Here is a 144,179-nt window from a genome sequence, read left to right on the forward strand (position 1 = left end):
AACTGGGGGAGTGGGGGGGTGTGTCCAACTTTAAACAATCCACCTTCCTCCCTATCTTCAAACACATGATACCCCTAGAATATCGAGTTCTTCAGGATATTTGTTTAATCATAATTATATTTAATTTTTCAGGGTGAAAATGTACTTCTGCTAAACAATAAATATCTACCTTTTTTTTTTTTTTTTAAACCTCTCATAAATATGAAATAAGAAATTAAACAAGGATGAACATACAATCAGTCTGATGAAGGTAACATTTTTCTCAAATTAAATTACAGTCTTTTTGAATGAGTGAAGGCTCATTTGAGATGGGTGAAGTGCAGCCAACAGAGGAGTAACGCATAAATTACTCCATTTTATTTTGACCACTGTAAGTGGGAGTAAAAATCTGTTATTTATTGTCCATTTTTCAAACTTGTTAAACGATATACCTGTCACTATTTTTCTATGCCTCCATCACAGTGCAGTAAAGGTATTCTAGACCTTGGATGGATAGAATGGACGTCAGAGATTCCCTTATAACACAGGGGTAAGAATCTGTTTTACAAAGATCTTCATATAAACACTTCCCTTTCTCTTTAATCACTTCAGTGCAAAAATAACATATTATAGACATCCTTTCCTTTATATGCCCACATCAGGGTTATTTTTAATCTTGAAAGCACAGACTGTAATTTAAAAAGCTCAAATTAGTCTCCTAAATCAATACTTGGTTTTCATATTTATAATTTTATAGATGTTATATATGTATAAGTTTGCACACCTGTATGCACTTGTATGAATTTTATACATCTAAAAAATTATCTGTATAAAAAGTTTGAAACTAAGGAAGTTTCTTTATGGATAATGTATGCATAGATATGCTCAATTACACAGCAGCTGAATACAAAGCAGCTCTCGCTGAAATTTATGCTTCTCCTTTCCAAATCAGTGTAAATCAGTGCTTGAACCTCTGTCTTGAACAGCAAGTCATTCAAAGATATTAAGATCTGAACCTAAGAAGTTAATCTTAAAATGTACATTTTTTAAAGCCAGTCCAGCACACAGTGAACTTGAGTCTCAATTTAGACCAGCAAATTAGTTAACGTGAGACACACATTAGCTGACCCAGGTCTTTAGGCAGTTTCACACTCCCTCCATTCTGATGTTATTGTCTAGGCCACTATGAAGATTATACCTAAGCTATAAAAACCCCAAAAAACTACCAAACAAAAAAAAAACCAAACAACAACAACAAAAAAAAAAACCAAAAAAAAAAAAACCCCCCAAAAAAAAAGAAAAAAACCACACCACACCAAAAAAACCCCCACAACAATTTAAAAAACCACACGGCTAAGAAATCATTTGTGACCACTAAATACTACAGTCTTAATTTTTAGGCAGTATCGAAACATAGCTTTTATTTTTTTCCTTGCATCATTTAAATACTTCATGTATAGTCTAGGAAATAAGTTTCTGTAAACAGCAGTAGGGTCTTCATTATATTTGTAGATATGAGGTGGAATTTCTGCCTAAATGTCAACCATACTGCGTGCATTAGTTTCAGGATTGTCAGTCTCCTGCAATTAATTACTATCTTGAGAGCAGCAATGAAAATATCACTCAGGACTGGTTCCAGAAGTATCAAGCATGCAAGCACACCATATAGTTAAGAGCTGATAAAAAACTCTCCTCTTATGAGCATACAAAGTTTCTTCTACTCCTTCTATGTGCACAGCATTAGTATTTTGTGGATCTATAAAAAAACTTCATAAAATTAAATTATACCAGCCAAATTTTTTGGAATCTGTAAGGCCTGAGTTTTAGTATTTCAACACCGAAATGATTGATATACCATCTAGGAAGGAGTTTCCAAAGGGTAAGTGTTAGAAAAAAGCTGTAAAGGTATGTTTGTCTCAAGAGGTTTCTGTTCTACGAGTCTTCTGATTCCTCCGACCTTGTTTTATCTTGATTACAGATATTAGGAGAACTTAAAACTTCCTACACTTTTATCCTCAACCAGTTCATAAGCATTTTATCAAGGTTGCTTGAAACACCATATTTAAAGTTCCTTTTTGCTCCAAGAACTGCATAAGATAATTTTGAGAGACGGCCATCCAATTTTCAACAAAAGAGGACCCTGGAAATTCTAAGAAGAGACCCGGAAATTACATTACGGCCTGACATGTGGCCTGAGTTTAGGCAGCAGTCGACCCACCATTACACAGAGTGACAAAGGCCATCTTCGAGGGGTGAAAACGTCGATCACAAACCGCTGGACGAGACCAGAGCCTTTCTTTGTGAGTGACAGGGATTTAACTGTGTGGAGCGAAACTGGAGACTTACGGTGTGCAGGGGAAATTCACAGCATCATGTTGAAGTGGAGAACAGAGCCAGCTCCCAGGATGCAGAGAGAAAGGAGAACAATCTTCACTGCTGCTCTGCAAGGCTGTGTGGAGACTGAAGAACAGCACGGAGGGAGCCACTGGAGCTGGAAAAAAAATCCCAAAACCACACAAAAAGATTTAATCCACACTCAGCACAGAAGGATAAGAAAGGTTTGTTTTCAACAAGAACATTGAAAACTGCAGTGAAACTGATCTATTATCTGGACACCTCTGATTCAGAGAGTACTTTTTAGCAAAATCACAATTATGTTCTCATCACATGAACACCTTATCCAGATTGGATTTTGAAAACAACCTAATTTCTTTCCTTAGCAGAAATAAATGACAGGAGTTCTGCTATTGCTACATCCTCTACACAAGGATTGTTTGTTTCTTTGTTTTTTAATTTTGCTTTGATACTGTGTCTTTTTAGAATAGACTTCCTTGTGTTTTAATCCCAGCTAGAAATTAAACACCACACAACCACTCAATCAACTCCCACCTCTCCCCCAGATTTTCACAGGCCTTATGGCTTAAGTCCTGAAAAAAGAAAAAAAAAAAAAAAAAAAAAAAAAAGAAAAAAAAAATGCAGAATTTGAGAGGTTTTGGTTTCTTTTTTTGGTGGGCGCTACGACTACAAGACAGCTTCTATAATAATCATCTGCTGAGTTTTAAGTTTTCAAGTTTCTATGTACATAATTATGAAAAGTAGCATTAAATCACTGTTGACTTTAATAGAAGTACAATTTTGTAAGTAATCACTTAACTTGCTCCTTTTGTTTTCTCATAAGAAGATTCAGGCATCAATATCTTTTGCTCTAGTTTCTTTTAATGAAAGTTCTTAGCTGTGTTCTCAAACGCATCTAAAACGCATTATTTGGAAAAAAAGTTCCTAAAATTAATCTAGGAAAAATGCAGTGAAGTATTTTTTTATTTGTTAACTATAACATTGTCAAGAAAGCCATACTTTTAAATCATATCTGTGGCAGAATACATTATAATATATGCTTGTGTTTAATCAGGTTTTTTTTTTTTAAGAAAACCTTTTATAAACAATGTTTCAAGATATTCATTACTTAAAGGATGAAGAAGATAATGATGCAGAAATCCTTGGGCAGGGGTAAAGACTAAAAGCCAGTTGACCATCTGGTTTCTGATAGATCTAATATTTGTAATATATATCACTTCGTAACTAAGATCACAGTGGCTAAATATTTGGGCTATTGAGAAACTAATTTCTGAATCTCTTTTACAAAACTAATGACAAAGACTTGAAAACATGCTTAAGCAGCTGATGGGTAATGCAGCATCTTCCTTAAGGGTTGCACTATGACCATTTACAGATATGGCCTAAAAATGTTTAAAACCTACAATGTCAGTCAAAAAACACTTTCTCATCCTCCAGTTACTCACAAAGTTATAATCTGATAGAAGGAACTCCAACTTCTTAATGTGCCTCCTACAATACATTAATGTATCTCAAGTTTTGGGTGACAAAACGTAAAAAAGACATGAAACCATTCGAGAGGATCCAAACGAGAGCCACGAGGGTGGTGAAGGGCCTTGAGGGTCTCTTGTGGGTCCCTTCCAACTCAGCAGATTCTATGAAGGAAAGCTGAAAGCAGTTCACCAGTAAGGTCCAAGAATTGCATCACTCACCCCTATTTCACATTTCTTGCCCCACTCTGTTGAGGCAAAAGAGTTTCCCACCTTTTTAGGAACCTTTAATGAAAACCAAGTTTTTATCTAACTCTTGCCTGACTGAGTATTTTGTCTGCTAGGTTTTCACTCTTGAGACATGTTACTTGCCATTGTTTTAAACAAAGTTCTAAGTAAATACATTAAAAAAAAAAAAAAAAAAAAAAGAGAGAGAAAAAAACAACAATTCATACTTTGAAATTTAATATCAAGTTTGAGTTCATCTAATCAAGAAATAAATAGCCAGTACATTTGATTACTTAGTTAATTTGTCTTGACTGACACAGATGTAATGTCCAAGGAACTGATTTCCATACTGTGCTGAAACAAAGCTTCCCTCCTCCTTCTCCCCTTTGTTAGCCATGGATGTAACTAACCCAGATACTTTAAAATAAAAAAAACTGCAATTTAATTTGCATTGATTGGAAGTTCTTATTTGGTAAAATCACAGAGGCTGGTTTTCTCTGCCTGAGCTGCTTACACTGAAGGAACCCACAAATTTTATAACATGCAGTACCATAAACAATATAAGTTTAATAATACTTTGCTTTCCTTAAGATTCCTCTTTGCAGTTCAGTCATTTCATTCCCTTTTAATTTCACAAAGAAGATTCTGAGACCGTGTTAGAACAGCCTGGGATTTTTAGGTGGTATTTTTTTTTTTAATAAATATATAAACCCCCTCATTCTGTAATGCATCTTTTCAGTTTCTAGTACTTGTGGCTGTTCAGAGATGATGTAAATTCTCACTGTTTTTGTGAAATAAAATATTTAAACTACGTTGTTACCTTTTCGTCTTGACAGACACCAATACCTAGGCTCCATTAAGCATGGGATTCTATTACACTAACTACACTACAAACATATAATCTCTGCCATAAAGAAATATCTAACAAAAAAATTTCTGGAGAAAAGCTGCAGGGCTAGGAGGAGTTTAGGAATGTGAGCAAAAAAGAAAAATACAAAAATCTTACCTTGCATGACTTTTCAGACAGACTCTATTTCAAAGAAGAGAAGTTTGATATTCAAACTGCTCTTTTTCACCAGGTAAATGGTAATCCTTTGTGATTTAATTTGTGCAGTAAGACAGTAGAGACTATGTTTTGTTTGCATTTGTGCAATAACTGGCTAATCAAATGTTTCTTGTCAGAGATCTCTCAAGCTGAAAGAAAAAATTAAATTCCAACTTTATACAGCAAATAAAATTACTCACTAAGGGACCCAGGCCTTCTCTCCTTCCTTAATCCTAGAAAAAAAGTAAAAAGTCTATTTGATAAGAGCATAACTAAGAATGTATAGAAGTAAAATTCCTAAGAACTATATAGCTATGTTTTTTTCACATTTTGTGAGAAATTGCTTTGTTTTCAATTCATGATGGTGTGAAAAAAAAAAATCCAGTTAGCTGTCATTTGAAATAGAGACCATAATTCTTACCTTATCTTTAATAATAATTAAAACCCCCCGTTCATTTAATTTTGTAGTAGACTGGATACATTGACAGTGTAGACTGAAGATAGGTAGTTGAGGGAGAAAAAAAAGATACTTTGCTAAAGTGTAAAATTCAGACCAGTGGCTCTTATTCTCAGAGTTGCCCACATGAACTTTCACTATATGCTTTCAAAAACCTCATAACCCTTAGTTTATTCTGACAATAAATCCCTTGTAAGAGGTATAAATCCCTACAGCCACTAACTTCTTATCTTCTCTTCAAAATGTGAGTTGTATAATGTAGGATTCAGTTCAACCAGTTCAGAGGACTTTTCAAATATTAACTGTACAATGGAGAAGCCTTGTTTTTGAAGTAGTGTTCTTTAGTGATTTCTCAGTGGCAAAGGTGTTTCACACAATACAAGAGAGCATCATAATTTGCTTTTCTAATTTTCTTCACAGAATCCCTGTCACACTACCCCATTACTACTCTCCATAAGGGTCTGACCAGCTGCCATGGCGTTTTCAGATGCGACAAAAAAAATTGCGGTTTTATTTTCTTTCCCCTTTCTTCCTTGTCCTCCTATCACCTTTGATTCTGTTTCTACAGAGTGGTTCAACGTTAGTCCTCTGATCCTCTCCCCCCCATATTTCATCAGCCACTACAGGCAGCATTGGGTCATGAAGGTGCCCATGAGAGTTTTGTAGGTGAGTATGAACCAAGGGTTATGCCTAAGGAGACTGTGGTAGGAGGAGCAAATTTATTGTAAATTCTGTTACTACATGAAATTTAAACTTCATGGTTCAATGCCAGCCGCATCTGAAACACATAATTAAGTAACATCATTGTTTGGTTTGCTTCTCTTTAAATACAAAATATAAATTGGTCCCATGGTAAAAAAAACCCCAACAACTATTTCTCAAAAATCAAATTTTATAAATACTCAGGGCTGCCCAAATACTCTGTATCCTCAGAAGATACCAATTTTCAGGTATTCCTGTTTTCCTAGAACAGCTGCCTCTCCTTTTAAGTTAAGCATTCAAATGGAGTGTTGGATGATTAATTTCTGCCCAACTCTTCAGGTAAAAATGTCTGTGAAGAGACCAGGGCTCTGAGAAATCACATATGACAACAGTAATGTGAGTAAGGTGGAACACATCAAATAATCATATTACAATTTGAAATTCTCCAAATGCCAGCTGTGGAAAAACAATTATTTCACAGGTTTTCACTGTTTTGTTCACTTGTCATTGAAATCCAGTAGAACCACAAAAAACAGATGGAGAAACAATAAGGAATTCTAAGAGAACATAAATATGAAATTTCACACAATTTAAAATGTTTGGCAGATTTACCAAAGGAATAATTTCTTATTTTTTCAGCTGTTAGAAGAACATTTAATTTAGGATTACAAATTAAATGTCTTATTTGCATAGCGTGTTTTTTATGTCTGCTGGCTATTCTTTGAATGGTCTGGAGAACCAAACCACAGATTTAGAATCTTAGGAATTTAGAATCACAGGATTTAGAATCACAGGATTTAGAATCACAGGAAACTATTTCTTTACAGAAATATAAATTTTCTTTACAGAAAATCTCAAGAAAATCCTTTCTTTGAGATTTATTTTTTAAGAAAAACATTATTTTTGTTCCACCTCATTATACATAAACTTCTAAAAGGGATGGTAATACTCTGAGAATCCAAGTAAAGGGATACTGATATTCCTAGTCTCATTAATATTTTTTTTTAATTTAGTAATAGCACAGGGAGAGAAAAAACCCCCACAAAATTAAATGTAAGCATAATTGAGATTTAACATGAGTGTTTTCTAGTCCCCTTAATCAAAAGCATTTTGACACTCATTTCCACTGGAAGCACAAGTTCCATGGATAACAAAAATATGACAGCTTCAGTGAGACAACAGCAGCCTCAAAATACCTATAAAAATTGAAAGCCATTGTGAGAATGCTGTGTTGCAGAAGTGAGATTGTGGAAAAACACAAAGCCTACTCCATCCCTGCTAATTTGTACTAAGTAGATAATAATTTTCTTTAGTAAGAGTGGTTTTTCAAAAAAAAAGTTGGTTTGCCCAGGGGAAAAAAAAAATATTTCTTGGGTTTCTAAATACGTTTTCTAGTTTTAAAACATCCCCTTTCTAAGAATAGCATATTTCAGAGTACATTTTATTATTATCTTTTTTTCATGTGACAAACATTTCTTATCTATCACATACTCTTTTTATGAACCACATAAATGTCTTCCTGATGTTAAAGTGTTCAAGATTTTAAATCTGAGAGTCTTCTGATTGCCTGGCTCAGAAGGTTTCACAACACACATGAGCCAGAGATAAAATTGCACACTTCATACCTGGGGGGTTGGGTAGGGTGGTGATGTAGCTGTTCATGTTCCTCTTTAGAAAAGCTGTTCATTGTATTTGGTGTGCAAGAGCAACATTTACATTATTTCCGTCAGCCTCATTTAGATGCAGAAGTTTCACTACAAAGCTTTCTTCATTTAATTCATTTGAGATATCCTTAGGATACGAGCCCACATGACTTATATTCTTGGCACTGATATGCAAAGAAACAATGCCTATTTCTTGTTAATATATGCCATCACTACAGACAGCCTTCTGCATCTTTCTTCCTTTTTTTTTTTTTTTTTTTAATTTGATTAACTTTTTTTTTTACAAGTTTGCCTATGGGCTTGGATACATCAGTTGCTTTCTTGCAATTGTATTCTTATGTCTGTCATTCTTCTTGATCTAATTTAATCAGTAAGACAGTGCATTTAGGCATTTAAACATTCTTGGTTTAATATTCTGGCCTTTATACTATTATAAGCATAAAAGAAAAGCTCACATAATAGATTCCTCTATCATTTCAACACTGTTTTTGTGAGTATCTGTGTGAAGGTGTATGTTAAAATATTTCCAGTCTCTGCTCTTAAGTCAATTTATTGATTTTTGGACAAAATTTTCAGTGTCTTTTTAGTCTGTTAAGAACCCTTTCAAGTATGGCATGAAATTACATTTCATTTTCTCCTGCTCTCTTGCCCCTTGTCCAATGATGCCTTGGGCATTGGTATAATAATAATAAAAATAATAATTAAAAAATACAATCTCCAAAAAAAAAAAGAAAAAAAAAAAAAAAAAAGAAAAAGAAAAAGTCCAGAATCAGCAGATTGTGTTTCATTCTAATTCTGAGAGAAAACCTATCTAATTGAATTTTGATGTGACTGTCCCTTCCTTTTCTTCCCAGACTTTTATAAAATTATGAATGCTGAACCCCTTAAAAATTATCTCGCTTGCACTCTTATTACATGGTAAATGTATATGATTTTCACATATTATACATTTTACACATATAATATTGAAATGACTGTGCAGATTTCATAATATAGAGTGATTTTCATGAAATCAGGGTTTTACTGGTGATAAAGATGAAGAGCATACATTAGGTTGTTGTGGTTTTTTGGGGTTTTTTTTGGTTTTTTTTTTTTTTAATTAGGAATTCAGGAGTCCTGGTGATATCAGCAACAACTTGTCAATCATAAAAATATATAATTCAATGGTTTTCAAACTGAACATTTTCTGTTTCATGATTTCAGGGCCAATTTGGTAATGGTTTTGCTCCTTACATTTCACTGAGAACTTCAAATGCACATACTAGTCATATTTCGCGAAGGCCTTCTAACAGCTTTCTTTAGTTTTGTCAATTCAGGAAAAGATCAGAATCAAAAGTACCAAACAATACAAGAAATGTTTTGACCACTGGTTTTCTATTGAGTGAATACATATCAATTTAATCTCCTTCCTTCAACAAGCTAATTTCAATTCTGTAGTTTTCTAGCCATGATTACTCAGTGTTTGATACAATCTGATGTTAAGAAATCTTGTCCACATGCCTTGAAGAATGGCCTGTGCTTGAAGCCTTAACAGTGTGTTGCTAAGCGAATAGCCTAGTTCATGAACTTCATATAAAGGATGAGATGCCACACATACTGAATGTTTTTCCTGGGTTGCTTTGAGAAGCTTTTTCAAGGGTGATTTTTTTAAAGAAACCTCAGGTACAGACTTTTATAATGCTCGAGTAGTTTTGTTGTAAGATTTTGTGTTCCACAAATTTCAACAGTATAGTTCTAACCTGGTAGTCCCAATATGAACTGGGATATGCTTAATTCCTGAGGAGGACTTTGAACAGAAACATAGGTGGCCAAAAGAGACTGCAATGAGGGACCCAGTACGTGTTAGGGACTGTGCAGCAAACCAAATCCTACTCTGTTTGTAGCAGTGAGACAGACAGGAGCTATCACTCACCCTGCTGCAGCTTTTTCTCATTGCCTTTTTCCCCTAGCAATTTAGACAGATATTAGTAGATCCAGCTGGTGCAGGACCCATCATCACCTTTTCTGTCACCACAAATGCTACAGAGACTTCATAGGACGACAGCTCAAAGAGTTATTTCTGGATGAAAGCTGTCATCTGACCCCACCAACACAGACACTCCTCACCACTGCACCCCAGCCTCCCCGTGTTTTCTGCAGACTCACTTTCCCAAGCTGGCTCATGGTGCAGTCTCACAAACAGTGTTGCCAAGACATGCTGCAGGCTGGAGATGCTCAGGGACATGACAAGTCCTTTAGAAGCCCTCAGCTAAACAGTCTTCTGTTCTGGAGGACTTTTTTTTTCAAACATGCTTTTGCTCCGTCCATGAGGAACTAATCCCTGCACTTCCCCTTGGGGAATTCCATTCTTATATCTCTCAGCTCCCTCCCAACCCTAAATTCTTATATCCAGTTCTAGGACTTTACACTGCCTTGGAAAATTGTTTCCTCACTGCTAAACTCGGGGTGGAGGTTAACTCATTCACCCTTACAGCAAGGAATACTGAAGAACTAAAGCATCTTGAACAGAAATTGATTCTTGGTATTATTCGGTCACATCAGATGCACATGTCACAAAATTGCCTTCCTAAAACTATTGATCCCTGCCTTAGAAACCTCTTATTGCCTTTTACTTCCTCTATTTCCAGTGAAGGATTCCAGCTTCTTGTATTTCCTGTAAATTCCTGTATTTCCAGCTTTTACTTCCTAGGAATTTTTAGGAAGATATTAAGGGCATTCTAATTTAGGGTTTTTTTTTCATTCATAAGCCATTTATAACTATGATAGAATCATAGAATCCATTTAGCATCCATCAAATCCAACTCTTTCCAGTTTAGAGAGAAGGATGATGTTGTGGGGGACTGTGTCACAGGCTTTACAGTAGTCCAGGTAACGGACATTTGTGGCCCTTCCTTTCTCCATTAATGGACTCATCCCAACGTGGAAGACCACTGGGTTGGTCAGGCAGGACTTGCCCTTGGTGACACTGTGCTGGACGTCCAAAACCACCTCCCTGTCACCTCCCACACATCTTCTTATTTCATTTAGTTCTTCCCCTTTCTCAGTGAGTAACCCCATTTGCATTTACATACAGCAAACCATCATTCCTCCTTGCTGTGTCAACTGTGCCAAGGTACTAATGCTTTTCTGTCCTTCAAACTTTTAATGAGGACTTCCACTTTTCTGAGGTATCAAGACTCTCCACACATTCAATCTACTACATGATCAGTCCTGATGGGATGAGATGGCTAAATCAGCCACAAGCCCCTAATCTTGGTGCTTAGACACCTCTATTTAGAACTACGAGCATGTTGCTTACCGAGCAGAAATGTGACGTCTCAAAAGAGCAGTGCAGGTGACAGTCAAAAAGGGAGACTTTATGAGGAAATCCAAGGAGCAGACAGTATGGACTTTATTCCCAGTTTCAGCCTACTCTTCTATAAAGGCAGGACAGCAGGCAGCTCCTCTGAAGGCCAGTCTCCATGCCACCAGCCAAGAAATGTAGCCTGAAAGTCAGTAAAGCAGTGCAGATCACACACAGTTATTTCCTCCTCGTAATCATGGCTCTAAATCCAGCAGCTCTTATTGAATTAGCATTAGCAAGCACACCTGTGTCAATTTTAGCCGGACTCATCTCATAAAATTATGTCAGATTTTATAGAAGTTCCATTGGTAAAAAAATTATATATTCTTAGTAAACATGGAAATTTTTTTTTAAAAAAAACCCACAAAACAAAAAACAAAACAAAACCACCACAAGCATCTTTTTTTCTTGCTCAGAAAAGCAGGACATGCTATATATTTGTAATCAAAAAAGATAAATTTAATTGTTATAACTAAACAGAAGTAGGTCATGATTAGTATTTTGTTTTGTTTTAAGCCTGATTTTTTCCAATGGAATTCCTTATGAAAAAGAAAATCCCAACTTCTTCTTAGAAAAAAAAATTCCACAGTTATGATGATGGAATATTTCTTATTTTTTCTGATTATAAATCCACAATAAACAAGCTTTGATGCATTTCAGGTCTCCAGGGGTACAAGTGCATTACTGAGAATAAATATTGTCCTGTTGTTACAACATGAATAATTCATCATAACTAAGATCTCTTCATCTTTATTTTCTACTATGCCTCTTTCCAAATACAGTCTTGGAAACATAATTTATAGAGAGTGTATATTTTTTAATGTACTTTATCTTACTCTCCACAATGTCACTATCTAAAAACTGAAAACGGCATGCCCATTAAATTTAATTACAAGGTATCCACTTCAATAAATATGTTCAGAATCTGTATGTTTATCAATATGTTATTTCTCATTATCAGCTAGAGCAGTTAGCTATTTCTATACAAGGCTATTGTATTTTGTACCCTTTCTTTACTGGCAGTGTCCATGACAAGAACAAAATCATATAGAATGCAGTATGCAAAATAATAAATGTTAATTTATTCACCATCTAATACATTTCTACCTAACAGAAAAATGGCTATTGCACGTTATGATAAAGGCAATTTTTTTAATAGTCTAGCAAAGGAAAATATAGTGAGTTTTTACCTGTGTCATTAGTTTAAATTCTAAACACATTTTCTGGAAAGTCAATTGTTTTCTTTGCTTAGTGAGCAGTTTATCATAGATTCAATTTGTTCACTCTCCAAATCAAGGAATTTTCTTTTATTGATTGTGTGGTTTGTGTTGTTATTCTTTACTTTAAGGATGAAAGTATTTTTTTTCATCTGTGTTTGATCAGAGGCCTATTACTAAAATGCGGTTTTGTTTTATGGAAAATATTTGCAATCATATATAAGGTCAAAGCAATTTAACTGCAAAAATTTGGTCTGAAATATATATTTTTTTAATATAATGGATAATCAACTTTTCTCTGCTGAATTAAGAATATCTGGGTTCTTCATGAAGAGGGAAAGAAGACATGGATGATTATTTAAGATAAACTTTCAACCCGATATTGAGTCAATTTCTGTGGGTTTGCCTATTCATTGTTCAAGTTGAAAGTCCTTGTCTCGGATTTTATGACTCACTTAATAAAAACCACCGTTGATGATATTTGCTCAATAGACTTTTCCATTTTAGGTTTTAGGAATTTAAGGTCATTTTAAAACATTAGATAAACATAAAGAAAATCTTACTCTAGACTTTGGTGCCGGACGATGGCTCGTATGTTTTTACTCATGAGAAAACAATGCTAATTACTTCACATACTGACACATTTGGAAACTGATGCTTCTTAACAAGTGTGTATAATCGAAATAAATGAGATAAACTAGTGATTGCTAGTAGAAACAGTAGGTTAGTGAATTATCTGCATAGTTTTGGGGTGTTGCCATATGTTTAAAGTTGCCTTTGGTCCTTAGCAGAAGGTACTGATCTCAAAGCTGTCCCAAGGAAGTGAATAGGCAGGAAAAATTTTGAGAGTGCAACATTTGAAAGTCAAAGCAGTTTATTCAGTTAGCTTGTGAACAGAAACAAAACAAAAACCACCAAAAACAAACAAACAAACCTCAAAGAAACAAATCAAAAACTACAAACAAACCCAACCAAAAAACCTGACCAGAAGGGAGAAGGAGAAAATAAATTTCTGTGTGGAAAAAAAAAAAGTGCCAGAAGAAAATAAATGGAGATATTTTAAGATGACACTGACTACTGATCAAAACACTGCATTGATGCATTGAAATAATAATAATAAAAAAAACTTTTAAATTTGAATGAAAAACAAAATGAAATCTGGGCATAACAATGAAAAGGATGAAAAGAAGAAAAGATGAGAAATAAAAATATATTTGATAGTCTAATTGCTAGGAAAAATATAAAATGGAAAAGTCTTCAAAATTTTTCCCTCTAGAGTCACTAGCTGTGAATTTTAAAGATCCAAGGCGGTGAGCAGTGCTTTTTTCCTTTGTTTCAAAGGACAGATGTTTAAGTCTGATTTAATTCTGAGTATCAGCCCAAAGAATTTTCAGCATAGAAAAGCTAGGACCAGAGTAACAAAGAGCTTATCAGTGGAAACAATGACAACACTGATAAAATTGCTTAATAAGATAAACTTACTAAAAAAACCCCAGTAACTGTGCTTAAACCTACCCTGGAAAGTGTACCTAAAGGTGTTCATAGCTAAGCAGAACTATTTTTTGTATTTGATAGCATTTTATTTCAGGAACTCAACTTGATCCAAATGTCAGAAAGTCAGGTTTGCACTAGCAAAGGATTATTTACTGCCCTTTGCAAGGCATTTTAAAGTATTACTTAGTAAAAATTTCTTAAGTGATTTTAATACAACACTTCAAAGTTAGCTTACACTCAGCATCCACAAGTTTAACTGCAATAAAAAAGGACAGGGATAAGTCCACAATATGCTAATGCATACTTTTCCCAGGGATATCACTATTGTTACATATTAAATCTGAATTTGACATTTTATTTGTGTCGCTGGAGAGATTCCTGGAAATTATAATCTCTTCTCTTTCAACAACTTTATTATCATGAATTATAGGATGGGGCTATTGCTTGCAGCTGTGCATTTGTTAAAACAGAAATCTGCACTTTCACCAATGCAAGCAACAGTTTTACTGCCCACACAGCAATGATATTTGTCATGATTTGTTCATCTGAGCCAATCAAAGTCTCATCTGTGCCATCAGAAAAGCAAAACAACAATAATCAATTATCAAACCTCATTAAAAGTGAAAATGAGGATTAATCTCATGTTACAGTAGCCTCTCTGGCTCTCATATTGTTAATCATGTTTTATAAACAGCCATCAAATTTATGGTCCAGTATGGATGTGGAAACGTCCTCACAAAATATTCAGTGTGCTCATTAATTCCTTTCCTTCTGCTCTGAGTACAGGGACATGTTCATACTCCATGTTTAACTCACTTGAATATAGAAATCTGGGAAACCATGGGATAAAATACTAATTTGAGTTAATGAACCAATAAGCTGTTTATTCTTCCACCACTTAAAGCGTGGGTGGCATAGCTGTGTTTCTGTAGATAGGAATGATTTTTTTTTTTTTTTTTTTTTTTTTTTTAATTGAAGATTCCCAAAGGGATGGTAACACTATTCTTCTTTTGTCTTTCCACCTCATGAGGCTGTTTGAATCCTTGATTCAACCACCTGTGGGCTCAAATGGCCTCTTCCCAATCTTTCCATGCATAAATCATCAGGAAGGCATTCTACAGAATGGTAATGTTAGCAAATTGATAATTCCAGGCTGGAAGAACGGTTACACATAGAAACTGCATAACTAGTAAGAGACAAAACATAGAGATTGTGAAGGGAAAAAAAATGTCTCAAAAAACTATTATTTCTTGCTCTTTTCAACTTATCAGGAATAAACCTAGAGCAGAATTTTTGCTCCCAGAGAATTATAACTTAATGAGAATTTAAAGCCTTCTTCTCCCTCTGACATTTTTTACATTATATATATTTCTCTGAGATCCTCGAGTTCCAAATCTGCACACCTCCTTTGGCTGTGGCTTTTCCAGAGACAGAGTTCAAAAACCTGCATAGGAGAAAATGGAATGCAGATGAGAGTCACTCATGAAATTAATACTGGGTTTTAACTTCAAAGCCAAATATATATATATATATATAATTTTGGTGTATATTGTTTTATCTTGATACAGCCATTCCTGTCCAGCTGGTTGCCATTTAGAATCACAACCAGGTTGCCACAGGGCATTCTGACAATGGGAATTTCAAAGCCCACTATGATAAACCTTTAGCACAACTGACTTTGTGGAATTAAATTAGGAAGAAAAAACCATCACTTCCAAATTAAAATAGCAGAAAAAACAGGTTACTTATAATTTATTCCAAAGGATTTTATACAAGGCCATTTGACTATTCTTTTTTTGTTATTAATATTTTTTATTTTTTTTTACAACTCTGGGCAGTTAGTGTGGGGGAGCAAAGTGAAGCAAAGGGAAGAAGAAATAAACAAAAAGTAGTGATGTGATCCTCTTAAATGACATGTTTGTGAGATAGAAATAACACTGGAATTCAAAGACAATATGCTCAAAGTTGCCTATTTAATTTTTAATAGACCTGCAAAAAAATTTTCAAATTTATAATGGTTATTTAAGTCACAAAATACCCTAAGTATTTATTTAAATGAAGGAGGAATATTCAATTATTCTTTTTGTGAAACTATTGCAGAAGACATGGTAATATGCTGCTTTATAAGTTTCCTTATAGGCAAGGTATTTTGGATAGTTATTATATAAGGGCAAGTCAGTAACAAACAGAAGGGTGTGGTGGAATCACAAAAGCAAATGTTATTAATGTATGTTGTGAATTTCTAGTACCAGAAAATTGATCACTTTTTCTCCTATAATAATGTGGATAAAAGAGCATTCCACAGGTTCACGTGTAGAACTCAGACTACACGAACAAAATTGTAGATGTAAAATAAGCAAAGGAGATATAGACATACAGATAAAGTATAAAGTATATGTAAAACTTTCAAATATCCACAATTATTTGCCAGGAAATACTAAATTAATTTGTGACGATGGCTAAAAATAGTCAATAATATGAAACTGAACTGGCACTGTTTGAAAATTTTGTTAGCGATGTCATTGAAATATATTTCAATTAAGCATAACAGGTTGAATCTCATTCATGATATGAAATTTCTTTGCTTTTCATTATGACTCTCTGTGTGAAAGTAAATGTGCCTAGGCCTACTAATTTCAGAAGCTGCATAACTGGCTTTTAATTTCATTCAACTCATTAAGTACAGGAAAAACAATAATTCATTTCTTAATATCAAAAACTAAAGTGTGGAAACTTTTGGATGAGCTTAAACTGGTGTATGTCATGTCAGAGACACAAACTTCAGTTCTGTTAGTTATAGCTTATAAGAGGATGTGGAAAAAATGAGATATCAAGTATCCATTTTACAACTTCAAACACATTTTTTAGTATTCTCTTTCATTATTTTCAAAGTGAAACATAGCTCTTTATCTCAAAGCCCCCTTCCTCCAGATCCTGACTTGCATATAAATAGCAATACAACATGCAAACAAACCAAAAAATTAAATTATGAGTCAAATAAGGCATTGAGTATACGCCCTCTTTTCTTTTCTTCCAGGACTATCTTTCCCTTCTTTAAAAATCATCTCTGCATCTCCTGAAAAAAAAAAAAAATATTCCTTAACTTTTCATGCCTACTATTTTTACTATAATCTCAAGTCCAGACGATTTCACATCTACTCAGTTCTCTAACGTGTTTGGACAGTTTAGGCATGTTGGACAGTCTACAGTTGGACTTGTTTGCTTGTTTAGACAAAGAAATTAAACGAAAATGAACATTAGGTGAAATTTTCTTTTGTAATGAGAGGTAGGTTTTTTTATATTATGTCTTACAGCATTCTAATAAATGCCTAATTTTAACGCCTTTTATACTGTGTCCATTTAAAAAAAAAGGAACAAAAAAATCAGTATTTGTCTCTATATCAAGGCTTTTTTTTTAAAGTCCAGTATATCCCATCTAAACCTATGCTTTATGAAATCAAGTTTTCATATTTGCTGATTGTTTCCATACATTCATTTAAGAGTTTATCTCTTATTATTTGAGCACACTGCTCTGGGTGTTCAAAGGCTATATAGAGCTTTCAGAGACAGAGACAAGAAGCAGTGAAGCACAGAGGGAAAGCAGGAGAGATTCTCACATGACTAACTCTGCTCTGCTTTTCATTTCATGTGAAACATCCCACGATAACCAAGAGCTGCAGAACGTGCACATCCATATTTCACTTCTGACAACATCAGTATTTTGATCAGGCAACAGAATATTTAAATACATTCAAGAAACTGGATCCCTGGCGACCTGTGGTGAGGTGTCAGCATGCCTGCTGTTAACTGGCATAAGAGACTCAGCTGAGTAAATACAATCTGGTGTTTTCAGCAAAGGAAAAAAAAGCAGCAGGACAGACAAATATATTTGGCACTTGGGACATATATTAGGTCTAAACCAACGAGGCTTTTCTCCTATGTTTAAAGAGTATAAAATCAGATACTGGTAATAATAATGGTAGAGATAAATAACTAAGGCATAGCCATCTTGATTCAAATGGTGAGATTTTAAGACTTTGAATGCTTCATTACAATCAGAGTGGAAGACATGAAATTCCTTTAACTATTATTTTGACTGAGCTCCCCTATACACCATTTTTAGACACAAAATAAATAGACAGTGAAACATCTGCAACAAATGCAGGATGACACCCTTATTTTCAGCTGTTTCAGGGGACACAATTCATTTTGAAGCCATTTATATTCTCTTTAGAGTGTTAGCAAACATCTGGTTGAGACCAAAGCAGGACTTCATCACAGAGAGCATTCAGCAATAAAGGCTACTGCCCCAAGGAGCTTGTCCTCTAATTTATCAAGATAAAGCAAGTGAGAAGGAAAACAGTAATAGCAACAATATAAATGAAGATAAGAGATAATGATAAGCAGAGGTAAAAGTTAGAATCAATGACACTATTATGAATTATATCTAAGGTAATCATTTACTATGTACTAGAATATGCCACAGCTACAAATAGAAAAATAACGTCAAGCACTGTTTTTCATCTGTGTAACATCATTGTACATCTCTTTCTCTTCTTATGGACCACAGCCTGAGCACTGAAGCAGGAACCTCATCTTCTACCAAAATGACTTTACACAGTCAAGTAAAAAAAAAAATGATTTTCAGGGATAGTGAAGTAATAATGCAAGTCTTCCTATATTTTTACAATCAGATATGACAAAGTCTACTGTCTTTGCTGGAAATTACTTTTATCATCCTTTGCCAGACTCCTGAGAAGGAGACCTAACATAGTTAGAGACATATTCTATCTCATTTGAAGGAATCCCTCAACCATTTCTCATCTCTGGTGATCAGTCTTTCTTGCTATCTGCATCCTCAGATCCTTGGCAATACAAAGGGAATTTTTTTAATTTTGACCATTTTACTTTTTCCATATTGCTCACCTATATTACTGTCTCATTATTTTACAGTGCAGTTGAATGACAAACAGCAGAAGAGTTAAATCAACCCGGAAAAAGAAACCTTGACAATCAAGGAGTTCATCAAATGGAAGTCCGCCAGTTTTTGTGGATGGGTTGAATGACACAAAAACCTTACAGCTGGCCTTGCATAGGTACAGATATCTGCAGTTTCTTCTCTGCTTTATTTAGGCTGGCAGTGGGGAACAAATGCTGCAGTCCTTCACGATTTCCGTTCAACAGGAGATTCTTCCTGCTCTCTGAAAATCAGTGATTGGCTAATTAGACTGAAACCTGAAAAGAACTTTGTCTGGCACTCCAAAGAAAGAGTCTGATCCTGATGCTTTCACAGTTTCTTCAGAAAAGGGAGCAGGGGATGAGTACAAATGAGTGTGATTACCTGCTTTCACAGAACTATGCCCCTCTGGGTGCAAGTCAGGGCCAAGCATCTGATGACTTTCAGCTGGGATTCTTTAGCTGGAAAGCATCTCAGGGAGTGGAGTTATAAAAAAAATTAATAAGAAAACATTTAAGTGAAATTAGTAGGAAAATATCTAAGATGATCAGATCCATCAACTAGGGCAGAAAAAGTCACAGACTCTAGGAATTTGAAATAAGTTTATAGGAAATTTCTAGTACGCGATGAAGTGGAGTACTTACATTAATTGTCATGTTGATACCATATCACAGACAATGAATGAATTTGGAATGATGACCATGATGTATAATTCTTCTTTACCAATTCAATAAATATGTCCCCTAATTCTAGCACATTTTCAGAGGCTGCAGTAATTAATATATTTCTCAATTTAATTAATGATAAAAATACACTGACTTCAATACAGAAAATAATTATAACCACATGTTAGAAAAATCGTTCAAACAGTCCATAAATAACAGACAGACAAGAGAAGTGAGGTGAAGAGTAATATAGCATTATGCAGTCAACAGCAGAGTAAACTTGTTCTATGACTAAACCAGGTACGAAACCACCCTACTGTGGTCTAAATTTGTATCTTTAGTGAGTTAAAATGAAAATGTATCTTTTCTAGTGTATTTTCTTGTTTTGTCTTCTTAACACAGAGTATGGATACATAAAACTTTCTGGAAAAATAGGTAAACTAAAATCTAGTATTGCAATTTTAATTAAGTATTTTCAGAAGTCTTGCATTTTTTCTGCTTGTAAATGAGCCCAGTTCACCTGGCAGAGAGAAATTTTTTTCACATGGTTGATAAAAGAAAAGTTTCTTTTACTAAATGTGACTAAAAAACATCTACTTGCTTATCCAGTAAGTGTTTTTCAGGATGGCAACAATTTTTCCAGAATTGCTTTTATTCTGATTTTCATATAAGAAGTTTAGGAGTCAGAAATGAAAAATAAATTTATTGTAGCAAAGTTAATCCTTCTTATCCAGTCCGTGATAAAGAAGTTGTAAAATTCCCTGCTACACAAGTTTCGCCTGATTCCTGAAGGCTTAGCCTTTTCCCTAATGTTCATCTGTTTAATTTAATAAAGCACTGAAGTCTTAGAATCACAATATTTTTTATTAAAAATCTTTCAGACTCTAAAATTCCCCTTTTTCCTCTATCTCCTCAACATCCCCACCCCCTTTTATGTTCCACAGTTTTGCTTCGGTTGCTGTTTTTCTCTGGATTCCTTCATATTTCTAACCACCTACTCTTACCTTGGATACAGCTCTGGTCACCTGCTGAACCACACTGATGTGCTGGAATGAACACAGGCTATCAACTTGAAACCTCTCCTCCTCCAAGCTGATTTCAATCAGGTTTCTTCCACATGGTCTACAGTCTAATTTCAGCTGTTATAGTATTTCTCAGCAAAAAAAAACCTCAAAGTATTCCTGAAAGGGAATAAGAAACAGATCTGCAGAAATTGTGGAAGGTAGAACAATACTTTTGGAGCTCAGAATTGATTCAACTTTGGTTTGCAACATGTCTCTGAAGGAAATGTGAGAAAATAAACCTACCTTAGCCTGAGTTAATAGCTTCCTTTCCTGGTTTGGGATTTTGCTTGGTATTTTTGTTTGGGGATTTTTTGTTTGTCTTTGTTTTGGTTTGTTTGGGAGGGTTGTGTTGTGTTTTTTGGGGGGGTTTTTGTTTTTTTTTTTCCCAGAGAGGCTTCAATTTTCCTACATGACAAAATGAGAAAGGATAGCTGGAGGATAGAAATAAACGTTGTTCAAGACAGGAACGGTTGTTTTGTCGACAGCAAGTATTACTCTCCTTGAAAACACTGACTAGCAAGATAACAAAAATAAAATTCTTTGGGCTGCCTCCTATTTAGATGTTGTATCTCACTTTTTTCTAATCACTTCACAGGGAATCCCAGACTTTCCTGCAGGGGAAGAAACATCTCTCTTCTTTCACCTTTACTTGGTTTACTGAGCTCTTGACCCTGCAGTTCACCTCTGTGTCCTGCAGCACAGCAACTCATGTTTTGCATGTTCAGGCATCACACCGCAGTGGTTTTTTTAGGCTTGTTTCTGCACTGGGTGGAATAAGTAAGGAGTAAGAGTAAATAAGTAATTATGAGCAAAGATTAGAGGTAAAATGAAGCCTTATGGAATCAGCACATTGGCGTTGTGTTCTTTAATGGGTTGAAGAAAAAAGGCAGCGCTGGGTGGAGGTGGGACAACTACACAAAAAGCAGGGAGGAAATATCTGGTACTCTGAAGGGACTGAGGAAAATTTCAGCGAAGGAGATGAGTGTGGAAGGCCGCCAGGATTCCCTGAAAGAAGTGGCAATGGAAAAACTGTATGCAAAGCATTTGAGGAGGGTGAAATTCAGAGGGAGAGATCATTGATGTGTACGGACAACCTGACAAAAGGAAGTAAATGCCTATACCCTCCATAGGTCATTTATGTTTACCAAAAGGCTGTGACCCTCACTTTCTATGAGAATACCCCAGTAACATAATTGGTTTACTTTTTCAAAATGGTTGTATAATTAAGCATGGGATTTAGGGCTCTGTATTCCTGAGAAGAGGGGGGTTTTTTTTGATTCTGAAATGTAATTAGATCCATCCAATATTCAGGTATAAATCCATTTTCCCTTTTTAATATTTGTACACTCATTTGTGGAATCAGCGGATGCAGGAGGCTTTTATCCAAAGGCGAAGTAACATTATTAAAAAGACTAAGCTGCTATAGCCTGGAAGGACTGTTTGGAACCACAGAAAACTAAGTAAGCTTCACTGTTTATTCATTGGGGTCAAACCTGCAGGCCTGAAAACTGTATTAAATTGAATCCTTAACTTTGAATTTCTTTACCAGCTTTCAATACATTAAAAATCACACTATCTTTTTCTGGAACAACAATCATCTACATATATAGTAAAAGATTACACTTAAATGTTAGAATATTTAAAACTTTCAAAAATATCAGCCAGAAAATAATTTATAAAAATACGTAAGCATAAAAACCTTAATGAACAAACAAGGTTTCTGTGACAAAACAGAATCTGTGCAAACCAGTTTTGGTTCACCTCTCATTAAGAGATTTATATGCCTTAAAGTGCAAAAAAATGAACAAAGCAATAAAGTTCAGTTCTGAAAATGTCTTTTCTTTTGTGACTTGCTTCAACAGTAAAAGAAATACCTTTCTTTTTACGTTTTAGACTAGTCCTTGTCACCTGCACTCCATCTTGCATCAAGAAAAGAAAATTACTGGAGTGCAGAAGGCAGAAAAGCAAATGCTTTTTGTGTTTTCAATGCAGTGTACTGTACATAATTTCTGGGGTCTCTTTCATTGCTAAAGGAATTGACTTAGAGATTGTGACAACACTGCAGCCTTTTTTCTCCCATCAAGGACATCGGAGTTATCAAACGAAAGATTTGAGATTGTAACTGTCTGAAGAAGAAAATGAAACCCTTACAGAGAAGCAGATGCTAGAGCATTATATATTCCAAGTGTACACTGTGCTGTGCATGGCCAGCTGTAACAGGAAAAACTGCTTATTTTAGCGCTACACACTGGTCTTTGGTGCAGTGTCATTGCATAACAACATCTGCTTTTCCTCCTCTCTCTGCACCATTCGCTACAGCCACCTCATATGCCTGCTTGCTGACATTCTCTGCTCTCTGTAAGCAGCTTTTGCTGAGGGAATATGCATAGTTTTCTGTTTGTTTACATGCACTAAACACTTCACAGGCACAGTTGCCCCTGAGCACAATTCAATTTTCTCAAACAACCTTAGTACTAGAGCTACTAGTTACTGCAGAGATCATTTTCACTGCTTATTGGGGAACAGATAATAAAAAAGCCAACAAACAAAACCCAAAAATTTATATTAAACCATAATACTGTGAGTAAGTGTTACAAGGGGGAAAATTTTATGTATGAAAGCATGTGGGAGGGAGAGAGTTTACCCATCGTTTTCCATAGTTGTAAGGAAATGATTCTGCCGTCTTTTTCTGCTGCAGTGGTACACAGCAAAGAACATTATTCACAACCCAGCACAGCCTTGAAACAACTGATATTTATAAATTCTAATTTCATCCATGCCTGGAAAAGTGCAGCAGAAATTTTCTGCCATATTATGATCTTAAATAGGAATTTGAGCCAAGCCTTATTTAAATAAGATGAAGAATGCCACATATTCATTTTGTCTCAAAATTTCACATCATCTTATTCACGATCAGACTTTTTAAAAGATATTATCATGTATAGATACTGTAACTTGGGAAATAAATATTACAAAAGGCTTCACTATTAAAAAATGGGATTATTAGCCCTGCACATTTATAAAAAGACCCTTTTCATTATATTTGCACCGCGCATCAGGCTGGATTATGACTATAATGCTGGAAAATTATATGCTGCCCAATTTAATCTTTGGAATTACTTCTGTCAAATGAAAACCTGCCTGTTAAGGGATGTTAGAGCAGCTCTGGCCCAGGACTTCCTCCTTTGCCCAGGCTCTGGAGCCCAGAGCAGGGCAGTCCCAGGCTGTGGGACACGGCAGATGCTGATGTCCCATTTGCAGGTTCAGCCCATAGCAAAGCTGAACATGGACACAGAAGCTCAGATCTGTCCACAGCCACTCCCCTCTGGTGGATGGCACCCAGTTCTTGCAGGGCTCACACATGGATAGGCAGTGAGGTTATGCAGAGTCCTGGTTAGGAAAGGACTAAGGAAAGTTGGGACAGACTGTGGTGACCAGGCATGGGGCTTAGTCCATAAGCACAGTGACTGGCTCTATCCATGTGGGAGTAGCCCTTTCATCCCACCTTTGTCCCCATTCCCTTCCCTTGCCTTTTCCTTCAGTTTGCCTAGTCCTGCTGAGCTCCTCTCCTCCCATTTTGAACCCTCAGGTTTCCATCCTTTCCTGATAGTGATGCCTTAAGTTTCATCTCTTGTTTTTCAGATTCTGTGCTGCCTGGGGGTGCAGTCCTGAGCCTCATATTAAGTGTTGGTCAGCTCTCTTCAGAGAGCAGGGAGACAAAACAAATCCTTTTCCTGCTGAAGACCAAGGCAACTTTCAGATCCAAAAGCACAAACAATGGTGGATTGAAGAGAGAAAACAAGAAAGATGGGACCTCACAACCCAAGGCTGTAACTGGACATTTGAACCCCAATACACAAATGGATCAAAACTTATAAAATTGTAATACTTTTTGACCATTCTTAGTCCACTTTGGGTGTAGCCCTGGTCAGGCCCTGTCCTGCCCAAGGTGGATCTTGGAGGCTTTTCAATAAATAACTGCTTTATTCTCTATCTCTGTCCAGTCTCTGTTTCAGGTCAGCCTTCCCAAGGCATCCATAGACCACCAATTAATGTGACTGAGGTGTGTTTCTTGGCTTTGTCTCTGCGTTAGTCCATCATCTTTGAGTCACTTTGTCTATGGCTTAACTGTTTTTCTTTATTATCCCATTTGACAAGGCCTCCCATAAGATCCTCTTAGTGAAAGAAATCTTTCCACATACCACAAACACGTAACAAAGGTGCTCTCATATGCTTGTGCTGACACTGTCCACTGGCATCCAAACATCACAATGGAAGATGTTGCTCTCTTCAACTGTAAAGAACCAACATTTGATCCTGGAAAGGGACACAAAATAAATGGCATGTATGGGAAGAAATCCTGTGAAAGAGAAAGGAAAAGAGCAGGGAACTGACAGGTGAGAACTGAGGTAGTCTGCAGGAGAGGAAAGCTGACATTCACACTAACAAGAGGCAGGGAAATTATGAAGTCAGTGTGTAATAAGCTGTAACCTTCTCATTACAGTGAGAATCCCTCCAGACTCCCAAGTGAAACCTGTTACTCCAATGTCCTCCATCACCAGGGAAGATATGTGAATTCATCCAAAATCTACAGTTTATGACTGCCAAAGTATGGATACACTCAGAGGATGAAGCTGGCAGCTTGACATCTGCTCTGACAGTTCAAACATCAGAGTCCTGGTTTAGGGATTTAAAGACACCACTTGTATTGATGAGGTGGTTGTGAGATATGAGGGAATACTTTTATGTTCCTTGTTTGAATATATGTCAAAAATATATTAATTACACTGTTGCTTGATATTAAAATATCCAATAAACATAAATATAATGAAGTTTTCTTTCCCAAACATACATATAAGCTTACTCAAAGATCTGCAAAAAGTTAATTTTAAAGTGGCAGTAAAACTGAGGTAATGTTCCCAACTAAAATTTAATCTCATTGCCTATATCTCTTATTAAACAACTTGTTGTTGTCAACTGATATCCCATTCTTCACTCTTATTCCCACTATCTTATTCCACATTGCATATTCATATATATCTTTATACCATCTATTTACTTTTTGTTGAATATGTTGGAAAGGGAAGGAGGAGCTTCATGAGTAAAAAAAGGCAGCTGTATCTGCACTGCAGACCTAGGTTAGGTGTCAACCTTGTCCTTGGCAGACCTGAGAAAAAGTCTTACTACAAAATTTGTAATAAAAAAATCATTGACTTTTTAAAGGCTAGTTTTCAATATTTGTTTTCGGGGTTTTTCTACTGCAGATCTCAAATCAGATTAATAACTCTTTAAAAGAAATAGAGAATTCCGCAGGGTCCATATCCTGAGTTTGTTCTGAATTACACTATGCCAAGCACGCTGAAGAATAAGAGGTTACAGGCCCCCCAAACTGGACACCCAAATATACTTAAGCTTAATTTCTCTGTATGGCCATTACCCATCTGTAAAATGAAGATAATAAAATCCCTTAACCTTATGAGGATTTTGAAAATACAAAGTAATGTCTGACATTATATTAATGAGTTCCATTTAGAAAATAGCACAGAAAAATCAATAATTCCTGTTTAAAGAGTGCAGTCTGAACAGTTTGAAGCCAATAAGGCACGTCCACACACTGAACAAGGACAAGAGAACAAAATACTGAATACTCCTGATTAAGGAAGTACCATCGTTGACTGATGGAGCCAGGAAGCCCATATTAAAAAAAAAAAAAAAAAAAAAATTAAAAAAAAAAAAAATAAAAATTGCCTGTGTGATGTAATTAAAGACCATTATAATGCATATGTCCAAGCAAGCCAAATGAAGGCTGCATGGGGAATTTTAATTTGAATGTTTTGTAATTTGTGTGCTTGACTTTGCGACCTTAATTTTTTTTTAAATATAATTTTCTGGATATAATAATAATAATTAATTGAGTAGGAAGAGAGATATTAAAGAGTTATGCAAGATTTTAATTTGTGACCTAAAAGGCAAGAAAAAAGAGAGCCTTGAATCTGGCTGACATTTCAGAGACATTATGAAGCAGTACTATTTCTGTGAGAACACATGCAAAGGCACAAGTGTAACACAAAGAGATTTTCAGCCTTCTGATTTTTAAGTTTATGTGACAATGACATATGATATATATACTCTTTTTTCTTCCCAACCACATCACAATTGGTGGGACTCCTGATACTCCATTTGAAAGTAAACAAATTTACTGACACCCCACAGCTTCCTATAAACACTGTGATTTTCAACAAGGATTTTCCTGAGCAGGAATAATTGTAGTTCATCACCAATTTTTGGTTTTGGTTTTTTTTTTTTGTTTTTTTTTTTTTTTTTTTTTAATAATGGCACATAACTTTTGCTTGTGTCTTAGAGTGCTCCTCAACCATTGATAACTAGATCTTACAAAGGAAATTTCAAGAATTCATGATTAATATCAGAACTTTTAATATATTGTAGATTTTTGTTTTGTATCACCACAAAAATGTGATCTCTGCAAAAAAAAATGGAGGTTAAAAGGGGATCAGCTCATTTTTTAGTGTCTGTTATATTTCCAGTAACATAGAAAGTGAAAATATCTTAGTTTTAAATTTTCTTATACTTTTCAAGATAACAATTTATTATTTTGTGGGAAAAAAAAAAAAAAAGAAAAAAAAAAAAGGGTTTTCTGCTCTGTGTTGCTTAAAATTCAGATGGAGCTTTAATCAGAAGCAGATACTTAACAAAGGAGTCTCAAAGCTATTTCACAATTGTGCCTGGTATTTACAATACTTCCTATATTTCTAGCTCCTTCAAAGGCCAACAGCATATTGTTTTTTCCATTTGTTTCAGAGCAGTTCCTCATCTATTAAGTAAGGATCAAGCCTAATGCTGGTTCCTGGCACACCACTGCGAACTCCAGACAAACTGGGTAGATCATATAGCTCAGAAAACAGAAGGCAAATCTGTTCTCCAAGCATAGTCATCTATGCTGACTGGCTGTGTGAAGAGTTGTGTCAAGACCAACACAGTGGTGCTGCACACTACATGAAGAGATGCCTGTAGTGCTTTCTGAGGTACAAAATACACTCAAAACCTCTCTATTACCTGCCCTGCATCCCTCACCCAGCTGCTGTTCCAACAACCAGCATGTTTCATCCTTTATGAATTCTCCATGCTAAAATACGCGCAGATTCTTTCTTGCACGTTGAATCTACCCTCAGCAGCAGGACAGAAGGATTGGGATAAACATTACAGCTGTGAAAGCTACCTACCTGTTTGACTGGCAGAAGGAGAACCCAGGTTTGGACTGGGGTGAACTCAGACTAGCCAGGAACAAATCCAACTCCAAGAAGCACTGAAAACATAATGTCCATACCCAAATAAGCTTCATTTCACAATGTGTCCCCTAACAGCTTTGTACCCCAAGACTGGTACATTAACAGACCCTGCTGAGGTGGGAGAATTCCCTAAAGGATCTGACAGCATTCACCAAAGAGAATATTATATTTGAACATCCACATCTCTCCTGATTCTAGAAGGTGGAAAAGAAGACTTGGGAAATATCCTAAATATTACAGAAATTGTACAGGGGACATAAAGACCACTACTTAACTATACACCTACCTGTGTAAATGTAGACATAAATTTAGGTCTTGGGGCTTTGGACAAAATTAATGTCCAAAAGACATCTTGAATCTTCTCCAAGTAGTTAAATATTACTAAGACGTTTAATGTTTCTCTTCCAGGAAGAAAAACAAACAAACAAACAAACAAAAACAGATGCAGCTTTCAAACTTCAACAGTCATGAGCATTTTACAAAGTTCCTGTAAAATATAAAAATTATCACAATGAAATCTTTAACAATCATGTCCTCAAGTAAAACCACCATATCCTGAGAAAACCAAAATTCATTATTTTGACTCCTGCTAAACAAATTCCATGCTGATCCACATGAGATACATAGAGAAGAAGATAATGTAGGAATTGCTAAGGATAGCTGAACTGCAATTAGATTCAGAATGATTTAATAGATCATAATGAGTGATTTTGACTTTACACTGCATGGAGAAAAGTAACAGAAGTCTTAAGATGCTGTTAATTAATCTCCTAACCTAATCTGATTCTGTTCGTGAGAAGGGTGAACAAGGTGGAAAAAGGCTGGACTAAAACCAGAGCATTTAGAGAGATAATCCTGGTTTTGTTAACAATTCCTGAATAGTCTTAAGCTCTTCTGTTAATCTTTTTACAACTCAGCCTCCCCATCACTTAAAAGATATCAGAATACTTACTCATCTGCCTTTTACACCTGCAATATGGCTTTGGAACACAATGTTACAACGTAAGTACTACATATTTCCTTTCAAATTTCTGTACTGCTTCCCATTCAGGAATAACTTGGGTTTTTTTCCCATAATGATAAAAATTATGTGACAACAGAAGTTGTACTCTATGAATAACTGAAGACTCTAGAACACCTGGTTTTATTTAAGTGAAATCAAGAAGCAGTTCATGCCAAAGTTGTATCGTACAGTTTGTAAGTTAAATATTAATGCAATTAAAACCCTCAAGAAAGAGGGTGGAATACAGTTTTCAGAGGTTTTTAAAGCCAAAAGCACACAATATACTGAAGGCAGTGTTAAAGCTCGGGGTGACAATCAGAATGGCATTGTGAAATGCTACCCAGTCTTCAAACACAAACTTTGCATCTGCACATTTTTTTCTCACAGTCTGCTCTTTAAGGGGAAGATTTCTTTATAATGATATGATGCAGAAATTTTGCAATGACTGATGATTAATTCAAATTCTGTTAATTAGGAACACAATCATGTAGTTTGAAAACCAGTTAAAAGGATATAAGTGTTAAACTTGAAAAAAGGAAAAAGGTCTTGCCATTTGTGTGAGGATTTCAGAATTTGTTTTAATATTTAAAGTCCTGTAATAAGAAATGAAAAACATATTTGTAACATTTATATTTGATACCAGGCTGCAAAGCTCTGTAACCATTACTGAAAATGGAAAAACTGTATAAAAAAGATCTAGTCACATTGGAAACCTGGGCAGATGGAGAAATGAGAACTTCTTGTGCAATGGTGCACCTATAGAATATTCCCCAACTCTAGGAAAAGATTTTTTAAAAGCAGTAATTTATTAAATGTCAGATGCGATTTGAATAAGTTTGGATCCAAATACCACTAGTTGCTTAAATTTGCTTTTTCTCACATTTATCACTCTGACACATTCACAAAGGTTTATTTTAACAGAAACCAACAGATAAAGCTATCCTTAAAAACAAACAAAAAACAAACAAAACAAAAAACAAAACAAAACAACCAATGACATAAAATATAAACCAAACCAATAATTTCCACAAAATGGCCTTCATTATGGTTCCAGCATTCAAACTTGGTTTTAGAAGACGATTAGATCAGGGTAGAAAAATCACCTTTAGTAATGCTTTCATACCTATGATTATCATCTTCTCCAGGAGTGATAGATATCTAATTCTCACTGCTTACACAATCCACTCAATTATGCTTATGTCAAATTTCACCAAAAACATGATGAAATCATTACATTGTTAGAATTTAATTTTGCATTTACTGGCCACAATTTATTATAGCAGCAAAAATACATACTACCTTATTGAAAGTATAATTCCTCATTTTCCCTCTTCTAATAAACAAAGGTACTATATATTTTTTAAAATTGCATATATTATTCAATTAATTTATTTGCAGACAACTATTTGGATATATATTTCTTTTACTAAAAATAAAATTTTACAGGGTCACTAAGTAAATTAATAGTCATCTTTGAAAACAACAATGGAATCCAAATCAGAAATGCAAATGATCAAAATTAACTAGCTAAAGGCTATATATTTTCTAAGGTCTTATGTACACAATAAAATCAGATTGTGTATATTGGGCTGAAAAACCCTAGTGGAGTTGTTCAGAGTCTTGCTCTAAATGTGTCTTTTCCATCCTGTGTGAATCTGCAGCTTAAATAATGGTATATAACACTGGTAACAGCATAATACAGTGTGTCACGTTGGTCTTCCCACTCAATAGTATGCTTTAATTCTGGTTCCCGTTTTAAAGATCATTTCATTATCAAAAAATTAATGAGCAACAATCAATTACATATTTTGTGTTTACTTCTGATCAGTTTTGCAGTTTATTGACAAAATTTTGGTTTCTCTTTAGCAAAGAGGGTAATCAATTAAAGCATTTGTTAACAGCAACAAAACCGATTGTTTTCCAGCTTAATTTTTAAAATGTCAGAGAAACATTTGAAAGAAATTATCTGAATTATTATTTTATACAGGGTGCTGGGAGATTAATGCAATGTCAAGGCAAGGCAATAAGCTACATGCTGTTGATTGGTTTTCTCAGTACCTTAGGAGAATTTTGGCTTTTCTAAGCCTGATGCTTAGAAGAATTACTGCATTGTTCTTCTCAATTTATTAAATCAAAAAGAAACCTTTTTTTAATGAGGTATACTTAACTTTGATACAACCCACATCAAAGAAACAAGGAACAATTAACTTCATTGTCATTAAACTTTCATTTCACAGTCTGTGCCATATTTCTTTAAGATCCTTTCACATTATACACCCATAAGACAGCTTCAAAGGAGGGGGTTTTTCAGTATTTTTGGGTTTTTTTTAACAGAAAAACTTTTCCTTATATATCCTTTTTTCAGTGATGTAAATATATCCTCAAATTACTATTTCATTATTTTTACTGCCATAAAATTATCTCTTCACCTATTTCATCAGAAGTTACTTATCTCAAGACAGATAATACGTTAGGAAAGAATAGTCAGGAACAGAATACTGCTAGCACAGCACTGGTATATATCCCAACCTGAAGAGCTGTGAAATTTATTACAAAAGCAGGTAGACTACAAAAAGCAATCTTCAGTTTTGTCCCAACATCTTTAATTTATATGCACAATATCTGTAACTTTTTATAGTTATAAGGCAATCTTGTGGTAATTACAAGGAATATCAGCATTTGGATACATATGGGATTGCACTTGATTGGACTCATCAGAAATGAGAAATTGAAGTTTTCAATGAATTGATGTATATATATTCTACATCTTATACCATTGTTGTCCACAATTATCAAATCACTCTCTAGTAAGAAGCCTGCTGTATTTATTCTGAGCTTCAGATTTGATATTTATTCTAGAAAATCAAATGAAAATTGCCGAATACATTGATTAAGTAGTGAAATAATATTATTTGCTTGGTTTTTAAAATACAGATTTAATGTCTGGGTTGTACTGGATTCAACGACATTGTATGATTTTTTTTCCATCTGAATGGACAAAACTACAATAAGAATGCCACTTACAGGAATATTTCCCAAAGCACTTAAAAACATTTATTTGAAATTTATTTTGTGCAATATTATTTTGCATACATTTAAATCAAAATATTTATGGATCCATCAAAGGCACTCCTTAAAGAAACAAGGCTTGGTTATTACTTTCCACTAGATTAGGAAGATGACACAGATCCACTGAGGATAACTTTCATTATAGAAAGCACGCCCAGTTTCAGCTTTTGCCAAAACCTTCTCTGTCTTTAACAGACCCAGTGACCCAAAACTGGGTAAATCTCAGTATCACAAACAGGATTGGAGTGTCACACCTGCCTTCAAGACTGTAAGACAAACTCTCACTTTATAGGGAGACCATTTTATCTTAACAAGACATCTAATACCCAGAGCACCAGCATTTAAATGGGTTTAGAGGTCCTATATCCAAGGTGGCTGGTTAATAACAGTCCCTACAGATTACATTAACCAAAAAATACAGTAGTTTAGTCTTCTGTTAGTCTAGGAAGAGAAAAGGGCACCGTGATTTATAGGATTTAGGGCTGAACACAGGTTAACTCAAAATCTAGGTTCTAAGGCTTTTTATGGGAAATTGTGTCACGTTCTTTCAATTCTTTTCCATATTATTATAATTTTACCAAGAGGACACTCTTAAATAACCAGCACTATGAATCTCCTTTTAGCTCTGGGTTCCTGAAAAATTTACCATGAACTACTGGAAAAAAATCAGGTAGATACCATGTAATGATGCCTTTAAAACAACACTCTTCTACATTTACAATAGTACTGCCTCCTCAGTATTTAAGCCTGGTAACTGAAATCTTGATGTTCATCAAATTGCTTAATAGAGACCTTCATGTTAGTCCAACTACATCAAAATTTATATATCCTTACACAACTAGACAAACTATTGAAAACATTTTAATCATGAGCAACAAGGGGCTTTTTCTGAAGACTTGGCTGTTAGAATAAGGATATCTGTATTGAAAAAGCTTTTAGTATTCACAAATCTGCAGAAATATCTCAAAATATTGGACAAATTAATGTCACCTATTTCCTACACACCATTATAAAGCAAGTTAATAACCTTGGATGCTCAAAATAATGATTAATTTATAATGTCTGTTTTCAGCAATACCCTGTATTGATCATCTATTATTACCAAAGACACAACCAAATAACCTCCACAAAAGTGAAAGAATGTTTGTTGGAGGAAGTAGAGTGATTGTTTTAAACAGGGATTATACAGATTAATTTCAATGCTTTGCCTAGAAACTCATGGCATATAATTTCTTAAACAGTCAGAAAAACATGGTTTAAAAAAGTCATTTAAATCACTTATAAACCATCTACTTCTTTTTATCTAGCAGTATAACATGAGAAGTTACCTTTGCTTATAATATAGTAAGTTTAACTTGATTTCTTCTAGATATTTCTTGCTTAGTCATAAGAATTTTTTTCTTCCTAGGCGCTGATAAGGAGTTTAATTATTCTCATAAATTATATTTTCTTGACAGTACTGTAATTTCGTTGTGGTTCCTTTAAGCAAAAAAAAAGGGGATTTTTTTCATTTTTCTGGAACCTCTCCTGTTATTTTTTTCAAGACAATCAGTCAGCCTCTGACACTGATTCAACCATGCTTTGGCAACCCTTGAATCAATTGTATCTCATTTACCCCATTCAAACCACAATTTGTTCAAGTATCCAAATCCATCTTTCTTTAGTCTGATAGAAAATATTTGTGGTTAATAATAATTGCGTTACTTATATTGACAATTTCCAACGGCATACACTGCACAAGACTTGAAGGAAAACATTTTTTATTTTTGTTGTCATTATTTTTCAGAAAGCCTTTCTAGACCACTTAGCAGCAGACAGCTCTTTCCTGGGTTTCCATTTTACTGCTAATGTACTCACAGCATTATTTTTTATTTTTGTGTGCCCGGGTAGTTTATTTAATTTTGTACTTTGGCCTTTCTCTGGCTTACTCTTAAGAGTGCATGCTCTTGAAGAGAATTCCACCATCAAGAAGAGTTTTATTATTTGTATAGACTCTCCTTGAATTTAGGTAGTAGTAGGGAGAATAACTGTAGATGAAGTGGGACAGGAATGTTGACATCATGTGAAAAGGGGAGATTTTCTCAAACCCTTTTTGTTTTATTTGTCTGTCGGTGCTTCAGGAAAGACGAAACCCTTGTGCCCAACCAGCCTGTCAGCATCCCACTGTGGATATTCCAGTGGGTTAAAGGACAGTTGGACTGGCTGGTGGAGGGACGCATGTCAGGTCTCCATAGCCGAGCGTGTTCCTGCTGATGGCAAGTGCCAGCACCCTTGAAGGACCCGCACTAACTTGGCTTTATACTACATTTTATGTTTAGGTGGAACTTGAGTGACTCCAGTCATCATCCATCATGTTCAGTGAGGGGTATCTCAGAGGTGGGTAATGTCAGTATTACAACCAAGGCAGCTTTGGGATGGAGGTGTGCGCAGTTTTACAGCTGTGATCTCTCCATGGTTGCTGGTTAAGCCACAAGACATCTTTTTTTTCCCCTTGGTTGGCTTCCTTACTGTTAATGAGAACCTAGTGTAGCTTCCTAACTTCCTTACTGTTAGTGTGAACATAACTTCCTGGTTAATGGGAACTTCCTGGTTAATGTGAGAATAACTTCCTGATTTTCTCCAATTTTACCCCTAATCATTTTCCCACACTATGTTTGCTCTATAGGTCACAAAAATTTCTCTTTCCTTCTGAAACAAGATAGTTATATTTGAGCTACTTACTGCAAATGGTCCTTGGCCCATGCCAAACACAAATCTCTGCATGGCCACTGTGGCAATGGCCACTGGCTCAGGATGTAACTACGGCAGGAATAGCAATTTAGCAGATCTAGGTTTGCTCAGGTCGCCCTACACAGGTGTTCTGGACTGTTTACTAGTGTAGAAATAGGAACACTTATTTAACGCAGTATTTAATGTAATGAAAATCAGAACTGAGATATCAAAAGCCTTCTGTATTTTTAATTTATTGCTAACTTTTAAGACCTTGCAAGAAAGCCAAAGGACCACTCTGAAGGTCTTTGTATATTAACAAATCTACGTTATAGAATTGTAGGATTTCTGAGGCTTCCTCTTTAAAACCAAGGCTGAATGGCCAATCTATCATTTCTAGGTTCAATTTACAAAATCACTCATTTTATAAATTGAGAAATTGAGAAACTACATACCTTCGGTCTCAAACTCCACATCCTAAAGAACCTTTTAAGGTAAAGAAAAAAAAAATACACATCTGAGAAATGTGGCACTATTCTTGTTTGCTTCCTTTTCCTTCTCTATATCCATAGAACAGTAAACTCGTAATCTTCATTAGACTTCCAGCAGAATGGTATAAGAGCAGAATGAGTTAAATATATACCAAGTATATATGGTATATATACCATAATGCAGTTCATAAAAAGTTTGGTTTTCATCATTACTTAACTCACAGTCAAATAGAAGGCAGCCGTGGACTTCAACTTTAGCAGGGAAAATGCATGTAAAGAAAAAACAGGAAAAAAGAAAATCCAACTCCCAAACGCTAATTTAAAAGTTAAACTGAAGGAAGTGGCTGGACATAAATCAGACTCCATGGAGTTCATGGTCTCCACTGTCACTGAATTGTAGCCCTGCTTCAACTTTAGAATGGACTGCTACAGCTGGGGGGATCTACAGTGATCATCTGGTCCAGCTGCCAGCAACTGAGACACTCATGTTCCTTTAGGTGCTCTAAAAGTTCACCAGTTGTCAAAATTTCCTCCAGGCAAACCTACAGGATTCACATTCCCGCTACTGTTCATATGGATAATGTGGCTTTATCTTGCTGATATTGCTGAGCAGCCTGATATCCACATCATGGCTAAGGCTCAAGAAAGCTTGAAAACCAACTTGAAAACTTTAACTACAGTGAAGAGAGTATATTTAATGTTTTTCCTCTCCTTCTCCACTCCCTCTTCTTCTCTAACATCTGGAATATAAATGCCTGTTCAAAAAACAACCTCCAATGAATGCTCAAGCCTAGAAACAGGGAGATTTTTAACTTGTTATTTCCAAGTAGAAAATAAAGAAAAACAATTCCTTGCCTTAAACAAAATAATTTTGCTGGGTGATTGTTAAAGTGGGCTAAGCACAATTTGTCTGCTCAAGAATGAACTTTGTCTTTGGAGAAGGTCTCTTCCTTACAGCTATCTTCAAAGGGTCTCCAGTGAGCTGCTTGACTTGAATTATACTCTTGTTTCCTGTGGATTGGATTAGGAGAATATGGGCTCCAAACATACATTTTAAGAAATAGATGAGGACCTAAAATTAAATTTTGTAGTGCAGTGTTTCATTGTCATTGTCCTTTGTATGGAACTAGTCCACAGCACCTAAATACTTGATTTGCACAGATATGGGTTTGTAAATGGGAAAAAAGTGCACTCTATACCTTTATCTGTAAAATTGCTCTGCACCAATGGAAGTAAGACTCAGACATAGAAAGTCACTATAGAAAAGAAAAGGAAATTAAAGCATGTGCTCCAAGTGCATAGAGAAAGGCAGACGTAAAGTTGCTGAAGGAAAAGAACTTACATTAAAAAAAAGTTCCCACAACTGAAGGGAAAGAAAAGAGAAAACGATGCAAATGAGATTGAAAACAGTGTTAATTATGCTTAGCATCATAAATGGCAATTTAAAAAACCAGAAACACTAGATGCAATATAGTTGGTTTAAGTTGTTAGTGAAGCAGAAACTGCAGTACATCCCATCATCCAGGAACAATTACCAGCTGCTGCCATCAGGGAAATCATCCTTTCTTCACTACGCTACTGTACAAAACCTATGTCCAAAAGAACCAGCTGTGATCCCGAGGGTGGCTAGGACTCAGAATACATTAGTTCCATGTTATTGCTCTTTCTCAGTGTTCTACAGTCAGAATCCTATTCTGTCTTTTCCTTTCCCTGATACCTTCCCCACACATTTCTCCCTAAACTCATGGTTTATCCCATCTGCCTTACGGTTACATACATTTTATTCTGTGTGTAATGTTTCAGACTTATTTCTAAGAATTACACGTAAGGGAAATTAAACCAAACAGACATAATTTGGAAATTTTTCTGGGTTTGGTTTTTTGGTTGTTTTTGTTTGTTTGTTTTTTAGGGTTTGCTTTGTTTTGTCAGGAAGAATATATATCTAGTGACTGAAAAGACAATAAATGGAAAGGGCAGAGTTTGGAAGAGGATAATCCACTTCCTGGAGCAGATATGGGCCTTGATAAGAATAAAAACTGCATTTTCACTTCGTTTTAATGAGCAAAAATCCTTTTGAGGGCTACAATCTATGATGGAATTTTAACCATTACTCAGCAAGATAGAGAAGAGTATAACAACATAGGGCAGGATACCACTGATATAATCAGCAACATTAATACCATATTGATCTGGTGCTAGATACAATTAGAAGGGGAGATTTCATGAGGCTGCTTTTTCCTTTGTTATTGTTCACTTAATAATCTCATCTTTGATAGGAATCTTTACTCCTACAGATTTTGTGTCTCTCTGCCACTGAATGGGAATCTGACTTCCAGACACACATCCAGCTGCTTCCATTTTGATTTAATGCAGACAAACCTAATGCAGTTAAAGAGCAGGCTGCCAACAGCCCATTCAGATCAATTTATGATCTCATATGACATTATCTGGAAGAGGATAAATTTGTGTTATTTCATGAAATATACTTTCTAAGACTAGTGGTTTATTTTTTTAATGTATCTCTCTCTATTAAAAGATATAGAGAGAGACAGCAGAGAATGGCTGCTAAAGAGTTTTTACATTGGGGGGATTGCATTTGAAGATTTATTCAAAATATCAGATACTGAATCAGGTAGGCATAAATATAAAAGAAAAAAATAAATAATTTCCCAAAAAAAAGTCACTCAAAATAATAAGTTTGAGAAGAATACTGTTTAACACAGGCATGCACATTTTTAAAATTAATATAATTAAACTTTGATCAAGAATTATACCTGCTGCTTGTTTACATTTCATCAGTTATAAAGGTTAAGCATGTTTATATGTAATAATGCTACAACAAGTAACAGCCACAATATGAGATGAAAACAGAAAGAATTATATATAAATGCAACGAGCCTAAAAAGTGAAACACATAGGAGATTATGTAAGGTTCTTAGAAATAAAGAAATTTGTGAGAGAGATGAAGTAGGTTGACTATCCAGGGACCTTTAAGTACAATGAAACCCACAAAGATATTAAACTCTGAATCTCAGACTAGCAAGACTCTGTTCCTAAAAAGCTATTTAGAGTATTCTGATTGCTCTGAAAGAATTTAGTCAGACAGCCAGGGATTTTCAGAGCATAGCTGTGGGCTTGGGCAGTGATGTAAAGCTGACTATATTGTGTCTGCAGACCCTTCACAGTCCCTTCTGCCGAAGAATTTCTCAACCAGCTACAAACTGTTCACCTGAAAAACCCACAACCCATTTCCATTTCTATCACAGATTTCCTCTATGACTGTGGAATGTTTGGTACACGGGGTGAGAGCTAATGGCAGAAAATGGGAACATTTCACAGCTGCCAGGCTCGGGAGCATCAGGGAGGTCGGTGGGATAAAACTGGCCTGTTGACCCTCTGTCCTGATAATTCTGCCTGACTCTCAGACAGAAACTGAGCTTGGAGACCACGGGTCACCACGAGGTGAGGGGGTGAGGAAACCTGTGTGTGCTGGCCCTGCAGCCTTTCCTCAAGACCTCAAGGCCATATTTCAATGCATACTTTATGGAGCAGTTCCCAGCTATTTGTTGGCCTAAGCCACTTCCTTTTCACAGTGTGTCATAACTTCATTGCACTGACAGAGGGATATTGTAAATGGGATATGCTGACTGAAAAAGAAAAAAAAAAAAAACCAAACCAGTTTGATGGAAAAAAACCAAAAACATTTTCTCCAATTTGTTTTAAACTTCGAGTATGTCCATGTTCACCCACACAAAGCAATGTGCCAGCTCACCCAAGGTTAGAATGAGTTGTTTACAGGGCAGGATTGAAAAAAGAGCAAACCTAAGATACCTTATCCAAAGACCCACTGCCACAAAAAAACCCCGAGTGTATCTCCAGGGCCTGTTTTCCTCAGTTTTATCCTCTGGAGAAAATGTCACATTAACAGGTAGATAATAATGCAAACAAAATGTTTTGGTTTTTTTTTTTACAGGTTGGAAATTCCAGAAATGGGAATGGAATAGAATATTTCAGTTGGAAGGAACTTACCAATGACCTGACCAATTCAGGGCTGTCCAAAAGTTAAAGCACATCATTAAAGGCATTGTCCAAACACTGTTATGGCTATTTTGACTGTTCCAACAACATGACTCCATAAATATTTGAAATGCAAGTACGAAACAAAGAATGGCCAAACCCCTAAGATCTCCAGAACTTTAAGAGGATTAAAAATTCCTCAGATGTCCTAAAATGGAATTAACATCCACTTTAACATGCTTGCAAACATAATTCTGGATCTATGGAAGAATTCTGGTTAGCATTCTGGGTTAGGGTTTCAGTTAAAATTAGGTTTACTATTGTGTTAGGGTTCTGTTTAGGATTATGGTCAGGGTTATGCCTCCTCTTCCTCCAAGTTTAGTGCTTGGGTTACATTTAGGATTAGGTTTACATTTAGGCTTAGTCTTAGGGTTACCTTTATGTTTCGATTTAGCTTTAGTGTTAGGGTTAGCCTCTTCCTCCTTCACCTCCTCCTCCTCTTCTTCCTTCTCCTCTTCTTTTGGTGTCTAAAAGGGATTTCTGTATCACATGAACTGAACATAGGTTCTAACCCTGCTGCACCCACACTGTTCTAATTAATTCCTTATCCCAGCTTGTAGCATGGCACTCATTTAGGCTACAAAGACATTATTTCTTATGTCTAAATCACTGCAGGTGATATGATTTTTTAGAGAGTAATTTTTTGTTCTACCCTTTAATTACCATTACATTTTCTCTTTCAGCTACTCCAAGACCTTTCATACCAGATAAAAAACAATTAGCAAAAATTTGCTCTTTATGGTTTAGATTTTCTTCGTACAATTTATAAATTGCAATTGAATAAATACTTTTTTATAAACTTACCAAATTCAAAAGATAATTTTTTAAAGCCATTTTCTGAGTTAGCTAATGAATAAATACTTTTTTATAAACTTACCAAATTCAAAAGATAATTTTTTAAAGCCATTTTCTGAGTTAGCTAACTATAGCATTTTACATGGTCCTTAAGAAAATCAGAGTTAACTTTCAATCTTCTTATGATTCAAATCCACAAAGGGCTGAGATTTTTCAAGGGAAATATCTGTGTGATGCAAGAAGCCTCTCATCCTTGTTTCAGCTGTTCATTCTGATTATTTTGCAAGACAACACAATGATTTTTGTCCCTTTTATTCCTTCCATATCCATCCTTTTTCAGATTTGTCTCAGGTAATCTAGTTTTATCAGAAAGGAAGAACCTTTTAGGATGTAATCACACAATTACACTCACACAGACAAAGAAGTCCTTTTGTAGATTCTTGTTTACCTACAAAGAGGTGAAGTCTTCCAATGAGCCCTGTGTTGCAGGATCTGTATTTCTGTGGCAAGGCATGCAATTTCCCATCATGACATACAGACCCATGGCCTGGCAGGCATTAGAAATTGAATAGATATTCACCAAATGTTCTCCAGGAGATGGGAAATAACTTCTTGCTTTCAGAGCATGTCTGTTTGTCCTGCACTGTCTTCAGAAAAAGGTGATTTCTATAGTATTTTATTTTAAATTAATATTGGCTTTATTACAATGTACTAAGTGTTTTCATTTTATTGCATTTACTGTAAGGAAAACTGGAGTTCAAAAGGCCATCAATCAAATTTACTGAAAATATTTTGAACATTAAATTTTTCCAAAAACTCTAAAAACCAAGAAGAGGGAATAATAGTCATTGTAGAAGTATGACCAAAGCTGTATTTTAATGGACAGTTGTCTGTAAATGGAAACCCTCAGTTTACACACATAAGGATACTCAGCTATGTGTAGAATCATTAACTTCAAAGAAACTTTCTCCATTGAAAATGTAATTGGGAGATCAAGGACTGCTTTGAATAGGGTAAGGCTAGTTGGGGAATTTTTTTATCCTAGAGGACTAAAATGAGAGCTAATAATCTTATTGCTTGCATAATAAACAGTTATTTAGAATTTCTACTTGCTTTTCTCCAATCCACCATCCAGTTTTAAGCAATTAATTACGCATTATCTTGATTAGACTAATTAAAGTGAGGATGAAATTATACTTTCACTAGAGTGGGTCATTTGAAAGGAATTTGCCAATTCCCCGTTTTACTCACTTTTTTAAAAGGCAGCTGTTGTTTTCACTTTTCCTCTTCGCACAATTTTGACTATGCTGCAATTCATTAGGATCTTTTTGAAAAAGCTGACATTTTTTACATAGTAAACAGCTCTAAGAGTTTAGGCTTCCAATTCATAACTAGACTGAAGATTACATTTCCTCACAAACCCAATAATTTTTTCACTAAGGAAAAAAAAAACCACCCGGGTAATGAAAACATGTCCTCTTAACTTGAAATATCTCACGTTTGCCACCCTATGAGAGCACCCCACTACTTGATGCTGTGAATTGTTGATTGATTATTGTTGACTTAGGGGTTTGGACAGCTGAATATTTCCTAGGAAAAAGGGAAAAAAAACAGTAGAGACCTTTCAGAAGCTGGGCATCTAGACTTGTATGGAAAAGGCTGTTCCACCACCTACAGAGCAGCTGCTCAGGTTTTCCACTGTCTCGAATAAGATCCAGAATCAGGTGTCCCATAGTCAAGAATGTCCTGTTTCAAAAGGAAACAGCAATCTACTACAGAATGATGAAATTGAAAGAGCTTTCGCTTCATCTCTGGCACAAATTATAACAATAGTTTTAAAGCATAGAAAAAATTAGGTGACAGGTAAATAATTTTATTCACAGCTCTACCTTTTTTTTTTTTTTTTTGTACAGATTGCAAGGTAGGAGTTTATGAGTTGTCTATGCTAGCATAGTTCAGATCCTCAGATTATACAAAGACTTAAGATACATATGTTTACTAAATAAACATAATTTTCTATCGCTTCTCTTTTCCTCGCTGGTGTTTTCGGTGTTGTTTTTGGTCTTGCAGTCCTACTTAATTATACAGAGTTATGATACATATCAGACATGTCTCTTACCATCTTCTGTGTTTAGAAAAGTTTACACATTTAAAAGTAAAATCTCAAAGAATTTTCAAAATATAAATGTTCTGATGCTTACCTCAGCAATGAAATTAACTATTTGTCTCAGTGAATTTGAGTTATACTTCACGTTTCCACAAATATTTTGTGCCTGACTGTTTTTAATGGTTGCCTTAGGCAGTTTCAAGTTATTCTCAGTCTTCTTTCTTTCTTCTGGTTTAGAAGTATCACTAGTTCTTTATTTTGGATTTATAATTTTGAGCACTGGCCACTGAGGCAAATTTATTCTTCTTTGCTTTCTGTGAAGTGCTTTGAAGGGTTCCCTGTGCTATCTCTGGTTGGCATATTACGTTAAATAGAGTCTTTCTGCCTTCATATTAAGAGATGATAATGTATTTCTTAATTTGGTATGATACAGACTCTACCCTTTGAAGCATGTAGAACACACAATTTATCACCCTGATTTATCTTCTTCCAAAGGGGTACAATCCTGCTGAGGACAGACTGCAGCAAAATATTTTCCACTTACCTCAAAGCTTCCTTCCAAAACCAGACACTAGCAAGGGAAGTTTTTGTGGCGCTCACACAGTACTTCCCAGGCCATGTGGGGAGGCAAATCCCGGAAGATCCTGCGTGTGCTGACACTCCAATTCCCGCTGGCCCCTGTTCCACTGAGAACAGCAAACACCTCATGTTTGCAGCTCTGCCCTGAAGCACAGAGCTGCTGTGACAGTTCAGCTGGGTTGGTGACTAATTTTTTTTTTTTTTTTTTATCCTAGCCAACCTACCTGCATGCTGAAGCATGAAAACACCTGGTAACCATCTATCCTCAATGTTCCACATGGTCTCTTCTGTCTAGGGTTGCCTTCCCTTCCCCTAGCTCCAGAAGTGCTCTAAAAACAGCGGCCAGTTTCTATCTCCAGCTTATTTATTGCCTCTTCTTTACTGCAGAGTACAATTTCTTGGAGAAGAACAGAGAGTTCCACCTGGTCAAATATCACAACAGAATTCTAATACTCTTCTCAGTCGCATCTACTTGTTTTACAAACCATGCCATTAACCACAGCTACATGAGTTTTAGTGCATTTCATACAACCTAGAGCAAAAAGATACCTTTAATTGCTGCTAAGGTTCTTCATGGTTGATAGTTCTAAAATACAATCATTTAGGAAATAGAATAGCATGCATATGACACTAAACTAACCAAGTTTCATTCATATATAAATGGAGAAAAAAATATCAGTATTTTTAGTATTTTATTTATATCTTTTAATCTGAGATAATTCCACAAAGCCTGGAACTTCTGGATAATTCAGAAGAATTTAAGTCATATTATAAAATATCCATATTTACAAATTTTTATTTTAAAAACTGTTAAGTGAAGTAATTTTTTCTGCAATATTCTTATTTTTAATTAGATATCAGTCAAATGCCAGGATTAAACAGTGATTCAGTGTTTTACAGCCATATATTAAACAAGGACCCTACCTACTGCTTTCCTTTTAAATCCTTTTCTCAGTACAAGAATATAAAAAGACTGCACACCTTTTCGGCTAATTAAAAAAAAAAAAAAGCAAGACATCAACCCTTACTTGGTGATAAAATAAATGAAAATGAAATAATAAAACATCCTTCTTACCATGTAAAGCTTGTGAACACTTAGAGCTTTCTCCTACTGAGTGGTTCTGGAGAAAAAAAGGTATTGCTGCTCATAATACCTTTTAGCCTGTTCAAGCAATTGCGTTTATATATGGTTCATACCAGTTTCAACTAAGTATCTAAATAGACAGGTTATTGTATTGTTCTCGTGTCAGGTGGACAGTGCTTACCAAACATCTAAACTTTTCTCCTGGGGGCAAAAAACATAGCTCCTTGTGATTAAGTGTGCCATGAATTCAGCTAACACAGTGGATTTATCCAAGGAAGCAGCATACAGTTGACTTCTCCAGCTCACTAAAAGACTTAAACTGATGGATGCCTCAAGCACATCTTCTAGAAAAAGCATGGTCTTATCTCAGGAGGGCTTAGAGCCCCTTTTTACTTCCTGAGGTTTTAATTTCATCTTATAAAATATTTTTAAAATATTAAAAGATTCATGTCATGTTCCAAATTCCATAGGTAAAATTATTTGCAAAAATCCTGTGAGAAGTAAGTTTATTTTCCAGTCTGCTGAAGCATTTCCTCTAAGAAATTCTCTACTTTAAGACTTTTGGTAACTTATGACATAACTGATAACAAATTTGTCTTTATCTTCATGGCAACAAGGTGTGATTACTGGTAAAAAATCCTAAAGGTACAATGGAGATTTATGACTATTTCTTTTTCCTGCAAATGATACAAACATAATTATTTGAAAATTTCTAGATGAGAATATGGATTCTGATGATATTCTACTCATATGTCTACACCTGTAAGGAATTTTCTGACATCTGAATGAATACCTTTCTGCTATTCCATTAAAATCCTTGAAGAAAAAACAATGATCTGGGATCCCTGAACACCTTCAGATGTGGGAATAGAAAGTAAGAAAGAATTAGAAAAGTCTTCATTAGTAAAGTTGACTTTGATACAAGTCCAATCTAACTCCTTACTATGCAGTTTTATATTTGAGGACACATTGAGGGCAAAGGGGCCTTCAGAAACTTATTACAGGATGGGTATAGTTTGAAGATTGTTCAATCTCTGCCGCAGTTTTGTAACATCTGGACCAAAACTTCTCAGGATTCAATCCCACTGTCACAGTCACTTGAATCTCCCGTACAGGTTCTCCAGTTATTGTCATATTTCTGGGACAAAGGAGCTAAAAGTTGTTGAAGAAAAAGATTTTCAAAAATTCAATGCTGTTTTGCAGTTTGTGTAACCCCAAAACTTTTCCAAATTTATGAAAGCTGAATTTTTAAGAGTTTTCTACTTTCACGCTTCTGGCACATCTTTAAGTACTATTCTGTTAAAAAAAAAAATAATAATAATAATAATAATAATAAAAAAAAAAGTCATGTTTTCTCTTCTATGAGGGTCAATAGACCTTCTTCTTCAAACTCAGGGGAAGTGTACCAGACATGTTTTAGATACTGCTTATGATGGCACCATTACTGAAACAATACCTTGCTGACTAATCTACATTACATTAGGCAGCATAATTTTATAATGCCTTCAAGAAATGATATTCAGAAAATCTACCCAAGCCTGCAGGCTTGTATCTTTCAGATATTTATAACCATTTTCCTTCCTAACAAAGGAGAGGGCTGAAGAACAGTTCTAGACAGAAGGTGAACTAGCTTTAACCCTCAGGTTTTGCAGAAGAATTTTACTGTAGCTAAAATAAAAATGTCATACTTGGAGTGCTTTTAAATTTATTAACAAAGCACACTGCTTAGGTGACACAGACATAGAAACCCTAAGACATTTCCAAGATTGTAGCTAATGCTAATAAAACAGGAGTGCAGTCTGAAATATTATTTTTTAACATTAAATTGACAGATTGAGAAGTAGCATCCTTGATTAGTTCTCTCTGATTCACTTTTGTTGGTATAGAGCAGAGAAAGTAGAAGATTTGGGTATTTTGAGAAAGTTTTGGGGTTCTAGGTTTGTGACAAGTTTTCACATAAAGTAGTATTTAGTAAAATAGTAAAACAGCAAATTGCTCTGTGGCTTTTCTCAATTTTGTGCATGACACAACAGTAAGTAAGGCAGCTGTCCCTTTAAAAACAATTTCAGGATTATTAGAATATCATATAATGAGGTTGTTACACATCTGTTCAATATTCTCACTTAAAACACAAATATGTCATCACCTCCATTCACCATAAACAGAGCTGCACCTAAAATGGTGTAAAGGTTAATTACATTTCCTTACATCCCTCCACTGCACTGTGGCAGCCACTGGGGTGCCCATGACATTTAAACACACTTTCTTTTCATTTGGCTCCTGAGAATACCCAAATCCCATCAAAGAAGCAGGCTGTAAACAAACCCACAGAACGATGAACCAGCCTAGCTATTTAGAAAGGTGAAGATATTAAGAGCACTTATATGTTGTAACGACACGAAATCCGTGTGATGGAGAGTAAAATGATCCTAAGCCAGCTAGACACGTGGTTTAGTGGTAGCACAACGCAGTGCCTAATGGGGACCCTCGAACAGAGGGTACCAGGGAGGCCACAGACCTCTAAGGAGGGAAATAGAGCACTAATGGGCATCCAAAATCTTGCTGACTGAAGCAGTGTCATTGACATGCTCAGGGAGAAATCAGTCTATTTTTAAAACCAGCAGTAAGCATAAGAGCTGTGATGTAGGGCCTTTGAGGTACTAATGGTAAAAAGGAGTTTTAAAAAATGGGATGCCTGTTACTCTCCAAAGTAAATGTGCGCTTTACTGTAGTGGGAATATTTGTATTCAGAAAATTTGCATATTAATAGCGGTGATTAGAATTGAAATGGTCTTCATTTGGATAACACAGTTTACAATTTGTCCCACAGAGCTTGCAATGGGGACATAACTTCATAAGAACTGATAGCTGTCATTTTCCTTTCTTCTGTGTTCTCTAATTTCACCCACCAGTGGAACAAGCAGTGTTTTATTCATAAAGCAAGGTCACAGAAAGGATTTTCACAGCTTAATCTTGCATAACATTTTAACAAGCAAGTCCACCCTCTATACCTGTTCTGTTTTCATAATATTTTATCTCACAGAAATATCTGTAGCTTCAGAATATCTGTGGAAGTGCTTAACATGAGCAGTTTTTATTAATTTCATAGAGTCTGGAAAGCCTATGTGCAAAACAAGAACTCAGTGTTGGCACAAGACCATAAAATCTATCGCTTGTTTTCACTAATGTGTAGGATTTTGTCGCTAAAATATGAACTAAATATAAATACTAATATATACTAATATATCCCACCCTAGATGTCATACTTAAAATACAGGCAGCCTGAGGATTGCATTGCATTTGACACACTAAAATCACATCTTTGATCTATTGTGAAATTGAACAAACTGCTTACAACCCTCTACAGGAACATTTTTCAGTAAAGTCTGTGGACCTGTCCGTCACCCAGTAACAGGGCTGCTGTGTCTCCACAGAAGTCCCCAGTATTTTGTATCTTCACTCCCAGAAGTGCTCCATGGTCATTACCTGTGGGAACGGCAGCTCTGTGGATGAGGATCTGTAAAAACACGTGAAGGAATCCTAACAAACATGACCGTTCTGGGGAAAAAATCTCCACTCCTGTGGCCAGGGAGGCAGAAAGTTCTGTTCCCCAAAGGAATTAATTTTCCAGCAGAATGAGATCAAAGCCATCTACTGTGGCTTCTGCTCCAGCATTATCAGCTCAAAGCAGCAACAGTTTTCTCCAGACCTGTGTGATCAATAGGCCACCCAGAGGACTTTTACCTGAGCACAGGTAGAAGAGCTCTGTGGAAAAATCAGCAGTGAAGACTCTACCATCTTTGTCACCCAAGGTGTGGATCTGAAGGACAGTGATGACTTCTCCTCTGGGACCAGCTCTATTATCCTTTCTCTTTGTGTTTTTCTTTTTGCCAAGGATGTGCAGAGCCTGGAAAAGCAGGTAAATGGAGCCAACAGAACTCAGCTTTGATTCTGGAGAGTGGTTATCTGAGTTAATTGGTGCAGTGGGAATTACTGTTAAGAAGACTAACAAATAAATTGCTGGTGATATGATCTGAGACAGGGTACCTGGACTGTGTGTGACTCCCCTTTATAAAGAGGCTTTTACTAAATACATTAAAAGTGCAGTTTGTGCTCCTCCTAAGACTGCTTAAATTATGGGTGAGAAGAACAGGCATCTCAAAACCCCAGCACTATTATCTGTTAGGTCACACAAGAGCCACTTTAGCAGGACTTTCAGGGAATGATATCAAACCAGTTCCTTAAGGTAAGACAAATTCCCTTAAGCATAGACAAAGAGTAATTTAGAAAAGCAATATAATCTTTTCAGATCTTTCCTTGGTGCCTTTCCTGCAAACTGTCTGGCTTGAAAAACTCATGAGTAAAAGGGACAATAAAATCAGATAACCCATGATTTATATATTAGATTCTTATAGAGCTGTGTTTGCAGTGAATTTCCTATTGGAACCACGCAGCAAAAAGAATCTGTCTTTAGACAACGCATAACTTGTGACAGCAAAGGCTCTGCATGTTTGGTAGACATAATTTGCTGTTTTTCTAACATCTGAAGTCAGAATGTCACATCAGAGTGACAGTTTCATTGTACTAACAGCTAAATTAATGCAGAAAGTAAACAAGAAACTGTTAGGCTGAAAGCAAACAGAAGATGTTTGCTATCCTCTCATGAAGCTCAAAATTAATATTTTTAAATGCCAACAAATAAGGCACACATGTAATGTAGTTAAAGATAATTCAAGACTGACTTATTTTATGTTCCGCAGAATTTTGTTGAGCTGTCTTCCAATGTTAATTGAGGTTTTATATAGCAGCTTTTTTCCTAATAATAGTTTTCCATAATTATTATTCATATGCCTTAAACCAGTAGGAGATGTTACAATAAACGGATTAATTATTGTGACCATGGTACTTAGAACAACAATGCCGAGCATTTCAAAAGTGCTGATGTTTTGATTAGATTGATGGGGAGAAAAATAATAAAATTACATGGTTATTTTCTCATTGAATATTATTCTTTATCATAGTACAGAACTGTATGGATAAGGTGCTTAGCTATCATCTTCAATGAGCTAATCACAGATTTTGACAGAAGATTACATCCATTTAACTCTTCCAAAGTTCTGAAACAATTGCACTTTTGACATTTTTAAGACACAAAAAATTCTTACGAAGAATCATGCTAGAGCCCCAACAATACTATTTGGACTGGCAATATCGAGTTTCAATTGTACAGGGTTTTTTTTTGCTTACTTCTAAATATTAAAATTACAGACTAAAAATGCAAAGGAGTTTTTTGCTGGTGGTTTGTTGGTTTTTTCCCCTAAAACCCACCTCTTCATATGCACTTGATGTGGTCACAAGGGTTACTTCCTAATCTATATTCACTCAAAAGGAATACAATTCAGGACATTCTGTCTACATCAGGGTCTAATGAAGGTAGTCCTAATTTTGAAAATAGGGCCCTGGCACTGAATATATAATTTCTGATCAAACTGGTAACACCATAAAAGATTTAAAAAAAAAAAAAAATTATCCTTTAATATACCCAAAATATTAAGGAAAGCTTTGTAGAGCATTATAATGCATCTTCTCTGCTTACACAGATATAATCATCTCTGATTATAAGATCCTCTGTAGAACTACAATAAGAAGCTGATGAATATGAACAGGTTGTCTGCACACAAACTCACCAAACAAAATGGCAACTGCTTGCCATTTGACCCTGTGCTTAATCAGTTCTTGTTTCACTTCTGAATAAATTGCAGATTTATAATGATATAAAATTTATAATGAAGTTCACGCATCAAACACTTAAAGTTATTGACTAATGTATCTGTTTTCTTGAGTGATAATGTTCAATACACACAAAAATATGAAAGAAATGACTGCTTATTATTTCCAATAAATACTTTAAAAATCTTCTTCACTTTTTAGCATTTTCCCTGTTTTCTTCTCCAGCACAAAATGTATTTCAAGATTTCACAACAAAAGGAAACTTTCAGCAACTTCTATAGATGTTAATTCTTTCCAGATTCGATAAGCAATTTGTAACTATTAAAACAATTGCAATTTTATATACAGTAGAGTTTTTGGGCTTTACATACAGAAAATAAAAATCTCATCGATTTTTTTTTCTTAATCAGAGAGGTCCAAAATTATTTAGAAAGCAATTTCTCTTAAAAGAAGTAAAGTGATTGGATAAGTTATCTATATGCATCACCTCAGCAGAAACTCACTGATTGCTATATATAGAACCACTGTAAGAGTAGAACAGGGTACCAGATTAAAATACCTTCTTTAATATCTACTTTTTGAAAAGTAGAACTGAGATTTCTTTGGAAGTTAATCAAATAATAAGCAACCTGTATAGAACTAGGGTACTGTTTTAAAAATTGCAACTTTAGGTATTTCATTCAGCTTTAAATACAACCAAAAAATTCTTAAGATTAAAGGTGCTGAAAAATGTACTCAGCGTATTGCAAGTATTTGAAATTAAGGTTCTGTATATTTCATTTCCCTTCTGCACTTGTCTTAGAATATATTGAGATAAATTACATCTATTTCAAGACTAATTTGGAAAAAAAAAAAAAAAAAAACTGAGCTGAACAATAAATAAATCGAGCAAATTATTGAAAATTAAAACTAGGTCCACCAAGCCATCAAATAAAAATCATGTTCTTCTGTGAAAGTCTGGTTGAACCATAACTTCCTCTGTGTGTGTGTGTGTGTGTGTGTGAAGGAAGTGTAAGGGAAACAACAAATACTTTCGGCAGCTCCCAGCTACCATTAAAATATTTCAAAACCTGCAGAGAGGAAAATGCACGTAGAGAGATCACTGCATGTAGATTACTCTTTGTTATATTAGGAAGCCTCTGCCTAGAATTCAGCCACATTTATCAAGACAAGTTTAATGCTACTTAGTTATAATTTAGCCATATATCAGAATCCATTTAGATCGGACTGTCTTCAAGGTGGCACTGCATGACTGTGATTATGGGAGTCCTCAAAATCATACTCAAACTCATGCCTTAATTAATTGATTGAGGTGCTGGGAAACAAGATGCAAAATCCTGAATGCAAAATCTCTACTGCAAAATTCAAAATAGCCTGGGCTTTGCCTTAGAATCTCAAACATAATCTGAGAAGAAGCCCTTAGCCTTATACAATTCCCATATATCATTGTCTTTTGGGGAGCAAAGACATGATGATGCAATTCTGAAAACTGCATACATTGAGCCTCTCCGGTTTAGTAGTCTGCAGTGAGTCTGCACTCGGAACAGGCGAGTACCAATGCCCACAATAAAAAACTGACTGAATTTCCATGGATTTTTTTTTCCAAGGATAGCTCAACTGCTCTCTTCCCCATGGTCCGAAGGACACCTCTTGTCAGCTCTCACTTGTCACGGAATGATTGTGTCCTCAAGAAGACTTGTGGCATCAAAATGTGTGCGTGCGCACCAATTTCGGTGTGTCTCCAGACCAATGACAGCTTTCCACCTGCAAATGCGTATTGCAAGTAAATATGGGATTTAGTAAATGAAATATTTGTAAGAATTGCTAGCTTTATGGAGTTCACATCTGCTTTCAACTATCACAAATCATTTGTAGTGTCAGTTGTTTGGTTTGTTTCTAAGTTTTAATTCAGAGCCTTTTTCTGGCTCAGCTTAGTACATGAAGCAGGCTTGCATGCCAAAGCTGTGATTAACTTTATGGATGTAGTGGAATTATGGAAATGCATCATGCAAAAGTGCGTACTTGCCAGAATTATTCCGTGACCTTGTGCTTTGCTGAGTTTTAAATAATTCAGCAATGTATTGAATGAATAAATTTGTGCTGCTTGTTACTCTAAACAGTCATGCTTTCACTTTCCTTGCCATTTTTAATAAAGCCTCACTTTCTAATATTCATGAAATATTGCATTTCAATTAAATTACATACATATTGAGGAAATAGTTTTCCCTAAGCTGTTTAGTGTTGACACCAACTGTCATTTGCCTTTTCTTTTTGTATAATAACCATGGAGGTTTTATGTACAGGCAAAATAAAGCACTGTCACACTTTAATGAGAAACTTTTTTGATCATATATAGCACAAGAGGGAATAAACCTAAGCTATTAATAAACCTAAGCTATTAATGTAATTTAAAAAGCATATACTCAGTCCAAGCTTAAGTTTTCTGTTCCAACATTTCAGGTGCTCAGTACTCGGGAACTCAGGAACTGCAGAAACTGCAGAACTCGGGTCTTTGAGCTGGTTCAATTTGAGTGGAATCTGGTTATAAAGTGCAGAGGTAACAGAAGAGACACAGTTAAAAGGTGGGTATTTAAAACCGTATAGAAAGGAAAGGAGTATGCAAATATAATTATACCACATTGAAGCAGTAAAATACTGTTCTCCAATACGTCATTATTTCATTGCAGATAAATTGATTAAAATTATTTTGGTTAGGGGTATTTCCCTTTTAAAATGGAACTTCAGTCACATTCTTATTTATAAGAAATCAATATTTTCAAATTTAAAGCAAAATTAGTAAGTGATAAAGTGAGAGGAAACAGCCTCAAATTGCACCAGATGAGGTTTAGATTGGTTATTAGGAAAAATATGTCATTGAAAGGATTACCGAGCACTGGAAGAGGCTGCCCAGGGAGCGGTGAAGTTACCATTCAAGGTGATATTTAAAATACATGGATATGTGGCACTTAGGGACATGGTTAAGTGGTGGGTTTGGCAATGCTGAGTTAATGATCAAGTTCAATGATCTTAGAGGGGTTTTTTTTCAACCTCCAGAATTCTAATTCTATGATATGGTCCTTTCCAGTCTACCTGATTTAATTCCCCACCATTTGGCAAAAAAAAAAAAAAGTCAACAATTTTTTAACAAGACCAGAAAGACCCCATGAAGTACTTACTGCCTATCACCCTCTACGACTGATGTAGAGAGAGAAAATTTGTTACAGAGCTGAAACAGAGCCTTGTTCTCAAGTGAAAGCTACAAAGGCTTCTCTGATTTCAAGACACAAACCATTGTTACAGCACAGCTGCTGCAGATAGAAGGTACCTTGAAGATACCATGGATGTTTATTCCCAAAGTGCAAATAAATATATTTTGTGAAAAAAAAGCAAATATGAAATAATGTTACATTAGCAAGTATTCAAAGGGCCAGTAAATGCCTCACAACTCCAATTTATCATTTCTTGCTGTTTTCAAATAGGGGCAAATGTATTTGCTAGCTTCACCTGATAAAGATTTCCCAATAATGTCTTTAATGAAATGCAGATAGGTGATATAGGGGATCTCCAGCAGTCTTAACTTTAAATTGGCCCTAAAATACTGATAATCTCCAGTGAAGCAATCACCAGAACCATTTGTCAAAATGTTTTTGTGAGCAAATTATCTCAAACTGTTCTGGTTCCCTCAGTGTAACTAAGAGGCAAAAAATGTTTGCCTTGAAGCACTGACCATCAGTCTTAGAAAGACAGTGGCAGAATTATTGTAAAGAGCTAGACAAAATGAAGTACGTTACAGCAGCAAAAGCTTTCAATTCCATAATTAAAGCTATTTTTGCAATACATAGAAGAAAGTTTTAAATAAACATCACGAATGTTCATCTCTTACAGCCTTAGGAAAAGAGGTTGTCTGCAGCAGAAATACTCAAATTAGCAGTTCAGAAGTTTAGAGTGAGACAGATCATGAGCTTTCTCAAATTTCTTCTGCTTCATGATCTGGAAAAAAATGTGTTTCCTTGGCATGTAGTTTCCTGTTTAGGTGTCACTGACACAATTACTTATGTGACAGGTGAAAGAAAAGCTGCACAAAAACATTCAGTGTTTTTTCAGCCCTAATTCCACCTTATCTTCCTGGAGGTAAAGGGCAACATTTTAGTTGACTTTAGCAAGTAGAGGAAGTGCTCAAGACTGAAAGAAAGAATTGTAATTTGTGCTGCTTCCTTCCACTTCTTCTAAATCAAAGTGTCGTTTTATAAACGACGCAATCTTAATATCAGCAATGCTATCCGGACTAAGACAAAGCTAGGATTTTTTTTTAAGCAGTAATTCCAAATCAGTAGAATATCTATCGATATTTAAAACCAGAACAATGTCAAAAGTACACCAAAGAGTATAATCAGATTAAAACTGAAGGTAAATAAATTCTTAATTTGTTTCCTTTCCTTGAGATCACAAATTTGAAGGATTTCAGGATCAGCCTTAGTCAAAATAGTCATTTGAGCTTAGGAATTGTTTCTTATCTTTTATAATTTTACATTAGATTGCTAACTTTACTTTCAATTTCTGTTCACCATTAAATAACTCCTTATTATATGAATAAAGTAACTCACATTGTATGCCATCCTTAGTTCCATAAGAGGTTACAAGGATCACTGTGACCTCTAAAACTAGCAGTCATTCAGGTTATTTTTTACAGTATTCTTAAAGGTTTCTGGTTTTCACTATGCAGTAGGGGTTTCAAAGCCACTATATGCCCTTTAAACACTGATGGGGGAAAAAAAGGTGAAAACAACTAAGAGAGACAAACCAAGAAAACATATACTTAAGCAGCCACCCTTAAAGACCAGACAGTGGTAAATCAGAGAATTAATGTTTATGACTCAGACACCGAGTCTAAACTCATCCTTTTCTCTCAGTCTTCTTTCAGTCTTTGTATACATCAACCGAGACCGCAAAATTAAGTGACATAAATGTCTCGGTGTATACGGTCAATTTCGTGTGCTGTAAATGTTTTTGTATGAGTAGTCTGGGTGTGCGCCTTCCCCTCTCTTTGGTTACAGACTCACTGTGCACAGTGCCTACAGCAGCTCCCCTCAGCCTTTTTGTTCTGCCCTCCACTAAAATATCTGTCAAACACTCAGTGCAGTTCTGCCTGGTGTATGGGCTGATGACACCCAAGCACTGGGCTCTGAAGATGTATGACAAAAATGCACACTAAGCACCCCGGGCACGCAGCTCCTTCTCAATCCCTGCACCGTTACTCTGGCACTCTGCTACGTCAGCGCTGTCCTCTGACTGCCCTGTGCTACCCACAAGCTGTACAAATGTACAAAAACTGCAGCCAGCAGCAGCCACGAGTCGTTCATTCTGCATAGCGTGGGGTATTCAGGCTCTGATGTGCTGAGGCAGTACAGAGAAACACAAGGGATCAGCCTTGGGACACAGAGCACAGCACAGGATCAGCCTTGGGACACAGAGCACAGCACAGAGGAGCGCAGGCATGGGAGGTCCCTCAGCTGGAAACAACTCCCCATGCAGACCAAGACCTGGACACACCTGGCTTTAGGGACAACAAAGGGAGCAAAGAAATCACAGCTACATAAGTACAAGGTAACATAGAGAGTAACTTTGGGCATTATGCAGATCTGTGGACAAATGAAGGAAGTAGGTGCAAAAGCAAGATGACAAAAATCAGGAAATGATCCCTAGTGGATCCTGAAGGAGGAAGAACAATTCCTTGGCATCATATGCTTCATAGTGAAGAGCCTCCTGTGCTCCCTCACATGCTCCCTTCATGTTTCTGTCTACCAGCATGACACTCCCGGAGAAGGATGAGCATAACACCAAGAAAAGGGGTACAAACTAAGTTTCTGAAATATATCCTGTATGGGTATGTTCTTCCTTGTTCACTTGTAATTACAGCTGAACTAGTTACCATTCTTTTAGTAGAATATTAATGTTTCAGTTAAAATATTTTAATGAATTCTTAGGTTTATATCTTATATCTGTTTCCTGCATTAGATACGTTCACAAGCTACAGAAGGGAGGGGGATCTGTATTACACAGACATAATTGAATAACTTTTTACCCATATTTTTTATTTTTTTCAGTTAACATTGAGATGTTCCAAAACCTGCAAATTATCTGACATCACATTTTTATGGCAGTCACATTTTGATTGTAGCATCTCCTATGGTATAGACTAATAAGAGATGCTTCCTAAGGGACTTCACAAATTTTCTTCTATCGATCACTGCTGGAAATTTTATGTATGGAGGTAAGATGAGATAAAAGACCATTTCCTTTGATAGCAGAGACTTCAAAAAGATGCTTCTGATTAAAATATCTCTGATGCCAGAGAATGCCAAATGTTTCTGTAGCTCACTTTGACTTCACAGAGTTGCATTTTCATAATGGAACAAAAAGGATGAAGGAAGCCCATTTGAAGTACCTGTATTTTATGAAATAAGAAATCCATATGCATATAAACTAATATAGATTGTTAAACCAGGCATTTTAAGGTCTGGGTTGTACTAAAATAGGGGCCGCTTTGGAAAAACAGAATGCCATCAATTTTCATTGTAAAACATTATTGGGACATAATCAAAGCACAATGTTGTACTTCATGGAGGAGCTCTCCAAAGTATCATTCTGCAGTTACACAAATTAGAGAAAGGGATGAATATGTCAAGAAAGGTGGCAGCACTGACAAAGTTATACTCTGACACATATGTCATGATCATGGAGGATTTGTAGAACACATAAGACCCAAGGTGATATTTGCTTGTAACTCAAGTATGTGTAAAGTGAATATTGTGGCATGGTGGCACTTGTTAAGTCAAGTTCAATATGTTCACTCTCATGATGCTCAAGGAAGATATTCAAAAGAATTCAGAATTAATAAAAAGGCATAAAAACAAATCAGTGTTTTCCAAATATTAAAAAAGCTTGATGCTTTCAAGTCCTCAAACATAATCTCAGTATTTGTTCAAATTCCTGTTTTATTTACTAAGATGAGCACAGATAGGACAAGGTACCATATAACTGATTCACAAAAAAATACGAAGCCATTAATAAAGCATGACAGGGAATAGAGCATCTTAGTGCTTGGAGAGATAGAAATTCCATTGACGCATCACTTGTGTACTCGAGTCTCACAAAAGATGGCAGAAATGCTACCTGGGAATTCTCATGTTCTGTGCTGCCACTGCAAGCAGGTGTATGGTGTTGTGCCACAACAGCATCCTTAGCCTTTGGTGTTTGAGCAGAGTGGAAGATATTTGGCACTGCCTCTTAATAAAATGTAACTAAAACCAAAGCTGACCAAAGGTGCTCTGAATCCACCACCCAACAGTGGCCACTGGAAAAGGCCCAGGAATGCACAGAGAAAATTCTCTGGGCTATTTTCCCAGTCTCTAGTGTCTCCACATTCAAGACACCTTCAGCCCCAAATACACAAATTGCAATATTTTTCTCTGTAAATATTTCTCAATTTTAACATTTCTTGGTCCATGAGGTATATGCTAAAATAGCAAACCAAGAACAGCTGCCCAAAGACTCACTTGTCTGATACCAACAAAAGAATGCTTGGTTTTAGTGGAAGTTTCATCTCTGCATTTCAGTGGATTTTAATTTTCAGCATGCAAAACATACTCTACAGAGGGCTTTTTTTCAGTTGTTGAAGTGTAATATCTACTTATATACTCATAAAACATATCTAAGCATGCTCGTATACTTGCCTATGTTGAGTATTGAAGTGAAAGTGATTATCTTTCATCCATGATTGGATGACAAAAGCCTTCAACAAAGTCATACACAACTGCAAACTAAAAATTCATAGACACAGTAAAAATAAGAGAACTTTGAAAACTTATACTTTGCAGATAGCAGAAAAAAATGAAAAAATATGAAGAGTATGGAGTTTTCAGGGGCATTTCAATGTAAGACACTTTTGACTTGAATATTTTAATTAGACACCCATTCAGTTTCATCATTCAAACCTACCTCTTTTTTTTCCTGAATCTTCACTATTCATCTTAAGACAAAATAATAGAAAATTATTGTCTTGCAAAAAAAAAGACAATTTTAAAACCATCCATGATGACAAATTCTATGAATTATTATTTTTAAAACTCAGTCTTATCCTTTTTAAATTCAGTAGCACATATTCAGTTTATTCTAGGAGAGTGAGCCTTTGATTCATTCATTTGCATGTAATCTAACAGAGCTACATGCTTTTGAATATAAAGTAAAAGAAACCTGTTTCTTTTTACAGCAGCACAGGATAAAGGACTCCCAGGGCAAAAAACCTATGATTAAGGTTCACTTGTCAAAATTTAAATCACTGTTGAAAAAAAAAAAAAGCCTTTAACTCTTCTAGAGAGGGCAGTCCAGTAAACATTTTGTTTATGAACTCTGACTGTGCACTCTGTGTACACAAACTTCTCGGAAGTGATTCTGTGTGACACCAATAACTCGTGACCCATTTGCAGATAAAAAAGCCTCTGGTCTATTCTGTGACCCAGCAGAAAGTGGCATGCTGCTTAGAAGTGATAACTAAACTAATATAAACTCAATGATCTTTTCTTAAAAACTTCAGCTAGATCAAATAAAGATTTTATCTTGTTCAAGTGTGTGAATACAAGCATAGAATTTAAGGAGTGGAGCATCCATCATTATGCTGAAAACAACCCAAATAACCACTTAGACCACACTCTATCTTCTAGTGTGTGAATTCAGCTACAGAAACTGAAGTTAGTCTCTTGTATAAACATTTGTCTCAGTCACATCTTAAAAAAAAAAAAAAAAATTAGATGTAAGAATAGCAGTACTTTATGACTTTTTCATAAAGCAAACCAGAAAGAAATGAAGTATAAATTTTCATGTGTAATTAATTCTTCAGAAAGTAAACCAATATAGGAAAAAGTCACATAAAGGGGTGTTAGTTCTACTTAACCTCAAGCTAAAAATGGTGGCTAAGGTTGCTGGAAATTAAGTTACACAGATTATTTAATACAGGTTGGTAAAATTATTAAAACAATCTCAACAATAAAGATCAGTAAAGGGCTGTAAATCACCTTTAAATGGAAAAGTATTGGTCAATTAAAAAAAAGAGGAAAAACATTTCAATTTCAGTTCTTTGGGATTTCATGAATAGAAGTAAATAACAAAGTGGTTTGAAAAATAGAATTTTAGTGCAATATATTATGCAGGGACCTGGATTTCTCATAGAGAAAGCTTTGGTCCATTCCTCTTATTTGAAACTATTCTCTACATTTTAGATAGCAAGTACATGCTCAGTCTTTTGAAGGAGCTCTGAAGGGTATAATTGAGATGAGATGCTCACTGAGATCCTGGACAAGCTCTGCTGATTTTTCCAAATGCTCTGTATTAGTACTGAAGAGGCAAGGAAGGTCTCTATATAACTGTTAGGTTTTTTGGTTTTATTTTTTTTTCAGCAATATATATTATTTTTCCATTGAAATATTGCAATATAAGGAAGACAAGTAATGCACCTACAAGACTCAAGACATTAAACTCATGCTTCTTATTAAAAAATTACTGAAATTTAAACCCAGAACCCTAAACTCCGTTGAAATTAAATTAACACACAAAAAAATCCACAAAGAACTAAACCAGGTGCTGCCTACCCTAGTCACAGTCACAATAGTTTATATTTTATCCATTTTATTTGTACACAGAAATGAAGGAATTTCACCCAAAGGGCGAAGAAGTAAATGAACTTAGTTCTGTCCTGGCTCCAGCAATCCCTCCATAGGAGCATCCCTTCTACTTCACACAATGTGACTCCTCACTTCTATCATGACCCGCACACACAGTTCCCTATAGTTTGCATTTATTTAAAGCTTTTAATCCTCACCTCTGAAAGACTCTGAAGCCTGCTTAACTTCAATGCTGTTCTTAACTCCTTGATTTTCTCCATTTCTTCACACACTTGCTCCTGCCCAAGCAACCCCCTTGCCATTCCTGTCACCATGCCTTGTGTGTCAAGCACTAGAAGTGTTGGGTTTTTTCTCAAAAGGTATTGGTCTGTTATGAAACCCACTTATAAAGAAGTTGCTAAATCTATATGCACAGACATACGTGCAAGGTATGTATGCACACAGAGGCACACCAAACTTGATAACTTACCTGTCTCCTGTAGAATCAGTGCATTGAACATTATTGATAGATTAGTAGGTAAGCTCTTGGACAAAGAGTTTGTCTCCCCTCCCCTATTCTGTACAAAAATAAAAATGACAGTAGCATTCAACTGAAAATTATATACAGACTTAAAAGCAGTCACCCCAATGTGCTCTAGAAATTACCCATGAAAAGGATTATTCATGTATTGCCCTAACATGTGTCACTCAGCCAGAAGTGATGCCTGACTTAAAGTATTGATTTTTTACCCTGAATTTTTTTTTCCCCAAAAGTAGTTTATAATGTATTCCAAAGCTGCAGTCACAGAAGACAGAGCACTTGAGTTTTAATCAGCACTTAAGTTCCCCCCTGCTCTTCTGTCAACCTATCATTCATAGATAACTGAAGACAATATTTTCAGGAGCCCTTGAGGAGTGCACAGCTTCTTCTTTTAGAGTCTGCTCCCACAGAGCAGTGCAGCTTTTAACTGAATGAACCATCACGGACACGAGAGGATCTCTCAGGCATCCTGGAGATAAAGTTTCAGCAGTAGGTCCAATAACAGTTCAATAAATGATCAAGAAAATACATTAAAAACCTGAAGCACAGGCTTAGCTCCTAAATAAATCTGCCTGCTGTAAAATATTGCAAAGATAAATTGTCTTCTACACAGGACGAAATATTTTTTACTAGGTCCCATGGGGTCTTGACTGATGACTATATTGAACAATAACAAATTATTCTATTTAACTCCCATGTGCTGCTTGTTTTCGTTATTTATTAGACGATGAAATTAATTCATGTTTTAGTGTTTAAACCCTGCCTTTTTTAGGTCCTAATAACCAAGCTTGCAATCTTCAGGAAAACACATATATTTAACTCTCCCTACACCATTATGAGAAATGTAGATAACTTATTTTGGACTTTGTAAAAAAATTTTTAATAGCTGTCCTGTGTAGCATTTTTCTCCAGGCTCCTTTCTCCTGCTCATCAAAGAAAAGTGTGCCCAGCTGTAGAGTGCCGTGGGGTTTTTTTGTGTATACCCTGAGTTTCTACCCATGGAAACACATCATTAACAGAGACTGGAGCAAGGTGTGGTACCAAGTCACGGAGGACGGACTAGGAGCCACAAGGAGGAAAGACATTTCACACACACAGCAGAGCGCAGCTTAGTCAAGGTTACTTTTGAAGCAGTGAGCACAGATCTCTGACACAGGGAATGAACATCTCCCTGAAACTCAGCTCTGGCTAATTACTGCAGTGAGAATGGGCATTTGGGGAGCCGGGGAGACAGCTGAGAAAACTTCTTTTAATGACTTGCCTGTATCTGTGCTTGCCTGATCATTCAGATCAGAAGCTACAGCTGGCAAACATGATTTCAGCTTGCCAGCAAGCCAGAAGCTAAAAGCTGATTTAATAAAATTTGTGTTACAGTCAGCCATATTTCTCAGGGCAAGGAAAACTTACAAGAAACCATATGCTTTGGAAGAGTCTCATTCTGGTCATCGATCAGGTGTTTCTGGATCACAGAGCTGTCTACAGTGATAACACTGCAGCATTCAGCAAACAAGGAATTCACCAGGTGCATGCATAACCTAACAGCTCTGAAAATAAATCTTTGATACTAACAGAAAATACTCCTTTCCTATAAATATTTGCTCTGTGGCAATGCATGTCATGCTGATATGACTTTTATTCAACTATAAGCTCCTTCCTTCATCACAATACTAAAAATACAGATCATGGTTATTGGTATTAAAAATTTCTCTTTATAATTTAAACCCAAATGATGACTTGTTTAACCATGCCATAAAATAAGGTATGGCCTTAAATGCCAGGTTTTCTTAGTCATTTTGAAGTGGGATAAAATTATAAGTGATAGCTAGTAAAATTATCCAACACAAATCTATTTCTTTACTTCCTTATTACATCTTCACCTGTTCCCAGGCACAGACTTCCAGGTCAGGGAACACTGTCAGGATTGAGAATGATGCGTGAATGTTATACACCAAGCTATAATCTGAACTGGGGGTGCGTATCATGCATATCCCTATCACTCACAGGAGAAATTGTTCCTTGCTGCTGCTCCTGTCCTGGTTACCTCCCACCCAGGAGTGGACTCAACTGTGAATTCCCCTGTCAGTTCCACAAAAAACAAATATCAGCAGTTTCCTGTTAATTTCCTTGTAGGCAAATTGAAACAAGACACACTTCAGTCAGGACCTTCAGCCCCAGCTTGATGGCAGCAGGCCATGAGGCTTGGAAGTTAAAGCCCAGCACTTAAACACATAATGCATGCATAATGCTAGGCACAAATCAGAGGGGTCATCCTTAAACGTCTTGAAACATTCTTTGAAAAGAACATAAAACACCCAGGAAAACAGGTATGCCAATAAGCTGCATTTTTACATAGTTAAATTCATAAACTCCAATACATTTGGATGACTTATTTTTTTGATTTTTTTTTTTCTTGTTTGTTTTTAACTGCAGCAAATAAGCACATAACCGCATTTCCACACACAGAACTTTCTATTTAGGACACTTGTATATATTACAGAGAGCTGGCAGTCAATGACAGAAACTGAGAGAAAGGGAAGAATTTCTGATATACCCTAACATAAATCATTTACCACTTACTTCAAATATTCGGCTTACTTGAAGAAAATGAACAGTGTCTGATTATTCCTAATGACAAATTATTCTGTAACACTGAAAGAAAAAATGTAAAAGTACAGGTAGGTAATTATTCCTTAAAAGCAATCCAGACTAACGTTTATAAATGACAGCATTAATCACAAGCATCCACTGTAAGAGGGGAAAAAAAAAAAGTGGTGAACTAGAGCAAATGTTTTCTATGCATGTGGTTACAGAGTCAGCTAGCAGAAATTCTCAGAGTACAATTTCTTATTTAGAATTACATAACTGTCCATTTTTATTAGCTCTAAAAGCTTTCAGTTATCTTTCAAATTTCTGCATCCAAGTTCCACCTCAAGGTGATTACTCTCCATTCTAGCAGTGAAGATGTAAAACTATACATGGCTTCTAATGCAAACTTTAGGGAGTGCACTTGTTTCCAGATATTTACATCCTTTAGCTAACAAGTATAACACGACAGGATGAAAAAAACAAAAGCTAACTCAATATGAAAAATATTTTTAATCGGTGGGGTTTTCCCCTCCCACTTTTCAAACCAAAATTACTTTGGTGTTTTTATCCGTTATACTGCAAATAAATAAGGTTAGGTAGATAGTTAAGTATAGTGCAGAAGTGTCTCCAGTTAAACAGGAAGTTTTCACTGGCGTTATTTTCTTATCTGTATTTTGGCAGATGTGTCGGGTTCAAAGGTGATGGTTCCATAGCTGACTAAGTAAACTGCAGAAATTAAAGCATGTGTAACAGAACCGATGCAATGCACTACCAGCAACCTAAAACCTCTAGTAGTTAAAACAATTTCGAATTGCAGACCCTGAAGATCTTCCAGGTAGGTTAAAGACAACGGTGCTAGAAAAATATCTTTCTCTGAAGACAATGTTCCCCTTATTACCCATTGGTTGTAGTCAAAAAAAGCCAGCAAGGAGACAGCTGTGTGTTAGTGATGGTAGCAGAAGAGTGACCAAACTTGTGAAATTGGGGTTTCGTTTATGCCATCACTACTGGTTAATCCTCATTGCAGTGTATTTTTATTTCAAACATTTAGAAAATTGGTAGTTTCTAATTTTCCAACTGAAATTTTCCTGACAAAACAAACAACTTTTCTATTAATTTTAAATGCTTTCAATACCAATACTGTAAAAAAAAAAAAAAAAAAGCCGTCCTATATCAGCTTTCTGCCACTTAAAACAGAAAGGTTAGTAAGCAGTATAAAGCACATTTTTTAAAAGCTTTCACTAGAATGGCACAGGCAAACATTTGAGACAAGAGTGTGGATTCCATGCCCTTAAGAAAAACTAAAGGACAGCAAGTGATTTCTATGTGCATTGCACATGAATTGACACAGTTGGAGCCACTGCGTTTGCAGGGAATAAAGAACCACTCCAGAGACGCTGAACAAGCTTCCAGATGTATATTCATATACCTTTAGGGACATAAAACTCTAAAAATAACTGACAAAGTGACTGAGAGTGTCTCTAGAAATATCTATCTATTTTGCTCGCATGCTTAGCCAACCAGGAAAAAGGGAGCTGTGAATCAAAGGCTATGAAGCCGCAGTTACTTTGAGAAGCGTGCTAACCACGACCACTGAGTCTCCGCAGTACATTTGCCTCATGTGCAGCAGCCTGGCATGAGCTCCCGGCTCCCATAATCCTGCAAACCCCTGGGTCACTCACGCTGCATGAGCCAGGCAGACCTGCCAAAACTAGAATGAGTTTTAGTCACACCCCAATCCATGGTTCTTCCACTGCTCTGAACAACGTACGGACAGGCAGGACTCCAGGCACCACAAGCTTCTATCGGCACTGCGCGAGTCATAGAATTAATCCAGAAACATTGGCATAAAACTCGCCTCCCAAGAAGTTTAAGAGGAAGAAATGAGGTAGGAAAAAGATAGGAAAAAACTGTCCTATAAAGGAAAGGACAACAGACAGTTTATTTAAAAATCAATAAACAACCAAGTTATACATGCACACCGAGATGCAGATTCATGCTGCCACTGATTGGCAGGAAATACAGAGACATGGAAAAAAAAAAATTCCAGCAAAAAGTTCCAAATGCTAATGAGCATCAATCAATAGATGCAGTAGGTACTTCTACCATGGATGAGGTAATTAACCATTCTGAATAATTTAACATTGTATAAAGAGTCAGTTCAAAAAAAACCCTAGTGCATTTCATTAAACATCTGCAGTAGCTAAAGGATGAACTGTTACTGCTGTAAAATAAATAGAGAATTCTTGATCCTGATATTATTATTTTGATTATGTGAATAATCAATACAACTTGAGAACTTGTAAGGGGCTGAACATTTTCTATCTAAACTGAAATACTTTTTATTATAGTTCATGGAAAAAAAGAATTGCAGAAATAAGCTCTTCATTTACTATGAAAAGTCTGGTCAGAAGAGCTAATGAGTAAAGAAAATGTGATACTGAAATTAAATACTGTTGCAAAAAAAATATGTTTTATTATGCAGTTAGACATGAAGTGCTATAAATAAGACCAAACACCCTTTCACTAAAGCTATGCATAGAAAAATATTTTAGCATACAGTTACTATGAGATAACTATAATTACTTTAGTGCCCTGAGGACATGTAGGTATGTAGCTATCACAAGTTATATTTGTTAATGATAATGACTTAAAGACTACATGATTTTTTTTTTTTTCCACTCTGGTTTTAGGAAGGTAGTACGATTACAGAAGGAAAATTAAAGCCCTTTAGCACAACTAATAAATTTTGGTAAACTCCCATACAAAACCCACTGAAGGAAATAAAGCTTAACAGAGTTGCCACTATTACAGTATAACTAAAATAATCCTTTTTGCAGAATCCTGTTGTAAGATTGCAGACTGTTTTTTTATTTCAAGTTAACATTCAGGTCCACTAACTAGACCAGAAGTCTTGGTTCTTTCTAATCAAGACAGACTCCAAAAAATATCCTTAGGACAAAATTTTAAAAGAAAACTCAGGTCAGCTGCTCTCAGAGTAAATATTCAGTTTAGAGCACTATTTGACCAAGATTTAAAACATTATTTTATTTGACACTGGACTGTCACAGAATACAGGAATGTCAGACTAAAACTGATTTATTTTGTTAATAGGTACACTGCAAATGTGAGGTTATATTTACACTTGATGTAATTTACTATTTTTAGTCAGCATTTATGCATATTAAGTAAGAATATCTGGCCACAATGAAAGTGCTTGCTTTAACTTAACCTCAAATTCAAGAATAACTCTGACTACTTAGCCACATGAAGAGGAAAGGGAATTGTTTTCTCTGTTTTAAATAATTTGCATGAGGTATAGAATTTCTTAGCCTGCTAGCAATAAGGTCTGCTGATTAAATCTACATATATAATTGCTAAAATATATCTCTGAGTTACGTCCCTTTTAAAATCATGGCATTGCTCTTTCCCTGCATTAGTAGAGATGACAAGTGTGCTCATAAAGGACTTATGTCTTACATGGGAATATCTGTGTTAGGTCAAATACAGTAGCATGCAGAAAAATCCCCCTCAGCAGTGCCACAAACTGTGAAAAGAAAATGTGAGAGAAGATATTCTGTACCATCTCCACTGGATCAATTTCTAGGTCAATTGTTTGTCCTTTAAAAAATGTCGACGCAGGACAAGTGATCACAACTCTAGTTCTTTTAAATAATATGCTACAGTTGAAATCCAAAATATACCCTATTATTGCTTCTGACATTATTTTAGGTTGAAGAATAAGTTTGTCCAGTGTGAGGAGAGAAACATAAAATAAAAATAGACAGTCCTCCGGTACATACCCTGGCTCTGACACATGCATTATACGGCAGCACACAGCAAAAAGGCTACTGGTGATCTCACAACTTCAGGGCAAAGGATTTGAAGAATGGCTCATTGATACCTGCTGCTTTAAACTATGCTTCTGCCATTCATTCCATATGCTATTGCAGAACTTTCATCCCTTTAAGGAAGTAACCCTTTCTGGGATCACTTCTGAAGTAGGTAATTTGAGCTTTATTAATTTTTGCAGGAATTTCCTTCATTCACATAGGAGCTAATTAGTTGAAGTTCTGAAACAATCTACAGTGAAACGCAGAAGTTTCTCATCAAGGCAAAAGAGCTCTTCCTTTTGCCAATGCTAATAGCTCCATGAAGTTTAACAAGATTGGGCTTCCACTAAAGAAGGCAGGTTCTGCTTTGAAAGACTTGGACACAGTTCTGAAATATGAATACGAGTGAGGTAATTTAGGCCAGCTGCTAAACTGTGACAGTTTTCTAGTCCTGGTATTAACACAATCCTGTAAGGATTAATGAGACCCTTGGGAATTAATAAATCTTTCCATGTAGTACTGAACAACCTCACTCTTACAGATGCTGAACGTCCTAATGACCAAAAATAAAAAAAGCTCAGCTTCTTTCAGCATTTCACGTTATTCATTTTGCTGCCTACATACTGATGGACACAAGACATTTAATAAACACGTGTGTTCAGAGCCACTTTCTCCAGCCTCATGATTTTGATTTTTTCTTGCGTTTTTGCTCATGGAGCTCCACAGATCATGCTGGCTTACATCAGGAGAGAATTGATACCTCTGGCCACTCTTTCTCCTTCCACCCTCTGTCTCTTCATAGCTGACCCATGCATCCAGCTTTCCTGTTCCATGAGGATCATTACACAAGGTGACACAAAGTACATACAAAACTTACTTTAGCTCACTTTTAATGAGATCACACACCCATGTAGCAACAAAACCCCAGCATCTGACTTGTGTTGGAAAAGAAATATAGAGAAAAAAAGCACATTACTTAGCAGGGTAGGCAAAGTGGCACAAAAATCATCTTCTATTCTCACCAAATGATTCTGTACCAAAAAGGACAGCGCCTAAGACTGTTAGGATCAATATAGCTGGACCAAAACCATGCACTTTTTCCTTTATATTATTTTTTCCACAGACCAATCAATTAAGCCTTTAATTATATACAGAATTCATAACAAAAATATGGAATAATAATTTAGAGAAATAAAGTATCAAGCACTGGATTGTGGTTGCGACAAGTAGCTTGGACTAGTTTGATGTCTATGCACAGCGTAACGTGGACCCTGAAACTCACAGGCCTTTTCTATTCATCTCCAAACATGAATAACATCAAATGGAATGATGATTAAACAATGAAGTGATATGAGAATGTGAGGTTTCTGTGCCATAGGGCTATATAAATAATACAAGGAACCTGCCAATACCAGAACTTTCATTATGTAAGTAAATAATTTACATGTTTAATTAAAGGTGGGAAATAGCATTAGCTTTGTACATTCACCAAAAAAAGAAAGCAACAAGCAACCAAACAAAACATGTCTCTGTTATTCAAATAGAAAAAGTGGCAAAACCCAAATATTCTGATCAGTTTTAAAAGTCAGAATCTCGTGATAAAATATTTAATTACAAGACGGATATTTTTATACGCAACAAAGCTAGAAAGATGCTGTTGTCTCTTTTGAATTCTGGTAATAAACTGGATATCAGCAAAGCCAAAGCTGGCAGAACAATAGATACTAACAAGAACTGGGAAATGGTCAAAACTGACCCACCCACCTTAAAATGAAAAGTATATTTGATGAGAGCTGTTTTCACCTTCTCATAGGCATCCCTGTATATTTTATGCATTGAAAGAAAAGAGTGAATAAAATCATATTAAATCTGATATGTTAAGAAGAGTTTACTTCAGGCTTTCATTGGTTTTCTGGTTAGCATCTGAATTTGAATGAAAGGCAAATTCCACTTTTCCAAATCCTAGCTGTTCAGAAACTGAGCTGGATATAGATGCAGAATTAAACTGTTGGCGAATAATGCAGTACTAATAACTAGAACAAGTATTTTTAAAAAAAATACCCAAACAAACAATAAATTGTGAATCCAAGATTCTCTATTAAATAAAATTTAAAGCCTTGGTAAAATCCATGTAATATGAATTTTCCAGTCATTTTAGCAAGCACATGGAGCACTTATTGTTTTCATGCTTTCACTAAATTATCCTGTCTCCACCATCCTACTTCAATATAGTATCACCCATTGATGTGCAGGAAGAAAAAAAAGACAACAAAACAACTCCAGTTTTAGACAATCCCTGGATCTGAATATGATTTTTTTTTTTAAGTGTCATTCTGTAAATTTCACCTTTTGAGGAGGATATTCTAGCAAGATGTTCTTATGGAAGAGGGTGCAGTAGCAGTTGTAGTTTTAGGCAGGGTCAGACATCAGGGAGCACAGAGACACATCTGAGCTCCTCTCTCCAAGCCTCTTTCCCTGAAACCTCAGGGGAATATTTTTGATCAAAGCGTCCCATCCAAAGGAGAGCAGAAGAAATGCTGCCTTGGCAGCAGGAAGCATAGGGAGATCTCAGTGTCATCCCCCTCCTTCCCTGCCAGACTGCCTGCACAAGTTTCTCCTCCTCCACCCCCAAGCTTAGATGTGATACTGTGCAGATGAAGTCAAACCCACTTATTTTGGCTTTGGGATGTCAAGAAAAAGCTCGTCCATCACTTTCTGCCATTCAGGCCTCTAGTATCGTCACTGATGTGCTGTCCTGGGAAAACATTTGCCTACTGTCAGCAGCTCTGCCTCTTGTATTTTAAGATTCCTTGTAATATAGGACAGCTATCATTAAAATTATCCTAGATTCTCTTCATACCTATTTAGAATTTAAAACTGGGTGTCAAAGCATGCTTGTCTGTATTAAAAGTTAGCTAAAGCTATCTTAAGTAATTCATTTTTGTTATTATTATATCCTGCTTTTCACATATTTTGGCATCACTGTTAATTTATTCAACTTGAACCTACTTTGCAGCATGTAGAAGTATTTTGTATTGCAGGAATGTGTTAATGAAAAGATTTATAAAATGTTTAGCATATCTTTCTTTTTCAGTTTTTGACATTTGACTGAAATTTAAATACCTCATCAAGGATGGCATATCGTGTAAGATACAAACACACATAGCACAAGACCTTATGTTGATATAAAGAGTGCAGGATATTATCTGATTCCTCTCTTCAGCCCCTCTCTCACTTCCCATAGCACCCTACCAACCAAAAATATTTTTTCAAGCTGTAAGGGGCAAAAATTACAAAACTGCCTTTTACTTGAAGTTCATTTTTATTCTAATATTTATTTGAACACACTTAATTTTCCAAGATTGCTACTACTGCCATTACTACTTCCTGCAGCATTACTTGTAGATACCTAGATTACTACAGCTTTATGCCCCAAGATCATGAACGGTAATATTCATGGTTATTTAAATATGCTACAGTTTCTCAAGAATGCAACTACTTCTTTGAGTTATATTCTACTGACATTAATTATCCTATATCAAATCTGCAAGCTCTCCTATATTCATACCTATATCTGCAAGGTTCAAATCTATACAGTTTTCTGCTGTGCTTTACAAAGCATTCTTCTTGTTCAAGAACAGCCATTAAAAAAGAAATATTCTTCTACGTTAAGATTTGCTGGAATAATTCAGTTGGGTCATTTGGATTGATCTCTATCAAATTCTATTAAGACCTCTTCTTAAGGTTAGTGTTTTAATATAATAAAATCCTGTAAACACAAGGGTCAGACAGCGAACCATGGCTAAGCTCCACAAAATTAAATTCGGGAAATGCAAGGTTTTCCTTTTTGTTCATCTCATCCTTGAATAAGTCATGGCCAATGCTACACAGGAAATACTTGGCAGTATTATAAGCTTGTGCAGCAAACAAACTGCAATCCTGTCTGGTTGGGCATAATGGACTCTTGCTCCTGTAAAAAAGTTCTCCCAGCTTTCACATCCAGGCTTCCCCAAGGAAACTGCAAGGCTGAGGAGCAGCAGGGCTGCCACGGACACATCTTTTATTTCTTTCCTTGGCAGCGGTGTAGAGCATAGCCAAGACTGAAAAGTCCATCATTTTAGTCCTGGCCTCAAAGCTATCAGAATGCTATAACTCCCAAAGGTACAGTACACCAAGCATGAATAGAAAGTGCTCACCTGATATTAAAAAGAATTTTTTTCAAAACACCTAACATTAACTCTGAAGATCATCTACACTGAGGGCAGTGGTTACAAAAGAAGTCTTCAGAAAAATCTGTCTGAAACTTTTTATTTCAGCTATATTCATTGTTCAAGAACAAAATTCTCCAAGTCTTAGAGAATTAAAGTACTTCATGTGCTAACTTGCAGCTATGTGGTGTGAAACTCACACTTTCACAAAGATGATTACATCCCTAGCTGGAAATAATCCTTTGGGTTTTAATCACAAAGTCACAAGGTTGGAAGAGACCTTTAAGATCATCAAGTCCAACCCATGCCCCAACACCTCAAGTGTAGCACTGAGTGCCACATCCAATCTTTTTTTAAACACATCCAGGGATGGTGACTCCACCACCCCCCCCCCCCCCCCCAAGAGACCATTTCAGTATTTTATCACTCTTTCAGTAAAAAACTTTTTCCTAATTCCCAACTCTATTTCCCTCTATGCAGCTCAAGACTGTGCCCTCTCATTCTGTCAGTTTTTGCCTGGAGAAAGAAACCAACCCCACCTGATTACAATCACCCTTCAGGATGCTCTAGAGAGTGATAAGGTCACCTCTGAGTGTCCTTTTCTCCAGGCTAAAAACCCTAGAGAAAGAACCAGGAAGCTTTTGAGGTCTACTGTTCCTGACTTTTCTAATATCATAGGGGGGGGGGGGGGGAAGAAGGAAAAAAAGTCAGTGTTTTACAATAAATAATTTGTAAAAGACACTTCAAGCTAGTAAAAAAAAAAAAAAAAAATCATGTTGTTTTGCAAGGCAATAAATCCAATACCACTGAACAATTAATTACCCACATTAGGAAGAAGATTCAATGCTATGCCTGGCAGCCTCTTACCAGGAAAACCATTCTAAATCTGTTTAAAGTAAGAAATGTGACAAGAGATGATCCCATACACTTCTTGCACTCTTTGTGGTGAAACTTAGATATGTTTAGGGGCTTTTTTTTTTAACATCTAGAGGGAAAGAGAAATAGAAGTTTGTACACCTTATCCAAAACTTTGTTTATTATAACCTGAACTTTTCTGAAAGTGCTGCATTAGAAGGCAGGCATAGCACAGAGTGGTCCTCTCTTAGCAAGTAGCAGAAGTACATGGATGAAAGAGTACCTGCTCTAGGAGCAAGGTACTCAAGTTATACAAGAGATGTGTCTACAAACCCCTTAGCAGAGCTATTTGTGATAGAGTTATCAGGCTTGAGATTTCACCTGCCTGAGGTTGAAGAGTCTGCTTTCAAGAACAGGTCAACAGCATGAATACTCTGTCTACCTTAGATGTATCAGTAAGCCCAACTTAGAAGTTTTTCAATGGAATTAATCTCCTGAAACATTCAACAAGTAAATCTGGAATCCAGTTGCTGAAAGCATGAGGGAATAAACTTTGCTTTACTATCACATCCAAGGAACACTCAGCTAAATTGAAGGAAATAAGGTACAGAGATAAAGCAGGTAAGGTCAGTGACAGAGGAGATACAACTGACACCAAAGAAGGCTTGGTATCCAAAAGTCTCTCGTACCTTATCTATGTAGCCTCCCATGGGCAGCTCCACACAGCTCGAGCTCTTTCTTTCCTTCTTCTCTCTTCCTTCTGCAGTTCCTTTTGGCTCCTTTCTGTCCCCAGCACAGCCACCTAACCCTATCTAACCCTCACACAACCTCCTACTCCTCCCTCCTCACACACAGCCAGCAGACCCCACCTGACCCCCTCTTTTATCACACCCATGGCTGTGAGGGCAAGGCTGTTCCCACTCTTTGGTAATCAACACAGCTGCAATATATCAGGTGCCTTCAGCACCATCTCTATCTGTCCTCCCACAGATCAGCTTTGCTGGAGGCAGAATCTCATCACAGGACTATTTTTTTTTTTTTCCCTAACAGGCAGAATTGTTAGTGAAACAATAGTTAGAAAGTACAAGATATTGCCAAACAATTCGTTGAATTAAAACGAGTTAAAAAAAACCAAAACATGAAGACTGATTATTCCTCCTTTCGTCCCACAGGTCTGAGACAGAAAGAATTTGTCCAACACTGACAATCACATAATATTTGTTTTTCTTCTGTAGAGGAAATGGTGAGATCTGTGCAAATAATTAACATACATTTTAAGCTGATTAAAATATGTACTTTATGCAACACCCACAGAAAAGGAGAAATTTTGCTTCAGTAGGAAAATGGGCAATTCAGCTGTGGGCTATTTCGATGTGTGCAGTTTGAGTTGGCAGTACTCTTTGATCCATGTCCTTCAGGCAAATTTGACATCTATTTCACCTGAGGCAGGCACGGATTTTTTTGAAGGGTATTTCTATATAATGAATGACTGACTGCTAGGAGTCCTGTCATTGTCCTCCTCCGCCTCTTCAGATCCGATTTGCAGGCCAGGTGAATCTCATGACATGTCTCCTGGTAAATCAAGCAGGGAGAAGAAATGCCTGAAATAGTCCTGACCGTGCTGACACCAGAAAATCTAGATGATGAGTGATTTGGAGAATCTGAGGAGAAACTCAGCTTGGCCTTACATTCATTTCAGACTAGGGTAGCAATTTTGAATAAAATTAAATATTTCAAATCTTATATTAGATAGATTCTGTGCAGAAAAAGCCATCACAACTCCTTTAAATAAAATCTGTTTTTCCCTCTTAGTTCTCTCATTTTCTGCTTTTATGCATTTGCTGCATTTCCTTTGGTAAAACAATTCTTTGATATCATATTTGTTTATTCTAACAATGAAATATTTATTTATATGGCAAATACTTATATAACAGTTTTGTTACACGCTCTACCTCAAGGAAGGCTGTGTGAGGCCCATTGGTTAAGGTGATGGACATTCTTACAACTGCCTAGATAATTAAAGCAAATCGTGGACATAAAACCAAGATCACTATCAAAACAACTGTGAGCCTCCCTAACTGTTGCCCTGGCAAAGTTCTCACTCTGGATGTCTCTTCTAGTGATTACAAGGTGAACTTCTTTATTTATTTGTCTTTCATCCCCCACATTCTACAGCAGTAAAAATACTCAACCCATGCGTAAGAGCTAATCAATTAGGAATAAGTAAAGGATAAAATATTTCTAGAGGCAAACGATCCAGAGGGGAAAAAAAAAAAATAAAAACTTGTCCTTTCCACATGCAATTTGATTTCCTGAAAATATGAAAACGTCTCTACTCACAAGTCTGCTACAGAAATTTGAATCCTTTTTATCTTCCAAAGAGCAGCTGTGCAAGGTTTTGTTTTGTGCAAATTCAGCATAAAAATGAGAAATTAGTTATCCACCTATAAATATTTTTTTCTGCTTTTGATGAATGGTAAATTCTTTCAGTAAATGTCCTAAGAAAGAATGAATATGGCCAGAAAGATATTTAAATATTGTGGCTCCGCAGGATTACTAAATGGAAATAGGGGGGTAAGTTTTTGCTTTTCCTCTGGGCAAGGAATGTTGTTTATCTCCCGCTTAATTTTACTGATCTTTGTTGGGCCAAAACTGAAAATTCATTAATTTTAGCCAGACTGAAATGATGCGGTTGGTTTGCTGTGATGATGTTTCACGCAGTGCTTAATAATGAATATCTGACTGCATATTAAACACACAGCAAGGTAGTTGATGCCTTGGTGCTAAAGAAGAATACCTAGAATGGAAGTTTCCTCATAAACTTCTTCATAACATGGAGCCCTTCTGGAATATGATTTCTACTAAAATGGGAAAGGGAAAAAAAAAAAAAACAAACAAAAAGAAACAAACAAACAAAAATAAAAACAACAAGAAAAAAATAAACAAATCCTCTGAGAAAAATCTGAATTGGATAGGCACATAGAGATAGACATACATATACTCTTGCACAGATATACATATGTATGATGTAAATCTATACAAACCTATGTTGAGAAACTTCAGAGCAAGATTTTATAGATAGCTAAAAATCACAGGTATAAATTGAATGAGATACTTTTAAAATATGTTCTGTGCTTACCATAGAGCATATTAAAAGGACCTTTAGGACTGTGAATACACATCCTTGCTATACTGCTGGTGTACCTGCGACACCTTCCTTAATACCTGTCAGAGGAATAAATGTCTCTGCTAAAACAAATGCAAAAGAGTGGACAAACTGGCAAATTATTTGGTAGCAAGAAGAAATACCTCATCTCAACATTCATACAACACACCTTAACTGAAAAAGAAAAGTTAAAAACATAAAAGTTGATTTCCATATGTTTGAGACTCAAAAAGCCATTATATTATCTTTGGAATGCTAGTCAATGAAAAATGTTTAATAGAATTCCAGGGCAATACTAAAAATCCATTTTTAATGCATCAAAATATGTTAACTATATTTTTTCTTCTTCTATAATAAGATAACTCATTGACTTGCAATAGAGAATCCCATTTCTTCATCTATAATGGAAAATCTCTACTTTATTAATAAAATAAAAATTTCTGTCCCTGTACTTTTGACAACGATGTATTTTCTGTCCCACACAGTTTCAGGTTATGGTCTTAATCATAGGAAAAAAAAAAAATAAAATAAATAAACCAAAGGCAAAAAATCCATACTGAAGTGAAATCTAAAGTTGCTGGGGATGGGGAGTTAGGTTTTTGTGGTTTGTTGTTTGTTGTTGTTGTTGTTTTGGGGGATTTCTTTTGTTTGTTTGGTGTGGTTTTGCGGAATTTTTTTTGCCTGTTTGGTTTTGGTTTTATGTTTTGTTTCCAATAGCCACACCTGTATCTTTTCTCTCTCTATGTCCTGACTAGAAATGTATCTTTCTGCATTGGAAAAAGAAGAAGACTCATGAATCTGATTAAAGACACCGAGTAATATCTGAAACCATGTCTGAAATGAAATATAACAAATAAAAAACTTGACCAAACCCCCATTTCTCTCTCTGGATACTGTTGTAGCTTCTCCTTAGCTACATGACAAAATCCTCCTTAGCCACTCCCTTACACTCCCCACCAGGGAAAGAAAATTAATGGAAAATCTCATAGATGAAGGTTAAAAAAAAAAAAAAAAAAAAAGAGGAGATCATTTACCAATCACTGTCACAGGGAAAAGAAACTAAACATGACTTGAGGAAATTTACTTATTTCCAATTTAAACAGAGTTTTATGGTGATAAGCAAGCATGAAAATGAAAACATCTTTGTTACCCTGGTTTTTCTGAGCCTTTTGATTTTCATAAATGGAGTCAGATCTTTTTAGTTATTGTACAATACTAAGAGCAGTTTTCTACCTTTCTTACAGATGTAACATAAACAAATCCTTTGTTTTTCATTCTCTATCCTTTGTTTGCATATTTCTAACCTGAAAACAAATGTAACTGACAACTGGTCTGGCCACTGAGGCTGAGGGGTGGAAACCCCAAAAAGCCAATCTTCTGCTAGAGCCACAAATGTATAAAAAGTAAGAAATAAACAAAGGGGCTCTCTTCTCTTGGCTCTCTCAGCTGTGAGCTGGAATCAGAAGAACCTCTGCAAAAATCTCTTGTCTGCGTGTGACAGCTTTGTGTGTCTCAGTGACACATCTTGCTCCCAATCCTTCCCAGGCTCAGCTTCACACCCTCATTCCCTTCACCCCAAGTGGCACAGGGAAGATGAGGAAAGGGGGCTGTAGTCAGTCCATAACAGCTCCTTCCCAACACTCCTCAAGTGTTTCTTCCTCCTCCAGCAGGGATCCTTCCACAGCCTGGAGTTCTTTAGGACCAAACCACTCCTGCATGGAGTCCTCTCCACAGGCCACATTTCTTCCAGGACATTCCCTTCTGCTCCACTATGGGCTGTGGGGGAATCTCTGCTCCGATGCCAGGAGCAGCTCTTCCCTCTCCTTCACTGACCCTGGTTCCTGCAGGATTGTCTCTTGCTCTTTTCGGCATTTTTTTCTGCTTTCTAGAACAGAAGACACCCCTGAGGGTGTCACCTGAGGGGCTGAGCTGTGCCCATGGTGAACCCTTGGAGCTGACAGAATCCGTCCATGTCAGGCTCGTCACGGAGACCACCCTGAGCCACCAAGCCCTGGAACAGCCACCACAGACAGAAACAACTTGTGTTGGGAGAGCACAGTACATAGGGGTCAGGCTCCCCACCCCACCCCAGCTTTAAACCTGTGGTTTCTGCTTTTCTGTGTGACAAGCTGCACTACGTGTTCCTGCATGGTCAAGAACACCGGAACAACCTTGGAAGTGATGCCAGACTGCCGCCACTGCCTCCCTGTAATACCCACCAAAATGAATGATACCTTTAAAACTCCTGCTATTCTTGAACAGCATCTCAGCTAGAAGCTCCCAAGGATTTCACAAACTGATATGATTTCTCGGTACCTCACAGAAAATATTGCTGTACTATTCATTAAAAAAAAAAAACTTTAGTGGGTTTTTTTTGTTTGTTTGGTTTGGTTTGGTTTTTTTCGCATCTGTTAGTTGTCTACACCCTAATATCAGAAGGGGCTCCATTTGGTTCCGGTTTTGGCACTGATGGTCACGTCTAATAAACCGACGTACCGTAATTTGTATTTTTTCCCCGCACTGGCACGGCTGGAGAAGATTCATTTCAAATTTGAAATGGATTTGTCCCAGCTGCCATGAAACCATTTACACTTTAAAGAACAGCGAGATTTTCCAAATTGCTTGGAACTTGTTCAGGTGGTTGGCAGAGAGATGTCGCTGCAGGTAGCAAACCCATTCTGCTCAATACAAAGGCCAGACCTCTACATTTATTGGTTTTATACTTCATAATAAAATTATAACTCACAGAGATGCTGAGCTAGGGAAGTAAATAAACCTTCCTATGGCTGTGCAGGCTTCTCTGTGGATTGCATCCAAGGACCCTTGGATCCCACTCAAGGCCTTACCTCAGATGTTTATGCATAGGCGTTTCTAAGGCACTCAACACTCTAGTATCATCGTCCTTTGAGAACATAATACATCAAGCCTCACAATATACTTCAAAATAAAAGAAGGGTCATTACACCTTTTTACAAGTAGAACTATTGAGTTCAAGTACTCAAAGAGTACTCAGAAGTGCAAGGACCTCTTTGCTTAGTCACCTGAGAAATATAATTTATGATTGATCTAAAGGAGAAAGGTAATTAACTGAGGAGGTGGGAGGGGGGTATTTGGGGGAGGGCTGGAAGGTAGCCTTCAATTTATTAGAGGAGTCCACTTGTCTTGGAGCATGGATAGAACGTTGTCAGGGCACACACTCATACACACCCAGGGCATTGAATGGCCCAGAGCAGCAAACACCACACAGCTCCTCCGCTGTAACCCTAGAGCAGCCCCACCTGTGGCCACAGGGCTTAAAATGTGATTAAGAAAGATGTGTAGCACGGCTGAAAGGAAACTGCATTAATGCCCAGGGCTTAACCAGAGTAGGGGGTGCCAAGGACTGTCTCACAAGACATGTCATACCTTCTGAAGTTCTGCAACACTCAGGCAGAAACTGTTTGCACTATGAGACTGCTTTGCAGAGGATCATTAAGAGATTGGAGCTCATCTTATTTCTCCTTTGTTAGCTACTATGAAAATTTTCGTTATTCAATTCTTGCATTAGTTGAATCAACAACCTCCAGTTACTTTAAAGCCCAGAGGTGAATTACACCCTTGACCTGAATTTAATCTTATTATCAAAATCTGTATATTTCTATAAATGTGCCTTAACTGTACAACTACTGCTTGTTTATGGGTTTCTTATTTATTACCCTTTGAAAGAGTGAGAAAGTGATAGATAATGGCCAGGATTAAATATCTGTATGGTTACAAATCTCAAGTTGTAAAAAAGAATCCATAATATAAGTGATTTGACACTTATGTATTTTTTTTCCTGATTTCAGCTCTGTCTACTCTAAGTCTCGTAGGATCATTTCATTTTATGCGTAATTTTTACTTGATCTTTCCAGATGTTAAGAATACTACAGTTTAGTTGAGAGGCTAAGTGTGAAAGAATAGTGTATTACTCACATGTTTTTTAATTATGGAAATTGAAGGACATGTCCAAGGTCACGTAAAACAAGAAAAATTTGAAACAGTTCATCAGACATATCCTTTCACAATCTATCACTACCCTGTGCTGCTATGGTATACTCAGCCTTAATCACAGAATAGGAAGCAGTCCTATTTTATATATATATATATATATATATATATGTATATGTAAAATAGGACTATTATAATAATCTTATAATAATAAATATATATAAAACTTGTTAATAAGGAAGAACCTTATTGTTTTTATACATCTAAACAGATATACAAAGGTTTGATTATAATACAAAAAAGGAAACATTTTTGTATGTGTATTTGTTTTCAGTACAGAATGAGAACAAATATCTAAACCTGAGATTCTTCTGACAAACACAAGAGCCTTTCGAAAGCTTCTCCAGGTCAACAAACCTAAAATATTTCATATTTGTTTTGAGTATAGCTGGAGACTTGAAAGCCCCTCTGCACATTACTTTCCTGTCATCCCTTCTACATCTGTCTCCCACCATACACTTATCTATTTGAGTTTTTATGTTGTCTCTGTTTCTAGGTTAAACAGAGCAGAAGTGAAAGAATAATAGTCTGAGAGTTTCTGAGCTGCTAAGTTTGTGAACAGTTCAGGAGGTGACTAAAGATTTAGTATACACTGGTGCAAAAAAAAGAAAAGGAAAGAAATCACACATACTATGAAGCTCCAAGAAAAAAGAGGACCTGGACAACATAGGAAGTCAACATACAGTTAACTGAAAATAATCTTCTGTCTCTGAACTTGCAGTCGATGCAGCACATTATTCCCCTGTAACTGTAAAGCAAATATTTCCACTTTCAATTCTCACTCCTCTCTTGCAATACACAGTATCAGAAACACGGAACAAATCTTCATATACTTTATCTATAGAGCCTTTTTTAGGATAACAGATATCACCATGCTAAAGTGGCTTCCAAACTGACTCTTGAGTCATTTGTCTTTTTATCACAGAATAAATTGATGTTTTTATTTCTTATTTTCTTGAGAAAGTCATATTTGGTATAAGTTTTTAGCTTTAAATAAATAAATAAAAATAAAATAAAATAAAACCACTACCAAAAAAGGAATTTAAAACATCCCAAAAATGAGCCTTAAGAATCACTCTGAAGAAATATTTTAGATCAAGGAGCTGTGGGGTTTTTTGTTGTTGTTGTGGTGGTGGTTTTGGTTTTGTTTTGTTGTTAGGGGTTTTTGTTTGTTTGTTTGGGGTTGTTTGGGTTTGGGGTTTTTTGTTGTTGTTGTTGTTGTTGGGTTTTTTTGTTTGTTTTGTTTTGGGTGTTGTTGTTGTTGTTGTTGTGGTTGGTTGGTTTGGGGGTTTTTTACAACAAATACTTTACCTTTTAATTCCTTGGCAGAAGAAACATGCTGTCTCCTGTGAATTGCAATATTGGCTATTTTAAGGCCCTTTTTGTTAACCTAATAAAAGATTGAGTATTCTTATAGAACTGTTCACTATTAACTGGAGAAGTCAGTGTGAATATGTGAAAGCAGGGTCAGGCTGTTATGCCCTGACTGACCCACAAACTGGAGCATTTAGTTATGCAAATAAAATTAAAACGAAAGCAGACACAAGAGATCATGCTACCATTACAAAATTATGATGCTGTATTTTTTACTGATGATTGTGATCAGGAATGAACTAACTCACAACTTCAAGAAATATCAGCTGGCCACTACAGCACCTTTGTGTCTTGAGTATTAGACACAAATAATTTAATATCGTTCTGCTTCAAAACAGGAAAGGGCTTTGCTCATTCAGTGGTGGGCTTTTGGAAAGACACTGAGTAAATAAAATGAAAGTAGAAAAACATTGTCTTTTGTTCTTAAGGAAATGGACATTTTCTTCATAAGAAGCCCATGAGAGGAAGCTGGGAGCCAGGATTTAATCTTTAAATACGACCATGAAACCTTGTTATGATTCATGTAAATGCAGTGAGGCTCTGGGCACCTTAACACTTTGCCATGCATTCCAACACAGGGCTTCCAGAGATCAAAAAGCCCAAAGTTCCTTATTTGACAAAACACCATCGCAATGAAGCAGCACAAGCATTTGTTGAGAGAACCTGGCTTAATTTCCACAAAAGATTAAATCAAAATCTGTGTGTAACTAAGAGCAGAAAGAATTCCAGAGGAGCTCATTTTCCACTGAGGCGGTGTTTACAGAGCCTGCCTAAAGAGCAGGAAGGGGTAGCAGAGCACACCAAAGCTCTCCAGTGTAAGCAAAAGGGACATGCTGCTTGATGATACCGTCAGATTGTAACAGGGTGGTACGTGGACCACTGTAAACTGGAGCAGAGCGCACCTAAGAATCATTCAGATTCATGCCAGGAGTTGTAAAATTGGTGTAATTGCGACAAGAGCTGGACTATTACAATCAGTTTGGAGCTAGTCTCAGTCTCATATATGAAATCTCAAATAACTTTGAAATTAGGTTTTGATAATGATAAAAAAAAAAACCAAACCCAAACAAACAACAACAAAAAAAGGTCAAATGCTTTTGTGGCATCTATGGAGGCTTACAGGGTCCACAAGGGGAATTAATATAAATTACTTGGGGTGTTACTAAAGTCAGTTTCAAAGCATTTGTAAAAAAATTACATTTAAAAAAAATGCTTTTCAGTTTTACAGCAAAACTTATACAAGTAATCTCAGCTAACTTTAGGGTTCTATAAGGTTATTATGGACATTAAGGTAATCATTTTGTATTTCATTTGTGGTGAGATGGTAAGAAATAGCCGTTTTCAAGATGCAATTAATTTAGCTTCTTTTAGATGTCTACTTCAGGATGCAAGTAATTATCTTTGTGATACTGATTAGAACTCTGCTGATTACAACAGACACTTGGAATGATTAGCTTAGAGACAGATAGCGCCAGAGATAAAGATATGTAACCAACCTTATGAGTAAGGCAAAGGAAGGATTTTGAATCTAGGTCAGAGTGACTCAAATTCAAAATTGATGCATGGAACAAAAACTCCAACCCTTCCCCATCTGACTGGGACCACATGTCCACGTGCTGTCTTCCCAGGAGCTTCCATCCTTGCAGTGTACGTGGCATTTGGACTCAGCCCTTGAGCGGATTCTTGTGTTGGTACACTGTTGGTTAAAAGAGAATGGCTGCTGCCATTCCCTTACTTCCAGGACACACTTACAGATCCCAACCCAACAGCATTTCTCATGCACGGGATACTTTTCAGAGCTCAGAAATTAGCTGGTTAGTGGTACAGGATGCCAACAAGTTAGACACATCTAAATTCTTTTTCAGGTTTGTCCCAGAGTTCTAGGTCTTGTAATGTCATCTAAGTATATATCAATACAGAGATGCAAAATGTTTAGAGATGGATATTTACTCAATAAACAGGTCTGTAGACTCAAAGTTTAGGATATGAAAGTCAGATTCTATTGAAAATTAAACAACTTCACCTTGGCCAGACTTTGCTCTCAGTCTACAACATGCAGGTATGACAACTTTGGTTTTGTTCTCACCACAAGATATTGTCCTTTTAATTTATTGTCCAAAACTGGTTAGATATAAGAATACTGAGTGAAAATCTTGCCTCTCCTTTGAAAGTATATTTCATATCATATAGCATGTGCACGAGTAGTCTTCCAACACTGATATAATCAAGTTTGTATTAGCACACTCTTTGCTGGTAATAGACGCCTAATACACACCTACATAGTAATCAAGTCTTTTTATTTTCTAAAGCATTCCAGTTAATGTATAATTGGTTCTAAGTTTAGTGGTCACAGTGAGTCTCTTAATAATTTTAGCATGTATTTTTACTGATTAATACTTCAGTCCTTATCATTATGATGTAAAAACCCTATCAGTTATGATGTTAAATGATGCAAAGTTATTTCATCATTGGTGTGATCTTGGAGTATATTTCATGTGTGATGCATTTTCCAGCTTTAGGTGCATCATTTTTGGGTGAGTGGTTACCAGATAATCACTATTTCTCTGATATTTTTCCAGCAAGCAGAGAAGTTTCTAAAGCAGTTTCAGAAGGGAGAAATGAGGTTTGTTGGCAGAGGCAATATCTTTTATTAGACCAGCTGATATAATGGAGAACGATCAAGCAAACTTTCTAGCACTCAGTCATGTAATCAATTCTTTTTGAAAAAAACTATATGAGCACAAAAGGAGAGTAGAATCTGAGATCTTATTTTAACACTTCATGTGTGGAATAGAAGGAATGTCATTTTGAAACAAAGCAACTTTAAAATATATAGTTTTAATTTGTAGATTTAAGTATTTGTATATATATATATATATATTTAGAATAAGATATTATTTCCTGTTAGCGTACTTCAAATAATTTCATGGGACATAACCAGATTTTTGTCCTTAAAAAAAAAAAAAAAACACCAACTTTTTTTACATATTTCCTCTATCTTATACACATTATAAAAAGCACCAGATATTTCATCTTCTTGTAGAAACTAATCTCAGGGTCATGAAAAACAGAGGGGAAAAGAAACATATACAGGCATATCTGTATACATAATGGCTACTTAATAATTTTCTATATATTTGTAAATACATAAGTATGGGCATTTGATTCAATAATGCTTCTCCCTTTGGCATCATACCATTCACACTGTTAAAAAAAACAAACAAACAAACAAAAAAAAAAAAAAAAAAAAAACCACCACAACAAAAACTTTTTAAAAGGGAAATAAAATAACTATATACAAGTAATATTGGAGACTGCAAGAATTCAAGGGGAATACATAACATTACAATGAACATAAAATTAAAGGTAGGATAAGGGTGCTGGCATTCACTTCAACACAAGCAGGTCTTCAAAGAGCTTACAATTAACCTTGTGCATCCTTGCCACAGGATTTTCTGATGAGTTAAAATTTACAGAGGTTGAAGAAAGTTACTCGTTTTCTCTTATTAAGCGTGAGCGATCTATCCCTTTCCTCAGCACAAGGGAAAAAATTCTCAAGGAAGAGTGATGAAGCAAGTGAAGGGACTAGAGAAAGAGTCTTTCTAATGAAGAGCAGTCAAGGAAGCCGGGGCTGTTTAACCTGGGGATAAGAAGCCTCAGGGGAGAACTTATCACTCTCTACAGCTACCTGAAAGGAGGGTGCAGCCAGCTGGGAATTGGTCTCTTCTCAGCAGTAACAATGTTGTGCCAGGGCAGGTTTAGATTAGTTATTAGGAAAAAAACTCTCCACTGAAAGGGTTGTCAAGCCTTGGAACAGGCTGCCCAGGGAACTGCTGGGGTCACCACCCCAGAGGTATTTAAAAGATGTGTAGATGTGGCACTTGAGGACGTGGTTTTGGCAGTGCTGAGTTAATTGCTGGACTCCATGATCTTGGAGGTCTTTTCCAACCTAAATGACTCCAGAAGTCTAGGACTTCATGAAATAAACCAAAGGCTGCTAAGCACAGGGAGCTACCTATAGGTTAGTCAGTCCCTGAACTTCCTTTTTTCTGGAGGATGGAAGCAATGAGCACTACCAGCTTCTCCTGTTCATTCTTTCATAAGCTTTTGCTGTAGTCTGCTTTTAGGCACAGGACAAACAGGGAGTTTCATGTTCCTATGTTTTGACCGCACAAGATTAAAGGGGTTTAATTTAGTTCTTTGAGTGCTCTGCAGAAATCAACACACACATACATAGATACACGCACACACACTGGAGACATTAAAAAGATTAAAACCGAAGATACCAAAAATTCAAATCTATTTCCTATACTTGGGAAAAAAACCCTGGAATGTTAATTAAAAAAAAATAAAAGTTTACTGTGCATCTCACTTTATATTCAAAATACATGTAAAAAAAAAAAAAAGGGAATATTAAATAAATCTAAATTCAAGTAAATAAAGGACTGTCTATCATCAACAACCTCTGCACCATGTGGTGAATTGCAAAAAAATAGCACTCTCAGCTGTAAAAACAGCTAAAAGGCTAGTGAACCGGGCTTTCTGGGAAAAATCCCTTACCTTCAATCCTGCATGAAAAAACCTTGGGTCATTTTAATTGATCTTTTCTTACAAAAGTTCTCTATAATAAAATGCAATGAACCACTTCTGAGACTTCTGACTACAACACAAACATCAGGGAACACAAACTGATCTATGCTCATTTAGGAAAATATAAGAGGATATTGATGCAACTAGAGAGTAGTTTAGTGCTGCTAATAATGAAAAGCCAAAATTAAAGCAGTAGACAGAAAATTAAAGGTATGGGGAGTTAAATTTGCAAACGTAACATAAATGGGAGAAAGTTAGCATATAATTAGAGTTTCTAATTTCTCTTTAAATGCCTCTCAGGTTGCATACCAGGCAATTAGATTTCATTGGGCTTCAGTTTACTATTGGGAACAGTTGAAAGAGTAAGACTGTGGAGTAGTAAAGGGAATTATGTTTTTTTAATTAATATGCTGAAAGTTACTGTAATATGAACACAGATTTCAAGCTACAAAGAAAATTATGTTAGCCTTTTCTAAAAGAAATATTATTAACAGATCTTAGTTCCTTTGAAACATAGTTTTGTAAAACAATTTAACGATGTTTTAAAATGCTGATTAGAAGTTCTAGAAATTAAAAAAAAAAATCCAAAACAATAACAAACAAGAAAAAAAAAAAAATCTCAATCAGCATAATTTTACCACTATATAGAGCACTGGAAAAATACAGAAAATGCACCAGAATTTTTTCTCTGTTACTTCATGGCAGTCTTCCATAGCCAGACTGGTATGGCAGTCCTCAGATACTGAAATTCTACTCAGTAACTGTATCTACTAAATTACAAATGCCTGTCACCAGTAAAAGTAAGTTAATATGAAAAATGGACATCAAATGCCCAGGAACAATTGAAGTTACCATTCAAGGGTTTGGCTTCTTCTATCCTTAAGGCTCATTGCAGAATTCAGAATCTATGACATTATCCTTGCTCTCAAGAAAATAATCAAATATGCAGGGAGAGCTTAGGTGTTTCTTCCATACCAAATATTTTAAAGTGTTTGTTATTATTTATGTTAGAGTTATGAACTGGGGAATAACATCACTCACACAGTCATAATTCTTGGGAACAGGTCTTCTGGAGACACAAAGGGAACTAGTGCCTCTGAACAATCCACATTCCAAAGTTCAGTTCCCCACACTCACATTGTTAAAGTTAATACTAGTGCTCAACAACTAAGATTTTCCTTACTAGCATAAATTGCTCTTCTTTTCCCTTTTCTTTTTTTCCCCTCCTGAAAAGAAGAAACTAATCCTTAACTTTTTTTTTTTTTTTTAATCTAAAAATTAAATTTCACAGGTTACTTGAAACACTGTGGCTTCTCTACAGATCATCAGATAAGGTATTAGAGAGCTGGCCTGACTGATAGGGAATTTAGCCCAGTGAATATAGTTCAAGTATCAAAATTGCATAAGAATAACATATCCATTTACTTAAAATTTTTCTCATCTGAAATGTAAGGGCTTGAGAAACAATGCATATACCTCTCTCTATATCATTATGGTGTAAAAGTTCGGTATTACAACTTTGAGAAATGCTACAAGAAGACTTCCATAACACCATTTTTTAAAACAGAATCCTAAAGGAGACATTAGGACAGGAAAAGTTGAGGAGAAGTTTTTTTAATTTATTTCATCTCTTCCATAAAGCAGTTACTGCATACCATTCTGTAAAGGAGAGATTTGGCACCTCTAAATACATGGGCTCAGTGGGAAATTCTGAATTTTGAAATCCATTAAAAACAAAACAAAACAAAAAAAACCCCCACCAACCTCTATATTTTTAGGTGTCCTAATCAGTCAGCAACTTCTTTTCCAGGCCTCAAATTGTACACTTTCCTAAATATATGCAAATTGAGCATTTGTAAATTGTAAACAAATATGTCATACTCTTATAGCTCATTTATTGAGCAGAACTACTGTAAGTCAGTAAATATACATATATATATATATATTTCAGATTAACTGACCCCTGAATTCCAATAAATTAAGATAAGGAACACTTACATACTCTAAGGAGGTCAATATGATAGATACTGTCAACAAATGCCCATCACGATCAGCTCCAGGCAAAATAAAGTTAAAACTGCCATTTCCTTCTAAAATCAATGATGACTGGACAGAGAAACCTCATGGCTACTGCCTGTACATTTGAGCTCCAGTATTCATCTTATTTCTGATGAGCACCCTTACTGAAAGGCTATGGGCTGATTACTAAGAGAGAAGGAATAAGCTGATTCCCTCCAAGTTATTCTACTGTGCAAAAATTAATTCAAGCTTCAGCGGGTGAAAGTGAGAGTATAAACAAAACTAGTCATGGAATTTCTCTAATGGGGCAGGAGGAAAAATTGTCTATGTCCCTGAAATAATGAAGCTTTTGTATTTTACCCAGTGACTTAGGGTGTTTACAGCAGAAACAGTACAATAATGAGGATTTTACCCAGATTCCCATTACAATAAAATGCAAACATATTGTAAAAAATAGGATTGCTCTGACCTTTTTAGACAGAAATTAGAAATGAGCTAAAGCTATTTCTTAAATCTATCATTTGTTGTCTCCTTCACCTGCCAATGCCTATTGCCAGTGTTTCAGTTCTAACCCAATCCTGGGCAGTCAATAATTAATAATAGGTGTGGCAATAAAACTTAGAGGAGACACACAAATGAGAAAGATCTTAGAGTAGAAATGTGGTAATTTAACTGTGTGATGTAGCTTCAATTGTTAAACATCTACAATTTACAGCTCTGTAGCTTCTGGCAGAAATATTTATTCCATACATTCTTTTGTTTACTGAGTTTATTGCATGTTATTCTCTAGGTGCATTTTCTCAGAGACAGCAGCAAGCATTCCCTAGAAGAGGGTCTCTTGCATCATACCATCAACAAAAAACTGAGACAATCTTCACCGTACACTGGAGGACAAAATCCCAGTGTCTGGGTACATCCAACAGAAACACTGGGAGAAGCATCATGCCTACAGCATGTCTTGTATGTCTTTCAAGCTGTGGGACAGGCCTGCAAAAGACCCCGAAACATTTGTGCCTTTCAAATAATAACCCCAGTACTGAGTACGAGTGGTTGCCTGTCCAGTTGTGGAGGAGAGTTGAGATGTATATAGAACCATGGAATCATTTAGATTAGAAAAGATCTCTAAGATCACTGAGTCCAACCCTAAACCACACTGCCAAGCCCACAACTAAGCTGTCAACCTAAACTTACTTCTGCACAATAACAGACCACAAAACCCCTGGACCCAGATCTGGGAACCTCCCATGATAGTCCCGAGTCCTGCATTTTGATAGGTGACAAATAAACTCCAAGTGAACTCCGCTGATGGTTCCATTCCAGTTAGTAATACTATTATCTCATTGTTATAGCTTGCTTCCAAATGTATTCCATTTCTTCTAAGACTATGAATGGTGCCAAGCTCAATTCAACAGATTATATGAACCTCAAAATAAGGATGTGCAATATCTCCAACGAGGTCAAATTGTCTGAAAAGAAAGAAGCATTTCAGCTGCATTTTCACACAGAAATTCTCAGCAGTAGCTTTCTTTTATTGCCAGTTTATGTCAAAGACATATGGTTTAGAATAGTCTCCCTTAGGAACAGTTTTGCTTTCAGTAAGAATTAGCACACCATTTCTTCTCCAAACCCTTCCAAGGCTTTGATGTCTTAGCTGAGATACAACATTCTTTAATCTTGATATTCAGTTAAGGAAAACATTTTTTAATTTATTTCTTGATTTAAATATATTTATAAATAGCTTAAGTTAATGTAATTAGTCATCATTTCTGGCTTGACATTCATAATTCAAAGGCCACATTCTCCCAGCTGTAATGGCACGTATATTTTTTAATTAAAAATAAAATTAACTAAAAAAATCTCTTCTCTTTTGAGATTATCATTTGCAGATATATTCTGCATTTTGAAATGCATAAATTATGCAAAAGTAAGCTTGGTTCCTCCAGCAGGTTCAGTAAGCATTACCATCTGAAAAGCTATATTTTTCATCATTCAATTTTCGGTCATGGGGTCGCACTGGAATTGAAATGAGGAGGTTTATAACTCACCATAGCTGACGGATGTAAATCTGTCTTAGAACTTCACATCACTCTGTGTATATCTCTGTGTATCCTTCAATATCATCAGCCTCTGTTCCTGATGTGGACTCTGCAACAAGGCAGGAAGCAGAACTCTCTGGAATGTCTGACTCCACTGTCATGTCCAACTCCGGATCATTGATGAGTTCCCAGGTAAGTGGTTAACTGCAGCAAATGTCCAGAACACACACAGGAGTTCACAGCAGCTGGTTCCTTAGCATTCTTTTTTTTTTTTTTCTTTCTCTAAAAAGTTAGCACGTTACCCTGCCTAATTACAAAACAAAAGGCTTTCTTGAGTTGATCAACTTTGATATAATATACACTTGCATAGGAATGTCGTCTTGTTACTATAGTTAATCAGAACATAACAATTTGTTTATGACAAGGAAATTCAGTGAAATTGAAATATTGTTCTTCAGTGTTTCACGGTTTTAAGGAACTGTGAAGATTATCATCAAAAATATTCATGCTAAATTGTTGAAATTAACTTTAGAAGCATAGATATGTGGCATGATCATGAGAAAAAACATGATACTCAGTATTTTAGTCAAATTAGCTGTTGCGATATTCCAACATGGACATATAATGATTGTTTTCCAACTTAAAGACATTTTATAATTATAAATGTTGTATTTGCCACCGAAAGTATTTTCTTCTCTTGATCATTTTGCACAAAAATGAAATAATTTACATCTTTAAATTATAATAAACTGAAATAGTAGAAAAGTGTTTAAATAGTAAAGATCTTATATTTCAAATATTTTAAGTATATTCCTGAGGATTCCTTGTAAAAGAAGTTACAATGAAGAGCTAGAATTTTTCTTGCCAAGTTTGAGAAGTAATTTAGAAAACACATTTGAAGTTTCAGCTTGTAGCTAGTTCACATAATTTTCTCCTAATATAGATTCATTCTTCCTTTTAACACAAATTCAATATTCTTATGAGCAGAGCCCTATTAAGGACTCCTTTCACTGCAGTTTAATTTTCAGTACCTCAAGAAATATTCACCAATATTGTCACTGCAAAGCACCAAATTCAGCTGAAAATGAGTGAATGAGAACCATCCACAGAGAACCCCAGTGTCCTACCTTACATAGGGGTTTATCAATTTATTCCATTTTTATCATCTTCCATTTCCCAGTATAGCATTCCATCTGTGTTTAATCAAAAAATTAAATTACCATTTTAATAGATTGAGATATTATATCAGAGAGTGTGCAAAGATAAAAGCAATGAAGAGCTCTTTTAGATCCATTTTAGATCTATGCAACTAATTTTGGGTCATTAAAAAGTAAAGGAACCAATTACAGCCAGGAGATTCAGTACATAGGAGTTTATGAAAATGCAATGAAACATTCAAGGTAAATAGGAAGCTGAGTAAATAATTGATCACACACACCATAAACTATTAGTTGAAACCTTGCAGATCTACTTTCATAAATCAAATTCTTTGGGAAAATGAGATGATCATTTCCAGTTTTCATTACAGATCACTCATAACAAAATTTAAAAAAAAAAAAAAAAATCAAATTAAGGTCAAACTACTGTTGCTTCATGAAATATAAGAACTTTCCTGTTATAACCATCATTTGTAATTATATAAAATAGACATAGTCATTTAAAAGACACACGATCATGAAAAAATGCCTTAAAAATCCAATCAGAAAAGCAGAGAAAAATAAGAAACCATCTATCAATACATTTTACCTGCCTCCATCCTAAAAACAGACCTGTTGCATGTACAGATGAAGAACCAGAAAATATAATACACCAGACTGGAGCAGGCCTGGAAATTAGGAGAAAATACCACACAACCACTTGCATGGATCTAAGATAATGTTTTGCATTTTCTGGCCTAGCTGTACCTCTTTCAGTCTCAACAAAATCAGTTTTGTTACCAAAAGTGCTTATGTTTGTTATTTGGAATTTTGCATTTAAATTAAAGGGCAGAAACTCTTCACAGGAAATCAAAGAAGGGTCAGCCTTTGGCAGAGCTTGTCCATGATCTCAGTGAAAACTTGGCAGTTCCTCAGAGGAAACACTGACACAGGAAGCAGGATGAAGTCCTCACATTCTTATTCCCTTCTCCCATGAAACACCCCTGTTTGACAGAAAATACAAAGGTACCTTCCTCCATTCCTTCTTCATTTCTCCTCTTCCATAAATGATTTCTGCCTGTGATGACCAATGTTTATATGACAAAGAAAACCTGACCACAGGTGTCCCTTCACATGGGTTTTGATCATTAATCCGCATTTTATCAACAATCTCTGTGCTTCTGCCTGTGATTCGATTCGCTTTCAGGACATGCAGAGTGCCCTAGGTCCTCTACCCTGTGTATTCCTGATCTGTCAGCGCTAGATAGCAAATGCATTCATGTGAGTGGCATTGATACCCGTTGGCATATTTCCAAATAATTTTAGGTTCTCAAATTCTCATCACACTGACTGATCTTTGGACATTCGGTTTTTGCATGAGTGGCTATTTTCAGCACCACATCAAGAAGAGTGACAGCCTTACTGCTTGTCATCCTGCAGTACAGTAGCTGACTGCCCCCAGATAAGGTGACCTGAGGCTTCCCAGTTTGACTTAGCTAGTGTCTGGTCCTGTTTGCTTTTTCAGGATTTTCCTACTGCCATGATAGGGTTTACTGGGATACAAAAATGTCCTTGGTTTTATTCTCCCCCAGACAGCGTGTGTCAAGCTGTTTTATTGACTTAAATCTTGTCATATCTGTACAAGCTTCTCCCCAGACATTTTTAGCTCTGATCTAAGTAGCTCAGCTCATCTGCAGATTTTTCCCCATAAACTCAAATTATTTCATGTGACTAATTCTTACAACACTGCAAGGAAACCAGAATTAGACTTTATGTTGTAATGAATTGCAGAAATTAAAAAAAAAATTAAAAAATAATAAAACCACATCAAAAGTGATCTGGATAAGAAAAGGAAAATAATAAACAAAATGGTTTTATGCCTATTATTTGTAATTATCACCTCTTCTGAAGCTGAACAATATTGTGTATATGGATTTCAGGAGCACATATATTGCTGGAGTAAAAAATAGAAAGTTGAAGGTGACAGATTAACTGTAAAACTCACAGCTTGTGTATCACCTGCTCTGTCCTCCCAGTTCTCTTCCTCTCTCTAAACCATGCAGGATGAAATTATACCTTTAGCCTGGAAATACTCACCTTTTCTTCCTGATTTCCCCTTGAGACTGAGTCAGTGCATGTCTAAATCTCTTGAGGACCTCACTCATAGTAAAGAAAGAAGGCAGAAAACCCAATTACTGTTCTCGCAACTGTGTTCTTTTCAGTGGTTCTCATAGGACCTACTTTGAAATGCCTTTTTCTGTATTGTCAATCTATGGGTTTTTTCATTTTTAAATTTAAGCAAGTATTTTACATCTCTAATCTTTCAAACTGACAAGACTTTGACAGTAATTGCTAAGACTATATGATTCACCATATTTAACGTTTTTTCCCCAAGTACTCAAAATAAGATTTTGCAGAAGCTAGTTTCAACTTTGAGCGGTCAGTGAAGAGAGAGTGCAATCAAAATTTTTTAGACTATGCAGCCTACACAGCCAGAGTCTCTGATATTTTTTTGTTGTACAGGACGTTGCCTAAATAAAGCACACTTTTGCAGCATTCCTGAGGCAACGTTGTTTCAAAGCAGCCTGAAGATCTTAACACATATATCGACCTGAATCAATCAGAAATACAACCATAAAAGTAACCAAGTTTGCCCTTTTTATCACCTTTCCCCAACTTCTTTGGCAAGAAGAATGGTACACAGCATATTAATCCATGCATTGTTTCCATGCCATTCCTCCATTGGAAACATTTCCCCTGAAATGTTTACGCAGCTTTTCGAGCAAAGGCCATTTGTGATTTAATGCCATAGAAACTTATTTTACTTTCACTTAATCCTGTCTGTGCAACACAAAAATGAAATCTTTATAGTATACAAGCCTGATAAAACTAGGATAGGAATCCATGTTGCCAAAATAATTGTTAAAAAAAAAAAAATTCTTTTCAATTACCTGCTTTGGGTACAAGTGATTGTAGAACATTAATCCCACGAAAGACAAATCTGCTGCAGCTGGCAACTGGCCTGGCAAGTTGGAATGGCTGTTTGTGACCTTGCTGTCATCTGGCTACCTCTGTGACATTAAAATGTAACTCTCTGTAAGAAGTTGTATCCTCCAGTTTGCTATAGAAAAAAAGCTATCTCGCTGTATATTTTTTGAAGCATCCAGCAACAACTTGGAAAATGCTTATTTTAACAAAACGAGTCACGGATTTAGAATCTGTCCACTTGTGGACACACACTGAAAATTGGAATGAATTAAAATTTAAGAGGGCTAAGGGGGTTGGCTGGAACATTGTGCATGAAAATTTGAACTAAGTTTTTTGCACTTCTATCCAGATATAAAGGTAAATGTGGGATGGAATTACTTAGGTTGATGTTTAATTGTTTCTTTATCCACTTTGCCAGTTCTAGAGTGTCATGTAATGGGGCACAGCAACTTGTATAAGAAGAGGTGGCTTAAATTTTCTTTGTTTTTGCAGTAGCTGTCAGCAGGCTGTTCTCTGGGCTGCTCTATGCTCTTTACATTGAATATTTTTTTCTCTAACAAAAATTCCGAGATTTCTCTCCCACGTTATTTTCCTTTTTAAAAAGCAGGTAGAATAACTGCTGTAGAGGTGTTGTTTTAAGCAGATCTCATATTGAAAGAGAGCTATAAGTCATATAAAATTAATACAAACTAAAATATACATGTTAAATCGGGGCGGGGGGGGGTGGTATTCAGCCACGTATTTGGAGAGGAAAGTCACGAAAATATGTACAGTCTTTCACAGCCTGTGAAGTTCTTATCTTTTTGAAAACCTCAAAACAAGTTTACAATAAGTTTTCTACCTCCTTGCATGTCTGTTTGTCTCAAGGCATCTGGTACAATTGGGATGGTAGGTATGATGTAGTAGTGAGAGCAGAATATTAATTATCTCAGCACCAAACACCAACATCTATTGCGGCTTATACAGGACTCTTCCTTACCTACTGTGACACAAAAATTCTCACTACCAAGGGCCAAAAGCTGCACAGTCTTAAAATTATAGCCTGTGTAAGATTATTGTCAATCCTGAATGTCAAGTCAGGATTAGCTTGCCATTTGGGACCCTGGAACCTTAATTTACTTCCTCCCCCCACCCCCCTATTTATTTCTTTCTTAAAATTATAGTTCCTTAGAAGAATTGGAATGAGGCAAGTCATCACAGAGAAGATGGATAATTGAGATTCGTGCAGATGAAGCAGTCAAATATGTAAATTAAGTCTAATGCAGCAAATGGATGTCACAGTGAGTACATACAGTCTGAAAGAGGAAGGCAGAAAAATGCAGAGAAGCTTTCTCTTTCTACACTGCTTTTAGAATACAAGTCCCTTGTGGCAGAAGTGTTGCAAAACTTTGGTCCTCAATAAATATTTATGGGAAACATGCCTTAGCTCCTGCAGTTTTTTAAGGAATGGCATTTATTTTGTACCACTGGCATTCCTTTCCCACTCAGTTATCTTCTTTCTCCTATGTCTAAATCCCATATTTGTGTGTAAGTCAGTATTAGGCAGCTGGTCCAAAGAGCAGATTTCAATGGCCATCAAATGTTAGAAAGTAATTCTAGCATACCCCATTAAAGAACTTAAATGTATAGAAACACTAATAAATTACTTTTATTAATAACCATGTTTATTAGATCAGACTTGGGATAAAAGCTGAAGAAAAATAGTGACTGCATGAGAAAAATATTGATGTGGGCATCACTGTGTTAATAACAACAGGTCAGAGCCCAAGGAAATTTAATTTACCTGAAATTTCTGTGACTTTACCACCTCCTGCTCATAGCAAAGCAGAAACTGGTAGAGCAAGCCTGGCATTGCCACTTGGACTGTTGTTACCAGCTGACTTCCTTTCTACAGGCACAGCTCTTTTCCTCTGAATTTCCTCTGAATGGCTTGAGAAAGGGAGGACAGAACTGCTGCTTTTAGATCCCAAAATAAAAGAACTGTTGGCAGGAGATCAGTTCAAAACAGATGAAAAGAAGCACCTCCTTTTAGGATAAGTAGTTGCATGAATTGTATATTCTTTCTCCATAGCATCACTGTCATTTTCTTATTCTGTCAAAAGCAGAAAATCAGGCTGGACGACTGGCAGACCACTAGTCTCTATTTTGGCTGATTTTGTGATGGGAAGCAGTTAGATGGGGATGATAGAAAGCTGTACATCAAAACCAGCACTTTCAGTAGACTGAGACCTTAGGTATGTTAACTATGTGAAATGTCTGCACAGGTGAACTTCTATTTGCCCCAAGGCTGGTTGAAAACCATGGCTTTATATATTTTTCTGTCTTCTGTAGTTCTGTAACCCATCTTGTCATCTTTATCTAGATTTTATGCCTGCTCTTCAGCTGATTCACTGATAAAATGGTTTGCTGTGGAATATTTCTACTGTTGATTGCCACTATAGTTATGCCCACAGCTTTCCTCGACCATTCTCTTTTTATAAATATTATTATGGGTTTTGGCTTCGTGGAAATTATTAGCAGCTTATAGATTACAGAAGCCTTTCTCTATCTGAGTAATTATGTACAGCTCTTGTCACATTTGGTGTAAATAACTATCTAATGAGAAGTCTCATGGTATTTGTACATTCCACAGCACTTTCTTCAAAATATAAGCTATATACTGAAAATTGTCCTTTTTTAAAAACAAGCAGTGCAGCCTCTTTACCTTCATAAGCAGCATTTTCTAATTTTTCTTCTTCCCTTTAACAGAAAGTTCTTCACTTTGAGTTTGTTTTCCTGAAGTTGAGATTCAGCTGAATACCTTCCATTACACACTCCTTGCTTACAAAAAAGCAATCACACACTCGTGGTCACAGTTGTCTTGGTTATATTACAGCTCAGGTATACTCTGCAGTGAGCTAATGCTACCTCCTCTCTCAGATTTCCAAAATGGTATCTATTCTCTGCTGCCAGTATTAAATCAGGTCTCCTCCCTAGCCCTACAGAGAGGGCGCAGCAAAGAGGTTTTCAGGACTGTATCCATTCTGTACATGAGCAGAATCAGTTTTCTCTTACACCTGGATAGGGGATGGGTCAGTCCCAGCATGACCACGAACAACAGGTGTAGAACTCAGCTGCCTCCATGAAGATCCTCTGCTCAGGTCTCTCCCACCCCTTTGGAAGCAAACTGGAATTCACTCCCTGTGCAATGTGGGGTAAAGCAGTAGGAATCCAAGAACGAAACTGTTTGCTTTGTGTGAAACAGAGAGGAAGAGGGAGAGGCAGGCTGAACTAGGAATTTAAAAAGCTATGAAGATAAAAATCATTTCCAAATGCAGTTAGTGTGCTGGAAGAAAGATACATTGCAGTTTAGATGGAGTGTATGTAAGTCCTCTTGCATTATGCAAGATGAGAGTTGGGTACATTTTAGATCTAGCCTCTTGTTTTTTTCCCCTCATCCCTCCCCATATTCAGCAGACTCACTGCAGCATGTTCTGAAAAAAAGGAGCTGGTATTTATCAAATTAATCTTGAACATGCTGAGTCCACAGCCTTCTTGTGAGTATATGAAAAAGTACACTCAAGTGTCTCACACTTATCCTTTCCCATCTATTCCAATTTATTCTTAAAGGAGCATTTTCCCTGGCAGTTTGCAACTCACCAGCAATCCTCAAATAACAGCATCTGAAATATCTTTTTTCCCCTTACTTAATGCAAATATAATTTTAGTTCCTGAATGTCACAGTTTTTTTTTTATTATTATTATCTAGTAATTTTATGGTTAATAACTGTTGCTACTGAATTTATGGACAAGTCCAGTAGCAATTTCATATGCTCTAATTAACCTTGGTGTGACCCAGAATTAGGTTCTGATTTACTGTAGCTCCCCAAATGCTTTGAGGCAATATAAGTGGCAAAGAGATCACAACATTAATGCACATATTAGTATTTAAATTGAATTAATATTATGGCTTTAATTCTTATGTTTCTTATTTCTGTTTTAAACTGACGCATGTCCATTAAGAGCACAGATGTCTTAACACAGGGCAAATGCATCTAGAAAGAAAACCAAGCCTGCAATGCCGAGCTAAAACAATCCCATACTTGCGCCACAGAGACTTTGCATCTTCTTTGAGAGATAGGTGGGTTATTTCCAATACCTGCCGATCTCTACTTTTAATCAGATTGCATTTTTGTACAATTATCATTTCAGGCTTCTGTTGATTGCTTTCGCTAGGCATAATGAGTAGAAAGAAACACTATCTCATTGTGCAGAATATTGGATTGGTTGGCGTAATAGACTCGGCTCTATTTTTTGCCTAGCTCTTTGAAAAGTTAATTTTCTCTTTCATCAAATAACTAGCAGACTACTAATAGCATATAAGGTTTTAGAGGGATTTGCATTAAAGAATGCAGCTGAGTGCCTTATCTACTTTTGAAACCGGAGTGACATATGGATGCTCCTTTAGTATTGACTACCTAAGATAAAGTTTAATACTTGCTGCAAGCCCCCTTAGTTTTAAATTCATGGAATCAGAACGTGGATTATCTCTCCCTGAAGCACACCCGTAGCATGGGGAGGAGGTGAGGGTGCTAGTACAGGCTTTGCACGCATAAAGTTGCGGGTTCAAAGCCTCATCAAAGGAGCAGAACCCTTCATTCCAGTCTGAAGCTCAGAGAAATCCTCTTAAGTCATATGCCGTTGTGTGGGGTCCTCTTTCACAGCCAGAGATAAGTGCCCTGAGGAGAGCTGAAAGCATTTGACAGACAGGATGCAATTCCTCTGGTGGATGGTGCCTGGGCCTCTACTTTCCATAGGACATGGACACACAACAGCGTAGAAACCCCGTGACTAAGGTTTTCTGTAGTCAATGCAGCAAGTACAGGAGCACTAGCTAGACCCTGCCAAGTGCCCCGTTAATTCAAAGGTCAAGGCTGTGCCTGGCACACAGGCTGTCTGTCCCATTTAAAGTATAATCCATACAGCACATCCACCAACAGTTCAGAATGCTCCAAGTGGTTTGGATGTGGCGGGGAACCCTCCAAAAAGACAGATATTTCAAGGAGTAGACCTAAAACCTGCCCTAGTCTGAGAAGCTATAGATCTAGTTTCTCCCGTAGAAAACTAGTGACAATAATTCGGGGGTTCATAGTGCCAGTTGATTGTTTCCATTTGACAACAGAAAAAAAAAATTCAAGCATAATTCCTTCAAATAGGATTTGTAACTCACACACTGCCTAATCTGATGGTCTCTGAGCTGTTACACCTACTCACACTCCATATATTCTAGCAGACTCGAACACTTTTAACTTCAAAGTGAAATTTAATTCAAAGGAAAAGCCCAATTCCTTATCTCCCTGAGAAATGTAAAGAATACGACACTAAATGTATTTAGGAGCATATTTCCTCACATCAGTCTCCATCCCATGCCACAGTGTCTGGTCCAGATAAACTATTGCTATCTCTAGGTGAGGTCTAAGACAAGGTTCAATTGTTGCAGCAGCCCTCTTGTTAGAAGGGAGAAATGAGCCAAGACAGAGACTCCTCGTTCATCACAGCGTGAAAAGGGCCATGGTTTATTCCTCTTTACAGCTCAGCCATCCTGACTCCAACCATTCACTGACTCTGGCTGCAGCAGCTCCTACTGCAGGTTTCCCTTCTGACTGCTGGGTATCTCCTGCTAAACTCTGACTGCAGGGATCAGTTTGCAGACTCTGACTGCAGCTTTTACCCAGCCAGACTGTGACTGCAGGTTCCAACAACAGGCTCAGACTGCACACCCACACTGACCTCACAGCAGTGATTCTCTCTCCCCAGGATCTTTCTTCTTTATGCTCCTCTCATTCCCTCTTCCACAGGGTTCCTCCTCCTTTATGACTCCCCCTCCCCAGCTAACCCACCCCCTTTTATCACATTTATCTTTATTGGATGTAGCTGTGACTCATCGGGGTGAGGCTGTACTGGGTAATTAGCACAGCTGTTAATTATCAGGGGTGAAGTCACCTGTATTCCTTTCTCCTACATTCAATCGTGCCTGGATAGATTTCCTGTTTAGTCTACTTATCCCTAATCATGACCCTAGAGTTTGCCTTGGTTCAGTGGAACCTGAAAGAATGAACTACCAAACTTTTCATGGATTCATCTAATAGCTATTGTGTTAAAACTACTTTGCAGACTCACAGAAACTGCCTATCTTGAATTTTACTGAAATGCACTCTACATTCTTGTTACCAAAATCAATGTTTTGAATCCTTGTCTTACAGAGTACAGCACTTACATCATCCCTAACTCCCACCTATGGTGAGAGCTAAGGGCCCTTCAAGGGCTCCCAGGGAAATGACATTTCTTGTTTTTTCACAGTGCAGTATAATGGCAGCTGTCCCAAAGTAACTCGAGGCTTTTTCCTTTGGGCATTTCCATTCAAATTACATATATGTTGCTTACTGAGCCCTATTTATTACACAAATGATAACACTTATCTGAGACTCAATTCAATGATTCCAGAAAGCACGATGCAGTATTTATGTAACATAAGTAACTCCTAATCTTAAAAAAATTAGCAGAAAGTCTAATGACATGTATAATCCTGTCCACAACCTCTGAATCTTTTCATCACTGCTGCTCTTGTACTTGTGTCAACACAAAGAGCTGTTGGACTCCAAGTGACATGGAAACAGCAACTATCCCAAGAGTGGGCAGAAAGGCTGCAGAAAGAATTGCAGTGAACATTTGCTCATAAGAGAAAAAAAAAAAAACGAACAGCTTTGGTAAAATGTTTGTAGTGTTACTCTATATGTTTTCACACCGTGCTAGCTGGCAATTCACACACTAAACAGAACATCAGACTAAGCCAAGACTGAAAAACAGCACAAGGTAAGATGAAGGGACAGTTCTGATTAATTCAGCAAGGAAATTAGTGGATTATCTTCCAAATGTAAAAGATGAGCTCCTCTTTCATAACACTCTTACTCACCGTATAGGTTACTTCTGTAAGCCTTTACATTAAGGCTATTCCTAAACCCAGTTTAGGCTGAGATGCTCTTGATGGTACTTAAAAAGTAGAGAAGATAAAAACTCTGTGAATGCCTCCATGTCTCCATTACAGTGGTGAAGGAGAAGCTGTCTAAATTCAGTGCCTGTTGTTTTGGTTCACTGGCTGTTGCAGGCATTGCGTGAAAAAACACAAGGCGTGTACTCTAGTTATTAAACAAATACCTACAAGTGAGTGTTTATTATTTCAGCTGTAAGAGGGCTCACAACAAAAATTATAAAGCAGTATTTTGCACTCAAAAGGCCAGCAAGTATGGGACTGACATTTGACTGCCAAAAATAATGCAAAACAAATGAACACAGCTAGAATCTTTCGAAGTGCCAATGTTTGAAATTTAATGCCTAGCTTTGGAAAGAAAATAATGAAACTTTACAATACTCTTGGCATTTTCTCTCTTGCGTTTATTCATAAATGAGCATTATGTTAATTTGACTGAAAGCATATGTATTATGATTATTATTAATAACAATAATAATAGCACTTATAAATTAAAGTTAGTTATAATTAATTAACTTTGATTCTTATGCACACACAGAGAGCTGGAGCATTGATTTCTGCTTCCTAGTTTTTAATTTTCTTTTTTAAAGTGATTGGCAACTTTCTTTTGGGGTTTTTTTAATTGTTTTTCTGTAATTCTGTCCTCAGTTCTTACATGGTTGGAAACCATTGCCAAGTAACTTATATTATTTAAAATAATGAAACAATAATAAATGGAAGGCTTGTGCTTGCATAATAAGATTTCTATATGCTTGTATTTATTTCATTTCACAGATTTTTTAGAGTGTTAAGTAATCTTAGATTCACTCTCTCCCATTCTTTACTTTGCCTTACTTCACATAATATATAAATCATGGTATGATAACATATCAGAAAATATGATGAAAAAAAGTTTTCAGAAATTAATGATAATATCATGGTAAATGTAATATAGTCTTGACGTTATTTATTTCTATTTTCTATTTCTGAAACATAGCTGATAGTTTCCAGTAGGCTTGATCCATCTATTAGACTTGTGTCATTCTCTGTGTTTATTAGAAAATGAAACTAAAATTCATGGTGTTACGAAAGAGTAAGGAAGGCAGAGACAAAGTTGATCTGTATCAATCTTTTCACTCTAAGCAATATAAAATTTAATACCTTTAACACCAAGAATTTTGTATTTTTTAAATTAATTCAATTGTCCAAGAATGCGTAGAATCTGTATTTGCCACTTTGTTCTGTTAATCTGGAATATGAAAATTTAGTCTTGCTTTAAACTAAGAAATTGGCACATTTATGCAAAGTCAATAGTATTTTAAGACATAGAGTGTTTTACTTTTTTGTTTGATTGTTTTTTGGTTTTTTTTTTTCATTTAGAAGATTTACTATACCGATTAACTTTATCTTAGTAAATGTTCCTTGTAGGATTGAACATTTTTCATACCTAAATTTTAGTATTGAAGCATTTTTCATACCATAATTTTCCCTAAACACATTTTCAGTGCTCCTGCGTGATGTTAATAAAAGCTGAAACACTAGTTTTCAGAAATCTTATGGCTGGCACAACCTATAAAGACATCTATTCCAAGTGACAGTCAACACATTGCACGATATTACCATATGTTTACAGAAAAAACAGAGAATTTATGACAACAAAGACTTTGTAGGAAGTGTGTGCATTTGACTAAAAGCTATTGCCCATCTTTAACTAGATTCAGTCAAGTCAGATAGACTAAGATATTAAACTGCAATTTCAGTAACAGGAGACCAGACAAAATCTTATGATAGAGCCAGTTGCCACCTATTTGTGGCTTTTCAACTACCATGAGGATGATATTTTCCATGTATAACTGTAATAATGACTATGTTACTCTTTAAATAAAGTCCAAAGCGAAGCCATGAAAAGACCAGAAAAACACCTTCCAACACCTTTGACAGGAAACATTTAAATGATCACAGCGACAATTAACTGACATATTTAGTAGGATTTTTTTTTTTAAAAAACAGGAAATACCATCTGTTGAAATTCTACTATTTTTATTTTTCTAAATTTTACTATTATTATTTTCTAAAATAATTAGAAAGATAATAGCCACAACCTTGAAGTCTATGCTTTAGTATTTTTGCATACTGTACCTCTACAGAACCTGTCCTAGGCTCCACTTGGAATTTGATCTCCGGGAAAGCAGAGAAGTAAGATCCATCCCTTTCAACTCTGAGGAAAAATACTGATATGAAAGTAAGATAAAGACCACATATTTAAATTCAACCTCTTTCCCAGGCTGCTAAGAAAAGTCACATTATATTATTATAGGTAACACAAGCAACCTTCCTCTGAGTTTGAAGAAATGTGTGATATGTTTTTTAAAAGTCTATGTCAGAGGATGAGTGAACACTGGACCTGTGCCCGTGATGTCACCCACATGTGTTTTGTTACAGCACCTTTCAGCAGCAAGGTTTTAGCAACGTGTTATTTTGGATTTATATTATTCTTGGAAACTATCTAACTTTTATTTCTAGAAAAGGGATATAGGAATAACTTTGGTATCTGATTTACTGTTAGTTAACAGTCAAGTGAGGCAGGCACTAAATGCACACTTTTTAGCCACTTTAGTAACTCTTCCATGCAAAAATCTAATAACCTCCTTCATTTGTTTGAACAACAGAGGTATAGAGTATGGACCTGTATATCCTGAGCTGAAACCGTGACAATCCCACAGTGGTGATTTTGGTCCTGAAATGCTTCTATATGCCCTTTTTCCTCCTAAATTTGTGTAGTACCCACAATAAATAAATAAGGCAGAGCACTGCCCAGCAGCACTTCCCATTTTTAAGTTGTTTTTTGTTGTTGTTTTTTTTTGTGGTTACATGCAATTTTTCAAAGTTTATCTGCTTGGATAAGCCCATTCTAGTTACCTTCATTTTTTTGTGTAGATTAATTCTTAGTTTCTGGTGGAAGAGACAGGACAGTCACTGTACTATAAGCTTTGTGAGAAGTGGTTTGCCACATGTTTCCCTGAAATAAAAAATGTCGAAATGGAGCTTGTGTTGATCTTCTGAAAAGTCATCCAAAGTTTGACAAAATACTAAAACTTAAGATCAGTGTTTGTGAGGGAGCTGAGTGAAAGCATTATCTTGTACACTCTCAGAGACAGATAATAACTCCTTTCTCAGTTCAGCTATGCCTTCAGTGCCTCTCAATATGATATATGCCTTAGACCTACATTAATTTGACTTTATTTAAAAACTGGTCAGCTGTTAACTTCAAACATGGCTTTCTTCATTCATGCACAGATTTAAATATCTAGATTTTAGACCATCCAACTGCTGCTTGTGTTTTCAAGGAAATGAAATTCACTCTTCACCAGAGGTGACTCTGAGGTAAATATTCAAGGCTATCATTATGTTGTTATTTAGAACAAGGATTTAATCCTATCAGGAGTAAAACTTCCAGACAACTGAGTGAATTAAAATACAGCCAGTAAGCTTCTGAAATTACAGGATATCTAGCTCCTGTTCATCCCTTCCTGACTGTCATTTCTTACTAAAAGCTGTACTGAGAGATATTTGTGCAGTCTGCATGAGACCATGAAATCAAAGCTTAGTGCCTCGTACATTAGGTGTGATGCTTTCAGATAAATGTATTCCTTCCACTGAAGCACATCTCCTGAGCTCCTTCAACCATGGAGTAGTTTCCAGATGGAGTGTTGGTTTCCAAGATAATGCAATAACTTTTCTGGCTAATAATAAAGTAAAGTGTAGATGAAAGCTCATTTTTTCCCAAGCCTACTATATATGATTCATCACTCTTTTGCAAGTGGAGTTATCATTTTTCTGACCCAAAACCAACAAGTGATATTTCATAAATGTGTGAAACTCATGACACTGACAATATTTACTTTTTTGGTCCTTGAATACTGTTATTTTTCCTGCATTGTAATGTAATGGCTATTTTAATTTTTAAATAATGGAAGCTAAACTGGTATTATGAAAGCAAATATTTGTTTACTTTTACAGTTTCTTTTTATTTTATTTTATTTTTTGATACATTTCATCTTGAGAAGTCATATAAAAATTTGAGAAATTTCTCAAAAAAGGTCATAACATCCCCATTTTCTAGTAAAATAGGTAAAAGAGATTTTGTCATGTCTGTTTTTTCCCTGGATTTTCTTGCCTTTTTAAAGTGTCATCATAAAACTAAGTAAATTAAAATAACAAGGGAAAAAATCAATTTTCTTTCTGCAATAGCTTGCATGAATTTATTCTGTCATATTTTGTAGTTTATAGTCCTGGTCTTGCTTTCTGTTATCATTTTTCTCTCTGTTGGTATATTAGAGGTATAAAAAATTCAACTAAATTCACACAAAAGATTCAGACTTCTAAAGCAGGACTTTATTTTTTAATCTAAGTCTGAATTGTAACACTTGTAGTCCTGAAGTTTGTACCTAGCACAGGTGGTACATTTCACAGTACCTGAAAACTTATTTAGGTCTCTTCAATGCCTACAGTTTTACCTATGCAAGTGTTCAGGTCTGACTCTATTCCTTCAACATCAGCTCAACTCCTATGTTGTGTTTTTCTGCAATAAAGGTCAAGAGCTAAGGATATCTCCATTATGTCCCCTGAAGTTTTGAGTAGTTGCTCTCAAAATACAACTGATAACACTGATTCCTCAAAAAAATAAATTAGTTTGATATTTTGTTGTTGTTGTTGTTGTTTGGTTTCAGACACCGAGGGGAAAAATTGTTTGGATGGCCTCAGAGCTACAGGTGTGATATACAATGCCTATTGTCTCTCTGAAGTTGATTCTTCCTTTTAATTGATAGATGCACCATTTAAATTCACCATACTTAGTGGGAGCTGAAACACTTAGGAATGTTGAGTTTTTTCTGGTTTGGCTTTCATTGCTTGAGGACAGGGTTTTCCTGAAAATTAGTGCATCAGCTATTATATTCTTAGACTTAATTATAAGTTTTAACACAGAGACTGATTTTAAACTTAAAAACAGAAACATTGAAAATATATTAAACAATGAAAATTCAGTTTGGTTGTCAGTTATATGTTTAAAATTATTAATGTAGGCATGTAGTTTAAATGACGTGATGGCTTAAGAGAGGCAATACCATGTATCTTGCAAATATTACAGCTAAGGGCAAAATCTATTTTCAGATCCATGGAGAAGTCATTATTAGAATGCATTCACTTCAAAAGGCTGAAGAAGCAGGTGACATGTTACAGTGCACATGGTCTTTAAATTTACGAAATATCCAGAAATATCTAGTGCTTTTCGTGGCAAAGGAGTGTAAATTTCTGTTTACAAAGCTCTAATAATTTCCTAAATAAAGCCAATACACCCTTGAATTTCTTTGATAAACTAAAAATGAGACCTCTCGACGCAGGTATGAATTGGGACTAAATTATTATTTTGTGGTGGGTCATTGCATCGTGCAGGGTTCTTGCGAACCAATAACTACAGGCAAGACAAATCATCTCACCTGTGGCCTGAACCAGTGACCCCAAAACTCAGTCATTGATCCAGTATTCCAATTAGCTCTCAAGGTGAGCTAATCCTTTAATTCCAATTAGCTCTCAAGGTGGACAATCCTTCAACATCGGGACAAGCTTGGACTGTCTCAGCTTGATGCCCATTTTCATCACTGTCAACAGCCGCAGCCAAGCTCCCGTTCCTGCAGCAAACAGCTCCGGAAGCGATTAGTGTTTTTACAGATCTCAACAGACAGCATTGCTGCACATTTGCAAACAACTGTTACGTGTGATTAGTGTCAAACCAACCTACTAAACCGAAATACTCTGAAAGGAAGGCTTAAGACGTGAGAATAATAGCGCCGCTGCAAAATACTTATAGACCTCTAAAGGGAATGCCGGCTTTTGCAAAATAACATTTTGGTTTTTATCTTGCTATAAAGTGGAAGTGGGTTTGGAAGGAGGAATTTTAAATGCCACACACAGCTATTCAATTCGTCTGAACAAAGAGCTAAACGCAAGGAGATCTATAAAATCAAAGAATGATAGCAATCTGAATGCTGCTATGCTCACTTTTCTACACTGACTCACATTCATCTTAAAAGATATTATGAAGGAAAATAAACCCCAGTACGCATAATTTGAGAACATTATGTTATAATCTAGAGGTTTTCTAAATCTTTTTTGAATGCATCACACAGCTTAAAGTTGATATATTCAAAAAACCCTCTTTCATGATGTTCAAAATATTACCATATACAGCAGAGGCCTTAAAAAGCTGATGTGAAGGAAAATTCCCTAATGTGTTAGCTGCTTTAGGCTTAATATTAACATACAACAAAGTGGAAAGAGGGCACCTGCAGGCATTTTATTTTGAGGGCATCATTTAAGCTTGCATTCAAAAGCGGTGCTTTAAGTCTGAACTTTCACCCCTAAAGTGATTTTTGAATTTGGTATAAGCTATCAGGGCAGTAGGCCTGAGTCTTTAGTGTTACAGCACCAGAACTTGGGGCTAAATTAGGACCATAATTAGGAAGCCTAAGGCAAAGGAGAAATTGAAAGTCATAGCAAACCTCATCAAAGAACAGGTTTGCACTCTCTCGCAGTCATCCTGAACTGCTGTTTCACTCTCATCCTCACCCCTTTCCTTCCCCCTGGAAGAATTCCTCTTTTGTTGCCTTGCACAGAGATGAGGACAGGCATGTCATCTTCCATCATCTGCCGGGCTCTGTCCTCTTGCCATCCACTTAAGGAAAGAGGCGAAAAAAGCCCATGCGCTGCTTTTCTTTCTCCATGCACTCTGAACCAGTCAAAGCCTCCAAATAAGACCTTTGACTGTTTGAGAGTGTTGTTACTGAGCTCAGTGACTGGCTAATGCTTATCTTCAGTATTTTTGGTCTTTGCCTGATTATATGAGTGCCTATATCCTACTAGCAGTCAGGATATTTTTCCTCAAACCTTAAATATTTTTTAGCTAAATGTTGCTTACCTGCTGGACGGCATAATATAATTTTCATTTATTATGATATCAACTTTCTAGTTGTCCTAAGATATTGCATTTAAGAAAAATAAACATTGCAGCTATTAAACTATGGGGTTTACATCATATTAATTCAAAGGAAAAAAAAAAAAAAAGTCAGCTAACAGAGTGGCTGTGCCACAAGGGAGAAGCAATCTGTAGCAAGACATCAAATTGGTTTCAGGGAAACAGCTGAAGAGCCCATGCCAAAGAATGCTGCTGCTGCATTGTGTTTGCATTTCTGTGATGGGATTTACATAACTCAACATGACATTATATTGGCTAAGACACAAATCTAGTCTTTAATCCAACAAGACGCAGAGAGCTTGCTGTGTTGTGTCACCACGATCCCCTCTGCCAGGCTTCTGTCTCTTGCCCAGCCAAACGCAATCTTTACACATATTTATCCATTTAATACCTGCTGCATGTTACGCACTGCTTGCGTGCCCACCAAGTTACAGTATTCACAGATAAAGTGCTCTCCTTGCAGACTGGTTATTTGCCAGTGATACATAAGTGCCCAAAGGGCAATTGAAATTCTGTTTACACAGCGAATGAAAATACGTCTTTCCTCTCTTGGATCATAACTGCCCCTTTAATCTTTCTGCTTTCTCTCATTCCACTCATATTTACTGGCCCTTAATGAGTTTTTAGCATGGACACAGTTTAGAATTGCAATCTGTCCATTAAGATACCTCCAAAGAACTTCTTTTGCAAACCACTAATCAAGAGTGCAATTGCAAGTCTGCGCTGTAGACAAGGTGCCAGTTCCGGAGGATGTGGAATAATTTTGAAAGAACACACTAACTTGATGCTTATTTAAACTGCTCAAGCTTTGCCTCAATCTTCACTAAATGTTTTCTGTTGCAGTCCTTCCTTTGTTCTTTGCAAAAAATCAAAGCTTCAGTCTCCCTGAAGAAAAGTAGACACAGGAATAAGTTTATGAGCGTTATGAATAACAATATCAATTATACCATCAGGCTGGTCAGTGTCAGCTTACAACCAGCATAAGAGCAAAATACAATTCTAGCAGTTAATATTTAATCTTAAACTTGTGTTTACATTCAAGTTTTGCCTTTTATAGACACAATTATCACGTAAAATGACAATATTTTAGAGATATTTCTTATGACTCTGTGTACCTGCAATATTTCTCAACTATCCATAAAGACAGCAAGCTACCTTGATTTATAATGCTTAAAGGCAGTTAATTCTCAGTTCTCCCATTAATTTAAAAAATTATCCTCAATTTATCCTATCATTTCTCATCACTCCACTACATAATCATGTTTCTGTGAATTTTGTTAGGTGTTTCGTTCTTAAATGCTGTCATTTTACTTGTAAAGTTGAACGTGTTTGCTATTTTCAGTCCCACAAAATTACCTGATCCTCCTCTTCAATCCATCAAATCCTATGATGCCTATATAGACCATCTTAAATCTCTGTTTCCCATTTGCAGTCCACAAAGAATCTGAAACAGTTCCTGTGTTTTCCTTTCCTCAGAAACCCATCTTCAATTTCTCAGGGCAAATCTCGCAGTCAGAGAATCCTTTCCTGCTTCAGACACTTATACCTTTCTCTTTAAAGTGGGGGCTCTTTCAGCTGCTATCTGCAATTCCCAGAGCTTAACTGAATTGAAAACTGCAGACAATACAGTGCTTGAGATGTAATCCACTTACTTGCCTGAAGAATTCTCTCAAGAGAGTCTCAGTTGGCAATGCCGTTTTGGCATCCAGATCAGAGTGATCTAGCAATCCTAGGTTAGAGTGGGAAATAAAAAAATGGCAAAAAAGGAACTCAAAAAAATCACCACTCTAATCCATTCTTACAACTAGCTGGCTTTCATTTTCCCAACTTTTCTGCAGAGAGTTCCCAGCTTAGTCTATTTTGAGGCAACAGCTGGCTGTTGACTAGGCATAATTGGATTCAGGCAAAAATAAGCTGCAAGAAATGCATCATTTTCCTGTGCACTTATGGGTTCAGTTCCACTTGGTTGTGAAAATCCCTTAAAAGCTTCCCTCTGCTATCAGAAAAGGGCTGAGGTCAGCTGGAGCACTCCAGTGAACACTGCCTGGATTTAAATTGCTTTGGTTAACAGGTTCATCCTCAGTAAAGATTTGTCAGTTAAGGATTCTCTTTCCCATATGCTCTGGCAGACTTCAAGTCTGTTGAGCATGGTTCAGATTTCTGTCCCGTCACACTCTTTTTTCATTGGAAACCTTTTGACTGTTGCCTTTGAACATATTTTTTCCTAGGGAAATAAAAATAGAAACAAATATTATTAGATTTTATTTCTGTACTCAAATGCTTGTTAGAAAAGGCAGATTTTAATAGTGGGGTAGTTGAAAACGTAGGAACATCCAAGAATCTTTCTGAAGCAAAAATTCAACACACAAATTGGAAAGATAGGAAAATAGGATTATTTTTCTTCAAACTGCATGAAATATACTATAAAGCTACAATAAAGAAAATATAAAAAAGACTAAACTCATAAGCTCTTACTAACATCTGTCACCACACAGTCTCGCAGTAACTATACCTTTATAGTAGTTTAGTACATCTTCACTCTAAACCACCATCTGTTCCAATCTGTAAAACTGCATTTGTAGCATGGGAGACAAGGGTGGTTTTTTAAAGTCAGAAAATTAATTTGTGTATGTGAGTTGTGATAATTAAAAAAAAAAAAAAAAAAAAAAAAAAGTGTATTTAAAGTATTGTATTATTTTATAAGGAAAATAATCCTATTAGCTGAAAAGAGTCTAAAATTAGTTTTGATTGCTGCAGTACTTCCTGATTCAGGAGTTTCTCAGCATTAAGCTGATGACAACTCACAGGCACTTCCCCAACATTCACAAATGCAAATATGTTTGTTTCAGCAGATCCGCTTTCCAAATCCATTGCAAGAAATTTCATTATTTGACAGATCCATAGCCAGAGACTTTTTTAAAACACATCTTTCAAAAATATAGGTTCATTCTGTAACCAATTCTGCCTAATACCCCTACTTGCTTATGGGTTCCCCATGAAATTACTGATGAAAACAAACTAAATCTAAGAACACAGGAAGGAAATTTATCTGTCGGCAGAACATTTCTCTCTCTTTGTTGCCTGTGATTATTACATTGGTCATGTCACACCCAAAAGCCAAGTTTCTTTGTGGTTTTAGATTCATCATAAAGACCTCTTAAATTAGGAGGGAACTCTATGATAATATAGAGACTTTGACAGGGTTTAACATTTTCTTCTATTTCAGCAGACCCATGTGTGCTGCTTTGATTGGTAGGCTTGGGAAAAAGAATAGGTTTATACACTTGTGCACTAAAATGATAAGGATGCCAAGGGGAACTATTAACATTTGGAATTTAAGAGAAATTAGAATTGCCATATGAAGTGTGCCTTTAGAAATGATAGCTCTGGTCAATGGAAACTTTTTTTCTGTCTGAGTAAACAGTATTTCAGCCTTTGGAGGTGCTAGAGTGCTGCCAGGAGAAAAAAAACTCAAACACTGAGCAAGCAAATCTTCCCACATGCATATGGCTGCAACACCAACATGGAAAGTGGGCATTTAGGAGGCAGTATCTGCCACTACTCCTCACCATGAACTGGGGATTTTACTGAAATTCCTCACACACAAGTAATATCTTGGCCACACTGTATTCAAAGCAATTGAACCTGGCACAACTGACTGAACTCTGAGGTGTTGGTCATCACTACTCAGTAACATTCCCTGCACTATCAACAGTTACTGAAGCTTCCAAGATTTTGTTTGTTTGTTTGTTTGTTTGTTTGTTTGTTTGTTTGTTTGTTTGTTTTGGTGCCTACCATATGACCCTTACCCTTTACAGAACAGGGAACAACCCGTATAAGTGTGACTCTCTCCTGGACATAATCTTGTTCTATGTAGATAACTATAAGAAAATAATTACTTTTCAAGTAAGTACTGAATGGAATACACAAATCAAAATATATACATGTGTATGTGTACGTGTGTGTGTATATATATATATATGCACATATGTACATTTACACACAGATATATATGCATATATTTGTGAACATAGTAAAAATGTTTGCAGGATAAATATCTTGATATAACTATGAGTGCCTTTAATCAGAAAATATCCAGCAATAACTGCAAGGAATCAAGACACTTTGAGTCTCTCCATCGGTGAGATCCAATACTGAGATAACTTTTCTATGGTTAATAGCCACAACAAACCAAACGTGTGAGCAGCTGGTGGAGAAAATAGCTTATTGATGTTATATGCTGGGAAAGAACATGAGTCTTGCAATCTGTGCAGCAACCAAATACAATAAGAACTGTAGATTTGATTTTGGATGAAATACTCATTTAAAATGTTTACAATTGTATTACAGCCTTTATTCAATATTTCTTTCATTGCTCTAACTTTGTAGAAACAACTCTTGAGCAGTGGGTAAGCTTCCAAAGTAAAATAAATGATAAAGTAAGAGAGAAAATTTATAAAGCGTAATAGATGGAAGAACAGGTGCATCAGAGAGTTTTGTATTTTGGACAGATTTTAAAAAAGATATTTGGATGTGACTGGGTTATAAAATCTGCAAGCAGAGGTAATGCAAGGAAACAGATGCAAAGCAAATTGCTCTAGATTTGATAAGTATTATCGTTCTGACTTGAAATACTAGACAATATTTGGATCAGAGAGTGGACATGTCTGAAAATAAATATAGGGGTACTACCCTCATTTACTATTTTGACTCCTGCTTCTCTGCTTAATTTTGTTAATATTATCAGTTTTATTACCCTTGTGTTATGAAAAAATTATACCTACAAGTACATTTCTACTAAAAAACAGGCCTTCTTGGACTTAAATCAAAATACCTGACTGAAAAAGATGCCATCTCATTTGTCCCAGCAAAAAATCTAAGCCCTGGCAACGGCTTGATAATTGATACGAAGTTGATGCAAATGACTAACACTTGAAATCGATTCAGGCACCCTCCAGTCCTTATGTTCTGCAACACCCCCTCTTCTCTTTTACACCTCCAATCCCCTTAAAACATCCATCTAAGTCCTAGTGCCCAGTTTCTGCTGCCCAGCAGATTTACTGTCCTGGCAGGGGAACTCAGGAGAGTCACAGCTGTGCAGGAGTGCCCATCCCAAGGTCAGGATTGCCAGCTCCATGGGGCATGGAGCCTTGAGTCAGATCTCCAGCTGTAGTAGGGTAATTTTCTGAGAGAGTGAAAAATCCTTATCTATGTACCTCAAGACATCTCCAAAGCTCTGTTTTTCCAAGAGAATTTTGTAACGCCTAGATACTAAGCACATTGTGACAGTAGTTGGAAAATACCACAGCACTCCTAAATTATTTCTTACTTTGCAAACATAAAAAAAAGTTTGGGATTGTACTGGACTCACTGTGGTCCCAAGTCTAGTGCCACAATCAGTTTCTCCTTTTGAAAACTCTTTGTGTAGGCAAAAGAAGCAATATTTTTAATTGGCTTAATCCCATGAAGGGACTGAAATTTCTAAACATCTTTTAGACTGATTATCTTAGTGAGAGTAGAAGATACTAGGAAAGTTACGGGAACTACCTAGCATCTGGAAGTATCTCTAAAAATTAGCACGCCTAAAACAATATGCTAAAAGTAGGCAGGGATGTTGGAAGACTTTATTGCAAAAACTGATATTAGTATCCCCTCAAACATACTTTCTTCAGCTCAACCCCCAGGGTATTTCAGTGTGCATGGCACTAATGCTTGTGCCTTCCTCACTCACATCCCTCATCTCACTAATTTAATGAGTTTTGATTACCCACCAGTGCTGCTACTTCTCTCTGAACTGCCTGATTAAATTCTCATCAATATTGTGAAAAAAGATTTTCCCACATCTACAGGTTGTACGTGTTTACTCATAAAACAGACCTTTGGTTATTTTCTTGACATTTCAAGTCAAATTAACTTGAAGGCTTTATGAAGTCTTAGATGCTTAGCTCTCCAAGGTCACAGCTATGATGTTTAAATCCCATATATTCATTAGCACAGTATGTGTTTTCCTTACCATGGGTCTAATCAGAGACCTGTGTAATGTCCACTGGGATATCCTTGCAGCAAGTGACACATTTACTAATTAGAATAGTGCAGGAAATTTACTTGACTCCTTCTTAAATCAAGAGAAATATTCCTGATAATGTGAGTTTTGTACAGTAAAGATTAGCTGCGGACTTGAGGACCTGCCCTGAAATAAACAGCAAAACAAACAATCAAAGACAACAAAGAAATATTTTTTTCCCTTTCCACCAGGTCTGGTTTCAAATGCACAACCTTACACTGAACACTCATCTAAGAACTATACCATACATGCTACACATAAATATATGATGTACCACGAGCTTATTTTTATATGTTTTATTTTTAGTTATATTTTCCTTCCTTTTATTAATGATCAACATGGCTCTACATGCTGTGACCTTTTGATTTATTTTAAATTTTCCTCATATTTTATCATAAGGCTTTAATTTTTTGGAAGACATTTAAATTTTTTTGACATTTTAAAAGGATAGCACTTTTAGTTATGCACTAAGAATGTAAGGTCAACACTTAAGAACTAACGCCTGATAAAAGTGTAAGTCAAATATTTCTTAGCTGGTTTAAGTATTAGGAAAGGATGAAATAAAAGTTCTTTGAATTAAATAGTGGCTTGAACTCATTATCTAGGTTATAGAGCTTGTGACAGAGCGCCTTTTACTGCATTTTCAATGTTAAATTTTACAAAAAAAAAAAAAAAAAAAGCTAGTTTATTCACAATTAACAGACTACAAAATTGAGTTAGCCCTAATAAAAAAAAAAATCCTGATATAAATAAAATTGCTAATTTGATATACTTTTCAAGTATGAAGATAAATAATAAAATTTAATTACACTTTTTTCTTGTAAAAGAGTGCATTAATATAAGTCAATGAAGAAGGAAAAACAAGTGGAATGCAGTTTAAACAGCGTATGTATTTATTTATACCCGATCTTTAAGTCTGTATATTTTGTAAGACTTATTAGACATCACTCACCACTTTGAATTCCTAGATTAGAAGTCCTGAGAAAAAGTTACCAGAGAAAAAGATTAAAACTTGCCATTTACCTGCTTTATTGAATTAAGATGTGTCCAGCAGTACTCCTACCCGACTGGAATGTAAGAGCTGTTCCAGGATTCTTGTGGCCCTTGGCAATCAGTGGTTTCCCAACAAATTCACAGATGTTGTGTTCCCAAACATGCCAAAATGTTCCAGGCATGCTTAAGCTCTTCACATGTCTAATTTAACAGTAGAAACATATGTCATGATTCAGCTAAAGAAAAAGAGAATCAGATCTTAAAAGTCTCTGCGCATCTTAAAAAGCAAATGTTTTAATGGGATCAAAACTTGGAGACCGCAAAGGGATCCATTGCAACTGGAAATTTATTTGTCCTCTGAACCATTATTATGCTGTATGGAAGACAGGTTTAAATGTTGTTCTTGCTATTTCACTGAAATCCAACCTGAAGTATTCAGTCCTTCACTCCTAATATCTCTTTTTAAGTAATTATAAAGGTGTTATTGATCACTTCCTCATTGAAATAAATCCTTAATTTGAAAACTTTGATTTGAAATATGATTAATTTCATTGGTAAAACAAAATGGGAGGTGTTTACCATTCAAGTTTTAGATTTTTACTTTCTATTTAATTACAATATAGTGCTGCCCTGTGATCACTACTCAAGTGAATTTTAATTAGAATTTGATGGATTTCTACTTACAAATAAAGTCGGATGAATTTGATCCAACTTTCTGCCCAGGACCAGATGTGAACGCATTCTGGGTTTTAATATTTGCTTAAATCATGTAGACAAACAAATTTCATCCACTGAGTTCCTGATGAATTGTTCTCTTTCCTATTCACTCTATACTACTACTGTCTGTGCTATGAGATTGATTATCTAAATTAAAATATTTTCAAAGCAGAGCAAGAAACAGAGCTATTATTTTAAGAGAAAGATTAAAAAATAATTAACATCAATCATTCCTATAAGAATATTACTTTCCCAATATAAAAGTGATTATTGGTTAATTGCCTCTTACATTTCATTGAAGAATTTGCACAAAAGAATATGAAATATTATTATATGCATTTTACAATAATACCGGTCACTTGAGCAACTATTGTAAACACTTGTCTACTCTTGTGGAATATGATTATTGGGTTTGTATGATTCTGTAGGCACTTTTTAAATGTTTAGAGTGCTGAAAATTCATTATTTACCTTTAGAAGTAGTGCAAAAAAATCCTCCAGTGTTACAACTTTCTACGGACTCTGAGACTCGAAAAAGTTTGATATGGTGGCATGGTATCTAAAATTGTTACATCTGGGTGATTTGTTCTTTGTTTGCTATGTGATGGCCTCTCTTTGGTTTTGTTTTCTTTCAGAAATTACTCCAGTCTTAGATTCATAACAAATCTCCAAAATGGACTCTGCCACAGCTCATTTGTCCACCAAGTAGGGTAGCCTCTCTGCAATTTAAAATCATCCTCCTTTTCCTCACACTCAATGAACTTGCTAAACGGTGTCAGTCAAACAGAATTAGAGATTCCTAAATTCATTGTTTGTGATTCAATGCAAGAGAGTAAGAACTGCAGGTGCCCTAATTTTAGGTAACTTCATAGTCAATTGGCTTGCTCCTCGATCCTTTAGTTCCTCTATGCCAAGCAAAACTCAAGATAACTGGAACACAGAAGTTTAAGAAAGGGGTAATTAGCATAAAATTCAGAAGTATTTCTATAAAGAACACATTAAAAGTGAAGTTTTTAAGGATCACATTACTTTTTTTGACAAGCTTCTAAAAGCATCAGAAGCAGACCTCTGCTCCAGAAAAATCATAACATTAGAAGTCCTTTAATTTTTGAATTCCTGTCTGAAAAAGCACTTTTCCCACTTTGATTGCCATGGCAACTCCTATTAGATACTTTATTATCTAAGTTACAGCCAGGGAACAGATTACCCTATTTTGTATAATCATGTCTTGGGTAAGTAAGGTTGAATGATCAATGCAGTGCAATTTTTAACGAATTTAATTAAAGGCTTTCATGGCTTTTTTTTTTTTCTTTTTTTTCTGAAAAGTATAAATGGACTTTTCAGTAATATTAAGGGCAACAAAAAGCCACCACATTATTTTCCTAGTATTACAAAACTACTGATTTTGTAATGGTTCTAATAGGTGGAATAAACCTCAAAATATTATAACCCTTCCCCTTTGACAATGTACTGTAACTTCTTGCAAGATACTTCTATTGCCAAAGAACATTACATTCACAAAAAAAAAGAATTAATTTTCACAAAGGAGAAGTTAGAAAATACAGAAGATAAACTACTAAGAATCATGTTTGTTCAGATGTCATTTACAGCTACACAAGTGATGTCTATGAGAAGTATGGAAAACACTTCTAAATGTCATTCATATTATCTGCCCCCAGGCTATGCAGGGAATTGCACGAAAACAGTGAGGGAACCATGTAATGAAAGATGATTTTAAAACAATTTGCCTATAATAAATCTCTAGGTTCTCTGCAACCCTAAGTAACTCCACTTGTGTGGTTTTCCCAAGTAGTATTTATAGTGAAATTTGCTATTTTTTTGTATCTATAGTAAAATATGAGAGGAAAAGCACAAATGGGTATTATTGGTAGAAAGACTAAGAGGCAGCACTGAAGTACATGACCAGTATCTGATGAAGCATAGAGACCAAGACTAGCAAGATTAATTTCTTCAGGAACAAATAAGCCTGAACTGCTCTTAGTCACAATTTGTTAGTCTAGGGAATATGAAGTGTCCCTCTTCTAGCAGGTATCAGCGATAAGCCTAAACATTCAGAGCAAGATGAATTTATATGTTCTGCTGCAAACAGCTTGGCAGGAAAATACAGAGTGCCAATACTCCATAGGCATTTGAAAGAGATCAATTTCTTTGCCCTTAAAAAGACAGATACACACTGTACAACAGCCAGAAGTCAGGAAGTGCTGTGTGAAAGCATTCTTCTCCACTATTCAATATTAAAACATTACTTTAAATTAGAGCAGTTCATAACAATGTCTGAAGTGTGAACATCTAATCTGATTGCATCGTGACACCTACAAACTTTGCTGTATTTACAGCTGGAGATTGCTTTTCCTCTGAGGCAGGAAACTGTGATCACCTCAGGTGCCCCTTATATTGCACCACACGTGGTCCCTACAGTCCCAGTGCAACACTTTTTGATAAACTAGATTATGATCAAACCAACTGCTTTAAAACCAAGGTTCACAGAAAAGCGGAATAAATACTTCCAGAATAAACTTAAAATAAATATTACTGAGCTGATTCCAGAGCCAAGTGTGTAGGAGGCAACAGACATTTTACTAACTGAGCAGCAATGTGAATTCAAAAACACAAAATTTAACCTACTGTAACAATTTTGTTAGCTGACAGATAATTTTATTTGCCTCTCTCCATTCATTTTATTTGTGCTTTTTTTTTTTTTTTTTTTTTTTTTTTTTTTTTTTTTTTTTTTTTTTTTTTCCCCAGAGCTTTCCTGATAAGTGTAGATGGTTTCAATTATGATCAGTTGTCTTGATTTAAAATTACTTAAAACCAGATCTGGATCTTGCAACATGGAATTTATCATCCTCTTGGATCACATTATCGCAGTCATTTGTACAAAAGAAGGTTTGAAGATAAGTCCTTTAAAATCACGAGATTTGCTCGGCAAAAAGGAGGAAGAAAACAAGGATCTTTCTCAGCATTTCATAAGTCTGAATTATTAATACATCTGTGTTCTCTTGGAAAAGTAAATAATAACATGCCTTAAGTCAAGTAATGTGCATCAAATAATAGGGAAGGTAGAATTGCAATACTGCAATATTGCAAGAATTTCATTTGACTGTAATCTTACATTTATTTTAAAAAAAGTTGCAGGAAAAATGATTACTGACATGAGATAATTTATCACTATTTTTGGATATTTAAATAAATTAATTAAAATCAAGATTACTGCATTAGAAGTCTTCCCAGTGCTAACTTGGTCACAAAGTTGTAGCAGCTTTTCATGTTACAGTATTATGTAATTTATTTTTTAATAATGAAGAAAAGCTTCCATAAACACAGATGTATCTGAGCCGAAATATATATCTAGGCTGATGGAATTCAGGAAAGAGTTTGTGGTCCAAAGCATCCACGAGTCAGAGCTTAGCATCCAAAAATCTTCATACTGAAACAAAGAGTATAACCAAGTGCAGGTAAATGAATTATCATAACTTGTTCATCAGTTTCTTAGAGTAATTTTAGTTACCACCACCACCACCACCACCACCAAAAAAAAAAAAAAAAAAAAAAAAAAAAAAAAAAAAAAAAAAAAAAAAATAAAAAATCCAAACATAAATCCTACAGTGTATTTTTTTTGTCCTGAAAGAATGACTCTTTGCCATAAGGACTTCTTTCTCTCTCTCTCTCTCTCTCTCTTTTTTTTTTTTTTTTTTAATAATTTTTATAAAGTATATGATGAGTGTACAAGAAAACACATGAAATTGAGAACAAAATATTTGTGAGAAAGCATGATTAAAAAAAAGTGATAGATCTCATCAATAAAATCTTGGAGTCAGAATATTTTTCAATTGTTGAAAAGAACATAAAGACAGTCCTCTTATAATCCTTTTCTGTGCAAATATTAATCAATTAAAACTCTGCTTATATACTAGCAGTTTATTCATTGGTTTAAGAGGATGAGATGGCTGCCCTCCAGGCATTCACTAATGGTGCTATTCTTGATGAATTTCTCTTTCCTCAGGATATTCTCAGGATATGAAGTACTGTGAGGCTTGATTTATGCCTGACATGAAGCTGAAGTCTAGAATACTTCTCCAGTAGACAAAAAAGATATTTTTACTTACTTCATTAGCCTGCACAAAGGAAAGCTGAAGAGAGAAATTTATATTAGTCATTGGGGCTCAGAGATCCTAATTACATTTAGTATTGAGATTCAATGAGGGGAAAAAACCATCAGTCTAGTGAAATTGTTTATTGTTCTTGTTTTTCTTTTAATAATATGATGCCAGATGGAAACCTCTGTCTATATTAGCCACCTAAATTTTAATTGTATACATTGCTTCTTTTAACTGATAGTCTCATTTGCAGAAAATAAGCTATTCCCTCCCCCAAATATTTAACAGCTTCTTCTTAACTTGGAAATTCTAAAACATTAAAAAGTCTCTTTGAAGCTCTATTTTCTTAGCCATACTGCTGCATTAGAGCAACCATCTCCTCTCCCTAATCATCTCAGAGGCTTTGTATTAACTAGCCCTAGAAAGCATAATTTACAATGAAAGATATTCTACCAATGTGTTGGAACAGAGGATGCCACGGACAACCTTAGGGTGCTCCATGACTCCATGAGTTAAAAAGCGCAATGCAAAAAATTAGAAGTCAACTAAAGGAAATTTTTTTTTTTCTTATATTTTTTACCTATTCAATCTGCATTTCCCAAAGAAAACATTTGCCTTGCAGGGACAGATATAGCCTGACACTGGAGAGAATTAACCATTACTTGCAGATATTAGGAAACCTATGAAGAAATAACAAAAATCTCTTTGTAAAAGAGTCCCATTGAGATTAGAAGGAGCAAATACCTTCCAGCCTAAAAATATAAGACATACAGAAGAAAGCAGCAATGCATACAATGAAATTTAGCTAAGTCTGGGTATCCAACACTGAGGAGGTGCTCAGAGGACAGGCACAGCAGACACTCTGCAGCAATCTGTTGATCTCGTCCCATTGCCCAAAATGGTCTATCTGTTTGAATTTGGATAGGGCAGGGGGCACTTTCAAACCAGTTCCAGAGGGTTCTCTTTGAGCCCTTTTCTATGTCACAACTGAGGCAAAGCCACTGGGTCTCCCTGTTCTTGCTTCTCTCAGGAATGCTACAATGCACACCTGTAAAGGCTTCTGTGCTACTTGTGTCATTCACCATCCTTCAACTGGTACGTGTAGAAGTTTGTTGAGCACTTTTTCTTGTTGTTATTTTCAGGGAAAAAGCAGTATCCTCCTCCCTTCACAGGCTTTCATATTTCACGGTATACAGCAAGCCCTCATAGTACAGATAGACAGACCTCTGCCTTATCTTCATCTATGTTCTTTATATAAAATATAGAATATAAAATATTGATGTATCGTGTTGTGAAATACCTGTAAGCACCCATCCAAGTAAAAAATTTACAGACATGAGGTAGTATTTGTTCTCACATTGTCATCAATTCTAACAAAGCAAGAAATCATATTTTTAACTGGTTTGTGATTATAAATTCTCTTGCCGTATCAGAATTACTTTGTAGGTAGGGAACTGAGATTATTTACTGGGACTTTTTTTTTTTTTTTTTTAATGATAAAAACAGATTTTTTAAAAAAACTGAATTTTTAAAAAATCATGTCATTGATAGAGTGAAAATACCTAGTAGAACATACACTTTTGTCAGAAATATGACTTACATATACTCAAAATTTAATCATGCAGGCATATTATTAACCATTTAAAGTTGTATTATGCTTCTCTTCTAACATAATTCTGTCTGGTGAGCACTAAATTCTGGTGAATACAGTACATAACTGATGGTTGGAACGTGTAACATTGTTAAAAGTCAAAATTTTCAGAGTAATTTCAGATATATTGAATGAAACTAAAATCTAAAAGTGTGCTATAAACCTCATTCATTAAATATGCATTAATATTTTCAATAAAGCATTCAATTTAGGCAGTACACTTATGGAAAGTGAATAGTATTTGACAGGAGTTAAAGTGGCAAGGTGTGCATAGAGACTTCTATATTTGAAAAGAAATTATGGGGCTGTCCGGCTACACAAAAAAGACAAAGTTAGTTTGGGAGGCATACACTTCTCTGCTCATGAAAAGCTGGATTTGCAGAAATGCTGAAGCTGACCTAACTGGCTTCAAAGTCTCCGGTGATTTCAATGGATCTTGTCAAATAATAGGCCATTCACACAGCCTGAAAAAACAGCAGAGAGACAGGATCAGGTAGTCAAGTAGCTCTGTATGTCATGGCTTTCAGAGCCAACCACTCATGTGAACGACAGAAGAGCACTTCAGTATTTACCTTGAGATTTCTTATCTGTAGTGACAGATCTAGCTTTTACTATTAAACGCTTCTGAGCCAAATTTATCTGGCTCTCAATGACCTTTACTATGAAAGGTTACAGTACGCCTCAGCCTCAAAATCTTGCTGAAGATGATGATCTACAGATAGATGCTCCCAACAATGCTTTAAATCCCTCTTGTGGAGGACTCCAAAGCAGATGGAGGGCTCTTGCACACAGACACAACACCAATAATGGCATCCTGAATTGTTTCTTGCGTTCATGAAAATGGTCACTTTTTTTCCCCCCCCTCCATTTTCAAGCCTGAAATATAAGTGGAATAGTATTTTTTCTGAATATCCAGAGGGGTGATATGCTCAAAACCTAAGTCCAGTTGTTACTGTTCAGAAGAAAAAGATGATATATTAAAAGCAAAAGAGCACCACTGTCCCCTCTTTACCATTTTTTTTTTTTCAGGCCAAAAGCTCTCTTTCTAGCAAATAAATATCACCTGGCTTTTCAAGAAGAACCTGTCTCAGACAGAACAAAAGAATAGCTAAATTCTATGCATGAAATAAGGCATCTAGAACACTTCTCTTGAAATGGAGGTTAGAACAGACCCTTTTCAAAAAGAAAAAGGGTACAGCAGATTGACTCAAAGGTCCTCTATTCTTACACCTATTAGTATTCATTTACCTTAAAATTCTGATGTGCAACACGGTTACCACTGAAATTTATGGTTCATCTTATATTAAAGAGATAAAATAAGCCCTAAGCTAATAGCAGAGTCACCTGATCTCATTAAGCACTACATCGTTAGATTAGAAATCTTAGAGGGCAACGCTATGAAGGAGGAAAAACACATAGAACATATTGTTAATGTAGCTTTGAAAATAGTATTTTAAATAAAAATCAAAGAGACTTTGAGACATGCATATCAAATCACTTGTCCTGTAAATGAATGACTGATAATATAAAATGCAGAGAATTTTTTTATCCAATAAGAACAAAACCACCTTTTGTGACATAATTCATTTTCTTACAGTAAAAAAGCAATAAAGCTGGAGTGACTTAAATGAACACTCTCTCAAAGGTTAAATAAATTGTAATGCCATAGAACTACTGGTGTTTAGAACATTTAAAGGTCAGTTCCATATGGGGTTTTTTTTCATTAAGTTTGAGTTTATTATATTATTTACAAAAATTGCATTTCCCTCAGCTGAGAAAGTTTTGGAAAGTCCATCATAACGTGGGATGACTCTGCTGGAAGGGTTTTGGCAGATTAAGCAATGAGGTTGGCACAGAGACGTGCTCTCTTCGGCCTCAATCTATAGCATCAGCACATTAGTAATACAACACATGCACAGGGAGACAGCATAACACACCAGCAAGGACCAAAGTCTCAGTCTCTGTGAAGGTGTGCCAAAAAACATTGTGCCAGAGCTAACATGTGTCTTCCTCAGGTGCTTTCCACCTACATTATATAGGAATAATCTCAGTTAAAGTCTTTGGGGTCAGGAAAACATGATATTTTGAGTACTTGTACCCCCTTTTATCCACAAAGTATCCACACACAATGAGATTTTAAAAAATTGTGGGAATCAGAATTGAACATTTTTGATTGATGGTGTGAATCTACAAAGGCTAACTTATAAATTTGTGATAACCTGAGAAATTCCTCCTATGACTATGATGCAGGCTCCTGTAGAGAGGGATTTCAGAGGCAAATGAACCCGCATCTTCAGAGGAAAATTAAATGCTTTGGGGATCTATATTTTTGAAAATTATTGCCTACGAATCATGTTTAGACAATATATTTCAATGGTTAAAAGTCCAGGAGCACCTAATGCCTCTCTCAGTCCTTCCTCTCAGAACTGAGCCTTGAGCTCTACTTACCAAGCTCGTGGAAACTTACAGGGAAGGAAAGAAGGTCTCCACAGAAGTACAGAAGCAGTCTTCACCCTCTTACTGGAGTCATGCCAAAATGGAACAAAGAATGAGAAAATGATTGGGCTGGAAAGACAGGGAGTGGAACAATGAACATCACTCTGTAGGAGGGTGATTCGTGTTCCTTCTTCCAGGATTATTTATTCACTTATTTTATCCAGCATATGAAAAGAGAAAATAGACTGAGGAGCAAACATGGAAATTGACTCTGTTTATATCGTTAGGCAATTTTACTTTAATTGAGAGTTATTGTACTTCATTTTCATTTTCCCATTCTTTTATAATACAGAGATGATTTTAAGACATTTCAGAATAACTGCTTCAGCGTAACGTTATTTTTAACATAGAACAACCACCGTGTATTTCATTAGCAAACTGTTGCTTTTTTATGGACTATAAAGGCTTTTATACCACAGATAACGGAACAAACACAGTAGACACCTTTTCATAAAGAAAAATACTGAATTCTCATATCAGGTTTTTTACTATATACAATTTTCATCTACATGGAAACAGGTGGGATCTGAGATGTTAGACTTCTCAGCCAGGCACTGCTGACGACTCAAGCCTTTCAAGTCTCCTGTTCTGCTCCCTCAGATCACTTGTCCAGGAGACAACTGTTATGTGTTTCCACACGCTGCTAATAATTGCAAGAACACTTTTCTTCCCATGATCCAAAACCCCCTCTGCAAGTAGATTATCTGACACCCAATGACCTTCCACAGATCAGAATGTACTGTGTTTCTTTGTTAGATAATTTGTGATGTTGAACTTATAGCTGGTAAGATATTAAATCATTAAAACACTGAAATCCCTGAAATCCTTCTCTTGAGAGAGCCCGGGATCTTAAAAATTCTGTTCAAATAATTATTACGATATCCTTGAAAATAAAATGTTATATTTTATATACTTATTTTTGGCAGCAGCCACTCAAAATTCATAAGTTCTTACTTTGATTTTTGTTTCGTTTTGTTTTTTGTTAAGAGAATCAACTCTCTTTAAAACATATCTGTGGAAAATTAATGAAGAAACTTTTTTCACACTAAGACTAGGTCTGTTAGTGTAAGTTGGTTAAATCTGTACAAGGGTGTGAATAGCTAGAGGGTCTGCCTGTGTGTTATGCTGAGAAAATAACTTTTCTTGCTCGTACTAGCTCCAACTTGGAGCTATGTCATCAAAACCTCTTCAATAAAAATGAGGAACTGAGAGAACAATGATGAAATAGCATTGTCCATGTGATGAAAGTTAAATAAGTGGCTTCCACTGGAGGAAGGGGATAATTTTATGTTTGGTTTTGTTTGTTTGTTTGTTTTTAAATTTAGTTCTATTATTGGAGCAGAAGAAGGCCTGCAGGAGGAGTAAGTGTATCTCTTTTTGCATAGTGAGACCCCTGCCATCTGCCAAGAGCCTGGCTGTGAGGAGCTGTGTCCAGAAGCAGGGTGTGTACAGGAATAGAAAACAGCAGGGTTGGACCCCTCTGACAATGGCAGGGTGTGAATAACCCTACAGTAAAAGGAGCAAAAGCCAGACAGGAACTGGAAAATTCAGCAGTGCATTATTAGGGCCACCAATTTATGGGCAAAGACAGCTGCTTTTAATATGCACAGCAGGTTTAAATCCAATTTTGTCTGTTCAGAATTATATTTGGATGACACAAATAAATGTAACCTGTACCTGGCCATCAGCACTAGCTTCTGTAACCACAATGGACACATTCTCATTTCTTCCAAAATAAATCCTAGCTGGTCCATGACTTCTTTGTAGGTGCATTTTACCAGCAGAGTATCTGAGATTTGTTTTACTTGTTCAGCTGTGATTACTTTTAGGAAAAGTGTAAATGAAATCCTAAAACATATTGTTTGAGATTATTTTGGTCATTTTGAGCTTTCTCGTATCACAGGTGTGGAAGAGTCCACTTCCTTACAGAATGTTGCACCAGGAATCCTCAGCCAAGCTTTGAACCTTTAGGAGTGAGAAGCCAGGTAATACTTATTTATTTGGTGATTTCTCTACATTTCTAACAGCATTGTGTGTCCTTATTAACCCATGATAATGGAAAACTGAGCTCCTACCAGATCATCTTATACAGACCCTTCCTCCTGCCAATTGTGAAGGATCTTCAAATGTGGAAGAAAAAAACAAAACAAAACTCAAACTTTCTCTTTTCTTTCCTGCACATTCTGTTAGCCACTTTAAAGATAATTTCTTATACATCTCTCCCAAGGCTGTCCCATTCCTTTTCTTCTTAGAAAAAAAAAGAGCTTTTTTTTCCCCCTTTAGTACATGTAAGGTAGATACAGACAAATTTTTTTCCACGGTATAGGATTTTATGCTGTTAGAGGTCATGAATTACATATTGAGTTTATGCTCACTCAATAGAGGTTATTTTTGCACTCTCCCTTCACATCTCTAAAAAAGCACCTTTGATCATTAAATTCTCTTTGATCAACTAGAGCAAAATCTTCAGAGCTGTGCTAAATTGTTCACGTTGTGTAAAATCCTTACTTTACAAAAAGAGTCTCTTTTCTACTCCTTAATAGTATTATTATCAGTGAACCCTCTTGTTGATTTATTATTTATTAGCCGAGCAGTCACCTTAATCATCATCATTTCTTCGACTATAGAATGTAGCTCTTTCTGCTGCCTCTTATTCCTGGTGTGCTATTGAGGATTCTGTGCTGCATTTTTACTGAAAACTTTATTCTCCCACAACTGGCTTCAACTATTTCTCAGTATGTGTTCTTAGACATTATTAGAAGTTACTGGTTTAGATTCCAACGGCTTCATGCACGAAGAACAAACAGAGTTTTGATCTGAATAACCTTTTTGCACCCAAATGACACCAAAGCAACAAAAAAGCCCGGAAAACAAACCTGTGTTTTTTCACCCTAGCAGCATGCATAGAGTCTAACAAAAGCGATAAGTAACGGCTTGGTTAAACCTGCAACAGCGATGCCGAGAGTGATACTTTGCTTAAATTACTGAACTAGGCTTTCTAGTTTGTCAAGTAGAGAGGGCATGAGCATAATATTCACTCACTAGTTGGTTACATAGCCCCACATCGTTCAGATCAGTCGAACCTTAATTTATGGGATGATCACAGCAAGCATCTGAAAAGGCTGAGCTGCAGAACTCCGCAGCTCAGGACACAGTGCCTACAGAGCTTGCATTAAATCGCCAGGGTTTTCTCTCAGCTTCACATTCTTTTGGGCTGGTTTTCAGGGAGTCCTTCAAATCTCTTTGTAAGATGTGTTTTCTTATTTACTATGCATGCCAACAAAGAAAAAAATGCATCCAAAATTTTCACTCAAATTTGTAATCTCATGAAAAGGAGTGGGATAGAATTGATTACAACGTATTAATTACAGCTATTTCATTTCTCATTAGTTTTTCCAGTTCTGTTAGAGATAGCATTCTTCCTGAGGACTTGCTGATTCATAACACATAGAAATACAAATATTATTAGATTTTGAATTTATTAAATGTTCTTCCCGTATGAAGTGCAGTACATTTTAATTGAATAACACATATTCACACTTAGATGCAATGAACGTTCTCTTAGGGAAAATTAAGTCATCAGTCTAATTATCAAAATCATAATTAGAAGTTCTGGTGCTCTTTTCCCTCCCCTATCTCTGGCCTTTTCCAGGCCAAAGAACTGTATTTGCTGAAAAAAGGACCTTATAAAAAGTAAGTTAAAGTGCAGCGAATCATGCACTGAAAATTTCTATCACTTAGGTCAACAGCTGGAAATATCTATAACTTTTTCAGTAAATGGTTAAGAGCTGAATTCTGCAGAGATGCCTGGACCTATGAGTTAAGTTTTTATGAATCTTTTCCCCATGGTTTGGCTCTCTGCCTTCTCAGAGTTGTCTTAAATGATGACATCCTTAGGCAAGTAAGAGTCTTTTCAATGCTCAGAAATCCTAAGCATCAGCTGCTTGATGTGAAAGTTAATGATTTATAATCTAGTTTCAAACTCACTGCAATGGCTGAGTTCAAAGAAATGAACACAGTATGTGGGTATCTAATTCAAAAAGTACTTCAGAGAATAATGCATTTTCTGAAAATGTATAAAATATGATTTTTTCTTTATAGTGGAAGTTCATAAATCCACATCTTACATTTTAAAATCATGCAGTAACCAGTGGCAAACTCAGGAACAGAAACAGAGTCTCATCAAATGCCTCCTGTGGCCTCTTTAGGAAGTTCCCATCTAAAATCAAAGAGTATTTCATATAATCCAATATATGCAATATTCATACCACAAATTACTAAATAAATAAAACTGATTATGACTACACTCATTACCCTTTTTATTATTGCTACTCTCTGCACGGACTATTGCTATTCTTTCTGGTTCCGGTCTTTCTGAAGTAAGGTGTTAACTGGTGCGTACTCACTTTATCTTTGCATGGAGGGAGAGGAAGTCTTTCCTCTGACAGGCTGGCAGAGCTCACACTGAAGTGGAAAATGTGCCACTGATCACAAAGGTTCGGCAAACAGTCTCAGCACACATATGAATCATTTGGGGGTTGTAATTCAATGTCAGTTTGAGAAAAAAATTGTTTAAGAATAAGCAGAGGGTGAAGAACTTTGTAGTAACTGTAGAAATATAATTTCCTTCAGTTTTATCAAACCATAATAGCCATCATTTGTTTGATATTGATGCATCACAATTTATACTATTTAAGCACTTAGTCTAGCTGGGGCTGGAGTACTGCTTGTGCAATATACTAATGGCAAGAGAACTTAGAGATTTGCTTGAGATGAAACTGGTTGTCAAAGCTGCATATTTTTGCAAACAACATCTTTTTGTACATGCAAAGCTTCTACCACAATAACCAAAATACAGGATTTCAAACCTCTGCATGAAATTGTATGTATCAAGAAATTGTTGCATAACATGGTCATATTTACATGGAGAAGGACATCTTTGCAGAGGAAATTTGAACACTGCCAAAGACATAATTCTTTCTTGTATCTTTTCTAAGCATACAAGAATTTTAAAATCAGATGCGATAAACTATCTAAGGATATTTTACATCCCCTGCAGTGTTGCTCTCTCCTGTGAAAGCAATGCTGATTTGGTTAGACTGGGCTGGATCATTGAACCAATCTGAACCAACAGAGAACACAGAACTGTTCTCCACTTCCTATAAAGTGACCACGCTGTTTTCTCTTCCCAGCCTGCACCATCTTTGGAACACAACCTGCAAATTCTGCCACAGTTGTGCAGTTGCTCAGAGGTATCAGAGTTATAACACATTTTTTTATACACTTACCAAATCTCCTGGGCTACTTAGTAAATTAATTACTCTTATCACACAAACATTTTATCTCCTGAAAGATATTTCATAAATACCTTTCACATCCCTGCAGACCTTTTGTTTTATTTCTTCTCTGATTAAAGCTTGAAATGTAATGTTTATTTTATCTTTTTTCCTTTTAAGTTTTTGACTAGAAATTTCAAGCCTTCAAAAGGGAACTTCAGTTCCTGCAGGTATACTGGGAATGAAAATAATTCCCCCTACATCTTCTCCCCATGTCATCAGACCTTTTTAACAATATCAACATATCTCCCTACATATTCAATGGTTTTTCCAAATGTGCCAGTCAAAACAGGTTTTTTCCCCATTTTTTTTCTATGAAGATAATTTGTGTTTACTTATTTTAGGAGTAGATACCTAGTTCTGGGATTTGTTGTTTTTGTTTTGTTTTGATTTTGGTTTGGTTTTTCAAAATTCCTATGCAGCTTACAAACACTCCTACAGAGAGAAAAGTAATAAAAATTTTCTTTAAAAGCCCTAAAAAGTTAGGTTTTCCTTGTGTTTTGTTTTAGTCCACTCCTAGCCTCCCACCTCCTGTAGAACAGGAAAACATATGAAAGGCTAATATGGAATATCACCCTTACATGCATATTAGAGTTTACTGGATTGCCTTAGTCATCATGAAAATCCCTTTATAATAGGAAAAGTTAACTCACATAACATTTAGATTCAGGTAATATTTGAACTGAGATGTTGTGACAAACTGAGTTAAGCACAGAAGAACAAAGGAAGCTAAGCCTCTGTTAATAAAACAGCTCAAACCCAGAAAGATTCGAAATATACCCAAAAAAACCATGATTAAAACAAAAATGTAAGACGTTGGTGCCAAAAAACCTCGGTATATTTAACTTAATTGTAAAAGAGGAAAAAGAAGGGAAGGAAGAAGGTGTCGGGGGGACAGGGAGACAGTGACAGGGATTAGGTAGAAGCACATCACCCTTCCGAGGGTCCCAAAAATGTTTTGTTGCTCCTCTCTGGTCCACTTGGCAGTGAGGGTCATCAGGCACCAAAAATTATAGAATCCAAAGGATTAATATCTGTTTGGGCCAGGAGGGATTGCCCATGAGCCTCCCCTGAGGAGGGCAAGTTTGACGTGATCCCTTGCAGCACTGTGGATCTGCTGCATCATGTTGCAGTGCCCTGCTGCAGGGTCTGGGGACCCCTTTGTGGGGACCTTTGATGGACCATGACATCTCCTCTGCTGGCCCTGATGTGGATGCAGATTTTCCTGGAGTGAAGAACTCCACAGCTGAGCCGCTCTGCACGGCAGAGGATGGACGTTCACTGCCTCGCAGCAGAGGCGTTTTCACCACACGCCCAAAACCTCTCCTCCTCACCCCTTTGGTTTAGGGGTCTGTGCCAGCCTGGCAGCTGAGAGCCCCGGGGCTGTGGGCTCCACCCCGAAGGTGCTAAGCTTGATCCCTGTGTCAATGTATTCTTATCTTCATCAACAGGGCCTCATTCAAGGTTTTGGTGGTTCTCCCTGCAGCTTTTGTGGAGTTTTTGCTACAATAGGCAAAGGTCCTTCATGAAGATGTTTAAACCATAAACTATAACATTGAGTCTCCAACAGAGATTTAGAAACGTGGGATGCATTTCATGTAATTTGTACAGAGATGTGCAAGTGAAACTCAACTCCAAATCAGCCTCAAGACAGAAAAGACAAATCTTCTTTCTTAGGAGTTCCACTGGTCAGGGTCAGATTTGATTTTCAATGGAGCCTCAACTGTAGGTCTTGAGCCAGACTGTCAAAAGGTATGCACTGTCTGAGAACAAGTTTAAACTACTATTTCTTTCTGTAAAGTTCTGCCTTTTCCAATTTTTCTCTAGGTAGAGAAGCGTGTTACTTTTGACTCTTTCAGTCTTCCCCAGAAGACTTTCTGCTGGACCTTCCTGTAATCAGGTTTACGTCAGTATAGGGAAATTACAGAAAGAATGTGAAATATGAGACAACTTATAGCAAAAGATGCTCCCAAATTAACAACAAATATTTAAATTAAAGATTGGACGTGTCATGAAACCACTTAGCACCTTAATGGGAAAGTACATGGCCTAAATAGAAATGGTGATGGTTTATAGTTATTTCTGTGACCTACTTGGCAACTGCTAAGGAAAAATTAAAGCTTGTCTACCAATGCATACTGAAAAGTTCTAAAATGCTGAGTGCATTCTCTCTGCATACTCTTCGGAAGCAACTTGCATTGACATCTCTTGGAAATTTAATATAAATCTAGGTCAAAGAGCTAAAAACATGCACCGGAAATCAATGAGAAATTATTATTTACTGTTGAATTTGAGGTTTTAAGTGTTCCCCTTACAACAGCATCAAACCACTTCAAGTGCAATCACAGAGTGGTGAGGACGCTTAAAAGTGCTGAGATTAAGAGGACAAGCCTGGCAACCCTGGATTTCAGTTCCCCTGCCAAATGAAGCATCACTACCTGGGCAGCTCACCTCACTCTTTGGTTCTCAGCACAGCACTGCACATGCACACACACACACATCTGAATCCATTCCTTTGCAGGGATTAACTCATTGCCAGGCAGCAGTTCTGGAGTAACGTCAGAACTGGCAGAGGTGCACAAGGCAGTGACAGGTGTCAGGATAAGCTGGGGTTTAATACCAGGATGTGAATCAGGTAGAAAAGGAAAAAAACACATCCTTTCCATGTGCTACACAACTGATTACTTTCCAATTACTGATCTATTAGATTTGTTATGGGCCTGTACTGGTACAGCTAAAGATCTTAGATCGTAATTAGTGTATTTACAGGAAATTGTTCCGTCCTAGATAATAAGTGCTTTCCAGAAAGACAAGAAATGTCATTGATTAGGAGATTTGTTCTGCAAGAGGAACACTCTTGAGCTTTTCCAAGTTTATATGTAATATAATCAGAATATTCAGATTAAATCATCTTCTCTGAAACTGCCTTATACACGAATCTCCAGATTAAACACTTAAAACTGGACATAGGAAGCTTTTCATGTATGTCTGCAATTGAAATTTAGTTTTACAGAACAACATAGACAGCAAAAGCTCTCAGGATTGAGAATCTTGGGGAGCTACATTCAAAAGCTTTGCAACAGCACTGGTGAGGTCCCATAACAGCATCAGAAAAACTCTGTAACAAGAATAAGACTTAAAAGTTCTTCCTGATCCCTAATCTTTTCAGTGTAACTAAAAATGGAGCAATACTGAGAAACTCTAACTGGAGAACTGACAAATGCCAAACTTCACCAAAAACATATTTTCTTCTTTTTTCTTGACATATTAATATTTTTTAACAAGGTTGATGATACAGGTTTATATCTGATTATGAATGCAACAGTGTGAGAATAGCTGAGGATATATTTGGCAATCTGTCTATATACTATAAGATTAATTAATTCATTGATGCGTGCTTTATTATCTATGAAAAAAAATTAATGTAGCTATAGAAAAGATGCCGTACATAATAAAAGGCTAACAACCTTCAGGGTCTTCATTCACCATAAAACTAATTTCACACCTAGTCTATTACGTAATGTGCTATGAAAATACTCTTTGTTTCAAGGTATGTTTATATTAGTTTGGACCATATAAAAGCTGTGTCCAATGCTATACAAATCATCCATAGAATAATTTCATAAACAGTGAAACAATGATGTATATTTTTGTTCCACAAACTGGAAGCTTACATGGTCAATATAAAGGAAAAAAAAGATCATAATAACTTTTTTCTCCGACATCCAAATATTTACCATAAGTGCCAACAGGCATTGAAAATATTTGGACTCTTTTATGGTTTGAATGGTTTGGTGAATACTTCTACGACTGACATAACTTAATGAATGATTATTTAAGATTCTATTAATAAAAGTAATCAAAAGAAAAGAGCAGAAGGAAAGATTATTCAATGAAGCTGACTAAAAAAAAAATCCTAGATCGGATGAAATACCTTCTTCTTTTAAAATTCTGCTTTGTTCCAGCTGGAAAACAACCAAACAAAAAATGCAAATAGGTAATGGCAGCAAACAACAGGATCTAGTGGCTACTGAGTCGAATAGAAATACTTCTGAGGCTACACTCTAAAATCCAGACCATTCCTGTGAACTGGAAAAGCTGAGAACAGACTGGGGTTCTTTATCTGTCTTCTGAAAGACATGGAAATACAAACAAAATACAACACAATCCAGTACATGCCTAAATCATAATAAACTTTTGTTCAATAGGAGAACAAATCATTTCTTCAGCAATATTCAATGAAATCCAAACAAGAGCAGACTGATGTGGAATATGTACAACTAGTTGCTGTCATTCAACGTTTCTTAATTTAAATGAGTTTGCTATTCTTACTGACGAGTATTTCAATCCACTTCAAGTAATTCTAAAATTGTGATTCATGTTTCCTCTGCTCCAAATTCTTCATTACCAGTTGTCAGGTCATGAAGAAAAGTTCAGGATAAACACAAATATCTGTTGTCATAACTTGCTTATTTTCTCAGTAATTCTATTTGCTTAAGAGGGAATACTTTGAAGAACATTCAATTTAGAATATTTGATACCCATTTATAAACAAAAAGACATTTTTCCATGCCAATAACAATATCTTTTAACATATTATTCAAAGGAAATAAACATATCTTTACAACTAAGTCAATAAAAATACCAAAGAGATGTAGAATATATTTAAGATATATAAAACCATTTAAAATCTATAATTAATGTCTCAACAAATATCACTTTTTCGTCTGCCAGCCTAAAACCCTGATATTACACCAGGAGAATAAATTTTGTTTTTCTTTTTTTCTACTTCAATTGCCCACTATTGAAATTCTTGCATTATACACAGAAAATAAATCATTCAACTGCGAATTTTTCAACAGCAGCAAGTGGATAACAACAGCATATGTGGATAATAAAATTATTTTTCACAACTGATCTTTATACATTCATACCATAAAAAAAAAAAAAAAAAGAGATCTTGTTATGACTGATGTGCAACTATAATGCCAAATTTACATTAGATATTTATATATCCAAATAGTCTTCAACTGAATTATATAAAAAAGACAACGGACATTATCTTCTCTAAGCTTCTACTTCTACTTTGAAGAAAAATGCTACAATGTATAAAAAAATATGAATTTATATCACATTTTACTATCTTGCAACAAAACCCTACTACTTTAAGATTAAGAATCCCATGCCTTATCACAAATAACTTTTCAAAAGTTCTAGTAATACATATGGGATCCCAGTTATCTGGAATTGGGAACTATCCATGTTTTCTATGATCTTGATAAGATAAAATAAACTGTAAAAGATGTCTTCTATCTCTAATATCCAAACTCCCTTTACTTTTCATAAGACTTTATAAATACAAAAGTTACTGTATTTGAGAGAGGGAAAAAAAAAAGGGTACTTTCAGCATTTTTAGCCACCAGCTATATTTTAACATATTTATAACAATAAACACACAGAAGACACATTGAATATAAATGTTTCTGGTGATTAATGTACTGCAAGTCTAAGTTTTATTATCAGATTTTGCAAAGAAAAATTGTTTGACAGCAATCTTTATTCAGCAATCTTTCAACAACATTGTTGCAGAGGCTGCCTCAGCTCCGTGTCCTCTTTGAAGGTCATATGAAAATTGTAAAGCATAAGCTCAAAGAGAATCAGAATTCTGACATTAAAAAAAAAAAAGTAAACACACACTATGAGAAGCATCACATGAACAATATTCAACAAAGAAATCTCTGCTTGACTGAGAACTGCAATTTGAAGCAATGGCAAAAAAATAAGCTCTTCTCAACAAAGTCTATTGAGAATGCAAGATAATCATCCAATATACCTGAGATAGATTTTTATCACTGTAACTGGTCCCACATCAGAGTTTTTGAGAGGAATAGAAGGCATATCTTGCAACAGTAACAGTTACCAAAATCAATTCTAAAGTTTTCTTGTCACTGCCTGCTGACCTTCAGCATAGCTTTGTACTATTACCAGAAGGAGCAGAACTAGGAATTCACAAGTGGATGATTGTGGTTAGAGAACAAAGCACAAAGGATGCCTTCATCTGTGATTTGCCAGTCACATTGGGAGCCCTACAAGAAAATTAAATTTTCTGACTCCATGAACAGAAACTTTTTTGTGATGTCACCACAGCGCCATGAAGGCCAATCTCAAACTTGTTGTTTGGTCGTCTGACTTTCACCTGAACTGGCCTGATGCTTTTAAACCCTCACTTATTCAGGTACAGTAACATAAAAATTAACCATGAGATGTAACCAAGTGCAACAACAACTTCACTGGAAAACCTTTACGGACACACAAATGTATTTTTATATGTTGACAGTCCACCAAAATGAACTGCATTTCTAGTGCAATTAAGTTAAACAAACTGATATATAATATTTTATACCACCAAGAAGAAAAAAAATTGGCATAAATTGTTGGCAATTTGTGAACAATACAATGGAGTCTGTCAATGTTGACTGAACCATTGATTATTCTCTTCCTGCTAATAGCCAACTTCCTCGGAATACTCAGCTAAAATTCTCAGATTCTATTTTTTTTTTTCTTCCAAACCTGAATATTTCAATCTTTTAAAGAGAGATTTCTTAAAAGTCTGATAATGATCTCTTCAATAAAGAAAGAAATCAGACTGTTTTGAAGTATTTTTACTGGTTACCCAAAATACAAAATCTATCTTTTGTTGTGGCAAATGTTAGCCTTTGACTTAACAAGTGGTTATAAATATGTGCTTTCTTAATTTCATGTACTCTCATTGTGGCTTTTCAATATCATATTTTAAAAATCAAAAATATGGAATAATTTTATTATCCACATTTCATCACATTATCTAGATATGTTAAAAAACAATATATTGCTGCATAAGAACTACAAATGTGTCATTCTTCACTGTACATTTTAACTTTTATGTCTTGCATGGGTTTCCACCTTTTGAAATAAAACTAAATGCATTAATTTTTGCAACATTTAACACAGTTCTTCTGTGAGTTTTTCTTAATTTTACAGTGTTTCTACAGATGTTTCAACAGTTACAGTGGAAACAGGTGGTCTCAGAAGTAATTGCAAGTCTCTATAACTGGGATTAAAAGGCAGAGGGAAACTGGATTTCTCAAAATTTTATTTTCAGGCAAAGGCAGAAGTTTTGAGAACCACTTTTCTTGCAGCTAGAGACCTACTATCCTTGACAAAATAGAGACACTTGATTGATTCTATCAGCACTAAAGAATTTTTTTTCCCCTCAAATTTTTTTGGGGGAAAAAAAAAAAAAAAAGAGAGAGAACAAGATTAATTGAGTCTGGGGTATTGATCTGTTCCTATAAACTCATTGACTTTTTGATTTATTCCTGTAAACTCATTGACTTTTTGATTTGGCACATAAAGTAGTCAGTTGTTCCCTCAAGTGCCCTAAGAGTCACTGGTAGGGACAGGATTAGATGCAAAAGTTCTGAAGATTCCCAGATTTCTTTACTTTCTTCCAGATAATGTTGACACCTTCTTTGAAGTACAGCAAAAATAGGTTTCAAAAGTATTACTACATTAAAAATAGGCATGGGAAAGAAAAGAAACTGCAGTTGAGAATAATTTTTGCTGTATAAAACATGCTAAAGAGATTTAAGATCCTTAAGATACATGGAGGAAGCACATTTTTTACTTCTATATCCTTTTTCATTCGCCGCTTCTGATGAGAATGAAAACTTGTTTTAGAATCCAAGAAATTCTGGTCCTATCTTTGCTGTAGTCAAACTCTATTTCTGTTCCTATCATATAGAAAAAGACAGAAGCCATCACCTGCCAGCAATGATGAAAACATGTTCATCAAAATTTATGAAATGCTGCTGGCAAGAAGGTACAAAACACTAGTCTTACTGATTAAGGAGTGACAGTTCTGCTGTCTCACCAATATATCACCACTCAGGATACTGTAGCCCTTCCCAACTTTATAATAATTGTCAACCAACATATAATAGTTTTTATATTGTATTATTTCATGTATAAATATTTTATGTTTTTATTTTACTCTTGAAGAATTAATGCTTCCTTAGACACTTTAACTATTAGTGTCTAACATTCCTCAGATACTTAAACTATTTTAACTGCTATTCTTTCAAAAAAGAAATGTCAAAAAGATCAAAGTACCGTTCAATCTTATAACTACTTTATGCAGACATTCAGAAAAATCCTCCTACTCTGGTGGAGAAATCCACCTACATTTTCCTGTTCATTTATCAGCAGCAGAAAAAAAATCTTATTTTCATTATGCTGAAAAGTAATTGGTAAAAAGAAAAGTTAAGCTGTTTATGAAAAAGAGGAACCCTCCAACCATCTCTTGCAAGTGGGGACAAATTCTAGCTGTTGAACGCAGTGGCTTGGTTGCTGCTAAATGAGCAAGAAACACAAGTTTTGCAGCTTCCTAGAATAAAGCAGTTTCTTCACTAAGAAAGTGCTCTTATCTGGATTACAGGGCTTCAGTCCCTGAATAAAAGAAAGCATCAACAACACTCCTATCCCTTCTTCAAAGAGTCTGATATCGCATCTGAACACTGGCAGCGATCTGAGCACTCCTCCAGGTTTTGAGGGTTTCGGAAGGGAAGCTTCCCTGCTGGGCTCAGGACTGACCTGTAGGCTAGGGAGTCTAGACTAGACACAATTAAACCAAAAGCCGGGGTAAAAAGGGCAACAAGTTTTCAAGTTAGTTATGTGCTGCCTAAGAGAAGTTCATTGGGGCAGGGGGAGGTTGTCAAGATCTCAGTTTTGGCTTTTAGGTTATCCAAGTGCTTTACACACAGGTATCACCTGTGCTGTCCTCATCTCCTCTGCTACGTCCTTGGTGCAAGGACAGGCCAGCAGATGCTCAGCAGCTGCTTTTCAAATTCTTTCTAGGACCACACACATGTGCACATTATCTCCCTGCTGCAGCTTGGTTAACACACAAGAAAGTGTCACAGAACAAAATGCTCTGAAATACTGAGGAACAACATCATGCCTGCTGTTTTGGACATTTCCCATTCTCAAGGTTTAATGACCATTTACAACTTTAGGAACGCTTTAAAAACCATGAGATTGCCATGATTTTTTTTCTTTTTTTTCTTTTTTTTCTTTTTTTTCTTTTTTTTCTTTTTTTTCTTTTTTTTTTGGTATCTTGAACAGTTCAGAGAGGTTCCCTAAATCACTATTTTTAAAATTAAAAGCTATATAATTACTAAATTATGTTAGCTTTCTCTCATACAAGGTAATATATTCTTTAGAGTAGCTACTTTTTACTCTATGAAGAAATCAAGTCATGTCACCTAAGGTACACGACCAGCAGATGCCTACAAAAGTAATATCCTTCAGTGTAACACCAAGAAAGCAGAAATTTCCATAAGTTTTGGCAAATCAACCATTTCTATCATAGATTCTGCTGTTGGCACATTTTTAATTGAAATACTTCCTTAGAACTTGACCTTTACTAACGAAATTAACAAAATCCAGTAAAAATAGTAGTTGAAAAAAAATGTTCACAGAAATTTAAAATCAGAGATTTAAGATCCATTTGAATGTCAAAACTGTGCTTATTAATCCTAGTGCTGTGCATATAGATGGTATTTTACATAATATTTTTATTTTTCTATTTATTAAAAAATGTATTTGAAGTTATTACAAGAAAGTTTTTACACCTACTAGCAGAAGTTATAGCAGTCAGCTGGAATCAGTGGTATCTAATTTTAATTTCCTCTTTCTACATCTTTACTTCTGTGCTTTGGTATACTCTTTTTTTATGCATTTGTAATGTTCTATCTTGCAGTTTAAGAACTTTTTTTTTTCATTTATTTATTGTATTGTCATAGACCACACAAAATTTACACTTACTTAAATCTGCTGTGTCTGCTTTTCAACATAAAAAGGCAATATTATTTTTCAAACAACGATTTCATACAACACTAATGATCTCCAGTGGCCAATTAGTTATGAGGTTGATTCTGCTAACAGTTTTGCTGAAGAATGACTTGAATAGTTATTTTAATTGTAATGATGTCTACTTAATAAAAATTCAATCACAGCAAACACAATTCAAGAGCTTGGGGATGAACACGTGGTGGTTATAAGAAATGAGTTTCTCCCACAGCCAGGTCCAAGCAAGGCAATGCACTAATAGACATATCACTGCCACTCTCCACTGACACCTGGTAATTCACCACAGTTTCTGAAGGAATGGAATAAATGTGCCTAATACAGAATAAATAAAATAGCAGCTGACACTTTAGTCTGTGGAGTGTGAAATGGATATTCCAGGGAGAGTGGCAGGACAGCAGCCATCAGGGGTTTTGCAAAGGTGTGTCTCATACATGAGCACTTGCATGGGTGGGAGAGGAATAATAACACCAGAACAGTCCCTTCGAGAACAATTATTTTTTACAACCACAGCTTTCAAAACCAAGGATGATAGAAATCATAGCAATTAATACTATATCAGATGTTTCAAAAGGGAAGAAAACAAAAGAGCTTGAAAAAGGTATCTAGAACTGAGGAGATTTTAGAGGCTTTCTTTAGGTTGTGAGTGTTGCCTTGAAGAACACATTTCTTCGGCGCTTCTGATGGTGCTAGCACAAATATCCTAGATTATCTCTTTTCCTTCGTGCTTGGGAAGCAGATGGAGTGACCAAAGTCCAGCTATATAACCAACAAACAAGTTCTTATTCATATTGGTTTTATTTGTAACCTTTGGTTTTCAATTATGTAAACAAATTTCAAATATGTAACTTGATTATTGATTTTAAACCCTATGGTACAAGCTTCTCCTTTTATAAAAACCATGTATTTCACAAAGAGATGAGATCAGCAATATGGACAATTTAGGTTTCCATAGAGAGAGAAATAATGAGAAAGATGTGCTGTTGCTCTGAGGGATACATTTCAGGATCAGAAAACCTCACAAAATGCTTTAGGCCAAACAGCACATGGGCATGATGATGTTGATGCTGCTGCTATGGCATGTAAACAGCACATGTCTACAAAAGGCTACAAAGGCAGAACCCCAAAATTGATACGCCCCTTGTTCATTTGAGATCAACAGCAGTTTTTTCATAAGTGAAACTCTATTATTTATTGTGCTGCATTCACCTCTCTTATAGGAACTTTTTATGCTGCTTTGCTCTTTCCTTCTGCAATTACTCTGTATTCTGTGCACCTTTACATGATCCTCCTTTATCATGAATTAAAGGTGGGAAAAAACCCAACAGAATAAATCAGGTTCTAAGAGACCTTTAAGATTGCTGAATCCAGATATCGTGTGGCTTTTTTTTTTATCTGAGGCTAAGAAGATGAATGATGAGTTAACATCTGTCACTCTCTTCATTGGCAGGAAGCTCTGCAAATGATTTGTCTTCCCATTCTAGGTTGTCCCATTATGACCCTTTGAGAGATAGGTCATTCAATACATTAAATATTTGGCGAGACAGGAAGAAATGTTACAGGAACAACACAACAGCTGATATCATTGCTGCAAATGTTCTCCAAAGTGAAGCCCTAGTAAACAGAACTATGTGCTTCATATATTCAAGTCTCAGCTCCCTCAGCTTTTTGATTTTTTCATCAAAATAACAGGATTCTCTTTACTGTTGACATTCCTGAACAAATTGATTACCCTTTAAAAATGTTATGTTGGAATATAAACACAGCACATATGAAAGGAGTTTTCTATCAATATTCTCAAAACTAATTATTTGCTATGACATGTACCCAGCACACAAATAATATTTTTTTTTCTGATCCACCACTTCAAAAACTGAGGTGGGAAGTAGAGCTCCTTGACTTCATTGCAAATTTGTGAGGCCTGACAATGCAAAATATATTTGTTTTCGAGGCAGAGATATAAGGGTGTGAAACATGAGTCATAATATCTACTTCCAAATTATAATTGCAGGACTGATTACTACTATTACCTCTAAAATATTGCTATGAATTCTTGAAAATTTCGAATCAAATGAAAAATCCATTTTTGTACACTGAAACAACTGTCCCACTATCAACCTAAACAGAGATATGTGATGATTAAATTAGGCTTGATCACTTTTTTCCTGCCTCTGGGGGAAATTGACCACTGAGCTTATAATAACTTCCTGAATATTTGAAGAATTCAGCGGTGCTTATTAATTTAGAACTACTGGGTCTTCTGCATCTTGCCATTCACTGGGCAGGTTCTATCAGTGTCTAACAGGCATGGCTGTTTCTTATCAACTTGAATTTATTCCACTCAAGGTGTTTACAAACTGAACGTTTCTCGGATTGGTTTGGAACCTTTCTTGTTAGCAAAATGCAGCTTTACAGGCCTGTAATTCCCTGTGGCCTCACTTCCTTTCTAAAGCAGTAATTTATCTTTTCCCATCTTCACTTTTCTGGGACTGACTTTTGTCCTGTAAATGGCCCAGTCATTATTTCGGTTAAATGTTTATGTACTGTAGTAAGAATATCAAGAAGCCCTGCCTGTGTAACTAACTTACAGAACACTTCACTTGATAGTTCTTTCTTTTGTTTGGTTACACTTGTGAAAAAACCCGTGTAAGGCAGTAAGAATGCATTTGCATTTCCAATGGAAATGAATGCACTACAAAACAATCCATTGGAATTCCAGTAACCTGATTTATACTCTGCCCTCTTTGTATACTATTTGATCCTAGGGTTTTTGGATAGCTCTGATAAGGTATTGATTTGTGACGATATACTACTTATTCACTTATCTTGACACTGCAAGTCCTATCAAGGATGGTTTGGTTTTGGGCTCTATTTTTGTGTCTGTGTCTTTTTTTCAGCCCTGCAGTATGTGCTGTGGAAAACATTAGGCATACCAAAGCTTAGTAAGTCTGTTTTCTTCTTATATAGGAAAGCTAGGGGGGAAAAAAAATACAGGCTTTGTACAGGACAGTCAGCAATTACTTAAAAATACAGAGAATATCTGTCTGCAATTACTTGTAATTGTGAGAAACTCTCACACAAAAAGAAAAGTAAAGCCTTTGTATTTCCCCAGTCACTTATATATATTCATTTAACCATCCTTATACAAACACATCATAATTCAAAATATATTTTTTCACTTTTGTGCTTTCTTGCTTATAGCTTCCTAATTTTTACTCACTTGGAATAAAATGTTTAGAAGACTTCATTTCAGGCTTGCTTTCTGCTTTCTTTTCATTGTTCTCTAATTGCTGCAATAGTATCACCAGCACAGAAAACAAACAATATGTTTTAGGTCCTTTCACGGTATCTCTGTACCAAGCCTACTGATTTTTCTTTTGCGCTGAATTTATAGGGATATGTTTCATCTTCACTGTTTTCCAGTAAATATTTCAAGATTTCCGGCATAGCTATTAGAATGTTTTGTTCACATGAATTGCTAATGTTTATACTGTTGTCTTTCAAGGCTCTTCAAAGCAACCCAAAGTGGCCTTGGGGTGTATTACAATGAAATAATGGTAAGACTGAGAAAGAATTGTATGCAGAGGGAATAATAAAGCAACATCATAACTTCGACCAAATCCCTTTAGGGCAGCATTCATAAGTATTGAGCAAGCACAGATGCAGCAAAGCAGATTGTTAAAGACAAGAAAATTTGGAAATTGAAGTTCACAAAGCTTTGCATATATGGATGACAGGCTATAAAAGAAAAGCCAATTTAATGTCTCATTGCAACAGCATCTTTCTACCTTGCTGAGAAGCAGAACAGACTGTAATAAAGGAAGAAAGGTCACAGAGAGAGCAGCCCTGTACTGACTCTAATGCAAAGAACAAAAATCTTTGTGACAATTCTGACTCTCTCTGCTCCTCACACACTGGATGATCTGGAAGGAACATAATAAATAACCAATGAGGAAAGGTTAATAACAGGTTTTAAAACCCCATTGAGTCAAAAATCAAAAGCTGAGCAAAGTAGACATGAAAAACAGAGATAAAGCCAAGCATATTTAGAAACCAGTGCGACAGTAGTGCATTATTGAAGATGACTCAGGCAAGAAAACACTAACTATGCTGTTATCTGAAAAGTGTGCTTTCACTCTAGGGTTATTTTCTCATTCAAAGGACTGTGTACATACAGAAACAAACCATGCCTGTAGACATTTGCAGTCAAAGAAGAGGATGATTCCTTGATATTACTGCATTAATGTATGCTGGGCAACATAATGTTCCATGATCACGTCATGAAAGAGTATTTAGAAGAGGCACATGGAAAAGGGCACAGTAAAACGAGCTGATAGAACCTTAAATGAGGAGAAAATTCTCTGCTGGCAGAAGTTGGCACTATGCCTGGTGCATCAAAGAAGCTAAATCAATCTGTAGAGAACCTGATCTTGAGTAACCCAATTTTAATTCCACTAAACAGTCCATGGGGTTTTACAGCCTTCCACATATTTTATTCATAAATGAAGAATATAAGAAGCATGGAATAAACAGAACAAACTATGTCAGTGTAGTCAAAATATTACAGAAGTATCCAGAACAAAATTTAAAGATACCATATTATCAATTTCATTACAATCAATACACACAAAGGTCTACCACTTATAACATCACGGTGCCTTAGTCCCAGATGACATCTGCTGTTCTGAATTTCATAGCAGAGGGCACTGACACTTTCTGAAACATCATATTCAGTTTTAAGAAACTGAATAAAAAGTTCTTTCTGGAAACACTTTTTTTTTTTACACGCTTTCCATTATGGCAAGAAAAAGCAGAACATGCTTTGTTGTTAAATTTTGAATTGTGAAGAATCATGCCTTCTCCTGCCTTGAAATAAAATAATTTTTCTTCTATGTCAACTCAGACCTCTGAGTAGCTCTTAAGCAATTATGGTTGGACCATCTGCCACCCTAAAGAAGCCCAGGGCACTGAAGACCAGCTGCACACTACTGGATTCATCTTCTGCTCACAGTATTTCATTCCTTTTCTCTCTGCTTCCCACCCTGTCCCTTCTATGTACACTTAATGCTATAAAAAAGTTGGTATTTGCTCTTATTTGCACCTTAATTTGGGCAGAGGAGTTTAACATTGAATTGTAACAGAAGGAAGGGCTGATAACCCATACCACCCTCTGCAGGAGGAACTCAAACCTAACCCCCAAGAGATCACACAAGAATCAGAACAGGACCTCAAAAGAGCAGAGTGCAACAGTCACCGTTTCTGTCCTTTTTTTTTTTCACTTGGAAGACAGTTTTCACTATACTAATTTTCATCCACTTATTTCCAATTGTTTGTTTCTTACATTGCAAGGTAAACAAAATTCCCTGGTGATACAATATTTTATTTCATTCAGAATGCAATCTGTCTCTCTTTTACCATTTCCAGTTGATTTTTTTTTTTTTTTTCCTTCCCAGCTGACTGGAATGTTTGACCAGTCTTCATTTATTTTCCATAGATAAACAAAAAAAAAAAAAAGTAATTCTGCAAGGGACATCTAGTATTGTATTTTACTCTACTTGTGCAAATTAATTCACAGGAAAGTATCCATATTATTACTCCAAGTTGTACCAGCACTAAAACTCTGTCACTATTTTCTTTTACAGTTATTTTAAAATGAATAAAGAAAGAACACAACCAAAAAAAAATTCCATACCTCTTTTTACCAGGAACCTCAAATTGCCAATTATTTGTTTATGAGAAAAATTAAATGAGATTATTATGTAAACAGAATATATTCCAAAAATCTGGACTAGCTGTTGTGTTTCAGAAGATATTTTTTTGAATCACTTTTTAGAGTCCTTGGAATTCATCAGCTGAATGTTCAGCATTTGGCACAGCAGCCAATGACATGTTGTACATCAACACGGTAGATATCGGGAAAACCACAAAACCTTTCATTCTGTTGCCACATAAAAAGAGCGAACCCGCACATGAGGACTGCACGCGGCTCCGGCGTTCCATTTCTGGAAGAGTCTGCTGGCGTGAGAGAAGGAGATCAAAGGCATGGGGCAGCTGCTGTACAAGACTAATACGGCTGGTTCTCCTCAGTTTGGAGAGGAAATGCTGACCAATATTTACAAAACCATGATGACAAGAGGCATTTTATGCACAGCTGGTGCTTGCATACTAGATCTAGTGCGTCCTTGATAAGAGAGGCAGGGGATCAGATGAACAGAGACAAAAGGGAATATTCCTTCACCACTGCAGGTGGTAG

The 144,179-nt window shown here is 36.0% G+C and overlaps 4 long non-coding RNA genes across 4 annotated transcripts in view; all 4 read right to left on the reverse strand.

Annotated features, from left to right (window-relative positions):
- Positions 1-3,845, reverse strand: part of LOC120752556 (uncharacterized) — an 8,532-nt gene extending 4,687 nt beyond the window's left edge. Inside the window, exons 1-2 of the long non-coding RNA XR_005700749.1 lie at positions 3,780-3,845; positions 2,326-2,470 (exon numbers count right to left, since the gene is read on the reverse strand). This is a non-coding gene — a long non-coding RNA (uncharacterized LOC120752556). The remainder of the gene's footprint in view (positions 1-2,325; positions 2,471-3,779) is intronic.
- A 29,533-nt stretch (positions 3,846-33,378) lies between these two features.
- On the reverse strand, positions 33,379-39,747 carry LOC120753007 (uncharacterized). Its single transcript, XR_005700923.1, has 3 exons — positions 39,672-39,747; positions 35,183-35,213; positions 33,379-33,497 (listed from the first exon to the last, which is right to left on the reverse strand). It is a non-coding gene; the product is annotated as an uncharacterized LOC120753007 (long non-coding RNA).
- A 5,547-nt stretch (positions 39,748-45,294) lies between these two features.
- LOC120753006 (uncharacterized) lies at positions 45,295-72,126 on the reverse strand. Its single transcript, XR_005700919.2, has 3 exons — positions 71,959-72,126; positions 47,605-47,767; positions 45,295-47,377 (listed from the first exon to the last, which is right to left on the reverse strand). It is a non-coding gene; the product is annotated as an uncharacterized LOC120753006 (long non-coding RNA).
- A 13,843-nt stretch (positions 72,127-85,969) lies between these two features.
- Positions 85,970-98,470, reverse strand: LOC120753117 (uncharacterized). The gene is made up of 4 exons (XR_005700974.2): positions 98,377-98,470; positions 89,611-89,676; positions 88,493-88,687; positions 85,970-87,913 (listed from the first exon to the last, which is right to left on the reverse strand). It is a non-coding gene; the product is annotated as an uncharacterized LOC120753117 (long non-coding RNA).
- Positions 98,471-144,179: the final 45,709 nt, after the last annotated feature.

This window comes from Hirundo rustica, chromosome 5 (assembly GCF_015227805.2).
Source record: "Hirundo rustica isolate bHirRus1 chromosome 5, bHirRus1.pri.v3, whole genome shotgun sequence".
NCBI classification, from domain to species: Eukaryota; Metazoa; Chordata; class Aves; order Passeriformes; family Hirundinidae; genus Hirundo; species Hirundo rustica.